The sequence below is a fragment of the Thunnus albacares genome, chromosome 7 (assembly GCF_914725855.1).
Source record: "Thunnus albacares chromosome 7, fThuAlb1.1, whole genome shotgun sequence".
In the NCBI taxonomy this organism is placed as follows: domain Eukaryota; kingdom Metazoa; phylum Chordata; class Actinopteri; order Scombriformes; family Scombridae; genus Thunnus; species Thunnus albacares.
In genome coordinates this window covers 23,742,702-23,886,880 of record NC_058112.1, presented here as the reverse complement: position 1 = coordinate 23,886,880, position 144,179 = coordinate 23,742,702, and the positions used below count along the sequence as shown (strand labels likewise).

At 40.1% G+C, this 144,179-nt stretch overlaps 6 protein-coding genes across 7 annotated transcripts in view; 4 read left to right on the top strand and 2 right to left on the bottom strand.

Moving 5' to 3' along the window:
* The window catches only part of nuak1b (NUAK family, SNF1-like kinase, 1b), a 19,966-nt gene extending 2,023 nt beyond the window's left edge, over positions 1 to 17,943 (bottom strand). Inside the window, exons 1-7 of the mRNA XM_044356224.1 lie at positions 16,623 to 17,943; positions 11,557 to 11,677; positions 6,634 to 6,785; positions 5,455 to 5,520; positions 5,206 to 5,325; positions 3,340 to 3,472; positions 1 to 2,425 (exon numbers count right to left, since the gene is read on the bottom strand). The exon at positions 1 to 2,425 is cut by the window's left edge and continues 2,023 nt beyond it. Coding sequence (XP_044212159.1) covers positions 1,332 to 2,425; positions 3,340 to 3,472; positions 5,206 to 5,325; positions 5,455 to 5,520; positions 6,634 to 6,785; positions 11,557 to 11,677; positions 16,623 to 16,922 — 1,986 coding nt within the window. The 5' untranslated portion in view covers positions 16,923 to 17,943 and the 3' untranslated portion in view covers positions 1 to 1,331. The remainder of the gene's footprint in view (positions 2,426 to 3,339; positions 3,473 to 5,205; positions 5,326 to 5,454; positions 5,521 to 6,633; positions 6,786 to 11,556; positions 11,678 to 16,622) is intronic.
* Positions 17,944 to 24,629: 6,686 nt separating this feature from the next.
* Positions 24,630 to 38,596, top strand: mov10l1 (Mov10 like RISC complex RNA helicase 1). Of its 2 annotated transcripts, none has more exons than XM_044357471.1 (27): positions 24,630 to 24,741; positions 25,110 to 25,241; positions 25,379 to 25,566; positions 25,875 to 26,034; positions 26,339 to 26,451; positions 26,688 to 26,875; positions 26,996 to 27,136; positions 27,430 to 27,747; positions 27,978 to 28,175; positions 28,512 to 28,626; positions 29,079 to 29,256; positions 29,361 to 29,431; positions 29,531 to 29,622; positions 29,749 to 29,804; positions 30,570 to 30,664; positions 30,750 to 30,822; positions 30,918 to 31,099; positions 31,404 to 31,550; positions 32,244 to 32,365; positions 32,488 to 32,587; positions 32,766 to 32,912; positions 33,161 to 33,334; positions 33,550 to 33,699; positions 34,458 to 34,565; positions 37,305 to 37,445; positions 37,558 to 37,649; positions 38,230 to 38,596. In XM_044357471.1, exons 2-27 carry the CDS (start codon positions 25,145 to 25,147, stop codon positions 38,255 to 38,257), a joined length of 3,474 nt encoding a protein of 1,157 aa, XP_044213406.1. In that variant the 5' UTR covers positions 24,630 to 24,741; positions 25,110 to 25,144; the 3' UTR covers positions 38,258 to 38,596. The 2 variants fall into 2 exon arrangements, with proteins under 2 accessions (XP_044213406.1, XP_044213405.1); XM_044357470.1 differs by having other exon boundaries at positions 24,634 to 24,840.
* Positions 38,597 to 40,432: 1,836 nt separating this feature from the next.
* Positions 40,433 to 44,472, top strand: szl (sizzled). The gene is made up of 4 exons (XM_044357010.1): positions 40,433 to 43,072; positions 43,251 to 43,417; positions 43,575 to 43,667; positions 43,784 to 44,472. Exons 1-4 carry the CDS (start codon positions 42,789 to 42,791, stop codon positions 44,092 to 44,094), a joined length of 855 nt encoding a protein of 284 aa, XP_044212945.1. The 5' UTR covers positions 40,433 to 42,788; the 3' UTR covers positions 44,095 to 44,472.
* A 1,163-nt stretch (positions 44,473 to 45,635) lies between these two features.
* LOC122986225 (prolactin-like) lies at positions 45,636 to 47,380 on the top strand. The gene is made up of 5 exons (XM_044357377.1): positions 45,636 to 45,824; positions 45,910 to 46,088; positions 46,234 to 46,335; positions 46,490 to 46,675; positions 47,026 to 47,380. The coding sequence occupies exons 1-5, from the start codon at positions 45,815 to 45,817 to the stop codon at positions 47,233 to 47,235; spliced, it is 687 nt and encodes a 228-aa protein (XP_044213312.1). The 5' UTR covers positions 45,636 to 45,814; the 3' UTR covers positions 47,236 to 47,380.
* Positions 47,381 to 47,683: 303 nt separating this feature from the next.
* dbx2 (developing brain homeobox 2) lies at positions 47,684 to 49,399 on the bottom strand. Its single transcript, XM_044357893.1, has 2 exons — positions 49,221 to 49,399; positions 47,684 to 48,256 (listed from the first exon to the last, which is right to left on the bottom strand). The coding sequence occupies exons 1-2, from the start codon at positions 49,386 to 49,388 to the stop codon at positions 48,065 to 48,067; spliced, it is 360 nt and encodes a 119-aa protein (XP_044213828.1). The 5' UTR covers positions 49,389 to 49,399; the 3' UTR covers positions 47,684 to 48,064.
* Positions 49,400 to 60,662: 11,263 nt separating this feature from the next.
* On the top strand, positions 60,663 to 140,842 carry nell2a (neural EGFL like 2a). The gene is made up of 20 exons (XM_044357784.1): positions 60,663 to 61,101; positions 61,362 to 61,490; positions 70,244 to 70,394; positions 71,689 to 71,862; positions 73,021 to 73,117; positions 75,500 to 75,572; positions 77,767 to 77,849; positions 78,260 to 78,388; positions 81,210 to 81,312; positions 84,778 to 84,869; positions 86,412 to 86,517; positions 87,400 to 87,528; positions 103,467 to 103,592; positions 115,015 to 115,137; positions 116,315 to 116,410; positions 129,408 to 129,548; positions 131,538 to 131,731; positions 135,077 to 135,253; positions 138,351 to 138,575; positions 140,020 to 140,842. Exons 1-20 carry the CDS (start codon positions 61,050 to 61,052, stop codon positions 140,059 to 140,061), a joined length of 2,442 nt encoding a protein of 813 aa, XP_044213719.1. The 5' UTR covers positions 60,663 to 61,049; the 3' UTR covers positions 140,062 to 140,842.
* The last annotated feature ends 3,337 nt before the right edge of the window (positions 140,843 to 144,179 follow it).

The window sequence follows — 144,179 nt, the reverse complement described above, 5'->3', positions numbered from 1 at the left end:
GTAAAACTGAATCTGTCACTACTTTATCAGGTAGCCTTGAAAATTGGAAACAACCAAGGTTAAGAGAGCCAGGCACATTCCAGGACTGTGAGGTGTTGTCTGCGCCATCTCCCTTTACTAAATGTCTCACTAGGTGAGCCCCTGCAGACTTCTGGTGCTGCCAGCAAATCTGTGTTCAACCAAGCCACCTAAACTGCTGACAAACTGAACTATGAGCTGAACAGTGACAAAGAACATAGGGGAGGTCTTTCCAAGGCTGCCTGTAGATCCCCGCATATCTGTGTGTGATTCAACTTGTGGAAGGAACAGGGGGAGGAGACAATAATGTTTGATCTCAACTGTCTGAGATTGACCTTTGAACCCCAACAAGTAAAGCTAGTCAGCTGTGCACTGAAGGCCCTGGGTCTTTCCACATTCACAAATAACATCATAAAAAAGCACAACTGGTGACAGATTGGCCTGGCTTTCCCTCCACTTTAAGGAAATGACATACATAATTTTTTATTATGAATCAAAAAAGGCACTTCCTATATATCCTCGAGTATCATACACATATATAGGACATACGCTTTTATGAAGATATAATTGCCTGCATGTTTTACATGCGCAGACATAGTTATATATGCTGAGTATATATATGTTTCTCATCACTGAGTAACATAATTATATATGTCAGTTCCACACAAAGAGTTGGAGACAAGGAGTTTTGGACTCTTCCAGTAACAGCCAGCACCCACCAGTTTTGCACTTAAAACTAAAAGCTACGAAAATATTAATAAATAATCAGCAATGTCAGTTATTTTTGGAACAAGACCCTGGTTTGTTTCTTTTTTTTTTTAAAGGAAGTAAAGATCATAAAAGCATGTGCTCTGTGTGAGTTTTAAGGTGCTTTTGTAAACTCAAACTCTAAATGGGTGGTGTACAAGCAGAGCCAACCAGTTTCTGGTTGCTGCGTTTGTGATTCTAACTTGCCTTCTTGCTGAATATGTAAACATGTTGAACACAGCAAAGTCTATGGGCGGGCCGAGAAAGCAGACTGGGTGGTATTCTCTTGTGCCAGCTCCATCTCTATCTTGTTCAAAAAAACCCTAACTGAATTTTCTCTGGCCAGAGAAGTGCACCTAAGTACGTGCATCTGTGTGTGTATGTGTGTGTGCATAGACATACATCATTTCCATTGATTTCAGCCCCATTTGGAAAACCACAACTTCCCAAAAGTTGTATCCCAGTAACACACTGGTCGTTAATGCCACCAATATACCTCTGTACACACACATGCACACACAGTCCTGTTCAATTTCCTCTGCTTCTTCTCTCTCTCTGCCCATCTGTTAGGTGAGGTTGCTGCTGATGTCCAGGGCTTGCTGGTACACCTGAGTCATGTCCTCCAGGTCCCCCAGCAAGGAGAAGCTGCCATTGTCCCCCGGGGAACCTTTCGTTTTGGGGCCGCGGCTGAACTTGGGTCCCTGGAGCGGCGGCGCTGCCTGGAAGCCCTTGAAGTTGGCAAGCTGCAGCAGGTTTTCAGCCGAGACACAGGCCCTGATGTTTGGGCGGCGGTGGGGGGTGGAGGGATGCCACTCAGCCCCGCTGAGGGAGGTGGGTGACAGGGACAGGACCGAACTGTCCTCCCCAACAATACTGGAGGGTCGACTCTGGCTGCGGGACAGACCGGAGTCAGTCGAGGAAGGAGGCTCACCAAGGACACCAGCTACTGCTGCCGCTGAGGGAGGCCCACTGTAGGTGGAGTACTTGCCGTTTCGCTTCAAGATGCCCTTTCTCCCCATCACTCTCTTAGGCGGAGATGTGGCTAGCAGAGACATACTGGCACCTCCTAAAAGCTCAGAGGACTCGCTACGCTCTGGGGAGGAGTAGTACCCTGATTCCCGCTGTTGGTTGTTCTTCAAGATGCCTTTCTTGGGCAGAGAGGGCACCATCTTAGCTGGTGAGCCTCCACTCAGGGTCTGCTCCTCTTCCTCTTGGTCTGGGCTTGAGGCCTCCTCTCCCCCTTCGGCTTGTTGAGGCAGCGCTGTCTGGCCCAACTCCACCTCTTCCAGACTGGCAGACTGCTGCTCTTCAGTAACTCTGGTCTTCAGGATGCCCTTGGGTCTCTTCAGACCTGGTTTGTCCTCTGCTCCAGAGTGGGTCTGTCCTGCCTCAACATTCTCCTTCTTGGACTTTTTGGGCCTCTGGCGCATCAGCTGGGGCAAGGCTGCAGGTTTGGCTCCAGAACCACGTGGCTCAGTGCGGTTCTGCCAGTCGATGAAGCGGGCCAGCATGGGTGAGCCTCCGTGGTCACGTTGGGTCTCACAGTCACACACACTGTTCTTCCAGCCCCAGTTTACCCACCAGTGATTGGCTATGTCCTCCACTGTGGCCCGGCGCTCAGGGTTCACCATCAGCATCCAGCGGATTAGTCCGCGGGCATCTAACAGGAAACAAGTACAATCTGTAAGCTCTCTCATACAGAATGCTTTTTGTTTTTTTTTTTTTACATCACATGCAATTACAATAGAGATACAATGGTAGAGAAGCAGAGTATGAGTTTTTACAGATTCCCTTAGGCTTTCTAATTCAAAGGTGCTGAAATGGCCATGGTTGATGTGGGTTTCTATTCAAAAATGGAGTAATATAACTGTTAAACTCTTTTTATGTTGAATTTATTCAACCGTAGTTTTTCTAAACTCTTACTGGAACGAATATTTTACACATCATTTTTACAGTTATTTTTCCATTGTTCAGTGTAAACCACAATAATACATCTTTGGTCAACAACAACATGACACTGACTAAATTCACTCCATCTGAGTGTATTTGGCAATTTAGAAACATCGAGAACTTTATAATAATAGACTTCCTACCATACAACACAATCCCTGAATCAGACACTAGATTAATTAAAAACAAACGTGTTAATATGTTACAAAAGAAGTCAATGAAGGTTTGTAGCTTAAATAATGTCACTGAATTTCTTTGTACTGTTTGAAGGAAAAAAGCAGCAAACATTGTATGTAATGGATTGTGCAGTCTAGTATGTGTGCACATTGAGAGCACTCTGATCCATATTCCATTCAACAGTTTATGGACCAACGTTTCAAGAACTTTCCAGAGTATTTTCTGGAATTTACATGAAGAGTCCAGTACAATTTATAGACAGAAAGTCAGGGGTCAAAGGTTTCAATTTCTGTCAAACGGTGGATCTCACTGACTCTGTATGTAGCCAGCTGAACTAGATTTACCAAGTATAGTTCATGATACTGTTTTCTAAAGTGCTGCTGTTCAAAAGGAGGTATCAGGTATGTGTTCCTTGTGTCATAAAACAGGCAGGATATCCTGCAGTACCTGAGGACTGAGTGGGCTCTTTGTATTCGCCGTTGCTAATCTGGCGAATGAGGTTCTTGTGGTCTCCCCCATCGAACGGCATGGTCCCGTAGACCAAGGTATACAGCAGCACCCCCAGAGCCCAGCTATCCACCTGGTGAAAACACAAAAACTAATTAATTCAGTTATCTGCAGAACACACACTGTCTATATCATAAAGTGTTTATTCTGTCTGCACAAAGCAAAAATATTCCAATAATTTGAGATGTGTTAGATTTGGTGTTATGCAATGGAAAAGCAGTCTTCCTCGTCCTGTTTTGATTAGTGATTCATGACATTGAAATAAATGTTGTGGAATGAGCTCAGTTCTGCTCAATATCAAAGCCGACCTTTGAGTTATGTTCTTCGGTTTACTTTGACATTAATAAGCACCCCAATCACTTTCTCACACTAACATCATACAAGAACATCTTTGTTAAGGAGCTTGTGATGCTGCCGTGCTCTCTCCAGCGCGTCTTTCATAGAAATAATGACAAATGCCAGTACTCTGGTGGGAAATGGCCTGTTTCCATACATATAAATCCTTTCCTCTCCCCCTCTCTCTCCTGCTCAGTCAGGCAGAAGCAAGAACTTTGTGACCACCAACCTAATGCAATGTGGCTTTCTAAGTAAGCAGTTACATAAGACTTTGTGTCTGGGGCATGAGGAGGTGCAGAGCCATAGGGGAAGTGGTGGGAGAGGAGGGGGTAATGAGTCCAGCAGAGATGGCAGAGTTGTGATATCCTGGTCCCTCATGACTCACTGGAGACATGCTGCCATTCAGTGATCAGTAGTGTGTCCGAGTGTGTGGGAGAGTGTGACAGAAAGGGAAATGTGACGTGTGTGTTGAGTGTCGTTAGGGGAGGATGAGATGTCTGGAGGAATGTGCTTCTGATGGCAGTAGCTGGAGCTTTGAGACATAGTCTAGGAAGAGGAAATCAGATAGGGCCAGTTAAGGAGCTAGTGCACTTCCTCTAAGGCTCTGGACCCACATCAAGAATGTATCACTCTGCCGTTGTTATTGGTCCATTCCTGAGGGCGAGACAGGGCAAGCACTATTGTTGTGTTCTATTTTCGCTGCTGTGTTTGCTGTAATTTGTGGCCTCACCCCAACTGGGGTTCTGTAATTTCGATTGCAATCGGACTGCTGTAGTTTTTAGCACTCTCGAGTAAATTATAGTGAATTACGCTAAATTGAATGGTTGAACTTGAATATCTAAAAATGCAATTCCCCCCCCCCCCCTTTTGCTTTGTTTTATGTAACTGATGCAATTTAGAGACAACGCCCTTCAGAATGACTCTAGAATTGCCAGATAAGTAGCTTTGAGGAGACATTTTCACTCTTTCTTTCACCAAAACTATTTTGTTAGATGCTGACTGTGACCATGAGCGCTCTTTGAGGCTGTGGAGCTCATTCTGATCCCATTAAACTGAAGGGAAAGTGAGCAAAAACTATCCTCCAGTTCTTCACTTCAAAAGGACCCCAACATTGTAGGAAGGGGAGGACAGGGGAGGGATGCGGACAGTATCTGGGCTGACTCACTGTGGAGTTGCAAGAGAGACCTCTATTAGACTGGAGATTAATAGTAATCCATCAAAGAGCTGAAAATAAAGCCTAGCCACTTTTTTGTGTATGGGCTGATGATGATAATCACTAGGGAGATAATGATTAAAGCTGTATAAGAGGTGAGATCTGGGAGGTTCACACCAAACTCACAAGCTAGCATTGTTATTGTCAACCATCATTGACAATAACAATGATGACAGTTATATAAAAGGAACTAAATGTCCTGGAAATTAAGTTCACAACCAGCTGGGGTTTGGCTCATTTGGTCCAATGGGTCTCACCTCTGGGCCTTGGTAAGGTCTCCCATTGACAATCTCTGGTGAAGCGTAGAGTGGGCTGCCACAGAAGGTTTGCAGCAGTTTGTCCTTGTGGTAGAGGTTGGACAGCCCAAAGTCAGCAATCTGTGAAAACAGTGTGAAGTGTGAATTTTAAAGTGGCCATGTGATCGTTAATCCCTCATACAAAGATCATCTGAGGTAAGGTATTACAGTCCTACTGGTAATGCATCACAGATCAAGGGGTGAAGTTACCTTAATATTACAGTTTTCATCCAGTAGCACATTTTCCAGTTTCAGATCCCTGTGCACCACTCCATTCTGAAAGACGACCAGAAAGAGCAAAATAATGATTGATGTATCTATTAATGCATTATTCATGAGAGATGAATTCAAGTAATAAACAGTCCATTGTGTTAAGAGATGATTTACTCTGACAAAGCTAGCTTGTGGCTCTCGGGGGAAATCAAGGCAGCCTGTTGGTCTAGTACTCTTTAATTGGTTCTGTCCCCTCTGGTGTCTTTATGCTGACATCTGCTGTGATTTTCTTTTTAAATCGACTCACATGTGTCACATAAACATAAGCCTGTAATTACCACCCTGTATGAAAGATGTTCTCACAACATCTTGGGATTAAAAAACAACTATGTTGTGAATGCCTGGGTTAAAAAAAACAACCCAGGAATTAACATGTGGTATGCAGACAGACAGAGCCCAGCTCAGATGTGGAGGAGTGACTTCACCAGTTACCCCCCCTCCTTGGGTTGCACTCTGCATGGCATCTCCCATTGGTTATTACTTGGTAGGGAGCTCATGTTCACATGACCCTGATTGGTGGATACAAGGAAGCTTGTTGCTTGTTGTGTCAGTGATTCATGCAAACCCACCCGGTGGGAGGTTGCGCTTGGTAGTGATGATTCATCATTTATGGCTGTCTGGGACTCTCCTATCTGAAGACCATGACATCATCCCTATCTCCAGCTGGGAAGAGCATGACAAGTGGGGAGTGCATCCAAACAAGCCCTCGGGCCTTGAGGTTTTGATGGGAGTAGGTGAGGTGTGGAACAGGGGTTGACATGGGTGTGGCTAGGACTAAATCTTTGGGGAAAAGCTTTGGGGTTATCTTGGGACATCCATCAGTGTGTCAACAGATGAGGACAGAATTAATGCAAGACCTGTTTGGTGCACAGTAATCGGAGCGTAAGCCTGAATTAAACAGGCCTGTGTTCTATCCTCACTCAGAAACAGATGACTCCCTAACACCAGTACGCCAAGAAAAGCGTACTGTATAGGGCCTGCAGATTAACTGGCTATATGGCTAACTATGGAGGTGCATGGTTAATGTTACAATAAGCATGCAGCAGCCTGGAAAACAAAGTCTGGATGTGTGTGAGAGAGACAAAGACAGATTTAAGGTGGTATGTGTTTTCTCACCTTATGGCAGTGGTGCACGGCGGAGACTATCTGTCTGAAGAAGTGTCGTGTCTCTCGCTCGCTCAGGCGCCGCCGCTCGCTGATGTAGTCATACAGTTCGCCCTTGCTGGCGTACTCCATCACGATCACAATCTTGTCCTTGTTCTCAAACACTGAGAAATGATAAGAAAACAATTGGCCACAGTCCATTAATATCTACTTTTAGGAAAATATTATGCATATTAACAACAACAGAAATGGGAGGACAACTTAGAATGAACCTGTAATGGCTTTATATATCATTTTAAAATGACAAATGGACATTGTTATGTAAAAAGCAGACTAAACCAGTTCACCTCCTCTTTCTGTTTTGGAGCAGGAATCCAAATTCCAGAGTAGCATATAACATCTCTACACTTCTCCCAGGGTTACATCACCCAAACCCCACCTCATGTATCTGGCTCCTTCACAACATTGCAGGGAGGGGTTGTTAACTCAATCAAGCCCACCCCTCAGAGACCAGAGCGAGTACAGAGCAGTGAAAACAGAGACAAAGCAGGAACCAAAGTGAGGAGAGAAGGAGTTAGCTTCTCAGACGCAGTGTCAAGCGATGCCCTTAGCACATCACACTTCAACTTCACATCATGTCACCACATTTCACAACACACTCCCACATTCTTCAGCTGCCATCTGATAGGAAAATATCACATAAATTATTGTACAATAGTTTAACGTAGCAACACGGTGCACTAATTCTTAATTCACAGCCCAAAACTGCCTCACATGTATTTCTTTGTAAGAATGATAAGGTAAACAAAGTCATATTTATGTCCAAAGTAGTGACAATTTACTGTATATTCCACTAAAACTTAGAGTTTTTTTTTTTTATCTAAGCTAGCTTTTAAACAGACATTGACTTAATATGACCAAAGCAAATCAAAAATAAGGATAGGAAAGTTAAATTTTTTTTTAGTATCACTTGAAATTCATGACTGGAGAAAGTTTTAATATTACTTAAGTATTATTATAATGTCTTACTATCCATGAACTGCACCTCACCAAACATATCATTCTGTGTCAGTATTTAGCCTTCTGGTGTATAATTTCAACTTGGCAACCTACTTCTCTCCCAGCGCCTTGGCATGAAGGGAATGAAAATGGCTGGGGCAGAGAGAAGAGGAGAGAGAAAAAAGACCACGGGAATACTGAGAAGATGACAACAACACAGTCAGCCATGTTGCTCCATATTGTGCGGGCTGATTTTCCCACACAGCAGGGTCACCGGGGGTGAGGGCCTCTGCTTTCTGCACCCTTGAGTGAGCACCTTCAAAGTTTGTCACAGTACTTTCCTCACCCCCCTCCCAGGGTCCTTTTAAAGATATAATCCTCTACAAAAACACACAGTTGCTGAGTGATGGTAATTCTCCCTGATTGTGACTGTCTGGCCGCTGGGGAAGTAAGAGACGGGATGTAAGACAAGCACCCGGGAGGGCTGAGCAGATCCTGCCGTCTGATTGGTGGACAGTGTGGTGACCTGGGGTGACATTCGCAATGATCCGTAGTGGGGTTTTACTTAGAGAGCCAATTCTCAGCTTGCACTCCCATTTACCTCTGACCCCTGGTGGTGAAGTAATTACCTGGCTTACATAACTTGTGTTTCTTACAGCCCGGTGGATACACCAGCCTCCGCTACAGCCTCACTTGTCACTCACTGGGCTTTGTTCACACATCACGCCCTCACATCTGACTAATTAGCATCTATTGTCCTATTGCTACACTGATGACAGACCGTCTCGGCAGGTTTGCACAGCGGGTGAACCGCAGAGTCTAATACAGAGGAGAGAAGGAATACTACTGACACAGACAATAAACAAGGGAGTATTAAAAACATTTTGAAATTAGGTATTTTAATGCTGAGGTAACTGTTGTTTCCTAAACTGGGTGTATTTACTGAACTTAGCTCTCTTTGCAAAATAACTTACTATCTCACTTTAAGAGAATGCAGTATAATGATGGCAATAAAAACATGTGGCTCATCACTCACAGCAGGGTGAACTTTGTATCTTCTCATTTTCCTTTTCCCCTTAACTTGTCAGACTTAAGCTCTACAGCATCTGTCCCTATAAACACAAACAAGCTACTAACATTTTAACTGCAATTTACGCAATTACAAGATTCTTCAGGATTGAGTATGTGTTTTAAAAGCGGGGCATTAAGGTACATAGTTATACCGTAGGAAAGAAGAGCAAAATCCTCTTTTAAATGCCCTGCACAGCATGCTGATGGATGCAGAATGTGAGCGCGGAGAGAGGGAGTGGTAAAAATCAATCTTCACACACACATCTGGTTCAGCTTTGCTTCACACAAGGCAGTTAGCAGGGGCTGTTGAAGAGGGTGTTGCCGGATACACAAATCTGGGGGCCTCCTATATATCTCTAAAGCGAGGCTGGGTGGAGGCCAGGCCACAACAGTAAACGCTGGGTTTGAGGAGACACACCAAAGAGGAGAGCAATGAGTCTGGTCAAGTTTGTTGGTGGAGTAGGCCACTTACAGAGGAAGGCAGCACACATAGGAACACCATACAGGCTTGTTGGAGTTTATAAAGCTTGGTGTTCTTTTAATCATTCTCCTAAACTAGAAATACCGCCTCGCGGTTGCGTGCCCCCGCCAACCAGTCAAGTTGCAGTTTACATCCATGTCTGTCCAGACTCATATAATAATTTTAGTGAAGACTTTGAAGGCATTTAATAAAAGGTATTAAGTGTATTTTGTGGTGAAATGGAAGTTATCACTATATTGACATGTATGATTCCAGTGTATAATTCAGCCCTGGCTCCTTACCCATTTATCACAAGATCATTTTCTCAGCTAGTAAGCAAACCTCCTAGTCAGGTGTATTGGAAAAACCTTTTGTTGTTGTCTAGCTTTGTTTTTCTTGTTTTGCTGCATGTCTATTAATGTGTAAGTTCATTGAGAGAAACAAAAAACAGAGTCAAATTCCTTGTATGTGTTCACATTCTTGGCCGATAAAGCCAAGCATTTTTAGAACATAAAGTAGACAGTAGACAATGCTTCAGATATGGATGTTGCTGCAAAGAAGCTACGAATTCTACAACGTGGATGCTTCATACACAGTCACCACAGTTTTAAGGTGGACACCCAAATGTGAAATTTGGTCACAATCTCCCCTCCTGAGTTATGGTGTTGAATAATGGCCAGAAAAGTGTTTTTGCTGAACATTATAAGGTCACAGTGAAAATGACCTTTGACCTTTTGGATATAAAATGTCATCGCTCATTTTATTCTATTAGAAATTTGTGTGAAACTTTGTCATAATTAGCGTATGAATTATTGAGTTATGGCCAAAAACGTATTTTGTGAGGTGCCATTGACCTTCAACATTTGAACACTAAATTATTATCCGTTCATCCTTCCAAGAGTCCAAATTGATGTTTGTGTCAGATGTAATAAAGGCGTTCCTGTGGTATCGCGATCACAAAAACAGGACGGACATGAGGTCACATAGACCTTGACCTTTGATTAACAAAATCTAATCAGTTCATCCTTCGAGTCCAAGTGGATGTTTGTGCCAAATATGAAGAAAATCCCTCAGGTGTTCCTGAGATATTGCGTTCACAAGAATAGTACAGATGGATGGATGTATGGATGGATGGGCAACCCGAAAACATACTGCCAATAAGGCATAAAAACACAAAACCTACGCTGCACTTCAGGCCCCCAGCTGACTACTGGCACGTTCCCATGACAAATAGTGTTGTTTGTTGCATATACACATAGCTGATAACAACCTGGGGACTTTGAAACTGAACAAAGGACAGTGGGTAAGCAAGTTTGGGCAGTGGCACGCAACCGGCTGCCATTGTGCCAGGGCAGCTGTCCTGAAAAGGGCATTGAAACTGTGGCTTTGTTGACACAGCCATAAAAATAGTCACGAATCACAAATCATATGAATACGACTCGCACTGCTGCGCCTTGTGACTTTAATTGCCTGCGCATAGGCCCACTCTACATTATATGAGATGATTAATTGCAAGCAATATGTTGAAGGAATTCAATGGGAATTGTTCAACCTTTACACTCGCCATTAATTCTAATCTATGTTTTCTCCCAATGAGGTTAAGGTCATTCAAAAGGACTCATATCAAAAAAGAGTAAATATGCGTGCAGTCTAAGCCTGACTTAAAGGCTTTGATATTTAGAGAGTTGCTTCCTGGGGTAGATATATGTTGACGTTGCTCAAGGGAAGGCTTAAGGCCTTTCCTCCCTCTGCATAGCACTGGACCGGAGTCAGACAGTATGCAGGCCTGGGTGAGAGAGGTAAATCCAGAGTCTCCCTTGCTACACAAATGCACACACAACCATGTACACATACACACAAATATACAAGGACTTCTGCAGACACACATATGTACAAACACACACACATTCACGAGTACAGTCTGGTTCCCAGCTGCAGTTGTCTCTAAGTATCAGCAGATGTCTGGCCCTGAGATCAAGACCAGAGAAGACAAGGGATGAGACCTCTTAGATGTGGGAGAGGCAATCCCTTAGAATACCACCCCTCTTATACACACAAACTTTCAACACACACGTGTGCGAACACACACACACACATTCAGAGAGATCCAGACGCTCACCATCAAAGCCATCTAGACTTTTACTGGCCCAGGCAGCCAGACAGAGCAGAGAAGATGAATAACATCCCAGAGCTGTAGTCCAGGTCTTATTATGACATCTGCATGTCATAACATGACAATCCTACAGCTTGGCCACAAGTGCTGAATGAACTGAGGGAGGGGGGGGGGGGGGGGATTTTGGACGTGTGTGTTTGTGTTTATGTGTGTTTAAGTCAAACACAGTGTATATGATTTGTCATATGTGTGTGTGTGCGTGTGTATTTCCAGACACGCGGCAGACCCTCACCTTCATATATAGAGATGATGTGTGGGTGGCGAAGTGATGACATGATCTCGATCTCTCGGCGGATGTGAACCATGTCCTGCTCATCCTTGATCTTCTCCTTCCGTATGGACTTGATAGCCACCTGGAAAACACAGATGACACTCTGATCAGATGACTGAGAGCGACATAAAATTTAGATTTGAGAGTTAGATTGGTTAATGAATAACGTGGGTGAATCATGTGTAGCAGTTTAAAACACATTTACCTTGTTTTCTCTTAAACTGATTATATAAATATGTTGATTTAATCAAAGGGAAATAACCATAGAAACTGAAAAAGAAAACATTGCCTTAAAAGACAACAAAAACATGTTCTTTTGGTTATCTTATCAGTGAACTTTAACATGTACATGGCTCTTACAGAGTACATACTGCACACCATGTGATGTATGTCTGTCTCAGTAAAACCATGTGAGCCACCTTAGGATGTATTGCTTAATCTCTAATAAACTCTGTGTACAACCTCATTTACCTCTCCCCTCTAAAGGGTCCTATAGCACCCTTTGACCATATCACCAGAACTTGCTGACATAACAGCAAGATGAGTCAAAAGCAGGAGAGACGACATCCCAGTCTCACACCGTGTAATTTACGCAGCCTCTTTTCTGTACGAAAAACAAAATGAAGGTGCTCTCTCGGAGAAAAACAACCTGACACGTGGTGCCATAATGGAGGCTTGTTTTGTACTTTTCAGGGCTCAGGACTACATTTAACCAGGTATTAGTCAGTGTTTGGGCTGTGCCTATGATCTGGGCCCCCCCCAACCCAACTCAAACAAAGAGATGAGAAGGTAGGTGCACTAGTGAAACATGGGGGTTTCCATAGCAACAGTCTACCTGGGAGCAGCTGTGGTTAGAAAAAAAATAACAGTCTTCTCTTCTAAGGACCATGAAAAAGAGGTGAGCAAGGTGTTAAGTGTCCATGATTTCTGGAGGAAGTCAGGGAGGTCTGGAGGTCAGAGTGCTCCTCAATAAATCAGATGTCACTGATTCGACTTATACAACAGATGCGTTTCCTCTCCTGTCACAGAGTCCTTCACAAGACACTAAATCACCACCCATTCATTTATTTTTAGTGATTCAAATTCAGAACAGCTAATGGCCTACATTTGATATAGCCTGAGAAGCTGCCACACCGGGGGAGGAGGAGGAGGAAGAGGGAGGGGGGTTATGTAGGAATCAGGCAAGGGTTGGGTAAGTGGTGTCTCCTCCTCATCTTGCCAATGGGCCTGTTACGGGAGGTTCAACAGTCAACAACTACACTTGATTTGATCATTCCTCACTGTCATGGCAATGCCACCGGGGTCAGAGTCAGCCGCAAGCAACTGGATGCATTCAAACCTCTAGCCTATGCCCTCCTTAAATGAGAGGTTAGCAGCCTACTCCAAATAAACCAATCGAAAGTACAGTCTAGCACATGTCGCTATAATTGTAGCCTAAACATTCTGGATTGAGTCCTGGCTTTCCTTTGATCAGGCCTGTATAGAGTCTGTTCATTCTGTTAGTTTAAACTTTTGTCCTCTCCTTGCTAAGCGGTGGTATTCTGAGGAGTCCAGCTTTATTCCATGCAGCAGAAACCACAGGCAGTAGCGAGTGCCAAGCTAATTACCGTGTACATCAATAAAAATAACCCCAAACCGGAATAGTTCCCTTCCAGAGCATGCCTTGATTACATAGAATTTAAAGAAATGATACTATAATAAACAAAATGATGTCCAGGGGGTCCACATGCTGTGTTCATAATTGGTAAAAAAAAAAGTTGTTTGTGTCTTAATGCTGGTGTTTTCCTTTACCTCATCAGGTTCATCAACACCTTATCTCTAATCCCAAAACGTGAATAACATTTTTAACTTCAGTGTTCAGTGGTGCAGCAGAAGGTGAGTCAGCCTCCTGCCTTTAACAAATTAATTCAGGAATTCACTAACTTAGGACATAACTGAGAAATGACCCATAAAAGTTGCATGCAAAGGCGAGTAAACTTTCTCTGTGTGACTACAGCCTGAAACCAAAATGATTTTTTTTTCTCCTAAAAGGGTAGTGATCAATCTTTAACTGCCATGATCCAAATTCCTCACTGTATGCTAACTCATTGAATGAACTTGCTCTCCCACATTGGGCTTGAGACAAAGCCAGGTATCTTTTGTGTACCTCCTCATGTTCTCCTGCCCTGACCCTGATGTGGATCATTAAACAGGACTGCATCAGCCACTTGCCAGCTGGCCGGGCTGGCTGACACAGCTACGCTTGTCCATAAGTGGATCCCTATTACTGTCACTCACAGTAAACAGGCGCTGCACTGCTGCCTACGCTGGCCTCTGCCAGGTATGGGGCCCGTCTTGTCTGCACCCCCCCCCCCTCCTTTCCCCTTTTTTTGCGACAGAGTTTGTTTGAAGTGAAAGTCCATGTTTCGCTTCATTGGAGCCTGACATCTTCCTGCGCTTTCTCAGGCCATTAAAATAGATGAAGTATTCATCACAAGCTCACCCTTCCCTGCGTTTGCTAAAGATCATGATCGTCTGTTGTGTTGAGTGTGTGTGTGTGTGTGTCTGAGTCAGAGCTAGGGGGAGAAGGAGAAAGAGAGAAAAACAGAGAGAAGGAGAGAGAGAGAGAGAGAGAGAGAGAGAGAGAGAGAGAGAGAGAGAGAGAGAGAGAGAGAGAGAGAGAGAGAGATAGAGAGTGGGAGGAAACGGCCTGTCAATTTTCCAGAAAACTATATTTTCAAACAGCGATGAATCATAATACCTCATCAACGGCACCACATATAGCAGAGGAATGTTAGTGTTTTCCCCTCTCGCGTACCTCTCCAGTGAATCCATTGTTGAGGAATGATGTAATCTGGTTCTTTAAGCTCATATTAATATGACTCTGTAACCCCTTTAACTGAAGGCTGTTCCTCTTGTTATGGTGGTGGGGTTCCCTGTGTCTCTGCGCTAACTGCCCACCACTGCCTGTCTGTGATGGATCCCCCCCCCTACAGGATATTAACCTTCCCCTCCAATCTCATTTCCTGCTGTGGATGGCCTTTCATGTGTCACTGCCCATTCCGGGTCAGGCTGTCACCACAACCTTTTCACTATATACATCTAGGTGGCAGATAATACATGAAGACACCCCCACACACACACGCTCTCTGCCTCTCTCACGAGTATACAAACACAAAACACATCTTCTAGAGGCACGCACAAACACACGAGCTTGTCCATGTGTTACTATGATCACTATGATCAATTGCACTTCGTATAATGTTGGATTTCTACTCAGCAGTACGACATATGGCTTTGGAGATTAAAGCAGACAGTCACTCACTTCCACTTTCACTGACACACTGAATGTGCCCACATCTAATCAATCTTCCTCAAGTGCCTTCAGTTCATGTGCAAACACACGTGCGTACACACACACACAAAACTTCCTGAGTCTCTCTCCTCATTCTGCTCCATCTGCTCTTCTCGTTTACTTTGTGGAATGAACAAGGAAAAGGTACAAGATGATTGCATAACAGTCTCACTACACTGCTGTATCTGCCATATGGACACAAGAGCCTACCACCGGGTCAGAGGTCAAGTAAAGTCTAGCAACGCAGTGCCAGATGCACGTGGCCTGCGAGGTGGCCGGCGGTCATGCTCTGTCTGATTTCTGCTGGTACTTCGTGTGCAGAGACGCTGATTCTCCAAGGACTTCAAGATATACAAACTCCCACGTGAAACACAGTGATGCGAGGAAGTACTACATGTTACTGGCATCTTGTTTTGAATCTGGATGTTATGCATAGGACATTGCTGCAGATTATAGGGGAAGGGAAAGCATTAGGACACTGAGTTCTGTCATACAAAGAACTGTCTGACTATCTTAATTTGGGTGTACTCATATATCCTCTTGAAGAGTTTGACTGGGAGATGTAAGTTTGAATCCTCAGCACCAGCAAGGTATGCATTATTGAACTGTATTAAAAACATTACAGATGTAAACATATGTAGACCTAATGTGAATGGCTGACTGTTTCTTCTTCAAAAAAAAGTCTTCAGTGAGTTACCTAAAGCCAACAATTTCAGCTATCTACAGGAAACAGTGTCTCAAACTCACGAACTATGAAAATATGATACTTTGACCTTTCCTGCAAGCATACATTGTGCAATTTAACGATGCTAGTAAAAAATAAAACACTTCACATTACAGCTGGTGCCATAGCAATACTGAATAGGAAAACATACTGAAGAAAGGACAAGGAGCCAAGTAGCACAGGCCTAGAGAGAGTAAGCATTACCGGAGGCTTTATGGTCCCCTAATATCAAGCTTCCATTTGCCAGGAGCTATGAAAACATTTGGGGACACTGTTGACCTATACTAAGTTTCCCCCCTGACATTCTCAGCACACGGAAAGTTCCTCATGTCCTGCCAGAATTGGCACAGGGGTCACATTTTGCCACACGTGGAAAGATTCAGAGATGTGCTGTTCAGAAAGGACATAGCTCTTAGGGATACGGACAAAACAAAACATGGGAGGGGGGGGGGGTTTCCTAGGTCAAGCAATGAGTTTTGTTCATAAAGAAACAGAAAGTAGTGGATTGACCCTTTCACTCACATTCACACCCACACAGTAAACTGAAAGGACACAGCCTGAAACATTTAAAACACTGAAGGAAAAAAAAATGCAACTTGGCTCTAGCACATGTAGTATCTCTGAGGGACTGTTAACTGGTTTCCATGATGCCTATAGGGTCACTGAAGTCGCATCAGTCAGTCAGTAGCCGGATTTGCACTGCAGCATCCGGTCGTGAGGCCCCGCATAGGACAAGGCGTGTGCAGCCACAGCTCTCTGGCCCCATGGGCCCTTTTACGCATAGGGGGAATTCCCATCGGGGGAAGGACGCGCACACGCCTCTGAGCACAACAAAGCACTTAATTTAGGACCAGTGTTGTTTGTAGTGGCTACTAAAGGGCGCTACACAAATATGCATGTGTTACAAGCTCACTAAAAGCATGGTGACAGATGTTTACAGCCGCTTAGAGCGCCTCCTAAGTGGCTCACCTCTCTGCCGGAGTGCCGCTCAATCGCCTTCTTGACTTTGCCGTAGGTGCCTCTTCCCAGCGTCTCCAGCAGCTCGTAGCGGTGTTTCAGGTTGTGCTTGTGGTGGTGTTTCTTCACGCCCGAGTTCCTCCTTCCATCACTGCTTGCCGGGGTCCCTTCGGGAGAGTTGCCGGCAGGTAGAGGTGGAGATGGAGGTGGAGGGGAGAGGTCACCCCCCGCCGGCTTGCCCGCAGAGGTTTGGCCTTTCTGGGCCTCGGGACGGGTTGCCCCCCGGTGGGGCGATAAATAAGCTGTTTCCATCTCACTAGGGAAGTGTTTAAACAACCTTCCCACTGTTAAATATTTCAAACTACCTACTAACAACAAATTGATAATATAATACTTATAGGCCTAATAATAGTAATAATAAATAAATAAATTACAAGGAATAACGCGTCGCCTAATAGTCATATTATTACATGTGGAAACTAACATTTCCAGATTGTCTTGATTGATCAATTGGCTTTGATCAAAAGAACAAAGATCTCTCTTTCTACCTATTCATGTTATTATCGCTATATAATCAGTCTACTAACGGATTAAGCACAAAAAAATCTAAAAAGGGACATTATCGGTCTATAATAACCTGATACATAGTCCTATCACTGGATATCAATTAAATCTAGTGCCAATAATGTAATATATAATATGCATTCAGATTTCGGCAGCCGGCTGCATGCCGGAAGCTGAATCCACTTTCAGTTTAAATATGATATAGGCTATAATGTGCAAGCTCTATCCCAATAAAATAAAAAAAATGCCTAAAAATTGGTCGGGCTAATCTCCTCACTCCTCAATTGACTGGCATGATCTAGCTGTGGTTAATTCTGGCTCGTTCACATTATCTGTCGTCCTAAACGCTGCCAACATCGACACCGACTCACATCTAAAAGGCGAGAAAGCTGCGACGAAACCGGCGTTTTGGATGAAGATGACCCTCATTTTGTCCACGGCCCAGGTAGCTCCTCATTCATCTGGACTCATCTGTCTTTTGTGCGACTGCATGCTCCGAGCCGTGGTCGACGGTGGTACTAGAGGTGCGCTGTGATCGGACACTATCTCAAGCTGAGGCGTTTTGGATATTGCCATGGTCGTTTTGCTGCTCCCCTTCTTCTTTTTCTTCTCCTTCTTCTTCTTCGTGTGCCCTTCTTGTTTCTCCCCTTTCTCTCTCTCCCTATCCTCAACGTGAGAGGCTGGAATGCGAGAGGATCCGAGTCCGGAGGCGGAGTTTACGCAGACCTCCTTCCCTGTCTTTTCTCTTCCCTTCGCTCTTTGTGCTCTCGTCGCCCTCTCCCATCTCTGATATGACTGCTGCTGATCAGGGGCGTAGCAAGAAATCATGTGCACCCCCCCCTCTCTCTTTAGGGCAGTAATGGAAGAAGTACTCAGATCCTTTTAATTGAGTAAAAGCACCAATACAGCAATGTAAAAATACTCTATTACAAGTAAAAGTCCTGCATGAAAAATCCTATTTAACTAAAAGTAGATAAGTATTAGCAGCAAAATGTAGTGAGAGTAGTAAAGTAAAAGTAGTGGTTTGGTCCCTCTGACTGATATATTATTATATATGACATTATTGGATTATTAATAGTGAAGCATCAGTGTTAGAGCAGCATGTTACTGTTGTAGCTGCTGGAGGTGGAGATAGTTTCAACTGTTTTATATACAGTAAACTAGTTTAGTCCAGTGGTTCCCAACCTAGGGGTCAGGCCCCTCCAAAAGGTCACCAGATAAATCTTGAGAGGTCATGAGATGATTAATGGGAGAGGAAAGAAGTTCTAATACACAAATCTGTTTTCAGTTTTTGGACTTTTTTCTCTAATCTTTGATTTCTGGTGAAATATTGGGTCATTTGAACATTTATTGAAATGAAACCATGTGAGAAGTTTAGAGGGAGAAATCAGTCTTTGGTGCAGCTGTTAACAACTCATCTGATTGACATCTGAAATGTGACCCCGACTACACACTGCTTTTTGTAAGATGTCGAAACCCAAAAAGGTTGGAAACCACTGGTTTCATCTTTAACAATGTGTTGTATATTAAAAGCTCGTTATGTAATCCATTGTGTCAAATCTTCATCTGAAAAGTAACATATTTGCCTTCTCAGGTAAAGGTAAGAGTGTGACACACCTTTATGTACAGACATTTTTTTGATGAAATGTCACGCTATCATTAATGATTAGATGATCGATTTATTCATTAACTTGCCCAGTTTCAATGTTTCACTGTGAGAAAAGGCCTCCAAAACAAGTCAGTATTGACACAAAGTAAAAAGCAGTGGGGCTTGAAAACTGAAAACATTTAATATGCAAACTATGTGCACAACTACAAGCACTTAATAGTATGAAGAACACACAAAAAGGCTTGAAGTGGCAGCTAATGATGATATATTTAACACATAAACAATCTTCACAGTTTGAAAGGAAAGTCTTCAGTGTTACACATAAATACACGTCGTCTGTATTTTCATTATGTGATAACCTTTGAACATTTACATATTTTTGTTTTTACTGTTCAATAGTTGTGCAGGATATGTAAAAAATGTGACAAATATTAATTCAATTTGGTAGAAATTCATGTAATAGAAAAAGGAACCAAGTAGGCCTATTTCTGGTCTTTGGTGCAGATCCAGGAGAGGATATTTAACAAACATTGCAAGATATGGCATTTTTAAAAGCATTTTTGCTTCCATGAGCTACTGCATGTCCTTAAATGAAAAAAAATCTGGTAAATATTCCCCTCTATTGTCCATGTTTTTGAGTCAGATCTGATCAAGATTCAAATTACATTTTAAACATGAGAATATATTGGAAATGGATTGTTATCGGCATAGTTATATCATACTGACTTAGTGGAAATTTTGTCAATTTCCACTAAACTAAAAGGGTAAAATGTCAAAATATGCACGTGATGACCTAAAAAAAAAAAAGTTTATTCTGATATGAGGAGTAACAGACATCAAAAAATATTGGCTGTGTTTCAATGTCCCTACACCTCCCCTATGCTTTATATACATTCATTATGCCAGATTAATTTATTTACATCTGGTTTCCATAGTAAAGGAGAATAAAGATACTCAGAATGGATTATCTAATTAATCCCATAATGACTCTGGGCTGCACTACAGGCTATTGTGAGCTAACATTTTGTTTGTTACCTGAACACCACTCTGATTTTAACTGTTTGGGTGGAATTTGTTGGCAAGTAGAGTAATTTCTAAAGTTTAAAATCCATCAAAAGTCATACCATCTAATCATTGCAGCACTATTTTCCTTAGTTTTGCATAATTTTGAATATGTAGTGAACATTTTTATGTTGATATGCTTATTCTTTCAGTGTGGGCAGAAGGCCAACTCTTCTTTAAATAACTACAGGCACACTGAGGAGATAACCTACTGTGGCCAAATTCCTGTCCAACAATCAGACTGTCTTGACTGTACTGATGCTTGTTGATGCATGAGTATTTCAGCCACTAATTACACTGGGGAAGTTTGGGCCCATGTCAAACACTATCTGATTGAGGAGGGAATCTGTTTTTCCCTGTGGTCCTCACAATAGCTGGCATAATTTCTGAGCTTTCGGGGCATTTGTTGTCATTAAATAGGGTAAGCAGAGTGTCCAGTTATAGCAACACAGACTGATTACTATCTGATCTGATTCCTGCCTTGGCCTCATTTGCACTCTGTAGCATAGATGTAGTTGTCTTGAGTAGAAAGAGTGCCAACACTGACCTCTTGTGGTACGTCGTGGGTCATATCAGTGGTTAAAGTGCTGACAGTGGCAAACAATATAAAAAAATTACAAGCTTTCTTAAATATATAACAAGAACAACAAGGTTTTTGATTGTTTTCGTTGTATAAACTGTTCTCATCCAGCACTCAAACAGCTAAATGTACAACTATCACCGCCACATCTTGAAACTATGATTCCAGGCAGCACCCGTGGAAACAGTTTAAATGGCTCATATATAAACCTGGGATGTTAATGTGCTATCACTTACCACAGTAAGTCCTGAAGGCACACAATTTTAAACCGACTACATAAAAATGCTTTTTGGGGATGGCTGTAAATCAAAATAACGGCTCTGCCATATAGGCATATCAGTGTTTTTGCATGTTTTACTGCTTTTTGCAAGACCATTGACTACAAATCATAACTGCTGAGCACTTTCCAAAGCATACCATTTTTTAAAAGACTTGGTTTTTCTATCTTTCAGGCAGCTGCATAGCAGTATGAAATGAGCTTGCAGAGATTTGATTTGCATGAAATAGGTTTATTTTAGTCTTTTTTTAAAATGGCAATTCGGTTGGTTATTATTGGAAAATTACAAAACCAGTCTAACTTTTAAATAATACAGATGTGTATTTAAATTACTTCATGTACCTGTCAGCACACTTTTGTCATAATGATCATCATACCCAATATCTCAATGCTGAAATTATATTATAAATAATTAAAATAAATTAAATAAAATTTACTGTTAATTCTTGGATGTCATTTTAAAATATTTAGCCATGTCAAGTTTGCCATGTAAATCTACAGAACAGCATATTTTGGGTATTTTTCTGTGCTCAGTTTGAAACACTGCAAGGTAGGTATTGATTTCCGGACACAGTTTGACTGGCACTTCATTGTGATCCTATCAATACTTCAAAAATACCCAGTACTGATATGCAACCCAGCAGTTGAAAGGAAGACAATGTGGTGCTGGAAGTTCAAACATATAAGAATTGTGAGTTTGATGCTGGACATTCACCTAATTAATGCAAGAAGGTACCTGATGCTATTATCCTTTTTAACAAATGTTTATCGTTTGTTCTGTGGGTTCAATTTCCGACACTCTTGGCTCATGAATCAATGCTGTTTGACAGGTTACTGCTGAGTCACAGAGTGAGTTTCTCACCAGAACGTTCACACAAAGAGTTTTGAAATCAGTCTGAACTTTTTAGATGTATCATCATCACAATAATGAAAGTTCCATGAAAGTAAACCGTTGTGATGTTCAGTGTGATGCATTATTTATCACACGTGTGTCTGCACATTTATTTTCAAGCCATAGTGATATAAACTGGAATCTATGGTGTCCTGGAAGACAGCAAAAGTTAAAATTTTATAAACATATGGTACGATTTGAGAAATGGTTGGCAGAAATATTAAGTATGTGATTTGTAGTAAATGTGACCCTTTAACATCCAGCAGATCTTAACTGACGCTGAACAATGTCACAGAGGATGTCACATCAAAGCCTGATAGAGAGTGACTGAGTCTAGGGTTATACTGTATAATTGCATATCATTGTATTCAGTTATAGCAAGTTATAAAACCACGCATGCCAAATATTTATCCAAACAAGACATAAGCAGTGGTTGAATGTAACTAAACACATTAACTCAAATGCTGTACTTACAATTTTGAGGTACTTGTACTTACCTTGAGTAATTCCATGTTATGCTACTTTATCCACAAGTCTGCAACATTTTTGAGGCAAAATTTGTGCTTTTTACTCCACTGCATATACTTTAAAGCTTTAGTTACTAGTTACTTTGCAGATTCAGATTATCAATACAAAAATATAATCAACAATTAAATGATGTTGTTTTATGTTTATTATTGATTAAGCTACCCAGCAGTATATAAAACAGCTAAAATTAGCGTCACATTTACTGGCTGCAACACTGAAGTGATAAGTACATTAATCCATCAACTATTATAATTAAATAAAATAATTTATACAATATATCATTCTGTGCTTCCGGTACTTTAAGTATATATCGCCGCTAATACTTTGGTACTTTTACAAAAGTAAAAATTTGAATTAATATTTCAAGGCTGTTGTATTACTACTACTTTTGCTTCAGTGAAAGATCCAAATGGATCTTCCACCACTGGAGGTAAGTTATAACAGCTCTTAACATCTACAAATGCCAGAAGAAAAAGATGAAAAGTTTAGTCCGTGATATGTGTCACACCTTTGGCAGCGTTGCCTGACTTAAATTTCCAAAGTCTTAAGTTGTGATCGCTGGAATAATATATCCCGGGTTATTCATGAATTGCTCGTCCCATCGGTATTAGTCTTTCATAACATCCACAAACTTGACAACTCTGTAGGGCGCAGTCAGAATCTAAAGTGAAATGTTCTTCTAATATTAGAACCATAAAATATACAAGAGTGAAAGCTCTGAGGATCAAAGTTGGCAGCAACACTATAATATTTATTTGACTAAGCTGAGACTTGATCTTACATTGACATAATATGAAGTGACATTAAGAGTTTTGTGTCGTTTGCTTTGACAATGTGTAAAAAAGAGAGGTGTATAATGACAGGGGAACATTTCACACTATATCATCTGATCACATTAGCAGACTGATAACTCATTATCTGTCCAGTTTGTCATTAATTCAGTAGAGCAGCGGAAGACACTGTTTTTTGTGATGGTACTGTGAGAATGTGCAGCAGGATGTTGCATGTTGACTTAATGTTTTCCTTCCAGATTTTAAATCTTCAAAAAAGAACAAGAAAAAAAAGTGTTCCACCTGCTTCTTCCTGACAGGAAAAATGGCCTATTTTTTGGCACTTAATGCATCTTTAAGTGCCAAAAAATAGGCCATTTGCATGAGGAGAGAGGTGAACAAGACAGTGAGTGACTAAATAGAAGGTGCTCTCATGCTAAAATGTGTCTAAAACACACAAGCATACACACACATATATATATATATATACATATATATGTATGTATGTATGCATGGGCCATATCCCCCAGCCCTTTGCAAATACCTACAATAATTGCTATAGAGTATTTAAAAGTTTAGACACAGAAACTTTTGACTAGTACTGTGTATGTTTAACCAAATTTGTAGTACTTTCGTGGGACAAATTCCCTGCAAATTTTGCAGCTGGTTAATCTTTCATTAACAGTTTGGAGATAAATATAAACCAATTATGCTATGTTGTGGGAGGTGACTGTTGTGGCAATAATGATATAATGCTATTGTATGATCACAATTTAGCAGTAAATGAAAGAATAATCTGTATTTTGTACCTGAGCTGCAATGTTTTTTGATTAATTGAATAGTTGATCAACAGAAAATTATTCTGCAAGTAATTTAGTAAAATATCATTTTCATTCATTTTCAAAGTAAAACTGCCACATACTTGGTGTTTTAAACTGCTCTAATGCAGAGAGAATTTGATGCCTTCCTTTGTTGTGTATGATAGTAAACTGAATCTTTGAGTTTTGGACTGTTGGGTTGGACAAAATAAAGAGAATTTTTCACCATTTTCTTATGTAGACAGAGCGATTAATTGACTAATCAAGAAAATAATCGTCGAACTAACTGATAATGAAAATAGTTGCAGCCCCATTATGTACTAAACTAAGAAAAAGTAGTTTTGTTTATATTTACCTAGTACTAACACTATGAGAATTGATCATTAATAAAATATCCACGTATCAATACTTTTGGTATTGATCATCCACGTATCACTACTTCATTATTGCATGCTTCAAGCCTTTGGGATCACTCAGAAATCCTTACAGGCAAACCTCCAGGAGTTAACTGCCAGCCTTCATCAGTAGTAATAAAATAAGCCTCCTGTTAACTTACTAATTGTCTTATGAACTAATACGACCAGTAAGAATTAGTAAGACCTGGGTTTTGTTCAGAGAAATGGATATAATGTGTAAACTAACTGCTCGTCAAGATGGTCAAGACACGAACTTTTGTGCCCAACCATTCTTTGAGCCACGTGCATCTAGTTTTCTTTAGAACAATTCTTTTTTTTTTTTTTTTTTTTTAACAGTTATAGACCTTTGAATACAGCCTTTATGAAGAGACAGACAATTCACAAACTGTACATTTAAATGTAAACTTACATTTTCGGGCAGGGGTCCCTAATGTCATCTGCTTGGGATACGTTTCTGGCAGGTTAACCAAATTAATCATGACACCGTCTCACGTCATAACCGTGCCACCGCGCCCGCGCACGTACGTACGTACATTCGAAGTTCGTGAGGCTTACTCAGGTTTCGATCCTTAACTTACACGCGAAATTTTATTTTCACATGTTGCGTTGAGAACGGTAACTTTAACTTTATATTGAAACATGTCCCCACCCATCCATTTTTTGTGAAATAATGTTTTCAGTTACTTGCATCTAGACAACGCTATTTGCGCTAAGGTGACTATTAGCTAACGTTATTTTGAAATATGCGAAATAGCATTTGCTAAGTAGTTAGCCTAGAGTTACCTAGCGTTAGTTGTGTAAATTTATTTATGTCATTTAAAATATGTATGTTCTATTTTTAGTAGTTCTTAGTTTCTGAACGTGTGAAGCTAGTTGCTAGAAAATAATGTGTAAATTTGACAATGACAGCATCTACATAACGTTAGTTGTCATGCTTGCGATGCTAAAAAAAAAATCCCCGCTCATCTGTCCTGTTTTCATAGTGTGGACTGCGAGCTACTTGGCCAACTCTGCAGATATGCTTACTGCTGTGCGGCGTATGCTGTCCACACTGGTTTCTCCATTGTGGAGGACAGTTGAGGTAGATGAAGAAGGCATTTTCTCCGGTGCACCAGGTAAAAACAACTAGTAACTATATCAATCAAGTAACGTTATCGCCAGACAAACTTATTGTAATTGTTATCGTTTTGCAAGTTGTATAAAACACTGTGATTCCTGTCGTGTTTGCTCCATATTTCCCTTTTCTGGTCAGGCATGGAGGATATTCGCCACTTTCGGGGCGGTGTGGTAACCCAACTGTGCCTGGACTATGGCATGATAGATGAAGCAGTTTACTTCACTAGTGCAGAAGTATTGGGCGGGATGCCAGTGAAAGAAGGGGACCTAGTGAACTGCATAGCAGTACGAGATGGTACCCAAGGGGGATGGAAAGCTTTAAGGGTAAGAAACCTGTGTATCCTTTTGCATAAACCTGCAAACTTTGTACAATTTACTTCCCTTCATTTTAGTTGTGTTTTTTTGGATATGGTAAATTAGACATACAGGCAATACAATTTTTCATGTGTGTCCCGTCTCTTTATCAAATGTTAGAACCCACTAAAAGTTTGTGTAGACTCTACTAAGCCCTTTATATAAATTAAACCAAAGGCTGCGTTTATTTTTGCTCCACTTACGTCAGTTCAGTTAGGAAAATAAGTTCATCACGATGAGCTTTGTCAGACAATACACCTTTTAATTCTGTCTTATAGGTGGAGAAGAGTGCTGATGCTTGGGAGGTTGGAGGATGCACCTCCCTAGAAGCTGACAGTATGCAGCTGCGGCCTCTCATTGGCACAGTCACATCATTTGATGGAGATGGTGGCTACATTAACCAGACCACTTACTTCCCACGCTACAGTCTTTGGGAAGGTACTGTTGCTGACTGTACATCACGCACTAAATTTGTTAGCCTCTCAGCCCCATGATGCTTTGCATAAACTTGCTCTGTTGTCTTCACTCACAGTGGCCTTTCATTCCCAGAAATGGCCAGAATCCTTTTGACTGATTTAACAGCCACCTATATTTTTATAGTTCATGATTGTTAAGCTCTCAAACTGAGAGTAGATTAGACAAACTTACAGCCACACCAAAATTTATTAGCAGTTGGCTGAAGGCTGATGTTAACTTCCCCGCCTGTTGGCACACTGTGTATTTTTTCTCTCTTTTCTGTTAGGTTATGAGCCAATGAAAGGAGACTGGGTCCAAGCAAAATATTTTATCAATCCTACCCAATGGACCACCCAGGCTCATTCTGTGGCCCCCTTACGCTATTGCCGTCTAGACCAGGTAACTGCATCCATGAAAGTTTTATCCTATACAGAATATACATAACCATTACAATTAAATTCCTTTTAGTACATCAATTACATTTGTAAAAGGTATTGTACTTAATTCTGTTACAGTTTTAGATGATTAAAATCTGATAAATGTGTTTCTGATCTAATATTAAAACCTTGTTTAGATATAAGTCTAAAGCCTTCTCTGATTCCTCTGCACTCCTTTTAATGATCCCCTGTCTCCAGGTGTGTGTGACCAGCATGTATGGTAACAATGGTGTGGTGGCGGACAGCGTGTTCTTTAGCCTGGACTCTCTGCTGCTGCCTGCCCACTACCAGCCTTTGCCAGGGCACCTGGTCAACCTGGTAATGGTGGAGAGCAGTCAGTCCTTCTACTGTTGGAGGGCCCTGTGCATGGCACCCTGCCTTAAGGGGTAACCATAAGTCTTTGAATTCATATCTTTGTCAGGAGTGCAGTAGTGTGCAAATTTAAATGAATTGATGCATATGAGTGATTTGATGTTTTTTTTTTTTTCTTGTTATTCTTGATGCAGTGCAAATTTTGCTGCTACACATCTACCAGAGGCTGAACTCCAGAGCATCTTCGAAAACAAAGGGGGGCTTGATGTAACAGACTATGGTCAGTTTGGGGATCTGATGATTGGGGATAGACAAGAGCTGGTGCTGTGGATACAGTGAGTGATCAAAGAAGCACAACAATGTTCACATTCCTAGTGTAAGAGTACATTAAAGCACTAGTATAATTAGCCTCAAATGTCTGTAAATTATATGTATAGTTGTTTTGATAAGAATTGGTATTTATCTATTATATTTTTATCTTTGCAACCTTCATTTAAGCCATAGGTTTTTTAATACATAAACTCTGAGAGAAAACATAAGGTCCAAATACCTTATTCCAGAAAAAATACTTCTTGCCATCAGTTTGAACATACTGTACCATATAATCTCCACTGTTCTCTCTGAACAGGAATAAAGGTTCAAAGACCCACAGGCTGAAGTACTGTGACTTTGCTGGCTGGGACTCAGAGGAACAGTTCACCCTGGTTACTGTCAAAGGGTCCACACCACTGAGACAGAAACAACAGCCTTTGCAAGAAAGCTGTTCAGTGTCTGGGTCTGCTCTTGAGCCTTCAGAGAAACAAGTCAGTGATACAAAAGAGGCGGACAAAGAAAATGGCAAGGAACTGAAGGAGACTCTCCATTCCTCTGGTCTGAGAAGCGAAGAGACTGAGGTGGATATTCAACCAGGAGAGAGGCTGTCTATTGTAGTAGGCTGTCAAGCAAAGTAAGTTATTTTTTCAAATCTCTATAGTGACAGTAGTATAAATAACAGGCAGTTGTTGAAGTGATTAATCAAAAAGATAAATGTCCAATGAAAAGTTTTTGGCTTCAGTTCAGTCTGGGCATGCTGCCGTGCAATATAAAATGAGCTCTACTTAAGTGTGAAGTGTATCTGTAATGTTCTTGTTGGTATGTTGTCTTTGGTGCTAATTCTGTTGGTGGGAAATTGCTCAGGAGCCTGGGAAGCTGTGCCGAGCTGCTACTGCTGCACTTCTCCTGTTTCGTCATCGGGAGGCGCCTGGAGGTCACAGTGGGTAGTGAAGAAGAGAACCTCCTGCAGCCCTCTGTGCCCTACAGTCCCAGTGATGCCCGGCCGGTCTCAACAATACCCAGCCATGTGATCACCGTCTCTGCTCCAAAAGATGCACCTAGGTATCAAAACAAGCGATCACATCACTCGCCGAGGAAGAGCAAGGAGCTTAAAATATATTGCTTACATGTCTACTCTTGCATGAAATGAAATGAATGAAATCATGATCTGTTTTTGTTTTCTATTTTCATAACGAATGGAGGATACATGAACTTAACTCAACATCAAGTTAGTTGCATTCTTGCTGCCTAACCTTCTATAAACAAGGCTTTGTTTATTGACCTTGTTTGATTTATGTGGGCGATATTGTTTTGCTGTTTCTAAAACAAAGGCTGGTATTTATACAGAATGAATCATTTGTGTCACTTCTTCTCTGAGATTAACTTTCCCTCCTCTAGGCTTACTAAGCGGCGTCTGCCAAGCTTCCTACATGCCTACCCGGTGCCTCAGGCCCTAAGAGACTGTGTGGAGGCAAATAATGATGTGCTGGTAGTGCAGCCCTGCCTAGGAGAGGTGAGAGTACCCATGATGAAGTTTGTGATTAAGCAGAGTTGTGTAACAAAAGTTGCAAAGCAAAGAAGAGTGTGGCTTTGGGCAGTTTGTACAATAAATGTGTTCATTAATGGCTCATTAGGGCTCTGTGGAATCTAAAGGAATCTACCAATATTTATTTATTTACTTTAAATATATGATTTCCTAACCTGCCAAAAAGATTTGTAGATTCCAACAAAGGCGTGAACCTTTGGTCTTTTCCATTTTCACCAGAAAAATGATGTATTATATGGAAAGACCTTTTAGTTGGAGCACACAGATTACCACGAAAATGGCTCCAGGGTTTGCTGCTCTTCGCCTTACCTCATCCTTTGTGTTTCTCTGGTGCGGGGGAAAGAAAAAAAATAGAAGTTGCCTCCAGGGATCAATTGAAATATCACATTTTCTGTCTCCTGCTGTGTCTGTTTGCCCAGGTGCTGTCACTATCCAACACTCATTTACGATTTTCAGCCCTACTCTGGCTGGAGGAACTGCATGCAGAGAGAGAACTGAAAGAATTCACCATCAACGGGGCCATTTTAAGGAAAGGAGCTGTCTACCTGCACCTAGAGGTCCTCGGCTTGGCTGAGGGTAGACCCAATCTCAGTATAGGTGAGGAGGCCTTTATTGTCTTTCTTCATCATTGCTGAATTAATGCAAAAGTTTTTTTTTTGTGCAACAAAACAATCATCTTGACCCACTCACCTGCTCTATAGGTGACAGAATAGTATTGAAGAAACCACGGAGTGACGGAGTGGTGATGGAGTATGTCAGTTATGTCACAGAGGTAGGGAGATATTTGATAAACATCTTATGTTCTGCATAACCAAACATAAATAGTCTTTAAATCTATACTTAATCTAATGCTCTGTTTTTGACATTACAGATCAATGATGAGAACGTGAGTTTGAGAGTGAACGCAGAGTTTCAGCGCAGCTATGTCGGAGAGCCGCTCGATGTGGAGTTCTCTTACAACAGGTGAGAGAGAGGAGAGCCAGTCTTAATATCTTAGATTGATTTACATTTATATTTCACCAGTGCATCATGTGTCATAGTTTTTCAGATTTTTAGTAATATGACTTTTTTGACTACTTCCATCACCAGGTTGACCATGAGGCGGTGTCACCACGGACTTGACCAAACAAAACAGTTTGGGGACGGTAAGTGAAGGTTTTAAAGTGATTGCTTTGAGTCTTCACAGCATATGTTTCCTGGCATTTTAGAGATAATAAATAGGACATGATCTTATTTTGGGATGACCTGTACTGTCACAGGTAATATACAGCACTTTTTGGAATCAAATACTATAAAAGATAATCCACTGATATAGGATTTGTCACATAGTTTGCGCTATAATATAATATTAAAATGAACTAATTAGAATTTTCTGAAGTGTTTTTGAATTTTACTAAATAAATCAACTCTATAATTTTTTGGATCATTTTAGGAACATACAGTATGGCGGGTTTTTATTTAAGCAGATAAGTGATTTACTTTATTGAAGGACCATCCTTGAGTGGGTGTTAAGAAATTGTCACTGCCACGAAATTGACTCCAGATGGTGCTGCTCTATATCTTTTCCTCAACCTTTTTGTTCCCCACACTGAAGGAAAGGAAAAAATAGAATTTGCCTGCAGAGTTGATTTCAATATGTCATTTTACCTGCCCAGCAATATCTGCTTTTGCATGTGTTTAGAATCATTTTTACTAAGAAAAATTACATTGTATTTGTTGGCACCTGCACAGCTGTTGAAAACACAAAATCACTAACAGAATACTTACATGTTTATTCAGTCTGTCCAGTCTTGGCTTACTTTTTAATAAGAGAATTACACTCCTCTTTTTATTTATATTGGAGAATCTCAGACAAGCTGTTATGGTGGTAATTTCAATTAAATTGCTGTCATTTTCACTTTGTTGTGTAGTTCTTTTCCCCTCTAGAGTGACTTCACAGACGCCTCAGTGGACAGGAAAGTGGATAGAGGAGGCAGAACAAAATAAAACAATGGTGGAAATGGAGGTAAAAAAAAAAAAAAGGAAAAACAAAAACATAAATGTCATTAAAACTTGCTTGATTTTTGAGTCTAATTGTATCTCATCACCAGGCTCCAGCCAGGGAAAATGGAAAGGTGTCGAGCATTTCAGTTGACATGAAGTCAAAGGCAACACAGACGAAAGGTATCTGCATTTATGATTCGGGGCTTGTTACAAACATCACTTGTGCATACTAGATAACATAAAGGGCATCACTGTTGTTTTATAATTGCTTCTAGATGGTAGGCTGCCATCCAAACCCATCCCCAGCCCTGGCCACTTCTTTAACCCCAACCTCAACCCCCCTCAGAGAGAGGCAGTGAAGAGGATCCTGGCTGGAGAGAGTCGACCCACCCCTTATGTGCTGTTTGGACCCCCAGGCACTGGAAAGACCATCACCCTTATAGAGGCCATACTGCAGGTGCTCACAAACACAATACAAAAAATCATTCATCTTAAGGCTAAGGGTTCCTCTAAGTAGACAATTTGGAAAGAAATCCATAAAAATGTGTACATAAGACTATGATCATATGAAAAAATTCTACCTTCTGTGTCCACCACTGAATTTTTTTTTTCACAAATGCAGTCCAAGTTGATCAATCTAAAAATGCAGGTCTTGCTATGTAGTGTGAAAAATGATCTGAAAACACTGTTGTCGATTGAATCCAACTAATCAACATTGTCAAAATGTGGATATGCCTGTGACTTCATCTTTCCACCTCCAGGTGTACCACTTTCTGCCCAGTAGTCGGGTACTTGTATGTACTCCTTCCAACAGTGCTGCTGACCTCATCTGCATCCGTCTACATCACAGTGGCTTCCTGCATACTGCAAGTTTGGCCCGTGTCAACGCATCTTGTAGGCAGGACGAGGTAATGTAGAGCATCAGGGGAAAAATAATTCACTGTCCAATTTCTATGGCTACAGACACGTCATTTAGGCCGTGTTCAGACCAAATCCGGCAATGTGTGAACAACAGCAGCCCTCCCATTCATTAGAATGGGGGCAGTGCGTTTACACTGCGGGGGGTGAGGACTGCATAAGGCTGAGCAAAAAAAACGCAGCGTTCATCCAGCAAAAAAGTTGAACCAGGCTCAACTTTTGTCAGAACACAACCTGATGTCGTCCGACAAGGCGCAACGTTGGCCAATCACATAAGCAGGCGATCAGACTGAAGACGCCCACGGGAAGAAGAACTCGTTTATCATGTAGCGTTGTAGCATCCTGTAGTTTGACGAGTTTAAATCACCACGCACTCGCTTGGCGTTGTATTGGGCTGCAAATCAGAATTTCTGGTTAGTATTTCTACTTGCAGTGACACACCCACACCCCTGCAGAACCCTGGCTAATTTGGTCTGAATGCGGCTTTATGTATGATCAGATGGATGATATGCATGCTCCCGTGTGGAGTCTGTACAGCGTCCATGGCCACCAGGTTGGACAGGAAGGTAAATAATACATGTGGTTGTTATAACGTGTTGCCTACATCCACTTTTAGCACATGCTTCATAATCTAAAACGTACATGCCATGATAATCTGACCTGTGATATGTTTTTTTCCATAGTTCATCCCAGAAGTGCTGAGACCATACTCGAGGGCAGGAGAGGACATTCGTCATGCCTCTTTTCACAGGATTGTGGTCAGCACCTGCTCCAGCGCTGGCATGTTCTATAACATAGGACTACAGTAAGTCCTGGGCTGTAGTCGGGATGGGGGTCAGCACTTTCAATGAGCAGCTTTTTTCCTCCCGCTTTCTCCCACTCTACATCCAGTTTGCTAACTGTGGACTTTTTTTTTTTTTGGCTCAGAGTGGGCCATTTTACCCATCTGTTCCTGGATGAAGCAGGCCAGGCCACAGAGCCAGAGTGCCTGATCCCCATAAGCCTTGTGTCAGAGAGAGATGGACAGGTCAGTTCATATATACACACTGTCATGTCCTGTTTGTGGTTGTAATTTGTATTAGCCATGTTTCCACTGTGGATGCAACATCAGTTTTCCAGACGTGTGGTTATCACAATTATTACTAAACAGAAAACAATGAGCCCTATTGATTAAAATTAATTTCTTTTTGTCCTTGCCTGCTTAGATAGTGTTGGCCGGAGACCCCTGTCAGTTGGGTCCAATAGTGAAGTCCAAGCTAGCCTCTGCCTTTGGCTTGGGGGTGTCTTTGTTGGAGAGGCTTATGGCCAACCCGCTGTACTCCAGACAAGAGTGGGGATACAACCCTAAGCTGGTTTGTCAAAATCTAATGTGTTTTCAGCCAATATAAGGTGTTAATATGAAGCAAGTATCAGATTGATTCACAAAGATAATGCAAATACATATCTTCATTTTAGATCTACTGTACCTTCATATAATCATTTATTTTTAGTGCTGTTTTTGATACTGGTTTGCTAGTGTAACAAGATCAGGCTCACATGACTCAACTTAGCAGAATGTACTGTGTCATACCTGCCTGTAATTTGTTTTTAACTACTACAGGTAACTAAGCTGATCTACAACTACCGTTCACATGAGGCCTTGATCACGCTGCCCTCTAAGCTCTTCTACCAGGGGGAACTGTGTTTTAAAGCTCCCAGGGCTGTAGTGGACTCCCTCTGCCAGTGGAAAAACCTGCCCAAAAAAGGCTTCCCTCTCCTCTTTCATGGTGTCAGGGTGAGTGAGACTTAAAAAAATATGGCTGTGGTCTTGCAAAGCTGATAAGAGACCTATTCCGTATCAGAGGTTATGAATCTATATTGTGTTACCAGCTTTTTTTAAATTGGTACATCTCTACAGTTTAATCCTAATAGATCCTTGTTTGGGTTATAATCACTTAAATTTAATGGGATATTTAGCTCTAGCTTTTCACTAATTTTGCTCTGCTTTAGGGCACAGAAATGAGGGAAGGTAACAACCCATCATGGTTCAACCCAGTGGAGGCTGTACAGGTCATGCTCTACTGCTGCCAGCTGGCAAAGAAGCTCTACAACCCTGTGGATGCCTTTGACATCGGCATCATTGCCCCCTACAAAAAACAAGTAAGACTGCACAGACTGCAATCTGTGGAAAATGCACTGTGTCATATTAGAGGTGCGTAAGAAATCAGTTGCACGAGTGAGGAAAAAAAGCTATTTCAGTGTCACTTGACATTCAACCCAAGACTTAAAGGGCAATTCCAGTATTTTTCAATCTGGACCCTTTTTCCCCCCATCATGTGGGGTCTATGTGACTAATGGGGACAAAAATCTTTGTAATTGGTCCAGTATTGAGCGACATTCGCTTTGGCCAGCAGCTGCGAAATGGGCTGCAATGTTAATCCTTGGGGACACTTGTGCCCATCAAAGTATGTCCACTAAAAGTGCTTGTTTTTGCCACAGACAGGCTCAGATTGTTATAAGTGTCTGACAATGTAAGTAAACATAGAAAGTAGCCGCCTGTAGCAGCATTATGTCTAACTGCATAGGGAATTACATCTGGGGCAGTTTGCTGGCTAACCAGACCACCCACATATTCATCAGCGCATGCCAATTTGTTTACATGTATGAGGCTGACTTTCAATGCGGTTGGACTGTAAGGCTCATTACTGGTCCAATTCCAAAAAATGTTGTCCCCATCAGTCACTTAGACCCCAAATGGTGGGAAAATTGGATTGGAAAATAAAGGAATTACCTTTTTTAAATGGCTAGTTATATGAATGTATATGTAAGAAATTAAATAGATTCATTATTTTAATGTATTAAGTGGTGCTATACATTCTGTAATCAAAAAGTGTCCTTGTTTTCTTATGTCTCTCCAGTGTGAGAAGATTCGTGTGCTGCTGGGTAAAGTAGGCTTATCTGACATTAAAGTGGGATCTGTGGAGGAGTTCCAAGGACAAGAGTTCCTGGTCATCATCATCTCTACGGTAGGCAAAATCTGAATTTGGGTAATAGAAGTAGCAAACATCAGAATGTGCTTTCTTCTAAATGTGAGGTCCGTTGTTCGGTTTTAAATGGCATCTATTCAAATGAAGTTTGGATTTCTGTGCAGCAACACAGCACATCTGTGGTGATGATGCATATCACAATTCATCTGATAACATTTTTCTGGCTCAGTCCAGAGTTGTCATGTGCCAAATGTGGTGCCAAATGTGGTGAGGATTAATTTCGAAAGCTCTGAAAACTATTTGGACAAAAAAAATGTGGTGAATGTGTTTTTGGCTGCATAGAAATATTTGTTGTGATCCAGGGAATTTAGGAAGAACATACTTTCTGGAACAGTTCAGAGGGCACTGACCATAATTTGAAATCTGTCCTTACAGCGCTTCCATGTGGTCCCTGTTATTTATTTGTTTATTTTTTGAGTGAGACATGAGACATTGAACCTATCTGCCGAGTTTAGTTGAATAATCTCAGCAGTACTAAGAACACAGAAGGTTCCAGAACCTTAAAAATATCTTGTTTATTTTGTACTAATATCACTCCAAACTATGTTTGTTATTGCACATTCTCAATATTATCTATGTCCATCCCTTTTCTCAATTACAGTTTGCATTCTGTTGTATTAATACAACATGCTTTTGCAGAGTTTGACTTCTAACTGGTCTAACCTCAGGTTCTCAACTTGTCTACCCTCAGGACCCACATTTTTCCTTAATCATTAAGTCATGACCCAAATTTTTGAGCCACTCATTTGTTTTTCACAAAGACATAGTGTAGTAATATACACTGCCTGCTGTTAAAAACATGAAATAAACAAAGTGTAACAAAAGTGCAACTAGGGCTAAAAACCCAATGAAATAAAAAAGCAGACTTATCTTGAATTACAGTCATATTTGCTTTTTAAACAAGTTTAAAGTGGTGATGCTCATCAAGTTTTTTGATGAACTGATTCTGAACTGAACTGTAGCAGAGATTACCCTATCAGGGGATACATACTGAGCAGCATTGTGTCATGAAGAATATTCAGTAGTACTTTACTTGAACCCTTCATCATAAGGCTAACAACAGATAAGTTTGGAGGAACTAATGGGATAACTGGGATGCTTTTTGCTCCTGACAAGAGTCTCAAAGTCTGGGGTGATGATTACTTTTTAAGGCAGCTGGATTCGCAAGATCACGCAAGAATCCATCTTGTCAGGCTTCAAGTTATGCGCTTGTGTCTGAACCACCAGTTGTTCGGATCAATCAGCGTCCTATGAGGATTCTGCTGTGGTCTGTTGTTTGATGTCATTGGACATTTTTTCAGTCTGCCTACATATGGTATCATTCGACAGTGGTAATGGCCTTCAGTTTATTCACTGCAGATTGATCCAGCACCTCTCTGACCATGTCAATGACTGCAGGTAAGATAAAGTCTACTGCAGTCGTGAGGGACTTCTTGGACTTTGCAATACAATGAGCTGCATAGTAAGATGGACAGAGTGCAATATTTAATGTAGTTGGTGTTGTATTTGTGTTTCGCCATGTTTAGAAATGCTCAAATGCGCATTATCTACTGATGTGACAATGCTAGTTTGGATGATATTGTCATGACGACTCTGGCATAACCGGTACTGCACGTGTGCTGCATCATAGAAAATGTATGTCCTTAACAATAAAAGCACAGCATCAGAAATTTTGTAGACTTCAAAATAAAAGTTAGATTTTTTTCTCTCTACTTTTTTTTTTTTTTTTTTTCCCCACACATCCGCGAACCACCAGTTGAGAACCACTGCTCTAGAGCACCAATGTGTTTTCCAAAATGATGGTAAATATAGCTTGTTGACCCAAGTGATAAAGACAGACAAAGCAGCAGTCCTTACTTTTTATATCTTGCACGTCCAAATGATATGTGAGCAAGATGTTCACATACAGTTCAGATACATCCAATCATTTTATGTAGATATAGAAACAGATTTGTATCTGTTCTAAATGATGTCCTCATAAGTAATAAATATCAACTTTAGTTGCTAACTAAACTGCTAACAGTTCCTTTTGGTAATTGTGAGAGAGTACGTATGTAATATACACAGCACAGTCTGAATATGTTGATCTGTAGTTATCAGTAGCTTGTGAATTGACTGAATTCTATCATGGTATATTGGCTTCTCCTGGTGGACTTTATAAACAGTATGAACCTGGTAGAGAGCAGCACAGTTAGCACCATATCAAAAGCAGACATAAAACATTTTAAGTTTATCATTTCCCACTTTTACATGATGGAGAGCAGGCTACAAAAATTTTACCAGCCGTTTTATCATGAACTGTTTACTAGATTTTTAGAAGTGCACCATGGTATGGATGTTGATGATTAGGATGTGCCAGTTACAGCTTTATTGCTTGTACAGTGTGTCGATCGATCGGATATATACTTTGATGTGAGGTATACCAATATCAATTTTGCAATGCTGTTGGATTTCTATATTATTGGCTATATCAATATGAATGTTTTTCTTTTAGATGAGCTAACCTATGTTTGAATAAAACTCACTGGCATAACACTTTAACTACGAGCAAACGTCACATTAGTGTTGGTTCTAACTGAAAAAAGCCAAAAACTGTCAGATAAAGCCATCCATTTCAAATGGAGAAAAAGAGTGTGGAGAAGACCCATCAGTCATAACCTTCTCACAGTTTATCCCCTAATGTGACAATTACTCTAATTTAATTTTCTTATCATACAGGTACGCTCTAATGAATCAGTACAGAGTGACGATTTGCAGAGTGTGCTTGGCTTTCTGGCCAACCCCAAACGCTTCAATGTGGCCATCACTCGCTCTAAAGCCATGCTAATAATTGTTGGAAACCCTCATATTCTCATTAGGGTGAGTGAAACTTGAAAGTGTTATCCTATGTATTATTAAAATATTCGATTGTGTTGATACTAGTGTATTATACATGTTTTATGTACCTTACATGCCTTTTATATCTCTCCAGGACCCATGCTTCAGGGCTCTACTGCAGTACTGCTACATCAATGGGGCATATCTGGGCTGCGACCCTCCTCCCTCCCTAAGAGACTCTCACATGTATGTAAACTAATGGCCCATCATGTTCTCTTAATTCAAAATAGATACTTATAATTATGATTGCAGTCATAGGAGGCAATACAAATCAAATATTTTTATGGGAAAACAGTAAAGTGTACCTCAGCAGTGTTGCTAAACCATTGTTCTGTAAGTAACAAAGGGTGCTGCCACTTAAGACTCATATTATTCAAGTAATTTGCATTGAAAAGGTGACGTATCAGTAGAGTAGATGGATAACAGTACGAATGCCAACGTTCAGCGTATTTTTGTTCTGGTAAAATTTTAGCTGCATGCTTTAGGTCAGTGTGGAAGAAATTTCCAAGATGTAATTATTTACAATATAAAACATTTATAAGTCTGTGCTTCGATTAGTTTGTTGGCAGCATCCAGTCTAATAATGTTATTTAGGATGCTTTCTATGTGACTGACATCTCATTGGAGTGGACTGTACAATACAGTGAGCTCCACCTATATGCCACACTCAGTGAGCTTAAACATTAACAAGAACATTAACAGCTTTAGTTTGAATCCGGTTTGGCCGATTATGAACCCAGCTCTTCTTCTCTTTTTATACCCACAGAGGTGCAGAGGAGCAAAGGAGTACATAAGAGGACGATGCAATCATGGATGTTGTACCTCAGCTCTGACAACCTGACTTATTGTGTTCAAAGTTTGTTTTTTTTCCCCCCTTTCACATTTCTTTGGCTCGTCTCTAAGTTGACTGTTCACAAAGTGAGCTGTAGCTGCCCTAATCATTGCTAACTGAATTGGTTTGAAAACAGAAATTTCATGTTTCTGTGAGAGCCAAATCCAGTCCCACTCGGGGGTAGAGAGAAAGATGACGCTAGCGTACGCTGCACAATTATTTCTTTGTCCTGTGTTTATTACGCTGATGTGCTTGACTGTGCATAAGATTTTCAATTAAACTGTTTCAGATTCTGGGTAAATTATTGTCAATTGCATCACAGCAGTTCCACATCTGCCAAGGCTGCACAATAATGGTGCTAAATGATTTGAATGGCATTGGCCTAAATTGAATCACAGAAGCTTCTAGTGCTTTAGTATCAGCTCTTTGTTGAGAAGGAGAAATTAGATGCGAGACAACATAGTAGTTTTTAGTATGTTGTAGAGTGTGTTAACTCGGTTTAGCATACAGAGTGGATCCACAGTTGTCTGCACACCTCGGCGTGGCAGCGTCTGCCTGCAAGGCTCGGAGACTGGATGTGACAATTGAGTGCTACTGACAGTCTGCGCAGGGACTGTCAGTCCTACTGGAGCCCAGCAGGATGGAGGGGGAGGGGGAGGAATAGAGGGGAGAGAAAAGAGGCAAATGGGGGTTCAATCTCTTAAGTTAATGAGTCTCTTACGTGCAGGGAGGAGACAGCTTTTATCTGAGTGCACTGTGCTACAAGGGAGCCCATCTCAGACACCCCTTCCCCCCCCTCCTTTTCTTCCCAAACACGCCTCTGTCTTTGATGTGTGTCTCAGGTGTTTGTTCCGCTGTCCCACTCTGCTAGTGAAACTGTACTGTAAAGGGAACATAAACTCATACAGAATTTACATTATGCTTTTCAAATGATGTACAAACTATTACAAACTGACATCTTCCCTGGCTGGATATTGGAGCATTGAGGCTGTACTTGATAATGTCCTCAGGTGACACATTTTAAAGTTGGTCGATTGACACTAACTTAATGACTGACCCTGCTCAGAATATTTGAAACATCCCATTCAGACTTGAATGTGGAATCAATCGGTAACTATGAGCCAAAAATCATCCTCATATCCCAGTTAAATTACCATTTTGTGCTGTCATAATTAGTTATTGAGTTATTCTGTTTTATGGAGCAGCTCCAAGATTTGTCTCCAAATGATAACTTTACATACAATCTACCATTTCTGCTGATAAGCTTAAGAGGATTTTTTCACAAATAAATGCTGACCTGTGCTATATTTCTTTTATAGTGCTAGATAAGTGATTAACATGAAGACACATATGACACAGAACAAGACCAGAACGAGAACCAGGAGAACCAGAACCAAACAAACAAACCAAAGCAAAAAAATAATTTTGAGGTACTTTTACTTTATTTCATCTTCACTAGATGTATTTGACAGCTTTAGTTACTATTCAGATTAAGAGCTGACAATGGATAATATAACAGGATTTTAAAATACAACATTGTTAAAAATTAAACCAGTGGTTTCCAACTTTTTTGGCTTGTGATGTCTTACAAAAAGCAGTTCACATTTCAGATATCTGTAAATTGTTAACAGCTGCACCAAATAGTGATTTTTCCCTCTTAACATCTCACATGGTTTCATTTCAATAAATGTTCAAATCATCCAATATTTCACCAAAAGTTAAAGATTGGGGAAAAAGTCCAAAAACTGAAAACAGATTTGTGTATCAAACTTTGTTTTTTCTTCTTTCATCTCCCATCAATCATCTCACGACCCCTCAGATTTATCTGGTGACCCTTTGTAGGGATCCAACCCCTAGTTTGGGAACCACTGGACTAAACTAGCTAATTGTATATAAAGTAGTTCAAACTAGGTCCACCTCCAGCAGCTACAACAGTAACATGCTGCTTACACACTGATGCTTCAGTATTCATAATCTAATGTCATATATAATAATATATCAGTCAGAGAGACGAAAGACGTACTTTTATTTTAATACTTCAAGTACATTTTGCTGCTAATACTTATGTACTTAGGATTTTTCATGCAGGACTTTTACTTGTAAGTATTTTTTTACTTGGAGTATTTTTACATTGCTGTATTGGTACTTTTACTTAAATAAAAAAAAATCTGAGTACCTCCTCCAGCACTGGCTATATTTTTAACATAACAAAGATTGTTATTTTATGGTGGATTTTCCATTTAAGCACAGGCACCAGTGCATGTTCTGTGAAACAATTTGGCAGTGCTGAGTCAGATGAGCTCAGTTGCAAGATGCAAAAAATGGAAATGGCTTGTTTTGTTGGTGCAAAAAACAGACTGACAATGGTGTGAAAAATATGTCCAGATATTTCACCTAAACTGCTGTGAATTTGAACAGGATTGTGTTCACTAACAAAGAAGCAAATTGCCAAGTTAAGTGAATATGCTGACTTTTCACGTGTAATGAGACACACATCAAGTCATGTTTTGGTCGAGTATACAACAAAACAGTTGACTTGGGTTGAACATTTATTGGTCTTTTTTTAAAGATTTTCATCTGCCTTTTTTAAAAGCCAAATCTATTTTGGTTGGGTTGTCTACTGGTCTGTTTGACAGACAGGTGCCTAACCATTCAGCTCATACTCTATCACCTCCACATTAACAGAGTCAGGGGTAGGCAACACATTACCAAGACAGACACGATGTCTACAGGGCAGCCATTAGGCCCAACAACAGGCCCCTGCTGGGCTACTGGCAGGGGGAGCTTGTTAAATATGTGGACCTATTGTTCTCCCAAATTGGTCTGTGACTCTAATTGTCCCCTCTTACGGTGTGTACTCGTCTACCCGCGCTGGAACCAGCCTCCACTCATCAGATCAGGCTGTAAAAGTTGGCTAAGCTGGGGCCGATGGAGGGCTCTGGCTGGCCACAGGAGTGTAGTCCTTGCTGGAAGCAGGGCTGGTACAAAGGCACAGAAATGGGAATAAAGCCAACCGGAATCGGCTTTACTTTGGTGTGTCTGTAGCCACAGTGACCATTGCAGGCTGGCTTAGATAGAGTCCTCTGATTCATGAGGGAAAGTCCTGAAAAGGCCCAGAGGCATCAGCCCCAGATACACATCTAAATCTGGAGACAGACGACATCCAAACAAATACGATGATACTGTAATGTGGTTCTATTGTTGGATTAAGAGGCCTAAGCACATGAGACAGGGAGAATGAGACAAATTAGCACTTTTGTCTGTGCCACCAGTCTGCATCTCAGGACGAGATCTCTGGTCTCTTGAATGGGATGTTGGCATGTCATGACTCTGTCTGACAACAGACTTTGCATGTTGTTCTGGTTATAGTAATAAATATTCAAATAAAATATTGGTTGTCACAAAATCTATATTTTTCAGTTCAAATGAAAGATCCTGATCAGAAAAAAAATGTATGTATATGTCCTTTGGATAGGGAAAATGTCTCCGGCTGCAGCATCACACTGAATATGCGTGAACTCATTCTACACTGTATAACATAGATGCTAGTGTTTTCATGAGTGCCATATCCAGTAGCTGGTGATGCTGAGTTTTCTTTGCTGTTTCTGCACCAAACAAAAAAAACAACAGAGGTGAGCTTATAGTATTTTGCATGTGGATCTGAGTTTGTGTTATTGGCAGATCAAAGCCAGGTGAGCCAGAAGAGACGAGGCTTTGCTAATGAGAACTGGAGGCTCTGCCGATGAAACCCTCCAATTAGGGAGCAGGGACACATGAAAGAGACTAACAATATGAAGGAGACTGCCTGTCTGTCTACAAAAACCTCAGATTTCTTTCTTTCATTCTGAAGGAACTTTCAGTGATGCAGGTTGTCAACCTCAGCTTCATTTGCCTTTCATCATTTTAACTTTTCACTTATTGTTTTTAAAGCACAAATTCAAAGCAGTTTTAATAAAGGAAGTGGACAAAACTGAAAATTAAAATATTCACTTTTTGAGGTGATTGAATCACTATTGCAAATTGCAAAGATCACAAGGTTGCGCGCCAAGTAGCCGTGTACACTTTCTACACCTAGAATTAGAGTTTTTCATCCTTCTTTCAAGAAATGTTCCAATTTTTTTGACCTCCTGGATTATGAAAGCAAATGAAGAACATTCAACCTTGTGTGACTGGGCTTCACTCAGTGAAAGGTGGGTTGTGATTGCCCATTGTCCCCCCTCCCTACTCACCCTCACACACACCCTCCATCTGCTTACTACCCCCCCCCGCCCCCCCCCCTTGTCTGCAGTCATCACAAAACAAGCCGTTGTCTCCAAACACATCGTCTCTGCGTCTTTGATAGGTAGTTGATAACAGACATACAGACTGATGGGGCTGGCTGACCTTGCTGTATATAAAGCGAGCAGCAGCAGTTGCAAAGCCAGTTGAAGACAGGAGAGACTTCTGCCAGCAACCTCAGTGAGAGCTCATCTATCTTCCTTGTGGACATTATAATGGCTCAAGTGATCATCACTGTGGCTCTCCTGGCTATGGCATGTCCTTTGATGGCGTTTGACATGGGTCAATCCACCCGTTGCGTCACAATCCCTAACAAGATGAAGGTGTGCAAAGATGTCGGATATTCTGAGATGCGGCTGCCCAACTTTTTGGGCCACAGTAACCTGGAAGGTGAGGTGGTGCCACGCTCGGAGGACTGGAGACCCTTGTTGCAGACAGGCTGCCACCCCCAGGCCCAGGCCTTCCTCTGCTCCCTCATTGCTCCTGTCTGTCTTGACACGTAAGGAGATTTTATATTTCTTGTTCTTTTTTCTGTCTTTGTAGTTTATTCTCTTTTGAATACTTATTTCTCTACAAATTTGTAAAACAAAACACCCTGTCTGTTTTAAACTTTGTTTTTTTTAATCACTTTTACAGTAACTTTGCATTCATTGTGTAACATTTTGACTTTCTTTCAGTTTTATCCAGCCCTGCCGTAGTCTGTGTGTGGCAGTCAGGGACAGCTGTGCCCCGGTGCTCGCCTGCCAGGGTCACCCATGGCCTGAGGCACTTGACTGTGACCGCTTCCCTGCCGAGGAAGACATGTGCCTTTCTCCCCTTGCAAAATTCAGCCACTTTGCCAAAGGTAAGGACCACAGACTAATTTTTAGAATGCTATTTTAGTTAGCTGTTTGTCATCCCATTGGCAGAATAGACTACCATGAGCTTGCTGTTTTTTGGTTTACTATAATTACTGCAAGTGCCCTGCAGTTAAATTAAATTATGTTTAATTTTCATCACAGACTTGCCCAAACCGGCCTGCCAAAACTGTCCTTCTGTGGAAGAGGCTCCTGCAATGAAAACAGTCCTGGATGCTTTTTGCCAGCATGACTTTGGTAAGATTCAGATTTTTTTTTTTGTAAAAGCTGTGGTACGTTGATTTGCATCAAGTCATGGTTGTGTTTAATTTTCCAAACCAGATGATTCAATTCTTTTTTTCTCTTCTCTACAGCTGTGACTGCCAAACTTCATCGTCGTCGCCTACCCATGGGAGAGCCAGAATTTGAGGTAGAGGGCCGGGTTGAATTTATCCGCCAGGGGCCTCTGCTGCCTTATGACACCCAGCACCTCCTCCAACAGTGGCTCCTCATCAACCTTCGCTGTGCTAATGCCCTTGTGCGCCCCGGACGAGCACAGCTTTATGTACTAACTGGCTCTGTGCAGCCTGACGGCACCCTTGCTCTCACCCGACTCTTCCCTTGGCACAAAAAGGATGCAAACATTGCTGTGGCCACTCGCAAGTGGAAACATCATAGATGTTGAATGGACTTACATTTAAATACTGGAGCTCTGAATCTGTGTTTGAAGTGTAGCATTGCATAAGAAGAACCTTCTTGTATGATTCTACACTTCAGACACACAAGATTTGAGACAAAATCAAACAGAAATTTTGAGATGGAGAGTTTCTCGGCTTTGGGTGTTAATGGAAATTTGAAAAGTAGGCTAAATAGAAATGAATATAAGAACGGAGCTGGACTCGGACATCAATACCCTTTGCTTCCTTCAGCTCACCATCTCATCTCTGCTCTTACAGCACACAGTAATAGAATGCACTCAAACATGTACATAGTATTAATAAATGTAAAGTGATTGTATATTCTATTTTCTATAAGGATATTGATGTATTTATGACATCTTTTTGTACGTTGTGGAAAAAGATGACAATAAAATATTTGTTCTGTAAAATTATACTTGATTGGTATTTGTGATGCTTGACTGCAACCATTTTGTTGATCATACAGCTTAGCATTTTATAGCCTGGAATAATTTAGTTTGCTGCGAGTAGTAATCACAATGAAATCTTTGGGTTGCCCTCATTACTCAATACTCATATCGCCACAAGGTGGCACACTTACAAAGATGCAGAGGACTTCTTTACCGTTGGGGTGCCATGCCTTTTCTCATTGCAAATTTTGAAAGACCATTTATAATGAAATATAAAAACAAAGCATGCATACATGTCCATGGGGATTTTTTTACTCATTCTGTTTAAAAACTTCACTTTATAAGGTTTTGCATTGTTTTAACAAATTGGTTGTTCCATAATGCTGAAAGTGGCTTTAGTATAAGAAGTCAAACTGTTCAGAGTGACTCACGACTCTATTCACAGTAGATGGCCTGTGGTATTGCCCATACTGTGTAGAGCTAATGAGAAGATGAATCACTCACTTTACATTTGAATAGACTTGTTTTCACTATCAGGCTGAACAGACCTTCACTAGCTAGGGTTGCTGAACAAGGAGCTGATTCAATACATTTTTGTGACGCTATTTAGTTTCGATGCTCTTAACAGGCAATGGGCTGTCTTGTAGTATGAAATAAATACATAATGATTTTAAGTGATGTGAATATTATTAGTTGCCCCACCAAGCACTAATTATCTTCCATGTATGAGTTTGTTTTATGGTTCATCTCTTCCCTTGAGGACAGCTGATTAGCGGTGAGTAGCATTGAAGTCATAGAAACATTTTTCCATATAGAGTAATAACACTATAATTTATCACATTTTTATCAACTAATAAAGCATGAGAAATATATTACTACTTTATAAAGATAGGGTATTTCAAACTAAAGTTGAATATGGACAGTTGGATAGTGCATTTACTTTTGTAGCTGATTTTTTTAAAATTTCTTATTACAATTAAAAGAAGCATATTTTGACAACAGCTTAGCACAGCAAAATATAAGTTTTTCTATATCCCATACACAAATATGCATTGTTACCTACGATAGACAAATTGCCTAAGCCAATCCACAGTGTGTAGTTCATTTTCTGCCTGGGCTAGTTTTGTCTGCACTTGGCTGAGCAGATTACTAAATGAAGCATGACAGGCAAAGAGAAAAATCATGTTTTTTTTCCCCTTTATAAATCAATTTGCTTAATCAGCAACGTCATCATTGTACGAGTTAGACCTCATAAGAGTAGCTCTGGTGGTAAAAGAACTCTACTAGTCATCTGCTGCTCCACCACAAGAAAGGAACCATGAAAATGGGTAAGATAAAAAAAATCTAATACAAAGTTTTTCTTTATTTGTGAAGTGAGAATGTGTTTAGTGACTTTAAGTTTTTTTTCCTCAGTTTGGTTTACTGTCCTTATACTGGTGCACCTGGAGCTTTACATGAGAGTTGGCACTGCACCAATCTGTGCCTATGGACCGGCTGGATGCCATGTTCCTTCCCTGGCAGATCTCTTTGACAGGGTCATACAACAGTCCTCCAGAATGCATGGGATCTCCAGTGATCTGCACTCTGAATTTGTGAGTCCTTTCTTTCGGGCCTGACATTGATCATCCATCACCATCCATCACCCTTCGTCCACAACTGTCATCAATCACCTTTGTTTGAGTTGGCTATTTTTGAGCTCTGATATCGCTGTGTGTGATATGTTTGTCTTCTACGCAGGAGCAATATTTCTTTCCCAGCAAGAACCTCATAGGAAAACGTAAGTGCCACACATACGGCATACTAACACCTGATGACAAAGAGAATGCACAGAGGCTAGGAGTGAGTATTCATGTTATTAATATTACATATGGTTGTGGCTATTCATACAAAATGTTTAACAGTTAAAGACAGACAGATTATTTTTGGGGGGAGGGGGGCTAGAATTTAAATCTTCTTTACAGCTTAGTTATTTAAGCTATTCTTTCATGTGCAGCGAGAAGAATTGACAGAGGTGATCCTAAGGCTGCTGGGGGCTTGGGGTGACCCCTGGTCACAACTCCACCAGAGCATGTCTCAGGATCAGAATCAAGACTTCAACCACTACAGCTCCAACAAGGCACTGGAGATTAGTGATATGGTGCACGAGCTGAGGGATGGAGTGGCAAAAATGGCAGAGAAGGTAAGGGTCCGCTTACGACTGCTGAGCTTGTAGATGTGGTGGGTGTGTGGTAATATCTAATACTAATTGTATTCATTGTCATTTAAAGAAAAAATATTTAAAAGGCTGGATTAATATATTGAATGTGTTTGCTTATTTGCAATGCAGTTAGAATTTCTCTCTTTGTATTCACTGCAAAATCTGAGGCAAATTAGCTACTGTATAACGTTTACTGGGAGTAAGTATAGAATTGACTTACAGCAAATTTCCACAATGTTTATGTATTAATTTTAGGTTTGTATTTCTGCCATTTACATCACCTGCATGCATTCCCTGAAAGAATTTGTTAAATTTTATCCTGTCCACCTCAGATGAAGCTACAAGGAGTGCTTGGTAACACTGTGGGTTACATCTCTTCTGAGAGTCTGGTCCCCTCCTCTGCCTTTTCCTTCTACAAACGAGGAGAACTCAACTCCGTTGACCATAACGACCTGCTTTACTGCTTCCGGAGAGACTCCAACAAAGTCAAAAATTATCTCCGTATCCTGAAATGCACCACTCTTCCTGAACTGGACTGTTAATTATGATATCATTTGCTTGTAACTACACTTCATGTGCTTGTATTCATTATAATGCATTTCATGTGTATATTTTCTGTAGAGGACTGCATGCACCTGTGTGAGTGAATATAATTGTCAGAGGTAATCAAAACAAATTTTCTTTTAAGCACTGATCATAAAAAGGTTAAAAATAAAAAAATAAGTAAACCATTATCTTTTCTGGTCATCTTAATGGATTGTCTGGTGCACATTCATTGTATTTAAAGAAATGGAAAATGGTGTTCTTTAACATTTAAATGGTTTTGTTCTAGCAGGCCTAACAGTAAAAATAAGCAATGTGGAAGTCAGCATTCACTGAAACACTTTATTTACAGTTGATCTAGGCATTCAAGATCAGGAAAAAAAAACTATTTACAAAATATACCAAGTAAAATTTGATTTAAAAAAGGATTTGGATTATGAGCAGAGTATTAGTGTAAAGCTTACCAAAACATGGAAAATAAAAAAAAAAGTCTGATAATGCAGTAAATGGAGCGACTCATTTGTCCTTTTAAGCGATTGAAATTACAAACGAAGAATCTTTCTTGGAAAGACTTGTCAGTGTAATAACCATGAAATTGCTTACTGAGGCCAGTGAAACGCAATAAGATGATTGACTAAGCAGTTGAACCTCATTACATTTATGACGCAACAAAGCAGTTACATGCATTGAAAGAAAAGTTAATATTGTCATTGTTAGTCTTCACAGTATTCCATCCACACAATGTTGAAACCCTCTCAGTCCTGTAGCTTTTTAAAGCTGTTTGTGGATGTTAGAGTCTCTGGTAAACTTTCCGCTCATTGCAGCACCTCATGTGTCTCTGGCATTCTTCTGTAGTGGTGATTTATCTGACTTTGCATCAGTGTGATTCTGTGATGGTTCTTCCTCCTCCTGAGCGAGACCCCGGGCCATGAGCTCATCCATTGGGGAGCGAGTGTTATGAACCTCCTTCTCCTTACAGTTCCTCCACTTCATTCTGCGGTTCTGGAACCAGATCTTGACCTATAGCATCAGGAGAGTGGATAGGCATTTTAGTTTAATCTGTGTAGTTCATTAGTTTTTAGCTAAACTAGTGGTGTGGCTCTGAGGATGGCAATGTTGGTTTGTCAGTCCACTGCTGTGGTCCAGACTGAAATATCTACTATTTGATGGAATGCCATAAAATATTGTACAGACATTAGTGTTCCCCAGAAGATGAAGCCTGCTGAGTTTGATGATCCTTGATTTTTCCTCCAGTGCCACCACTAGGTTCACATTTGTGGTTTTGTGTGACATGTCTTGACAACAATTGGGTTGATTGCCATGAAATGTGGTACAGATGTTTCAGGATGAATTGCTGTAGCGCCACCTTCAGGTCAATTTTTTAACTTGTACTTGTAATACTTTGGTTTATGACTGAATACCTGCAAAACTAATGACATTCCCATCAGCCTCTGCTATACTTTGTGGTTAGTGCTAATTTGCAAAAGTCTGTGACATTGGTGAACAGGGTAGATATTATACATGCTTTGTCATGTCACCATGTCAGCATTGTCATTGTGAGCATGTTAGCATGCTGACACTAGCATTTAGCTCAAAGCACCAAAGTATAGCCACACAGTACTGTACTGTGGCTGTAGTCTTGTTAAGCAAGTATTTAGTGTTTTTGTAGACTTTCAGTCATATACTCAGATGTATTGAAATACAATAATCTACTAATAAATAATCAGATATATTAGAGGCTGAACAGAGTAATCACAGCCAATTGTTCACTGAATGGGTTGGATTTTAAGCTGTTGGGATTTTGGTTCCTTTGACAAGGCTTGCAGTTTCTGAAGGAGAGGAGTTTGGCTGTTACTTAACCATGCAACCCTGGACACCTTTAAGCTATTAAAGGAAATATTTCTCACTGCCATGTGCCTCAAAAGTACACCTTTTAGGATCAGAAATTACTTCGTCAAAAATTAAGTAATTCATACTTGATTACCTGTGACTCCTTGAGACTGAGATCAGCTGCCAGTTTGTTCCTATCTGTCTTGCTGATGTACTTCTGTCTTCGAAAAGTTTTTTCCAGCTCCTTCCGTTGTTCCTCAGAAAACACAGCCCTCCTAAGGATCCCTCTGCGTGATTTAGGACTTATATCTGCAGACCACATTCGAATATTTGCTCCCTCTGAAACATAAATTGAAAAAATATATATTAATGTTGGTGTGATGACTTAAGCTACTATGCCAACATCTTGATTGATCGATTTTCTCTCTGGCCCATGTGCAAGTTGTTACAATCCTAAAATCAAGTGTAGCTTAATTGAAAACGAGTAAAGAGGGTACAAATGGAGGCACAAAAGCACAAAATCAGATTCTGTCCACAATCAATATGTAGTTTACCAACCATACCACATTTCCTACCTTTTCAACTCAAGATCATGCCTGTATTTGTCACACTCACTTTATCACTCACTTTCAATCTTTTTTTTCTTTCCATTTGTCCAATTTAACAAACTGGGGGTGACTAAAGAGAATAGAAAGCCATTTCATCTGAGAAAAAAAGGATTTGGTGAACTGTGAGGAACAATCCCACGCTGCTTCACTCACAGGTGCACGCACAACAAAAGTCAAGTGGAACAATTTATCCAATCCATTCAACGTTGCCTTTTTAATCTGTACGACAAATCTGCACATAGACCACCTCTAGGGAGCACATAACAGGTTTGGACATGCTTCTCACTTCTCTATTGGGACTCAATGGCTTTCACTTAAATAGCTGATTACCAGGTCATTCCTGGGCAACGTGTGTGTCTACCCTAGTGGGCCAACTATAGAGCCCTGCGGGACACCAACAATAGAGCTGTTCAATGGAAATGCCATTACTCGATGGCTCAGTGGCCCAACACTAAATCTTTTCACTTGCAGGTATGAAGGCAGTTTGTATGTGAAGATGAGCTCGAATAAGTCTATAAAAGTCACTTTTATTGAATGCTTTATGTCCTAGTCAAGAGGTCTCCAATGGGGAGGAATGAGAGTTGAAGGACAGGAGAAAGGAGGGGGGTCGGTGAACCAAGCTCTTTAGCCACACAATGGCTGGGGGATGTTCCTGGTCCAGCCCTCTTCTGCAGAGAAATGGGCAACTTTTTTGTGCTTAGCGGAGTTCATTGCTGCAGTGAAAAATTGCAGTGAGGTCGCGTGTGGATGGTGGAGTGAAAGTGCCAATTGGTCACGGCCAGACTTGGCATTGTTGTGTTGCTGGGCACTGTGGGAAAGTGTCAACCTACCAAGAGGACTCAAGGGACCGGTGGGATGAGGGCTTTCTGATTTGTGCTATTTTCAACAACTCTTGACAGGCATCATAGGATGCAGCAACTAATAACTTCCAATTGCTTTGGGACAATGCCAAAACAAGACAACTGCTAGTCTTGATTAATACTAAAAGAGTACTAGAAAGCACTACTACTCTATACAAGTCCAAAATTATATATTTAAAGCATAATTAATTCTAAAATTTAAGCATTTCAGGTGCAATATGACTCTGTTGGATGTTTTCAAATGCAGCCTGAAAATTAAACTGAAACTGTTGGAATTCACAACTAAACACATTAATATGCTGAGGGAGTACTAAGCTTTGAAACAATCTGCCTTACTCAGCGCTAAGAATCCACACCTGGTAATTATAATCTTAATATGACAGAGGACAAGATGTTTATTAGCTCTGCATATTTGCGCTAGAAAAAGTGTGAATTTGCAAGTACAAAATAGGGGGCCCCAGGGACTCTTAAAAGCCTTGCAACCCACCCCTCTTCCCCGTCCTAAACAGCCGTGAATGCTTATGAATAGAGCTGTGCAGAGTTGAGCGGAGAATTAGCTCTTTGGCATTGCATCAGTAATTAGCTGTGGAGAGCATGGGAGACCCTGCTGCTAATGCTTAGAGAGTAGCTGAGGCATTGCTGATGAGGCATAAAACACTCACTGGAGAAGACAGGAGGGGGGCTGGACCCTCCGCAGCATGCCAGCAGATACTGTGGGCTCCGTAGGAAAACACTACTCAGCACACCTGCACAGAGAGATAAGTACAGTCAGATATGGTCACGTGGTAGCCAGGTGTGATAGGTATAATCCACAATGGTGTATACCTGGATTACTGCCAACTTCTAGGGGAATTTGGAGTCTTACTAATTTTTACTGTGTTGTTTCCTTTTCTATCTGTATTTTTACAGCAGTACTAAGCTTCAAGTGATGCACACAGATGAACCCTCAACTGTTTTATTTGTTATTATATTTTAACAATAATAATAATTTTATTAGAAAAATGTGAAAACTACCTATCTAAGAGACAGAATCTATTTACTAATTATGTTTGAAAATGAATTACTTAAATAATATTAGGGCAATATTAATGAACATTTCATTATTGGAAATTTCACATAACTTTAAAATGTGCATATGTTCTAAATCATAAATCTAAATCATTACATTTAGCTTTGCTCTAAATTTGCAAAGTATTTCCTGTCATTGTTATTGTTTATCAAGACTGGGAGAATCTGATCTGTTATGAAATATAAAAGTTATAAAATGTTATTTGCTACTAATTTTCTTTCATATTTCAAATTAAATGTCATTAAATTCTTGTTAAATTTCAAAGCACCCAATCATTTCAAAAATCAAATTTTGCAAAATTCTTATTTAAGTGAGAGAGACTGTCCCATCAACCATTTAAACAGTTTACACAAACCTACAGTATATTAACATTTGAAAATATAGTTAATAATTTAAGTTATGGAACTGAATGATGAATTACTTTTCAACATTTTCCTGTGATTCCTTATACTGAATATTTACTGCATATGTTCTATAAATTGTTTTATGCAAGCTATAAAGTAATATGTTTTTTTTGCTAATGATTAATCTGAGGGGTATGAAAATGTACAGTATGTATTTTATCAGGTTCATTTACAAATGAGACCTCTTAATTGTGTCCATTTATATATTTATGCACTGATGCTGCATGAATTTTCTGGGTCCTTGTTGTCTATTGTATTTGGTATCATGGAGGGGAAGTAAATTTATTATTGGTGTTGACTTTTTCTGTATGCTATGTTAGCTTGATCCACAAATGTAAGCTGATAAATATGAGCATTTTTTGATTGCAATTATCTCTTGGGGCCTGTAGGATCTATTCATAGGGACCTACTTAATTTTATGTATGCAGTGTTGATAAGGTAGAGGTAAATTTGATTATTGATATACATTGATGTAGTGTTTGCCCATTGGAATTTTGTGAGGTCTTCTTATGTTTATTATGAAGGTTTCTATTCCTTTATTGATGCTGATTGTTCACATGCCATGTAAATATATCCCTACAGGTTCATCTTTTTTGATAATGCATTTTATCCTTTGGGGTCTTCAGCATTTATTTTGTAGTAATCAACCCATTTAATTTTTTTTTAGGTACATTTATGATTGTCACTATACAGAGCGTTTTACTTTTCCAGCTCCATGTATGATATTGGAGACTGTTATATAATTAATTGATGTTTGGTATTTATGCCTTCCTATTGCAAGTGGGGAATGTGATTGGTTGCAGGCTTACAGCCACTCCCTACTTAAGATGGCTTTTTATTGTCACAAACTATTTGCCTGATGACGGTCTAGTGCCAAAACATTGCAAATAAATGTATCATTGCTAGTTAGACAGTGTGCTACAGTGCGCATAATATAACATTATGTTTTTCCTTACTTTAGTAGTATACAGTAATATTTGCTCGGAACTTTTGCAATAGCAAAGCATGGACATTTCAATTATTAATAGTTTTTCTTGATTTTGATCAATTATTAATAGTTTTTTAAAAAAAAATCTGTTTTATGGCAGTGAATCAGTGACTCCTACCAATGAAATGTGACATCTCTTAAAGGCAAATATGCTTATAATCTACCAAGTTGAATTTAAGACCTATAAATTACTTCAAGCTTAAAAATGGAGAATGTTTATCATTTACATTTATCATTTACATATTTGTAATATAAAGTGTTGGAAAGAAGAAATAAAATATATTTTTAGGAGAAAATATCGCAATGCAAAACATCTGAACATGCTGTCATTGTGTAAATTTGTAGCTTCACACATTTAAGACCTTTGACATAATCTGAAAATTTGCTATTTCTTTAAAAAGTCAATCTTAATAAAATCATCTGTTTACCTGAGTGTGGCAGAAGTGGTCCTCCTAAGTCTTTCACCGACTGTGGACCGTGGGCCTGGCTTTGGTAGGCTCCATGCTCAGGACCCCAGGTTCTCCTGGGACGTTCACATGTTGCTCGTATCATGTGTCCACCTGCCACCCCTTCTGGATGGGCTGAAGATGTCTGTGACTGCAGCAGATTGTCAATAAGAAAACTCTTTCCTGAGCTCCCGAAGCCCGGTAAAGCAGGAGGAGAACCAGCCATATTCCTCCTCGAGCAGCTCTGAACTGAGACCATCCTGTTCACACAGTGACCCGAACACTTGAGTTCCCTCTTCAGCAGGCACAGCTTAGTGACACTAAAAACTCTTTTAATCCCTTCTTGAGTGACCAGGCCAACTTCATTAAACTCTGAGGAAAACAAAGGTTCTCTGCTCTTCCTCTTTCGGGCCTACACTTTGCTACAGGGCTGTGTCGTGATTGGCTGAGAGGCTCTAATGTGCTTCTCAATTCAGATAAGGCTGGGGTCCTTTCTGGAGGGGCAGAAGGTGGGTCTGGCTCATTCATTATGTCAACTAGCCTATTAAATGATAGACATCAGAGACAATGAACTGCTGGCCAAAGTTTAACATGCACCAAACAGTCTTCTCCAGTAGTAAATAGTTTTCTCTTTTCTCCAGCCTCCCTCAGAGCTTCATTGTGCTTCATACAAACCCCCGAGCAGTTCATTTGCAATGGGCTTTTTTCTGTTTCATTTTAGAAACTCTGCTCTGTGAGCGTTGTCTTGATTGCAAAATGATTTAAAATAAGTCAAGTAAATAATGTTGACAAAGTGATATAATCAAAGTGATACATGCAGAGCATTTCTCATTCAAATGGCCAAAAGCTCGGGGGAAAAAACAACTTTTTGTCTGTTTTTAAATGAAATATTCCTCCTTTTACATTTCCTTCCCCTATCATGCCCCTAAAGATTTAATTCAAATGTAATTTTGATGTCATTTGAAATAATTTGTTATTGTATTGTATTTATTGGGACGATGTACAGTTTTAAACATGAATGTTAACATTTGATGTACTGCACCAGAGTTAGCTTAAACTTATTTTCATCTGCAGTCCCTTACAATTAAAGCATAAAACAGCACAATAACACACATTACATTAAGAACATTACATTAAAATCATATACTAAAAATATATTTCAATATATAAAATCAAACACCACTTGATGCGACTGTGCTTCATTTGCTACTTAGGCTGGGAAAATGAACAATGTAAAATGAATATTGTGTCTCTAGAAAAGTGACAGGATTACTGTACTTAAAAAAACACCATATCATGGACAAGTGAAGTTCTATTAAAATAGAATAGAATATACAATATGCAAGGCATATAGAACTAAAGACCTCCTTCCTGCCTGTTACTTGTTCAGTTTTGGTCATTTTAGCATTCTAATTTGCGTGCCAATCAGTCAAAACACTTTACATATACAAAGGGGTTAATGTCCTGGTAAGATTCAGTTCTAGGTCAGCAGAGAGAGAGCCAGTGGCACAACCACTAAATTTTTTATAGTGCCAGTCTCCAGTAGGAGGGTATACATCATGCTGCATGTTTGAAGGTTGAAACTGTAATATAAAAATGGTCACACAAACACACACGCACATGCATGTAGTGATGTTTTGATGTAAACACATCCAATGAGAGGCTTGTGTAACCTTTCACACTGCAACTAATGATCCTCAACATCATAATAGAAAGACCAACAAGAGGGGCGACAGACCAAGAGTTTAGGCACAGTAAACAGGCATATCCACACTAGTCAGGGGATTTGGGGGGGGGCGGCGGCAAGGAGCTCCAGTCTGCGCGTGTAGATACCTCATGCTGAGCATGGAAATTGGCCCAGACAGCTCGGCCTATTGTGTGATGGCCAGGGAGCCAAAGGTTGCTTGTAATCAAATTTGAGGTTTTATTCCTCAGACTGGTGGAGAAGGCATAGCGCTCTGTCACACGATGAGTGTTAGCAAGTCTGTGTGCGATATCTACTTTTGTATAGTGAATGTGTGTTAACATGCTCCACATAGATAGTCCCCCAAGGCTTTTTGTTTGGTGGAGAGTCATTTATTTTTTGACACACAGAGAGAAAACAGGAGGGAATCCCACACTGCTCTCTAGTGTTATTAACTGTATTTGTTTATTCTTTGGAGGGATCCTGATTGCAGTCAAGGTATGTTTTGTGTGATAACATTTTATTTATACAGTTCTTTACCCCTAAATTAGCACTTGAGCAGAAAATATTAAACTGTGGCAATTTTAAAAGTTACGAGTGCCTCAGAACTCATGGTGACTCTCCTTAGAAATTCATGTATTCCTGTTAAAATCATATAGGCTATTTCTGTGTCCATTGAAATTTTGGCTGGAACCAATCTCACACGACTTTAAAAGGCATTGCTAAGAGCGTATCGTCATTAAGATTCACCACTTCGTAATTAGCCAGATTCCAATAGAGCTCTCCAGGAGAGGGAGGTATAATTAGGCTATTCTTAAACAGTAGGTCTTGGAAACACCCTGCAGCAAGTTCATGTGAATTTATTTGATGTCCATCTCTTTTAAGAAATGGAGGGAAAAAACAGGGTTCCCTTCATTCAGAATCCTCACAATGGCCCTGTTGAAAGCTAGCACTCTGCAGACCGGCTGAGATCCCTTTTCTCTCCTTTTTAACCCCACTAAAGCTCTTAAAAAGATACCGGCCCATTGCACACGCAATTGATATTCCACCACTCGAACTTAATATCGTGAATGGAGGGCCAGGCTCCATGAATCAGGAAGACAATGCGCTTAGCTTAGCAGCAAACTGGCACTTTGTGTGCGGTGTCTGTGTCCCAGAGGAGGAAGTTTCTAATGTGAGCCTCACAATTGTGTGTCTATAGAGTTCTAATGAGCTTCTGTGTGCTGAGTGAATGGCTGCAGGCTATTCACCGTGAGGGCCCAATGAGCCAGCTCACTGCACACATTCACAATAGGATCCAGGGGGAATGGGAGTGGCTGTGTGGACCAACTGGACTACATGGACAGTCTATAAAAGATCAACATACATATAATCATGTTTCGACTAAGAGTACGTCTACATTGAGCCAATTACATCTAAAAACACATCTTATCGTCTCATTTCAGCCCCCTGTCCATACTAAGCTGACAAACTCTACAGTGGATAAATGTTAAAACGCCAGCTTGGCGTTTTGGTGCGTACAGAGAAGATCAAGCTTTTGCAAAACAATGACGTAAGCCCATCTGTGGGGTTGTGTGAGGAAACACGTCAGAGTCAGGGTTAGTTTTAGAAGAATTTCATTCGCTATCCCTGACTGTCCGTGACACTGTAAAACTCCAGGTCAACATTGGTGTGACAAAGCGTGAATAAAGACTGCGTATCATGAGCTTCACAAAGCTACTTCTTGTTGCTCCACTGCCATTTGAAAACTGCACGTAACCAAAGCCAGTATAAAAAGACACATAACCTTATAAAAGGGACACAAAACTCAACCATATTAAATGAAAAATCTCTCACATTTTTCTCAACATTTTGATTGCCAAACAATAATTTTCTGTCTGTCACAATGTCAAACGTGGTGGTGGATATGTATGTAATGGGCAGTCATATCTTTCATTTGGTTTTGTAATGTGCAAAAATTTTTAAAGAAATAAATACTCTTTATGGTACAGTGTTCCATTAGATACTCCATGTGATGTATTTTAAGAAGACATTGCCACCGTACTACATACTTTTCAACAAATCCAAAAGAGGTGTCATTACCATCAGCATAAAAATAAACCCTTTCTTGGCCCAACTAATTATCCAGACTAAATATCATTTAGACTTTGAAGGATAACCTGGAGTACAAAGTCTATTTTCTCCTATTTTTTCCTTCTATTCTGTCAGTCTTTGTTGCAGCAACTTTTTGTTGCCTGCATCTCAGGTCATCAAATATTTAGGTCTGGGATGGTCCAAGGGTGACACTGCCTGCCTGACCTCAGTACTGCTCCACTCTGATGAGAGAATCACTGCAATTCACTGCCATGCACACAAGATGGCACTGAGAGAATGAAGGCCTCCTGTGTTTCAGGAAGGGTGGATGAAATGATAAAGCTTTATCTAGCTTCTGGAAATCTGGTCATTTTTGGTACTTTATTTTTTTTTAATCAGCTACTTATTTTATGTGCATACATATCTTCTTGCAGTTGTTTCTATGGATTGCTCGTCAGTTTGTAAGTCTAAGAATTGAAGTTTTTTGTGCTGTTGTACTTCTTATGAGTCATCTTATCAGAATAGGAGCATCAAATGCTTGGAAACTATATCTATAATAACTGTGGTGAAAGCTTTTTTTTATCATATTTTTCATATTTATCTTGCTTTTTAAATGAATCATAATAAGTCAGAGCGCTGTGAATGAATATTAAACACATTATTGAGCAGACAAATGCAATGAATCATTAGAGCGAACAGTTTTTGATATGACTCATGAATGTCAGATGTGAAAGACAGGCAAGGTCACTATAATAAGGAATTATGCAACAAATGAATCCCAGGAGAGCCCTGAGGGAACAAGAAGGCCAGTTTCTCTGCTGTTCGTTTAAATCCTGGCATGGCTCCTGCAAGCGATTCCATTAAGTCTACGGCATCGGTATATCTTTTTGGTGCAGTTATGGCCAAAGTGAATAAGCCCCTGAGAGATCTGTTATGCATCACCCATCTGGTTCTTTTACAGTTGAATGAAAGGACTTCTACTGTTCCACTGTCCTTGCCCTAAGAGACTCGGTGTGTGTGTGTGTGTATGTGTGTGTGCGCGTAGAGCAAGAGTAGAGGTGTGTGCTGGCACTATGTGCGTTTATTACTTTTCATTCTTGGCTCAGCGCATGCTTTAATGACTCTTATTTTCCTGATGGCACTTTAGGAAATGACAACTTGTGGGCAATACAAAGTAATTACATTTCCTGTGTCTGGACCCAGAAGAAATCTAGTGTTATTAATAATGAATAGAGGGTTGGAGGCCCTCTCACATAGCAGATGTGACACTCTACCACTGCATGGAGAGGCACTGCTTGCTTTTGTTTTATTGACAATAGCCACCCATTAGCCACACACTGTGGACCTACTGTATGAACGAGCTATCTGAATCGCAGACAGATAAGAGCCTATTTGTCAAAACAACATCCGTTTTGCATGAATCATGAGTCAAACAAAACATGTTATTGGGATGAATCAAAACTCTGCTGAACTGGATGCAGATTGATATGACAAATATGTTGGTGTTAATCTGGAGTCCTTAGGAAGGAACTGAGGCCCCGCACAGGATCTGGAACTGTCCCCAGAATCATATCTGCTGGCCTCCACTTGTCAGCCTACTTCAACAGACCAGCACAGCCAACAAAAGACTTTCCCAAACATCCAGGGATTGGCTAGAGTTTGTTGTGGAGTTTGGATCGCCTTTGAACAGGCCATTACGAAAAAGCTTCAATTCATGTCCATATGGCAGGAAATTTATTAGGATTCAGGAAAAATATAACCATTTATCGTTCCTTAAAAAAAAAAAAAAAACAATCTTCACTAGTGTGGCATGGCTGCAGATAAAACAGTTATGTTTCAAAATGTTAATTAGTCCCCTGGATAAAGTGGATGCAAGACGAATAAACAAATATTCAAAGCACAAAGCATCTGCGCTCTATAAAAAGGCATTGACAAGGCTGAGTCACACAGGCAGCCAAGCATTCCATTTTAATTCATTTTCATACCACCTGCCACAAAGCCAAACTTCAACTTTATTGGCTGACTTAACTAATTGAAGGAATGAAACTGCATGCTTACTGGACGTCATAACTCTGATCATACAACGGTTCAAACATGTATGGCACTCTGGTAAACTTGCTGGTATTTTTTTTTTATCAACCTCTATTCTTTATATGAGAACAGATGGTTTGAAAGAGGAGTAAAGGAAGCCATCTATGTCAAACTGGAACAACCATTCCTGAACAGAAGAGGGGGGTTGCGACACCACTTATCGGCTACTTATAATGCCGTCCTGACATCCCTTCTCAGGCATGTTCACACCAATTTGGACTTTAATTCATGAAGCTCTAGACTCTCACGACTGCCGTGTGACCTTGACGACCAACGTGACCTCAAGTAACATCAATATTAACCCACCAAAGAGGTTTAAATGCTGAGGGACTCTCCACCTGTCATTAGAACAGATGAAGCCTCTGGATGAATGCTGGAACATCTTCAAGACTAAGAAGTCTTAAATCCAGACACAGTACTCAAAGTAATGTCGTACCTCTAGATCATTTTATATCTGTAGGCTTTTATTGTAACCAATTAGTATCAAAAGGATGAAAAGTATGATGATAAAACATCCAAAAATATATATTAATGCTTATATTATGTATCTTTTTACTCTTTAAAACTCAATGAGCCACTGTTAGAGTCATTACAAACTCTTGCTGTGCAGCTAAACATTGTCAAAACCCACAGGACTTGTAACTTTGAAAATGATAACAGAGAGCCCAAAGTTTCCCAAAATACTGAATATATTGGGCTGAATAGTATAAAACATTTACAATTTCAAAATTAACAATTCACAGACTAGAATATTCTCATTTGATGGAATGATGCAGCCATAAATAACATCTTGGGATTGAAAGGTTTTCTCTGTATAAGCATTATATAGCTCCAATGAAGAACTAGAACAAACTGATACTAAATATACCATATTTATGATGCGGACAGACAGTGTTGGATAAGAAGATTTCCAACTTTTCCAGCTACTCCAGGATTGGGTTGCAACACTCAGTTATAATGTAAATCTCTATATAGTGCCATTCAATCAAAAGCAATCAACTAGGTAAACTATAAATCACTGAAACAGCACGTTCTGTGAATATCTAAGTTTTAGGGGGCAAAGCAAGAGCCTATATGTAGTCTATTAACTTCCGTGATAATACTGAATGTTATCTGGGTATGACAGCATTTATTTATGCATATGTGAGGAAATGTGTCTGTTTCAGATGTAATTCAGAGTGAGAGGTTGAGGTTAAAACCCAATGCCTAGTCATTATCATTTAATTACTAGCCTATTAGAAACTTTATTCTTCATAGGCGTGGTTGCTATCAATACCAGTGTTTTAGATTTTTTTTCCCCCTTCTGTGACCACAAGAGGGCTTCATTGTACCTCTTTCTGTCTTTCTCTCTCTCACTCTCGAACAGGTTTCTCTCCTCTCCCCTCCTCTCTCCTCACTCCTCCTTCAGCAGCCGCAGCTCTTATTCACGCCGCTGTAGGAGCGTCTGTTGAGCTGCTGAGGCAGAGGCAGCTCGCTTTGTGCATCCTCTGTTACCACCTGTGCCGCGGATGGTGCTGATGGAGCAGATCTTGCGTTACATGGAATAATTTCTACATCATTGCTATTTCTTTTTTTTCTCCTCCGGATTTGCTTTTTTTTTTCTCGCATCATTGGGCATCTAAAGTTGTGATGATGCCTCCGCTCAGCATTTGGGATTGGTAATATCTGTGCGAGGGTGATACATCATTCACATGTGATTGAACAATACTGTCTATCGGAAGTGGACAAAACATGGACTAATTTTTTTTTATATATTCACCATGGGATTATTACAGCTATTTCTGGTTCTCGGCATATTTTGCGCCTCTTCAGGTAGGACACAGGGCTGTCACTGATTGCACAGTAATCTTATCTTCCAACACGTCACCTATAAGATGAGATACATGTAATTAAATTATGTGTTGTTTTAGATAATTTGCCACCTAGGCTTGTCCTTGTCAAGCGGCTTGTACACAGTGCAGTAACCTCCCATCTCTTCCTCTGACAGCAGCAGGGATTTTTTTTTCATAGTATCACAGGTGTCATTGCCTGATAATAACAATAACAACAATGTTTTTGTGTCTGCAAATTAGTTGTAGGTTTTGGGGTTGACCCTGCTCTGCGCATCAGCGTGTTTGATGAACTAACGCTTGGAGAGGGCTTTGATGGAGTTACTCAGGTCCAGGGCTTCCACAGCGAGTCTAGGGCTTTCCACTTCCAAGGTACAGTAACACACACTCTTTGTATTTTTCGTTCTTGGATGGTTGATTCTCATGTGAAACAATGCTGACCAACACTGCTTTTATGAAAACTGACTGTCACAAACATTGCTGTCCTTTTAATATTTTTGTTTAAATAACTTGCAAGACTGACAGGGTGCTGCCCACTAATCCACAGATCAGCCCGTCTAGTGAGATGCCTGAGCTTTTTCTGAAAATGTCAGATCATTTGATAATACTGTAGCCCATTTATCTGTATTTAATTCGTACGGTCCATAAAGCAGCTGTGTAAGAGACTGTCTGCTCCTACGTGTGGAGGATTTGCAGTTTTCCTCTATAACGAGACTGTTCTTGGGGACCCTCAGACTGCCACCTGCCCAAACAAAAGGCAACATCAGTTCCTTGTGAAAAAGTGGGGTGAGCAGGGCAGAGCAGAGGGGGAGAGATGGGTGGATCACGCGAAGAATCATAGAAAGACTGAGCATAATCAGATTAGGCAAGGACAAAACCCTGTGTTCACAGAGATGTATGATGTGAGTCTGGAGCATGAATGGGCCCCCTGCTAGAATTTACCCATTTGTGATCTTCTGGAGTGTGTAAGCAGTCTTAACAGTTTCTATACCCAAAATATGAATGGGTAAAAGAGTAAGATGTCCATGTTGTCAATTGTATGTAATTGTGTGTAGGCTATCTGTGGCATTTAGTAAATGGCACTGTGCAAAATGAAGTTGTCAAAGCTGCAGTCGTGCTTGACTTTTACACACACACACAGTTTTTCCAGTGTTACAGTGATCTTTGTCATTTGATGTCAGACAGTCATTACAATCCAAATGAGACTGTTAACAGCCCCATCACAGGGATGGAGATGTCTATCATAACTCAGCCAAAAGTGGCAACAGAGGAAATTGTTTATGGCTCCCTGAGATCAGTGGCAAACCTAAAAGACATGGCAACATTCAAATCTTCACAAGGAGGATCTCAACACAGATCACATAATGTACCAAAGTGACAGTGTTGTTTTGGGACAGAGAAACACCACAATCATTTGTCGACTTTTCTCTTCTCCCTCCTCCTTGTTGATATCTTCTAATCTCCCTGTACAGCCGCTGAGACAGCAAGCAGCACTTCTGCATGGAGCAGCAACTCCAGCATCTCTGTGAAGGCAGGCCATTTGATGTCCTCTGTGTAGACAACACTTAGAAGTGTTCTACCCAGGCAGGTAGCGAGAGGGAGGGACGGAGAGAGACTACAAGGAGGAGTAAGAGAAAAAGAGAAAGAAGAGGGAATGAGAGAAACAAAGACAGTTATAGAAAGAAGCTCCCACTGCTTTTGTCACGAAATGAAAAACTCGACTGTTCAGCGACTGGCACCTCTCCGTCATTACACTCTCTTATTTCTCTGCATTACCTATGCTAAGTACATTCAGTTACTCAGGCGGAGAAGGCGGCATGTTATTTATGGCAGAGCTTGCCTCCATCCTTCATTTGGGATGTCTATGTTAAGTCAATGATGTTGGTGAGGGGAAGGCGGGGAGAGGCGTACCGGCAAAGCAGACCTGCTTGTTTGCGAGCAGAAATAGACAGGGAGAGGCACATACTGTAAAGATGCATAAAGAGTGAGGGAGATAGAGAGAAGGAAGCTGAGATCGAAAAAAGAATGAGAAAGAAAGAGAGAGAGAGAGAGAGAGAGAGAAAATAGGGAGCAGAGTGGTATGCCAGCTGTTTGATAGACTGTGCTGATTCCACATGTATGGATGCTTGGCTGGCTGGGACCAGCAGACAGGCCCACAGTGACATTCCGACGCTCATTAGATAGCAGGCAGAACATATCCATAGCTGTCCCCTCTGCTGCCTGCCTTCCTGCCCGAAGGGAAGGCTGTTATCTCTGGGTGCTGGGTGGAGGGGTAGCTGCAGAAAGAGAGGGAGCAGGGGGAGAGTGTTATTCACAGTATATAGTATACATATATATATATGTATACACATACACTATATATAGTACATGTATATATATACTATATATAGTATATGTGTATGTGTGTAGATAAGCAATTTTGGTATGCACATTGCTGTTCTCTATATCTTTGTATCTACATTTCTGTCTGCCAGAGTATGTTTTTTTTTTTGTCTGAGAAAGAAGAGAGCAGTAAGCAGTGGGGGGATTGCTGTTTAGCGCACCCCTGCTGATGCTTTTGAAGGTAGCTGTCAGCGATACATTGCATGGCATTAGGAGAGTTGGACCTCAGGGACGAGCATAATAGAGAGGGAGAAAAGCCCCCGGGCTATGCTTCTCTGATGTCCTGATGCTAGGTGCTACTCAGCCACGCTGCCAAATCAACACATCATTAGCACTTCCCCCACAATTTTTAATATCTAGACATCTAGATATCTGTCTGTCTCAATATAAACAAGCACAGGGGCCACACCCAGAAGCACTCCCTTCCCCCAACACACACACACACACACACACACACACACACACACACACACACACACACACTCTCTCTCTCTCTCTCTCTCTCTCTCTCTCTCTCTCTCTCTCTCTCTCTGCCTACAAGCTACAAGCGTATGGACCAAACTCATTCGAAGTGCAAACAACACAATTGCTAGAAGCATCCTTTCAGCTGCAGAGCAAGACTCGTCTGTAATTGTGTGTGTGTGTGTGTGTGTGTGTGTGTGTGTGTGTGTGTGTGTGTGTGTGAATACTGTCTGTCTCAGAAGCATGTTCTCTTTCAGACTGTTTGAACACTGCCAGTAAGGTGTTTCTGTGTATGTTGTGATGATTATGTCCCTGACTGCAGTGACACTGAGGTGCAACAGGATGGAAGAGACTCATTTATAATACAGCAGTGTGTGTGTGTGTGTGTGTATGTGTGTGTGTGTGTGTGTGTGTGTGTTGTGTGTGTTTTCTTGTGTATCTGTGTGAAGGAGAGAGGAAGACAGAGTGGTTATGTGTGAATGTTTGTTTTTCTGCATTAATGTGTGTGAAACAGATACAAGTGTTTGAGTAGGAATGGCAATAGTGTGTTTGCAGTGTAGGAGCAACACTTGCCAGCTGTTAGTGACTATGATACACTGGATTATATGCTATACAAGGATGTAATGCAATGGGTGAAAGCGCAGCTTAGTCCTTTAACTGAAAAGCTCAGATTCAAGCTTTTAAATGGGCAAGAAGCTTCTGTACTCCCTGCTGAATAGTATTGAGCAGGTACATGGGGCACCAGTCTGTAGCTAACCCCACACTTAAAGGAAGGACAGGGTAACAACAAAATAAGAGAGGTTAGTGTAACGCTTAAGCTAAACTTATATGTTCTCTTTATGCTTTTAGGTGCATTGGATAAGAGCCACTACCGAAACAAAGCACCCAGTGTACCTGTGTTTCTCATGTTCAGTATAATTTGCTATTTTTCTCATTGCAATTCCTGTTGCATGATGCACTGCAAAAACTCCCCTAATAGAAACATTCAAAATATTATCTAATGTGGAGAAATGTGCTAGTTTCATGCAAACAAATAAATAGATAGATACAGTAATAGATACAGTAAATAAAAATGTGTCTGCCAATCTGGTAAAATGGGCAAACATTTTTTAAAACTGGCACAATAATCTAGTTATAAACCAAAAACAAATTTTAAAAGCCTAGATGTGTACTTAAGTGGTTTGGTATTGTACTGCCATAAAACTGGGCCACTTGCAAGAAATACATTTAAAAAATAATGTTGAATATTTAAGCAGTAAATGCAAAGATATCCTGACTTTTAGCCCCTAATATAGGACAAGCTTCAAAACACTGGATCCTACACTTCACTACACTGTTCAAAACTTGTTGTCACCAAACCACAGCTGAGATAACCCTGGTGACATCACTTTTATTATATTCAACTTTCAAATCTCCAGACCAACAAGCTGTGAAGTACTCACTGTGACAAGGAAATTGACTTTGACAAGTAACAGTTGGAGAGTGCCTCTTAAAGATTTTAACATTTTAGTATGATAAATACAATGAAATTGTACAAATTGAAGTGCTTGGATCAATGTTTTCCTCATTTTAGCTGAATTTTGGAGTTACTGTATTAAAACATGACTGAAAGAAACATGAAAACCTTCAATCAAGGCAGGCTCATTGTTTCAAGGAACTAATGCCTCTTTTCAAAAGATTTTTTTTTTGAAACTAATCAATTTGAATTGGTAACACTTGAAAATAATCTCACAGCACAGCAGATCTCTTTACTCGTTTCAGGAAAATAATCCTTAGAATCCTTAGAAGTTTTTTTTGCCTGGTCTTCATATGGTAAAATACTTAAATAGACATCTCCTTTTAATCTAATCAAGATATTATATCACTATATACCGTAGATTTTGCATTGTGCTCTGTTGTGTCGCCCAAAAAGTTATCCAACCTTTCCAAACAGTTGAGCGACATTATCCCCAACTCCCTGAGGTCAAAGTCTGTTTTGCTTGCTGTCTTCTGAGGCGAGCCTGATCCCACATTCTACACAGGAGCGTCGGTGACCATGGAGGCTGAGATATTTCTATCCCCCCTGGGCAGTTATACAGTTGGGTGGCTGGAAGGCTGTCATTAGCTTTGTGTATGTGTGAATGTCAGACAGGCGGTCACTGAGGAGGCGATCTGAGAATTGGGGAGAAATTGCTGGCCAAAGCAGTCCTGGAGGTGCCCTTGGCTCGGTTTAGTATTTGTTCCAGGAGAGTGGAGACACAGTGGGGGAAGACGGTCCACCGAATGCAGATTGACTGAACACAGTGGAATATTCAGGAGCTGTAATGACCGGCTTTTGGGGGTCGGTGTGTACGTGTGTGTATGAATTTTTTGTTTCTGCATATCTCTGTGGTCTTTGTATTGACTCAATGTTTGGTTGGAGCTGTAGACATGCCAACATGTCTCTCTTATAGTGCATTTGTGTGGTTATGTGTGTCTTTCTACACCTGTTTGTGTAGTTGCATGTCTTCACAGATGCATATGACAGTAATGAAGGGTTTGGAGTTTGCTGCTGCTGGAGAGTTTATCATTACTCTAATCCCTCTGGAGAGATATTCTCCTGCCTAACCTTCCAACTCATATCCTTCCCTGTGCTCAGGCCGGCAGACAAAATGTGTTGCTGGAAATATGCTCTGTCATTTTTCAGATGGAAAACATTGTGCAATAAAAAGTACATTTTTACTTGGTTTATCCCAATATTGTGTTCCTCCCTCTGCTGATTGGATCACTGTGTTTACTCTGACCGCTCTAGGCTGTATGTGTTTAGTTCATCTCGTGGCTTGCTCACTCTTTACTGATTGAGAGATGGTTTATTTGCAAAAAGAGTTGTTGCAAAGAAGTGGGAGGTGTTATTTTGTTCTGGCAATCCACTAGAGACCAAAGAATGAAAGTCCTCCTTATTCACATACAAAAGTGTCTATGATCTCCTTATCTGATATCAGTAATACTGTTTTTGGTCACAGTTCCCTCTGGGAAATAATACAAACTAGAAGTCAGACATGCAGTGAATATGGACCTCATGGTGTCCGCCAGTCCTTGAGAGAAAGCTCTTTCTTTCTGGAGAAAAGGGGTAAGCTCTCTACCTCTTTCCAGTACAAAAGCTCTCATTCTGTAAATACAGGTAGAGGTGAAAGCAGTGTGTGAGAAAAGGATTGTGGCAAAGCTGGGTGTATCTGGACTCTCAAGCTGTGCTGCAGGGCACCTGCTCTAAATGCTAAATGTGTCAGCAAGCGATCGGTGCAGCGCTGCCAATATACTTCCATGAGAATGTAGTGGTGGGAGTGTGGGGGATTACAACTGTGTGGATACCAGGGGTCAGAAATAAAAAATAAGACCACATTAGACAGTTTAAGATTAGACGGGAAGTTGAGGGATGGAAATCGTGGCCTGAGTGCAACCATTAAAGCGCAATGTGCCCAGGAGATACTGTAAGATTAGGCTGTAGCTTCGCTTCCTAGGGATGCTATTGAGCCTGAGGCTTTTGGAGATCTCTAGTCAGCTGATAAAACTCTGTATGTCTCAAAATTACAGTTTTCACACAATGATCTGGTCTTCATAGCCTGTAAACATCTAGGATAGATGACAAAGCTGTGTTATTGCGCTGAAAAATGTGCTGATTGGAATTTTATGCGCAAGATCATCATTTTTAAGCTATTTTGCATCAGTATCTTACATCAGAGTGGTCGTTAGGAGCAGGTGGCTGCCCCATCCAGGCGCCTGCCAATAGATAATCGACCAAAGGCCCCCTCAGCAGGGCCACATTGATTTGGCAGAAGGGAAAGCTGGCCCTCTCATCACAGCACAGACTCATCTACTGCTCTTTCATGTATGTTTTTAGGAATGCTGATGTTACTGGTACAGCTGTCTTAATCATCATTTCAGTGTCTGTTAGGAGTGTTGCGATCATCACGCTTTTGATAGAGCAATCTCTACAGAGTTCAGTCTCATCACTCCATCCAAATGAGACGATGCCTCCACCCTCCAATCCCCCAAAGTCCCCTTTGAATCAGCCCTTTCCCCTCAAAGTATAAAGACTGGTGATGAGAGTCATCCACTCATAGATCAAAGGCTCATGGCTGCCAAGCTGTGGAGCCGCCCAGTGGTGGAGGTTCCTCGGTCCTCACCATCCCCCTGCCTCATCAACCTTCTCTCAGTATGGACCCGCCCTGACACCTGCTCCCACTGCGCTCATTTCACTCATGATTGAGATGTCAGTGTACCCTCTGTTAAACACGTGGCTCGGCAATAGGCTGAACAGCATATATTGTCATAGGCATAGTAAATCCTGTTCAGCTTGAGCTTATCTTTGCTTTCAAAATGGAAAATAAGTAATTGTGTTTCAGTCTCGCATGGAGCGTTTTTCAAACAAATCTAAATAACTCAAAATCAAACTTTTAGTTTTGCTTATGGTTCAGTAATTTGGATCAAATAATCTCAAAACATCTAGAAAATTGATGGAAATTAATTTTCATCAATTTCCTAGATGATTGTAGAGTGGTCACTTGGATTTGGTTATTAAGCAGGATCTGTTGATGGCAGCAGATTATTGCTAGGCAGAACTCCTGTTGCAGTCATTGCACCATCTGTCCCACCTCAGCCAATGACACTGGAATGATACTGCACTGGCAATGCAAAATGCATGAAACTATGCCCTGTGAGTCTCCTCTGGTGAGCGACAAATCTAGTGAGCATTTTTGTTTAGACAGAAATGACTCAGAATATGTCCCTGATGGTCTTAAAAGCCTAATGCTAGTGTGGTAAGTGCACACTGAGAGTAGAAGAAGAGAAGTCTGAAAACATGCTCCCCATTTCAGCTTGCTGTCATTGTATCCTATATATCTGATGATTACTCTGTGTACACCAGCCTTCATCATGGCGTTGCTTGCTTTTTCATTGTATTGTGTTAATTGGCTACTCCCACCAGCTGGAAGTAATGTTAATACACTGAGGAAAAGCCGGCATGCTAGCTTCCTGGAGCGCTTAAGTGTGCCAGGGCATCTTGCATGCATCCCATAGCTGGAAGTGAACTCTTTGATGTGATTGCTTCTGAGAAACGTCATCATTTATTGATGCTTCCATTAAAGTAGCATAGACGTCTGTGTAGAGTTGGAGAGGAGTAAGGGGGGCATACTGGTGCGAACAGGAGCTTACGAGCTAACTACACAGAAAATGCCCTCCCATCCACACCAGAACCATTACCCTTTCACTTCTTCTCCCCATATCCTCAGAGGCATATCTTTGGTCCGACACCTAGCCAAGGAGAAAGTGTATAATCCATTGATCTGATTTTTGTGATAGTTGAGACAAACTGATGTATGTTTGGTTCAATATTTGGTAGCATTAAACTGCTATCTAACCTAATGATATTAGGACGTGGATGACTTCGGGTTGTTTGAGGTGAATGTCCTGACCTCATATCGAAAACACATTAGCTTCACTGTGACTGGCTAGTTTCCTAATGCCTTCATTTGAGAAACATCTTCATTATTTTAATGAAGTCTTGAGGCTACTTCAGCCTTTATCAGAGCAGTTTAAGAGTAAATTTAGTAGCTGCATTGGAGTGTTTAACTTGCAGCTTCCTAAACATTTTTAAGGAAAACATGAAACATTATGAAATATTTTCTTGCGTTTTGTATGCCAGTAAGTGTTTTTAGTGGGTTTAGTGTTGATTTTTCATTTATGAATTCAAATTCTTCCAGAGTTTAGCGAAATACATCAAATATTTACACTATATGGCCTGTGAAATCCCAACAGAATGTTCTCTCTTTCTCTACAGCAGATGTTCCTGTCTAATAACTCTGTGAAATGTCAGTACCGCATTTTACTTCAACATATTTACTATCAAAAGCGTGATATCACTGCATTAAATTGTCATATGTCATCACCAATAACACAGTTCCTATGATCTCAGGATTTTTATTCCACAAATTTTTATGATTTTTGAAGACCACAGGTCATCAATTTTCTAATAATGTGATAAAATGTCTAGATTCTGACCCATTTTAAAGTGTGTAATGTGTAAAGTGAATGTGTTGCTTTCATAAATGGTCCCTGTACAATTCACTGCTACAGCTTCAGCTTTTCAGTGGTGTCTTTCTGTCATCAATACACCCTGCAAAAGATGTTTAAATATTAATAAAGCATATAAAAAACATTGTATTGCTAGTTTTTATTTTTATAATCTTAATGTTTTGATTGATGAAGACAGTTTTCACAAGTCCTCTTGGTGTAAGTAATATCTGATCTTTCTGTCTGCATTCTAGGTTCCTCCAGGGAAGTGAAAGCTCCCGTTGAGGTCTCAGAGCAAATGGTCCAGAAGCTGAGAGGCAAGAATGAATTTACTGTGCTGGTGACCCTCAAACAAGATCACCTCAACTCTGGGGTCATCCTATCCATCCATCATTCTGAGCACAGGTATGATCAGTTCACATTTCATATCATCAGGAAAGGGTCCACAAATATTAGCTCATGTATATATTTGCATGTGAGACAGAACTAAAGCCCCAAATGTCACATGTAGTACAGTAAAGCTGCCTATGAAGCTCCACTGATAAACCATAATTAAATCTAAATTTAGACCACTCTCTGTGTTTTGTCATATCAGCAGGGTCTGTATTACATTGATTGAAACTTGAATATCTGTATTTGATGAGCATTTAGATGTTTTACACGCCAGCTGAGTAAACAAAGCAAATCACCCTGTATGCCAATGTATAATACACAGTCCATCAACGACCAAAACACTGAGTCTGTAATCGTGGATCGAAAACTGATGAGACACTATCTGCAGTTAGCATGCTAATGTTTTCCATTAGTTTGTGGTAGCTGAGCGGTTGGATGATTAGAACAGCAATCTGAATTCCACATAATACATTGATTGAACAGTTTGTATATTAAAGTCAGTCCTGAGAACAGAGAGCTCAAAGGGATGTTAATGACTTTCCTTGCTGCTGATTAGCTTTCCCGGCCATTCATATGCAACAAAGCAGCGCTGCATGGTTTCATTTGGAAACATGGCAAGGACTAATTTAGCATCAGAAGTGTTAGCCTGTGCATTTACAGAGCCAGTATGAATGTGCATGCATGGCTGGGGAAGAGTAAATCTATTAGATGTGGTTTGCAGATAAATCCACTCCATTGCTACACTTGCATGAGTGTTTATTTCTCTTTTGAATAATGTCTTGAGCAAATTACTCTAGTTTAAATGAGTCTGTCTTTAAAGGCAGAAGTGATGAGTGTGTATCAGCAGCTCTTTCCATTAATGTCACTATGCTTGGTGAATCTCAGTGGTGTGGAGAAGAGGATTCTCCTAGAATACTAATACTGCAATGTAAAGAGTTGAACCTCTACATGATGGCCATTGTTGTGTGTTGCTGATGCTGCACTTAACATCCACACAGTGGCATTATGCTTGACTACTGATGTGATTAAATTCTAAATGGTGTTGCAAATCTGGGGAGATGTGAGTGCACTGCTTGGAAATGAGTGATGTGTTCATCTCTCAGCACTGTGCTGAGAGGAACCCTGAGTTTGGACACTTTGGTGATGCATGCAGGTTTTGTGCAAACAGAATTTGTGATTCAGTTCCGGTAATGAGACTTTAATGCAACATGACATACTGTACAAAGCACTCAACGTAAGTTCTCAGAGGAGCTGTCATTGTGTGGCTGTTACTAGAAGCATGTTGTTGGTACTTATTTTCCTGCAGGTTCCTGGAGCTGGAGAGCAGTGGCCAGCGCAGTGAGGTGCGTCTTCACTACCGTACCAAAGGCCAACAGGCCCATACTGAGGTGTTCCCTTACAGCTTGGCTGATGACCAGTGGCACAAGGTCTCTGTTGCCGTCAGTGCCTCTCATGTCATACTGCACATCGACTGCAACAGGTAAGGTGCTGAGAATTAATATATAGTAGATGTAACAAAAAATATCGAGTTAACACCCTATGTTTTTTATCATAGGAGGATACTGGTATGTGACAGGGAAGGGTCTCCAGTTTCATAACTCATTAACACAAAAAAATACAATTTGCACCTGTGTTTCCAAAAATAACTTAGGTATCCACTATTCCAATACACTGGATCGGTATCAGCCCAGATATTGTTCTTATTATTCAGCAGATTGGGTATCAGCCGTGACATGACCAGTCCACATTAAATATAGTGTCTTTGTTAATGTTATCATAAATTCAGTGTTTCTGCTATTAGTTACACTCATTTAGTCATGGCAGGCCACCAACTCTGTTTTTTTTGTGCCATAGCAATCCCTGGCCTCATGTCACCTTACATAAAAATGATTCCAATGTTTCCTAGCAGTGAGATGAACAGATTTTTAATTTGGCAAAAAGTGAGCTATGGTATCATATCAGTACTCTTTGTCGACAGGACTCGTTATCAGGAGAGAAAGGTTGGATCAGTGCATGTCGACTTTAAATGGTCATCTGTAGCTGTTGCATCACCTTCTTTTCAAAGGTTCATTTGATTTCATGTGTCCTTGATGAAAAAATTTACAAAGATGTTGATGGAAAAGTTTCATCAGGAAATGGATAATAGAGGGTAGATGAGCACTTTAATGTAACACAATGTGCACAGCACACACACGCAAAGGACAAAACTAGAAAAGTAGTTTTTGTTGCTAAAGGTACACACTTTCAATTTTAACTGCCATAAAGTAATAAAACATAAAGTATAAAAATGGTGGTCACAACACTGCAGGTTCAGTACCCATTAACTGGGCTTTCAGGTTGGCCAGGTGCCTGGTTGAAAACAAGTGGGTGGGAAGCTGTTGAAGGATCGCGTCCTTGTCTGTTACTGTTAGATGAGGGTGCCTCTGAGGAGGGGGGGTAGTATCTTTGTGTGTGTCACATACGGTGACACCTTTTGTATCAGAGAAAGCTGTCTACACCCTCTTCAGGGAAAGACTTAACAAAAAGATCTAACAGGGTAAGGCCTGGGGGATACGTTATACTGAATTAGGAGAAAATTGAACATTTTACACTATTCTGTGATTTTAGCTGTTGACCATTTCATGTATGTGTTTCATAGGATCTATGAGCGGGTCGTGGAAGCCCCCTATATGGACATACCTGAGGATGCTTCCTTCTGGCTTGGACAGAGAAACGCTGCTCATGGCTTCTTCAAGGTTAGCACTGGTGTACAAACTTTCCTCTGAGAGTATGAATTTTGATGTGTGTCCTGATCTGTGATATTACTAAGTGATAAATGATTCAAAATGGCAAGAACAAGTAATGCATCTCAGCTGTTGCACCATCTTTTTGCCAAATACTCAGTCTTGTTTTATACTGTATCTTCTCCCTCTTTGTTTGGCTTGTTTGGTTTTATTTATTATAGCTGTTGGATTTAATTGTGTGCATTTCTCAAGGCTTACCATTTTAATTTGAGGGTTGCTCTGCCTACCCTAGAAATTGACATTTTTTTTTGTCATTGTTTGTTCCCTTTCCCTTAGTCTGCAGCTAAGCCCAGTGCAATTATCTCAGCAACCGCCACAACGCTGATTTGGGAGAAATCATTAAATAGCCTGTGGACTATGCTTATTAAGCTTAGTCTATAGTATTGTTTATCAGACATGCAGACATATATCACCTCACCCAGACTGGACTGCACACAACATTTCCCACATGGGGAAAGATGTCGGGGCATAATGTCAGCTCACCAGCAACTATAACTATTTTAATCAGTCTGCTGCTGACTGCCTCTGTGTTTGATGGTGTGGTGATGGTTGTGTATGTGTGTACCTGTGACTGTGTGTGTGTTAATGCTTTACAATTTGTGTCCAGGCTGTTGAATTTCCTCTGTGTTAATTGGTAGATGAAAGAAAGCTTGGAGGTCACCCACTAATCTTGTCACGTAGTAGCATCTCTCCTTTCCGCTCTCTGAAGCCTTGATTAGTTGCTAGGAAAGCACGTCTCCTTTTAAAACACACTGCTTCATTAGTACACATGCACTCACACACACAGAAATAGTCGATGTCTGTATGTGGGTGTCAGCTGAAGACAAGAAAATCACATCTCTGGCAGTAATAGTAAAGACATACATCAGAATGAGTGTATGCGCAGCTCTGCTTCACAACTCAATAAATGTCTTCTTTACAGTCTACACACATAAGATAGCAAAATCAGTTGTATCTAACCTATCTAGTGACACAATTTTGAAATTTTATCAGTTGATTCATATGCTAATGTAGCAAATTGTTCTACATCCTAACTTAAAAGGGTGGAAACAATTTACGTTTAATTCAAGCAATCCCAAATGCAACAAGAAACTGTAACTGTCAAAGCTGTGGAAACATGCAAACCAAATTTTGTTCTCCAGTTATCTTTTCAGCCTGGCAGGATATATCTTGTCATGATTATTTGCATAGAAAAATAGAAAATGAATGGAACTGCATCAGAAGTGACCACTTGCTGTTTTCCACAATATCCCACAAACAGAGTGTCACTGACATAATCAGTTTGGTGAATTTGAATATCTCACTTTTCTTCTAGAAGCCAGAAAGTTCAAAGCGTAGTCTGGCAACTTGTTTTAATAGTGCTGCTTTTCAAAAGTAGATTGTTTTAACTATGTTAAAAAAGCACAGCCAGTGCAGTAATAATCACAGTGCAGATGAAGTTTAGTGTAGATAACATTATGGGAAATATGCACGATGGCTGCAAATAAATGTATAGGGTTTATAGTTTCATTACAAGTTGATAGACACAACTCCTATCTGCCTCCATTTCAGCACGTCGCTGTGAAAAATCAGCAAATCATTTCCGCAGGATTTTAAATTTATGGCTGGTAAATTGAAGTGGCAAGACAATTTAAAAAACAATTTCTCCTAAGTTGCGCCGCTCCACTTGTGTAAGGGAAATAAATGCACTCAAGGAGTGAAATGGGCCAGGTTACCATGGCAACAGAGTATGTGCGTACGTGTGTGTGTGTGTGTGTGTATGTGTGTGTATATATATGAGTTAGGGGTTCGGACATAGGACAGAATGCTATCAATTGGGATTTATGAATAAAATTGAATCTGTAGCTCCTGTTTATGCTTATCAAAGGAGATTTGAGGAAAAAATAAAAATTCTATCTGCCTACAAAACTCCCACATCGTTGGTTCACTTAACTTCCTGTTGGTGTCCGCTTCTGCAATGATTCATCCGAGCGACAACCTAGGAGACATATTATCCCACAACTAACTTCTCACTCCCCAGATTGAAAAATAAATTTCCACTCACTCTCAGATTTACTGCTGTTTCACTGTGTTCAGTTTTATGATTGCAGCAGTTAGCAAGGCTCTCATAAACATAGTTTTGTGTTTGCATGTCCTGTGTATGCTTTGGGCTCCATGTTCTCTCATGTGGAAAATGTACCATGAGCACAATTAGACCACATTACCACTTGAGATTCTAAACCACTTACTACACATTAACATGCTTCATCTAATTTTTATTACCTGTCTGCTATCTCTAAGGTTTTATTCTCCTTCATCAAAAAGTTTGGTGTGTTTGTGTGTCTGTGTGTTTAGGGGGTGATGCAGGACGTGGAGATTCTGGTGATGCCACAGGGATACATCTCACAGTGTCCAGATCTGAATAGAAGTGAGTGCAGTCTTTTACTTAACGCATTAATAAGCATTTCATTGAGTGTTTCATTCGATTTAAATGACCTCTGCCCCCTATTTTGCTAGGTACTTGATTTACAATTTGAATGAATGATTTGCTTTTTTTTTTTAAAGGTCCCATATTTTACACTTTCCGGTGCTTTATTTGATTATTTGATTTGATATCCAGAAGCAGATATTTTTGTGGTTTTAAGTACCAAAAACCATCTCAATATAGTTTTACATCTCCTCTCTTAAGCTTCTCTCTGGAGCTCTACCAAGAACAGGCTGTTTTGTGTCTGCTCAATGCCCCTCTCTTCTGATTAGCTGACTGTTTTCTGAGTGATGCACGCCCAGGCCAACCACAGGTAATGGATTGTAGGCTACTGTAGGTAAAAGGAGGGCTCTGGATAAAACTCACCGGTAAATTGTGATAGACACCACTGAGGATAATGTTCTCCAACCTTTGAAAGGCTGTGCAATGACAAATTTGCTTCCTGACATCCAACAACTGTGCAGCGTTTCCTCCGCTGTCTGTTGTTCCTCTGCTCTGCTCTGTGTGTGTGTGGAGGGACTAAGGCCATTCCCGGTGAAACACAGAGAGCGGAAGAGAGGAGAGAAACTAGCATGACCATAAATGACAAAAAAATGCAGTACAGACTTTTACACTGAGCTGAAATGAAACAAGTGCGCCTAAATTAGGTAAATAACATAAATAAGCATATTTAGCTTCTTTCAGGAGTTGTTCCTGCTGGAGAGGCAGGCCGCCTCTCTAAGGCAAACGCTGAGCGTATAGTTGTGACATCACAACCTTATGGAGGATCAAACAGCTTGTTTAAAGGCTGTGCGCATTTCTCCATGGACTGAGCATTTTGATACTTTCACAATAGTTTATAGACCTGCTTTATAATCAAAAAAGAAATGGAAATCTCCCTTTCTACAAAATGGGACCTTTAAATTCTTGAAAGACTCAATACTCACTGGAGTTAATCAACTGTAAAATGACTTAGCAGTTGTTACACTATATTTCCCTCAATTAAACTTTAAGCAGTAATTATTTGATTTACTGTAGATAGTTAAATGTAGATTAGTTTATAGAAACCAAGCAAACCAAACTAACATCTGTGTTCAAATCTTATTGTTAAAAGTTATTATAAATCAGTGGTTCCCAACCTTTTTTGCTAATGAAGCAACATTTACTTGTGATCCCTCATCACAGGTTGTATAACTATGAGTGATTTTCTCCAGAATGTTTCTTTTTTAGAGGCCCAGAGCTGTTAAAGGTGCAGTGTGTAGAATTTAGTGGCATCTAGCGGAAATGGAATATAATATTGATAAGTACGTTTTCATTAGTGTATAATCACCTGAATATAAGAATTGTTGTGTTCTCGTTACCTTACGATGAGCCCTTCATATCTACATAGGGAGTGGATCCTCTACCACGGACCATGTTGCACTGTTGCAGAACAGACAAACCAAACACTGGCTCTAGAGAGGGCCTTTCATGTTTTCTCCCCCAGTTCTTTCCCTGGTAATAATCCGACGATTGCCAGAAACCACTTGCCAGTGTAGAGATGTTTTTTCCTTTTCTACCATGGTGGCTGTTACAGCTCATGCTAACTATCCACTTGTGCAGTTTTTCACAGACAAAATGTTTTTCTTGCTGATAGGGAAAACACATTTACATCTCATGGTTTAAAATGATTTTCACATGGATTTCACGTCCCCACGCATCCAAATTTACAAGACTGTTCACTGCAGTAAATAAGGTACAGAGAGGACACCTTCGAATATGCCTACAATAGTAGAAAGTGAAGCAAAAAGTTAGTAGAAAAAGCAAGTTAGCAGTTGATCATGTGCCCATCAGAGTACCTTAAAGAAAAAAACACAAACAAAGTACTAAATGGTTAATTCTGGAAGTTTTTTTTTCTGTTCATGGTATTTTTATAATAAGACGTTTCCCAGGATTTTTGTTGTAATGAGTTTTTTTCATCTATTTTAAATATTCACAGATGGCACATTTTTAAGGGTAAATAAGATTTTCTCACATTGTGACTGGGAAGTATTAGGTCTCACTATCTGTTGCAACTATATGTTTTTGTGTCTTCTATTTGTAATATAATAAATGACCATCATCGCAGTTAATTGCCCCCTGTGCACTAAATTACAATATATTGTTTCTCATATCCTAGCATGCCCAACCTGCAATGATTTCCACGGACTTGTGCAGAAAATCATGGAACTGCAGGATATCCTTGCTAAAACATCCAGCAAGGTAATGTAAAGTGATGTAATGCATCCTAATTTGATATTTAGTTCACAAATTGAGCATTTTCTTGAAATAAAAAAACACAAATTACCATTTTCAGTTAACTGTGACAATTGCATATTGTGCTATAGCATAAAATTTCCACTTGTAAATGTGCTTTTGTCATTAATATTCATAGCAACAGGCGGTCAGGGACATATTAACATTAGACGTTGGCTATTGTTGAAGTCTTTTCTGTTCTGATGCAGAAGCTGTGTGTAAAAGGTGTTAATGGTGTCTAATGACTTACTTTTGTGATGCCACTGGTTTTCCTTTGAATCTATGCTTTCTACATGTGAATATAGACACACAATGAGGCTGACTCTCATCTTCTCTCCTTCTTGCCTTTGTCTTTTGGGGGGTGGTGGTGGGAGCAGCTGTCCAGGGCAGAGGAGAAGATGAATGGGCTGGATGGCTGCTATTGTGAGAGAACCTGCAGCGTCAAGGGGGTTGTCTACAGGGAGGACGAGGGCTGGACAGATGGCTGCAGGAACTGCACATGCACGGTGGGGTTTCACACACGGGTGCTCGACTGTGTGTATGTGTGTGTGCGCTGGGTACATGGGTGTGTATGTTAGAGTAATAAAGAGCAGGGGAGGGCATTCAATTTTAATTAAGTGTGTGTTTGTGTGTGTGTGTGTGTGAACACACTGAGTCTGGAATTATGTGTTCCTCATACTGCATGTGTTTGGGTGGCAATATGTTTACAGGCATGCATATGTGTCATAAAATAAACAGATATGTGTGTGTATCTGGGTAAATATGAGTTTGTACTTGTGTGTACATCCTTCTTTGTTCCTGTATGTCTGTTAGAGGAAGAGAGGAAGGGAGAACATGCATTTTTCATCATGTCTGTAACCCTTTTGTGTGTGTGTTTGTGTGTGTCTTTGTGTATGTCAGTGTCTGCCTTTACACACACACGTTCACTGCTTCCATTGTGGGTCTTGGCTTTTGTTTTGCACCTCTGTTCATCAAGTGTGTGAAGGTGGGGGTGTGTGTTTGGGTGGGGTGGAGGTTCAGAGTGCAGGGGCCCAACATCTTGTATTCTCATTATTTCCTTGCATTAGAGGAGGGTTGCCCCAGTTACCTAAGAAAAGATATTGTATTGAAAACCTCCACAGTACTCAGGATTAGACACATCAACAACAGCGCTTAGTAATGCTCAGGACTCTCAAGGGTCTACTTTGCGCTGCATAAAGTGAGAATTATTGCCAAAAAGAGAATTAAAAGTGATTGGAGATCTGGGGCTTGTATCACATCAGCCAACACATTTCACCCCCTGTCAGTCTATTCAGCTTTGGAACATCAAACTCATTCGCTGCTACTGAACTCCTCCAACCAACCAATGAGATATCTTCGCGCACCACTACCCAACATGCAAAAAATAGGAAATCACATATCTCTCAGTGCACCTCTCCTAATTGCTCTTGACAGATGATAATTATCATCAGGGATTTGTTCTGCCCACTCATCCAATGAAATCGCTTCATTCGTTGGGAACGGTGTGTTGCCATTCCTGGGCTGCAATTAAGAAATTAGATGGGATATGTTCCTTACCTTATGTGTGGCAATTAGCTTTGACCTTTAAAATTCAAAGGTCATGCATTAAGATGTTATCAATTATGTGGATCAGGTTCATAGATGTTGCTGTCACAGAGCTTTCATCCGTGGAAGCAATGTTAATTACAGGCACAGCTGGAGAAAAGGAGATAGCATTTAAATATTTTAGATATACAGGTTACTGTAGCAATCTGCTGCAGACTATGAGTAGATTTGCAACAGTAAATCCTGTTATTTTAAAGAGTAATTGTACAGTTGATTTCTGCCTGATGTCTAACAAGCAAATTCATGCTGTTGACCATTTCCAAATGGTCTGGACAGTGCTGACTTTTGAGAAAACAGAGACTTGGAGAGTCCAAAATTAAGGAAGCTATTGTATTAGCTGAATTTCATCATCCAGTATTATATAACCCAGCTCTGCTGTTGTATAAACTGTTACACAAAACAGATGAGACAGGATTAGAAAGCACAAATATATCTCTTGAATAAACTGTATTAGTTTATTGTCCGCAAAGCAACAGACAGAAGAAGTGGTCATTTCATCACCATGCTTCCAGCGCAACCTTTTGCATGAGGACACGCAAATGTATATTTCTGTACCAGGTTCTACTCTGACTGAGCACTAAGAGTGTCCTCATGGCTATGTGGTGATGACACAGGGAGTTGTTTGCTGGTACTTAGGGAGTGGGGGATGACGGCATAGGTAACCTTAGGTGACTAAGCAAATCTGATTCTGCTAAGTATAGAATTTCAAAATGAGAGCAGGTCACAATCTTGTAAAGTCATTGGTCATGCCTTCACCAATTTGCTTTTATACATTTTTCTCCTGTAACGACTTAACCTGGTGTTGTTCATGTACAGGCAAGTATCTCAATTGAATGCCTCTGCTGATTTCTGCTCATTTATTCATTTACTGGGGACACATTGAGCCATGTTTTTTAAGTGAATACTTCAATAGGCTCATATATATATATATATATATATATATATATATATATATGTGTGTGTGTGTGTGTGTGTGTGTGTGTGTATATATATATATATATATATATATATATATATGTACTCAACTGTTAACAACATTTTTTGACCAAAAAAAAAAAAACTCAACACATTGTCCGGTTACTAGCTTTTGCTGGGGCTTTCAATCACATCTTGTCATCTTCTGCAGTGGATAGAGTTTTGACTAAAATGAGATTGTTGATGAAATTACAATTTTTTTTTAAAGTAAGTTTTGTGAGGAGTAATACATAGAAGTTAACTACTCAAAAAACATTTTTTGTGTATATTTGTTTGGCGACTAGGCCAATAAATCAGCTGGAATTAGCTTATCACAAGTATATCAGTATCAGGGTATATGTTGGCCAGCAACCCAGTGTCACGGCAGTTTGGCACTCACGAAATATAATCTATCGATTCACAAGATTTTATCTATATTTTAATTTTACCAGTCCGGTGGGTGGAAAAAAATAATAACTAATATACTAGTTATTACTATATCATAACATCTTGATCTCGATATATCAGTATTGTTATGAGAATGACTGGCAATTGGCTCTTTATTTGCATCAAGGCTAATGTCACTCTCTAACGTAAAGTGAGGGCGTGTGTGTGAAAGGATGAATGTGAAAGGAAGAATATGAGCCTAATAATATGAGCGCACTACTCAACCTAATGGTAACAGCATCTGCCTAAAAAGGTACAGTACCTGTTGGACTATAGAAAGTTCTCTTGAAACAATGTGTTGTATTTCCCTCTGCTCACCAGAACGGCACAGTGCAATGTGAGGCCATCTCCTGCCCTCCCCCTCAGTGCCCGGCGGGTACAGCGCCTGCCTACGTAAAGGGTGCCTGCTGCAAGGAGTGCCAGCGTGAGTGGAGTACCCTTAACCCTGTTACTCTCCTACACTCATACAATCATGGACACAATTGCACACAAACACGTGCACACAACAGTATAACAACCTCTACTACCACCAGATTTAGAGCACACATCACGCCTCCACAAGGACTGCCTGACAATTGACCAGGGCTCTGCTGTGTTGCTAAGCTACCTCCTAACATGCCTCTTGAGAAGGGTCCATCCTTTTGCATATACATGGACCAATCAATTATTCACTAGCTGGCTTCAAAACACAGATGGCCACCAGTCACACAGACATGAGCCAGTAAATCTGGGATCGCTACATGTGATGTAAAGTAGTTCCTATTTATGGTGAATATGTTGGGGCTGTGAGAAACAAGAAAGAAGTGTTAAATGCCTGGAATGATGCGCACTCGTACTGGTGATAGTGTCTTCTTAAATGGATTTTTTTAAGCTTTTGAGCACTGATATGTTTTTGCTGGATAAATAATTCTGTTTCGTCACATATCTACATGGAGGGTCTGTTTTTTTTCACAAGGCTCTGACTCCAGCGATGAACTCTTATTAGCTTCCTCACCGCAACACTCTGCATCTCATAGTCTTTCAATTCCCCTCTCAATAAAAATGGATTTCAGAGGATATTAGCTTTTCTCACCCCATCATTCTCTGCTATTAACCCAAATGAAACTTAAAGAGATGTGATGTATTTGTTTTTAGAAAATAGTAAGAGCTGCCTGTCAACGTATAGAACAAAAACTAGCATGTGCATTAAGTAGAGGATTTCATTAGCGTAGTTCAGTCTTAATAAGATGTTTTTAAGCACTGGTGTTCTCAACTGAGACTTATAGATGGTTACACACCATATGAATTATAAATAATAGCAGATTTTATGTATGTATAGTATTTCTTTGCAGATCTCACTCAACATCTTGTGCAAACTGACTTCACTCGAGAACTTTCTCACCCCACACTCCCACACACTGCTGCCACTAGTCTCATGCCTCCCTTGCAAAGCAAATAATAGACGAGGTTTAACTCTTTATCAGCAAGAAACTATTAGTGTTGGATTCTAATCAGCTTGCGTCAGCATCATTTCCACTGACCCAAGGGTCATGACAGCAAAACAGGGGTTTAAAGTATGACTCCAAATCTGCTGCTGTGTTACACAAATATAAACACATAGCAGGTAATCCCCTTAAACTCACCCCCCTCCCTCCCCCCCCGTGCTCACTTATCTCTACGAGGTAGACAAACACACAGCTAATTACGCATGCTATGGCTTTGGAGAGAAGAGTGCCGCAAGTTTCCCCACTACAAAGACATGACTCGCTCTCCAAATTAAAGCCTTATCTGGCAGCACAAGGCCTTGCGGGGAGGAGTTCTGAGTCTGTTTTTTTTTTTTGATGGTCTGTCAAGTAGAACGTCAAATGCTTGTTTCAGAAGTCCTTCGCTTTCATGATACACTGCTTTGTGATAGAGCCTGACCTGCGGTGTCAATCATTTCTCTTCCTCATATCAGTTTGAATCTGTCTGACCCCAACTGCTCATTAAACACAGGTTTTCTGCCCATGTGATTTTTTTTGCAACCCCTCTACAATTATATGAAACAGGGTTTTCCGTAATGTTGCTGAGAATGAGCAAGAGAATGCTTTCTCTTGCTGCGTGCTAATTATTTTATCACTTCCTCAGTAGTGTTGCTTAATTGGGTTTAATATGCTTAATTTGGTTTGACTCAGTTTACCTGAGAACTATACATCTGTAAATAACAAGGAAAGATTGGATCTTAGACTCCTGATGTTCCACCTTTGTTTATACTCACAACCAAGCATAGGAGCATACATTTTTTTTAGCTAACATGAGGCATTTGTAATTCTTTTTTTTCACATTTTATGGACCAAACAAGTGATTGATTAGTTGAAAAAAATAATTGATAGATGACTAAAGTGAAACATCTTCTTTGCCATCCATCATGATAAAAGTTATCATACAAATTGTAATTGTTTGAATAAAAACTAGTAAATCATGCTAAATAAAACTAAGAAATGAACCAGCAACAGATGAAACCATATAAAAATCTTTAAAGGTTCAATGTGTAAGAATTGGCCAGAATTTTAGTTTAAAACATTTCAAAATTAACTACAATTATAAACAGAATGTGAAGAACAGTTTTGACGTTATGTCAAAGACCTATATGTATTGTGTTGCAGAGATATCTACTGAAGTTAGCATGCTAACAAGCTAGCCCAAGCGTGCAGCTCTGTGTCTGAAAAGTGAAGCCAATGCGGAAGTGCCTTAAACCTGCAATTTCTCTAATGGCCAGCAGGGGGCGACTCCACTGGCTCCAAAAAGAAGTTTGTTTCTAGTGAAGATTATGGGAAAATGACCCTACTTCTTGCTTGATTTATTACCTCAGTAAACACTTTCCTGATGAGTTTATGGTCTCAATCGCTAGTTTCAAGTCTTCCTCAATACATCATGATGTTCATTTTGTAAATTATGGCCTCATTTAGAGTAAAATAGATGATAAAGCAGGGTATGCTTGGGTGACATCACTGTGGCTACATCCATTATTTTTATACAATCTGTGAGCTAGCCCCGGCCCCGTCCAGCCTGTACTGTCTGGTAATACCACTTTGTACCTGAGGGGTGATAGTGAGTAGCGTCCAGTCTGCCCTCAGTCCAACAAGAGAGGAAGAAGAATTAGTGCTGCCCAGTGCCTACGAACTGTACTTGGTTGCACCAGCTATGTGAAAGCTGGCCATTTGGCATCATAGCACATTGTAATAAACTGGATCAATGTTGAAATATCATATCAATAAATTAGGTCTCTACTGGTTTACTGTGTTGCAAAAAGGCATGCAATTGCTGAAAAAATGATGCTGTGTGGCAGAAAAACTGCTGTTTTACCATTAGTGAGTTCTGTGGCATGTTATGATTTACACCTACCCTGGGGGCATGTGTGTAACTATTTAGTTGTTTCTTAGAGTTATGTTGTAAATTACCTCAGTGGTGCAACCGCTTTCTGATCTGTGCAGCTCGTTTGTAATTTACCGCCGGCTCTAATGTCTCCTTAGCATTTTGATATGTTGACAACACCATAGCACAGATTCACTGAAAACAGTAAGCTTTATGCTATATTCAGTGAGTGATAATGGTAGTGGGGTGTTGCGTTTGGGGGGAACGGTGGGGAATATGCTGCCCCCTGTTTGTTTGGATCAGGTGCCCAATCCTTACACACAGAACCTAATATCTTACGATAACACATTTTATTTTCTGTCACATTTTTGGAGGGGTTGTCACAATAAAAATAAGTCACAATCATTAAAAGAATCCAATAACACTGATTATTATCTTAAATAATGGTACAAAAGAAATGTGGTCTCAAGGGAGCAATGTGTTTGTATGTTTATTTTCTATGTGTTTGTGTATTTATTTGTGTGTATGCTGATAATGTGTATGTGTCCGCCACCAGCTGTCTGCCTGTTTGGTGGAAGAGAGCTGGTAGAGGGTGATCAGAAGGCTGTGCGTGATTCCTCTGGCAGGTGCCTGCTGTTTGACTGCAAGGTAAGTCATATCAACAAACACACACACACAAATACAGAGAAAATACTCACACACATACTTATTCAAAATGATTTTTATCAGACTCCTCTGCAGAAAGAGATACCACAATAACTCATGTAACCAAGCACTTCAGCTCCATTAATTTCCATCTTGCCGTGCATGACAGCTCACTAAACACTCATTCCATAGCTACCATAACCCACCCTAAGAGGATGAATCAAACCTCGGTGAGCCAGCATGCAAGATTGTCCACCTCAGCTGAATATCGTAGATCTATCTTATCATCGTCCTCTTTGTGTTACAAAGAAATTGGCCAAATCTCTCTGATTGAGTTTACATTTGGAGACCAAAGCAGTGCACCTGTCAATCACAGGAGGCCACAGCCATTCTTCAGTACCAATCATCAGATACCACAGTGATCCCAAATCATATTCATTTCACAGTTGTTCAGAGCATTTGCTTTTGTCTGCCTGGTGCACCAGATGGGTGGGTTGCTCACTTTTGGGAGTAATTCACTTGATGACATTATGCCCGGCAGCCCCAATCAATCACAGAAAAGTGATTTGAAGTTTTTAATCACCCAACTCTATCATATCAGCTACCTTCCCCTATGAATTCTGCAAAGCTCCATAGAATCTGCAGTTTCAGACAGCTGTCGGGCTTGCTTGCCCACACCTGGCCCATCTGTAGTCCCAGTTAACTGACTGGCAGTCCCAGGCAGATCAAAGAAATGGGGACGGGGAGTGCTGTCAGTCAGCCCACTGCTGCAGACTCCTGCAGGCTTCCCCTGACAGCTACTTGTCATGCCTCTGATCTTCTGTCTGCCTGCTGGCTGCAGGGGGGGGGGCGGCAAGTTTTGAGTGGTGGGTGGCAAGAAGTAGATGGTGCAGCTTGTTTGGAAAGTTGTTCGGAGACTTTTGGGGGAAGTTTGTTTTGACAAATTCATGAAAGCGTACTCCGCATTTGCACAAGCAGAGGTCATGACACCTCATGGGGACGTCTTGTGGACAGATCGGTTTAAGATTATCCTTATGTAAAATATTTGTGCACTATAATTGAATAGAGAAGGCCCATTGTCTTCATCCAACTGTGTCTGGTGTTAATGACTCTAAATTAGCATCAGTCAGAGGGACGCAGATGAAATCATTAGAGAGACCTGCCAAAGGCATGCTGGGAAATGGAGCCCCCTAATCAGGTTCTACACACTGACTAAACACACATGCAGGGATAATCCAGAAGATTGATTCACTGTTTGTATAATAAAGATGCATCATGAATCATGATGTAAACCATTGAGGACAACAAGAAGAAAGAAGAAGAAAACTCTTTTTTCCCTTCAGAAGTAGTTTAGGAAAACAATGCCATTGACCAATGAGTAATTGGTTTATAATGAACAGGTAGGAAGGAGAGTGGGAGAGTGAATGAAGAAACACAATACATGAATAATTACCTTCATAATTACGTGCAGGCCATAAGCAAATGATGGGGGGCAGAGTGGACCTAGAAAATAGCTCATGAGGATTGTGTCTCTGCACATCACAGGACAGGACGATGCATCGAGTGGTCCCCAGTGAGCCGTGTCCTGTTCTCAACTGTCCAGAGTCTGAGCAAATCACCTTGAGTGACAGATGCTGTAAAGTCTGCAGAGGTATGGAGAAAACATTGTCCTATCCTAGCAACATTACATTTTTATGAAGTTATTTTCTCAAGTATGTAAATGTGTATAGATAGAGAAGAAGAACAGTATTATTTGCAAGATGAAGTCAGTCAATAACACATAAAAAGTAAATAAAAGTTAAAACCACATGTTTTTAGATCGACTTCCTACCTATACTATATGCAAATCAACTCGTAGTTATGATGTGGTTATTGTTTAGAAAGCTTCCCTTTGCTGGAGTGTTTAAGAAAACACAACCATGACTTCTTCAGTGCAAGAAAGTACCAAATTTACACGACCCCTTTCACAGTATCTGCATGGGCTCGTTGTCTACGTTTGATTTCCTGACAACATAAATCCTTGAACTCATCAACCAGTAAGACTTTTCAAATCAGTCTCTTCTCAAAGCAGCATTGTGTTCACAAAGATGGATTACCTTTCGCAAACAAATTAAGCTGATTTTGGAGGTATTTCTCATTGAGTTCGCAAGGAATGAAATCAATGGCTGCCGGTAAAGTCCGAAATCAATCTAAAATTGACGGTAATACAAAGTATGTGTGATTTGTCGTTAATGAGCTCAAACCTGCCATATGAATGGTATTGTCTTCTAAATCCCACTTGTCGATGTGATTTAGCTCGGATCAAACCCATTTCCAATATTTGTTTTTTCTTTTAAGATTATGAAATCAGATGTGACAGAGAGAACTGCTAGCAAATTAATGTTGTTTTACTCTTAATGTGCCTGGGAAAGACGCCACAGTAAGTATACTCCTAGAAAAGGTTGTAGTACTAGACATAACCTTTGTCTCTGTATGCCTCCGTCGCTCCTCTCCTCTGGGTCTTAACCTTTTCCTCTCCGCGTGCCTCCTGCAGGTCATGACTTCTGCTCAGAGGGCCACGGCTGTGTGGAGCACTCCGACTGTGTGAACCTGGAAGCAGGAGACTGCTGTGTTTGTAAGGATGGCTTCCGCCCACTGCGAGACGATAATGCCTACTGTGAAGGTATGACATGGTTCTAAATAACAGACACTGATTTTTAGCTTAAGTTTTTTGCCCTCCATGAGTGGATAAGTGGTTGTTTTTTGTGGTAGGTGAATGTGCCTTGGATGAATCAGGAGTGCTTTTTGCTTTTGAGAGGATATTGTTAGTTTTAATTTTTTTTTTTTTTTAAGACTTAACAGTTGTCATGGTGCTCTGGCTGCCTGGTCTCAGCCTGATCTGGCTTGATTTTTAAAAATGAGCACAACATCTAAGAATATAAGTATAAAAATATCACATGTTTTCTTCACAACAGCAAGACACCACAATAAGGTTCCAGAAAACTAGAAAAACATGTTTGACATTGGAATAACATAGTGGAAAGTGGGAGTGTAGAGGTCAGGAAAGTGGAGGGTTTACACATCAATTTTGTTGTAGCCATGGTTACATGAGTATCATAAGTGATTTCTTTATGTTATTTATATATTTTCATATTTATAAAGACTCTCCTTTCACTAGATTTGCCCATATAACCACAAATGACACCTTGCCCTAAAAAATAATACAAGTGTTATTTTTCATTCAGTCATCCTGTTTTTGCTATCCCTGCTGGGGTCATCTCACAGTCAGCGTAGTTGGAGATGTCATGGCGTATTTTCCACCTTTCAGAGGAAAATGTTTGCTGCTTCTCATCCTAAAGCAATATAAAAGCAACTTCCAGGCCTCAGGTCTGAGGTAGATAATCCATAAAAAATAAATATGAGGTATTAATTAAGTTTGATCAAAGGTTTTCTGTTTTAGCTATATTTCAGCTATGTTTTTATTTTAATGAGCGAATCACATGACTCCCTGCTGACCTGACACCTGAAGGAATAACTCAAAAAATGTTGGCTTTTTACTTTAATGCTGTGTTTTTAAATTTGGGGTATCTTTGTTAGTTTGAATTGTAATGAAAAGATAATAAAGGTTAAAAAATGGAAATGCATTCACTATAGATTGAAAAAAAAATGTAGACATTTGCTAAAGACCCATTAAAACACTTTGTTGAATTCATGCTTTTATCGCATAATCCTTTCGAGATGGGAGACCGTAATCCTCTCATTATTTGTGTCCACAACACGCAACGACTGCTTTTCAGAATGCATTTTGAGAGACAAATGTTTGTCTTCTCAGTCAGTTGATTAGTTTGTGATATAAAAACATGCTGCAGCTTTATGTTGGCATGTATTCAGTGTCACTCTGCTGGGGCAGTGATTAAAGTCACGCCATCCATCATCAATGAGGTCATTCATTACTGATTGCACACCAAGGCTCAGATGTCTCCAGCCACCTTGCACTTTTAAGTGAAACAGAATGTGACTGATTATATCAGCACTTACTATTTGTAATAATCATATAAAAACTGACAATGTTTTACTTAATTGCCTTTTGAATGACCCACATTGTATGATTAAAAAGCATGCTCTATACCTCATTGAGCAGGTCATTTCATGTTGCTGATGAAGCTGTAAAAACCTGCTCCGAGTTTAAGCGTTCACACACTAAATTGACAGTGCTTCAGCTGAATTTCTCATTTCACATCTTGGCTGATATTTGCCAGATGCATCGTTAAAAAATGATGACCTCATCATCAGCAATGCTATCTCCTAAAATATGTAGTAAACATCATGTCATAACTGCTACCCCTGTGCATCTCTGGTATTAATGAGTAAACATGGCATTAAAGTTACTCAGATACTTCTGCGTATGACCTTGACAGCTGCCCTGTCAATGTTCAGCCTTCTTGATCTTCCTTTTTCATTGTGTGTATGTGTGTGTGTGTGTGTATGTGTGTGTGCGCGCGTGCAGTTTCAGAGCATCTGTTTGTGAGTCTGTCTTGGCCTATTTTTTTTTATCTGTAGTCCACACACTCCCTGTAATATATTTTCTGTCACCTTCATCAAGCTGAGGCTAAAGCTTCAGAGCTTTTTGTTACTGTAACCAGGGTGCAAAATGAAAGAATACTAGTTAGCAGCTTCTGCAGATCTCACATTAATTTACAGATATGAGCAGTTGTCCAGGTAATTAGAGGGTCTTCGGGAATCTGCATAATTAAAGATACTATCTGTCTTAAATTAATGAGAAGTGATGCTGTGGGTTGTAGGTTGTGATCAAATGGCAAACACTGGCCCCACTCACTGTGGTCTCTTTCAAAACATCATTCGTACACCCGTGGAAAAAAAAAAAAAATTCAAGCAATGTGCTTAAGTACAATTTGGAGGTATTTACTGGAGTACTTGTTTCTTTGCAGATTAAGGTTTACATACAAAATATTAGTTATTCAATAGTATGCATTATTTAAGTATCCAAATATATGTATATAATTTCCACCAACCATGTTCCTGTACAAAAAGACAAGAATTGAAATGCGGTTTTATGTTAATTCATCTGTAACAATAATACATATTATAATACAGTTTAATAATATAGCACTCTAACAGGGTCATTCTGTGAATACATTTTGCTGATAATACATCTGTTATTTTACTTAAGTAGAGTATTTTTACATTGTTGTGTTGCTACTTTTACAGAAAGCTGATTTTACCTTAACTCTCACTTTTACTTTAACAATGGGTCAAAGGACTACATGTAATGTGAGAGGTGAGAGTAATTGCTCATGAGGAACCCACTGTTTCCAGCCAAAAAACTGCTGACGTTGTTTGCCATGTTTGCCATAACTTAATAATATGATATGATGATATGTCATTGTTGTGTTTACATTGTTGTGCTGCCCCGAAGAGACCAAACAAAATCTATTAATGCAGCCATGAGTGCTGATAATACTTCTGTATTGTGCATAAATACAATTTTGACTGAAACGTTTTTACTAATAACTGAGTATTTTTTACATTGTGATATTAGTAAAGAATCTGAATACTTTGCCACCACTGCACTCTACTTGAGAGTGAGGAAATAACATCTATTTTAATTCAAATGTAAAAGAGGAAGATGAAACACGATGAAAAATATTTGACTCTTAATTAGTTTTATGTTGAGGCGAGAGCACTCGCCTGTGCCCTAAAACACTCAGAAAACAGTCTGTTTGCAGCTTGGTTGCTTTTTGTTTTATCATTAATCACATATTTAATATCCAAGCTCCCTAAACATTTTCAGCAGCTCACTGTTGTAGAAATAAGGATAGAGCAACCCATCCTATTACCAGTGTGAAACCAAGTACAAGCAGACAGACTTGTGCCTCCAACATCACCACTTCAGACCCACACTATTCATCTCAAGAGCCGCCCGACTCTTGCTATGAAATTGGCAGTGTTTGTGGTGAGTGTTTGCATTGGAGACTGCACAGAGAAACCTGAAATTGACTCAATTTGCTGATGGAGTTCTCTCAAAAGCAATTGATTTTTTGTGTGTCTCTGTAACTCACTTATATGATTGTGTGTGTGTGCCGTGTGGAAAATAGAAGAACTGTCTTGCCAGAACATTGAGGATCCTATGGATGGGAGAACGTTTGTGTTTGTGTAATATACACACCATTTTGTGGCTGCAAGGAGATGTACAGAAAGATGAATGAAATTGCCTGCTTTCAATTCTAGATGAGTTTCAATACAGTGGTGCCCAAGAGATGAGATGAGGAGTCCAACTTAGAGGCAATTTTGTGTATTGAACACAGCAGGGAGATCATAAAATAGGAAAACATAGAGATATACACTGGAACATAGGGTTTTTTGTACACACACCCACACAAAAAAAAACATTCTCGCGTCCCGTCAAATGTAAAGGCAAGCATCACAAAAAGCAGAGACAGATACTAGCTCTTTAAAACATTCCTAGGTCAGAGATGGGCTCAAAATAGCCGATGAGATCACTTCTGTGTAAATTTTTCATAGAGGCAGCAGTAGGGAAAACTCTAGGGGATACCAGCCCTGTCTTTGTGTATGTCTGTGTGTATGTGTGCAGGTGCATGTCTGTGTATGTGTGTGTGTGTGTGTGTGTGTGTTTTGAGTTCTCCAACGGAAAAGGAGCCCAGTTTTTTTCCTCCATCCAATTCTCACAGCGCAGTCAGGCTGAAGTCCTATTTTGCTACATGCATGCGTGTGTTTAGGCCAGAATTAGACAGAGGGGCGAGCAATGGAGAAGTGACAGACTGTGTGATTGTCTCTAAATTGAACAATCAGTATAGTTCAACGTGTTGAGATAATACCATTATTCATCTCAGCATTGTAGAGGACTGCAGGCAGAGAGACATCTCCCATTGTTGTCTCGTTTTGAAATGCCCTACTTTAGAAATTCACCGTCAGGATTGCTCAAAAAGAAGGGCTGCATGGGTGTTTTTTGTTGTAGGAGTCATGTGGGAAATGTGAAATTCAAAATGATATTCTGTTGAACAGAAGACGGAAAGGGACAAAGTATGCAACAGGATTTTATTTTGATGTTAAGTGTATCCTAGATAGTGTTACTTACTTTACTTTATTTATGTATTCATCAGGGATACTGGACTTTAATTAACATCATTATGATTTATGTGCCAGATTTAGTCAAATAGCTAGTCTGCATCCGCAGTTCATTGGCCTACATCAACATTAAACAGTCAGTTCACCCAAATTTCAACATATTTTCTCAATTACCTTTAATGGTATTTAGCCATGCAGATAGTCTTCAGTTTCAATGAAATCTGTTTACAGGGACTTATGTGGATTATCCAGAGAAACCGGGTCGCTGCTTCTGGATGTACAAACATCTATCCACTTCTGTTGTATTGGTGTGGAGGTAGAAATGTCAGCGATGGATATCTCAAAAGCTTGATAATTAAACCAAAACTATCTGCATGGCTAGAAACCACTAGGGGTATTTGAGCAAATATGTTTTAATATAATTTTGGTAAACTTAACCTTTAAAGCAGATAAAGCTTTATTCATCTCAATATAGACTCACAGAAAGAGGTTAATTCAGTGTAACTTGTAAGCGAGCAAACACATAAAAGCATAAATAATAACTAAAACTTAACAACAAGAGATAAGATGAAACATTCAAAGGACAACAAAACAGTGTTTCAAGACAAAACGAGGCACATTACACACTGAATCTTATAAAGTGGTTTATATAAAGCATATAAGGCAAACAAAAGAAAGGCAGGACACAAGATATCTGACATTACACATCACATATAGCAAGCAGATTTCAAACAGACCTGCCAGACAGTGATGGACAGAGCAAGATGAAAGTATTATTACAGGCCACACAGGTGTTCATTTAGACCATTAGTCAGGTTGGAGCTGGGTGGAACTATGCTGGAAATTACATGATGTCGCAAACTCTATGTATCAATAAGAATAGACCTTTTTCATGGCACATGTTTAACATGTCATACCAAGAAAAGCATAGGTATAATTAAAAACATGAATCCTGGCTATATTCCACTTACATGTGCAGGTTTCAGGACCCGTGTTTTTTGCATGCTGGTCTCACTGGCTTTGCTTACTAGGACACGCGCAAAAGAATGGAGCCATTGTTAATGTTAGTGGTTGCACCTGTGCTTTTCCTGCTATGACAACTCAAAATGTCTGCTGTGAAAAAGGTCTATAATAACAGGGGAGGTTGTCCTGCCCTAATGGGTGCAACAGGAGAGTGAGAGAGATGCAAATCAACCTCTTCTTAGGACTGCATACATGCACACACAAGGTCTAATTAGGCAACATAAGTGAAAATATGTGTGTTGGTGGACTATGTGTGTGTAGAGGCTTTAAATATCATGATGGCGTTATTGTTTATCCAAATAAAGAGCTTTATAACTTCCTACTGATAATGTGGATTTGATATTGTAGGCTTATTTTAAATATGAGCGATAATTGATATGAGAAACTTCTAGGCTGCTTGCACACAGACTGAAGTTTTATTGCCTGTAAGCCATAACTGTGTGTGTGTGTGTGTGTGTGTGTGTAAGGATATGGTGTGTAAACACTGGCCGATCCGATTGCCGCTGCTGTCTTTTGAATGTCACAAGGTGGCAGCAGGCTAATTGGCACTGACTGAAGAGCACGGCCAGCTCCAAAAACTCAATCACTGCTGGGATGAGCCTCGAGCCTCCGGGCCCGCACCCGCCCCCACCCCACACACACACACACACACACTCACAGATGAACCACACACAGAGGCAAACATATACACATGTGTGTTTTTTTACACACACCTCACCTCTGTGACCCTGCTGAAATGTCACCCAAAACAGACAATCCCACCATGATCCAGACAGCCCCCCCCCCCTCCAGTGTAAATAACAGTATCTTAGCACTGCTCAAACAATATCCTTCAAATGTCACATGAGAGAAGTCTCCTTTCTGCTTCTTTTCCAGATGGGATCACACTTAATTCATTGGCTGGTTCATTCTCAGATGTAGTTTTATTTATTTCACTGCTGCATGATACTGCTGTAGATACATTATGCCATGATGAAGATGTTGGGTATTGTGATGAACATCCCTACATGAAGTAAAGGAATTGTTTCTTGCTGCTATAGGTTACTCCGAAGCTTCCATGAGTACGACATCTCTTGAATTTTGGACTTTACAGCCTATTATAATTAAATTTTATGATATAAAATGCAGTTAAGTTGTTTGATGGGCTGGTGACCTATTCCATATGTTCCACCCAGTAATAATTGGGTTAGCAAAATGAATGAATGCATGAATTATTAACCTCATCTAAATTTAATCTCAGTGAATAGCCTATTCTAGATATAATCAAAAATACTCAATAAAATATTCTATTAAGGTCCTTATGTAGATCTGTGCCAACAGGAGGCAAAGCAGTTTATTTATGAAGCACGTTTTACTACAAGTAAATGTACACTGAAAATCGTACAGCAGCAAGTAACATGTTCAGATGAATATAATAAATAAAATGCAACAATTACACAAAAAAAGTATCAACATGTGAATTTCAGAACTAAGTTTGATCTCAGCTTCATCCTTTTCATAGAGCGCCATTTCTGCTCCTTGTTACTCATTGTTTAGACCTCTGGCCTACGGGCTACACTCGGTCACAGACTGACGAGTGATGGATGATGATGCTCCATCGATTTACATGTGGTGGAAAATCTTTCCCAGATTAATGAAAGCCGTGATGGAAAGCAAAACCCTACTCACGCTCGCCACACGTAAACAAAGCACTTTTGTCTAAGAGACGCACCCGGCTTTATTTAAGTCATGCCAAATCGAAGTGCGCATGTTTAATGTGACATATAGACACACATACACACACACTAGATGCAGTAGTTCAGGAGCTGGTAGACATTTGCACATAAGGTTCATGAGTGTTGTTAAATTGGATGGAACTTTCATACGATGTGGATATTGTCTGTGTAATGTGTTGAAAATATAGGAATTTTGGGGACATATTAACAAGGAGAAATAATAACACATGTTCACACACTCCAGCAAGCCCACACACTCCTCCCCCGCCTTTTCCTTATTTGATGTTCATTGTTCTAAGTCAGGTAGCAGGCTTCTAAGTGTTTACAGTGATTGATCACAGTATGAGTGTCTGGTATTTAGACAATGACTGCGCTCTCCGAATGCAGATTTTCACTCTTGTTTCTTCCTAATTGGATTCTCTCCACTCAGTCATCTTAATTGGCTTCTGCTCTTGCCAAAATTTGCGGTGACGTTTTGCAATTTTGTTTTGGTCTTTTTGAGGCTGTTTATTTAAGAGTGATTGTCCAATTTAGTATGTTGAAAAGATACAGAAAAAATAGTTTTCTCTTTTAAAAAAGTAAGTCTATCTTTAGTTTCATGTTTAGGCAATGGTTCCAAAAAAGAAATAAGTTGCTCTGTTCCATTTCAAAGAAACTCATTTAGTCTGAGTTTTTTTTTCCCCATTGTGATTTCCTTTAAAGCAGATATGAAATTATAATTGCCCCTAAAGACTGCAGCAATGAAGAAGCAAACTGATTAAAAAACACCACACTCCTTTGTCATTTACAGCAATTTTCCTCTGAATGAAAGAAAGTGGAATGTATTTAGACTAGTTTCGCTTGTTGAACCACCTTTTCCAGACACACTCTGCAATACAACTTGCAGTGTCACAATGTGTTACTGGCCATAAATACTCAAGACTTCAGCAAATAGAACAAAAGAAAAGTCTATACCTGAACTGTGAACAGAATAAGCAATTTGAAGACCTCACATTTAGATCTGCTAATTTACTATGATGGGCACAACCTGCATAAATACTGTATGTCAGGACTAAATGAATAATCAATTAAAGCTGGAGTGCAGGACTTTTGTATCCTCCTTCTGGCAGTGACAGTAACTACAACACACTGTCGACACGTGCTTATGTCATAGGCTCTACTGTAGCCTACTCCGTCACTAATGTTGCAGCTGTAAAACGGTGGATAAATTGTTTTTTGCATCACACAACCCCCACGAAATCACTTGTTTCACAATTGGAATTTGGTCTGATAACATTTGGAAAGCCTAGAAGATGTGCGCGATTCAATTATTTTATCCTCGTTCAAGTTGGCAGAGGGCTAACTGGAAGTTACCCGTTTCAGCTGGCAGAAGTCTCTAGTGCGCATGCTCTACCCATAGAGTGTTCATTCATCTGGCCGGTGTGGGAATGTCAAACCCAACACCAAATTTAAAACTCTGTATACTGTGAAATACAGAGAGATTTATTTGGAGGTGATAAGCTTAATCAGCATTGTGTGGCAAGGGCTTGTTAAAATTCTGCACTGCAGGTTTAAAAACTAATTGATGGATTAAATTATTTGTTGCAGCCTTAATCTTATTTTTTATTCTTGAAAAATTTCTTAAAGAGATCAATCACAATGTATGTATTTCCAGTTTCCAGTATTTATGCTAAGCTAAGCTAACCCTCTCATGGCTGTAACTTCATATATAATGGACATAACAGGAGGTGTTTCAGCTGCATTTTTCAGTTGTCTGTATTACATGCGTCTGACTGAGAAGACACACGTCCATTTTAATCGATTCAGCTGTCTGCACAGGTTGTGTAAGGGCTTGCATTTTCACTTGCCTCTCTCTTCTTCTGTTTTACACAAGTAACTATGGCAATTGTGAGTTGGGCTGCCAAAACAAGGGTGACCTATACTCAATACTGTGCCTGAATGCTGCTGATAACGTGCTGCTTTTGCTACACAGGCTGTGCCGACATTGTGTGACTCTCAACAAGAACACGAATGAGAAAATCTCCCAGAATGTTGAACTGTTCCTTTAACGTGCCATTCAAGCCACCATAGCATAACCACCATATGTATGATTTTTTTTTTTGTTTTGTTTTAAATCCAACTATGGCTCCCTGAGTCATACTAACAAAATACAGTCCTGGAGACAAGAAAAACAATGTCAAGTCAAGTCAAGTTAATTTTTATGTGTAACTCAATATTACAAATTTGCCACAGGTGGCAATCTGTGCAGCAATACAACATCTTCTATTCTTAGACCCTTCATTTGAATGAGGAAAAAAACTTAAAATGGGTTCAAAGTAACTTATGGACAATTTTAACCAGGATTATTTCGTTTTTCTACAAACAAAAACTTCCGAGGATGTGACAATCACATAAAACTTCAACAGTAAAGCATTCTGTTTCACACATCCTGAACACCTCAACTCTATATTTAATCCAGTGTCACTCCTAAACCAAAAGAGTCACCCTGTTACATCCTCTGACACCTTTCTCCACCCATGAGGAACCGAGGCCAACTGTGGAGATTATTTGCTGAGTGGGACTCTGTTTGCCCAGCAGGAGCGGCTCTTTGTGTCTCCGCTCTTCCCTCTGCCTGTTATATATCTGGCCATTAGGGAACTGGCTAGTGAGGAATATCAGACAATGTTTTGGCAAGTCTTGTCCTTCTGCCATTTATTGAAAACCATCTGTTTGAGTAAGTGAGCTGGTTAGGGAAGGGATGGGTGGATGAGAAAAGGACAGAAAGAAAGAGAGAGAGAGAGAGAGAGACTGCTGGTGGAATGGCACAGATTCGGGTGCCTTTGTGGGATATCCAAAGGCAATGGCAGCGTTATCTCCCTACTTCCAGACCTTGGTGTACTGCAGTATGAAACACAGATAGCGAGGACGCTCCCTGTTAGAACTACATGCAATGCAAGCGGAGAGGGATAAGCTTCTATTCCCTATTTACATAGTTGTGGAATGACTTGGATGAGCAATAGTAGGAATGCGAAATCATGACTGTGACTATGTTCATTATGACTATGAACAATTATGACCTCCAACTACATAAATACAGTTGATAATAGTGTGTATAGTATAACTGTATATTTGAATAAATAGATTTAGGTCATCATATAGTAGGTTGTCATATGCAGGCAATTTTAGCCTGTATCAAGGTCAACAGTACTAGTCTATAGAGAACCAAAGTCCTGACATTACCCCTCGACTTGCTGCTGTTCCACTAGCTTTTGTAACTCAAAGCAATTTGGCTTTAAGGGTTTCTTTCCGAAAAAATGAAATATGTTCTTGTGCTAAAGATAAATTAGCTGAGCACCCACCTTCTATTTGAATTTGAGCCCTTTGTGATTTTTTTCTTTTCAGATAATTTTTTGCTTTGGATTGATAGTGAAGATACAGACAGGAAAATAGGAAGAGAAAGAGGGGTATGACATGCAAAGAGGGTCCCTGGCCAGAGTCTAAGGAGGGACATCTCAGTTTCATGATATGTGTCCTAGGATAGCACTTCAGGGTGTGTCAGTACACTGTGATATCACTGTTGTGTGTGTTTATAGGGACAACAGCCCTGATCACACCCAACCACACCCATCAGTGAATCTGTGATCACAGCTGCACAGGGTGTGAAAAAAGCATATGGTCAGTGCTACTAGCAATGCAAGCATGATTTCAAAGGCCTCAGAAAACAGACATATAATTAAAACATCGATACGACATCATTTCTGAAAATAAACAATCCCTGTCAAGGTAAATGGAGTGAACTGCATGTCATTAATTAAAGTTATGTTGTAGTACTGGATTTTCAGTAGCTGGATTTTGAATAACTTGCATTATTACAAATGTCTTTGCAACTTTAGTTTTGCTTACCTCATCAGAACCCAAAAGTTCTGGTTTCATATAGCTTTCTATGAAATAACGAGAGTAGTTTGCTATGATTGTTGTCTGACAGCACAAACTTAATGACGTCCTTTTTCATGAATAACTTTAACTAATAACGCAAAGCTATCCACTCTCCTCAGGTAGAGGACAATGATTGATTTAGTAGTTATGCTGAAATGTACAAAGGTGAAAAGAAAAAAAAAACAGCCATTTTCTAGCCATCCATCGTGGCGTGGCAACAGATTGACCCCGAGCACTCCATTCAACGGTAAAAGCTGCCGTTGACTCTTGGCCAGCCTTCTTTGCCTGGCGCATCACGTGTGTCCGTGTGACAGGCCAATCAAGAAAATGGAGTGTGTTAATGGAGATGGAGATTTGTTCGTGCGGTGGCCCTCATCATCTCACCTCCTAACATATTGTTTTAGCAAACGTAACTGCTGTCACCAGGGGCAGGATGGATGGTGTCTTACAGTTAATAGGCTCTAAATCAAAGCCACCGCCACGGACAGCCAATCAGAATCTGGGAAAGCTGTCACCTAAGACCTCAGCTCAAGGTTACCATTGCAATAGAGGGCAACGGAGAGTGAATTTGTTCTCTTACTTTCTGTCTCTTCAGCGACAGTTAATACCTTTCACTGCTTTCTCTCCACTTTTATTTCTCTGCCATCTAAATCTCTGTCTCTTGCCATCTCAAATGTTCACTCTCTTACAAACTCTCCACACTTTTTCCACCACTTTTACTTCACACTGGCTTCTCCCTTATTCTGCATCTTTCTATGTTTAATCCGCTACTTTGCCTGTCCTTTTCTCTCCACCTCCCTCTGTCCTACCTTTATATCTCTCACTCGCTATCTCAGTCTTTCACCCTCTCCCCGGCTGTCTCATCTCCCCCCTATTTCTGTCTAGCTCTACAGTATAGCTTGTCGTGACTCTGTCTTTGTATCTAGTTCTTCTGGTTAGCAGCCCTCCTGTCTGCCAAGGCGAGTCAAGTCAAAATTTATTGAAGCCCATAACACAAAGTATGCCTCAAAGGGCTGTACATATAATATAAACAGTAATGATCAACATTAGCAAAATATATAAAAATGTGTAGAAGTTAGATAAAGCATCATAAACAGAATATTTGACACATACAATACATATAATAAAAACAGTAATGAGCAGAATTAGCAAAATATATAAAAACATATTGAAGTGAGGCAAACTGCACATACAGCATTATAAACAGAATATCTGAAATATTTATAAATATATAAAAGAAAAAAGTGAAGTAAAAAACAAAGAGACTCATGAATGTTCATATCTGGATACATATGAAAACACACACACACACACACACACACACACACACACACACACACACACATATATATATACATATATACATATATATATATATATATATAAATGTTAAAAATGTTTAACGTACAGTACATATACCTAACCATGCGCACATAGACTGAGTATAAGATGGATAACTGTAGTTAAGTATTTAGGGCAGACTAAGTGAGGTTGAAGGCTGATGCGTCTGCCATTCCCTCTACCTCCTTTTTTCTCCCAACCCTCTCTACATCTCTGTTTCTCTCTCTCTCTCTCAAACCCAGTCACAGAGTTTAATTAGCCTCCATTCATTTAGTGAAGGACACGTGTACTTTCATAGGTGGTCGGCAATTGTCTGCCTGCTTCATTTATCCGTGAAGCTTTTGAATAGCTGGAGGCAGCACATATTGATGAACTGTGAAAAGAAGAGGACCGAGGAAATGTGAATGCCACAGTTGTAGGCAGGTGCTGAGCTCTTAGTTTGCGGGGTGGTGGGCGGTGCACTACCCAAGGACATGTGAGCCGAGTGAATGCCAATGCAAATCTATTGAAATTCAATTTCAAGTGCTCTTTGCAAAAGCATCTGGCACAGAACATATTCAGAGGTGAATGTCCTCTTGTGCTCTTACAGACACTGAATACAGTGAATGAATAATAAATTGGTAATGTCAAGGACTATGGAGTTTGTCTCTCACAAAGTTCCTACATTTGACCTGTACTATCAATAGGAACAAGGATCTGGAGCATATTACACGTCTATGTTGTTTTTTTTTCGGTTCGACTTGTATTTGCATCGAATTGCATTTGGTTGCATCACATTATCAAGATTATTTTGTTTACCCTGGCAGTGTTGTGCATCTTCTGTCTGATGGTTTGGCATGCAGTTTAGAACCCAGGAATAGCTGTTGCTAAGGCAACAGCTAATATGGATCCAAATATGGAATCATGAGAGTGAGATGGAAATACAAAGGACAATCTAATAAATTATATTCTTAAAGCTGCACTAACCAAGTTTTAATTACAAGGGTGTAGAGAGCCTCCAAAACAAACTCAGAGAAACACAGCCCTGAAAGTCCTTTGGTTTGTCCAGTTGTTACGCCAACATGTTGGCAAACAAGTTCCCACCTAAAGAATCCAGTGGAGACAGAGCAAAGTGAGCATTATCCTGGTTCCAGACCTCTGAATTGGCACCCACAGATTTTCTGACCATTCAAATGTGCATGTTAATGGTAGAGAAAGGATTGACGATTAACAGTTGGGTAAGCAGGATTGAGAATGGTGCCGACATCGTTCTACATAGCTAGCCACCTATAGCAGGTACCAACATTCATGAAAAATAGCAACAGATAACCAGAGACTCGAGAATTCAGCTAACATGAACACAATGTTAGGCTGAATTAATCAAATGAAACAAAATGCTAATTCTCTGTTATTATCAGACTATATGAGCATCCCTTTGTAGTGAGTTTCTGGCCACCTGATGAATATTCAGTTGCTTTTTAGCTCTGATTTTCCCTTACTTCATCTTTCTGCTGTGTAATGCTGGGCAGGTTGGGGGTAAACTCTGGAAACCTGAGATACCACTTGAGATATTACATATAAAAGCAATGCAACTCAACCTTAAAATCTACAGAATGCACTGGCAAAATAACCATATCAGCAAGCTAAATGTGGTTAAATGCTGAGTAGTAGTAGGCTAGTGTCAATGGGAGAATGAATGGGACTGTTACTTCCAGATCCAGGGCAGCTGGTTTTGTCCAATTGCACCCATTTTCAGGAGTATTTGGAATTATATCAAGGAATTATATTTTATATAAGATTTATGTATTCATTCAGAGTGAACAATATTAACTATTTTAATCAATCAGACTGTGCTTGATTGACACTCCTGTTGCAACTGTTAAAATGAGAATACGTACACCTTTAACATTGTTACTGGTACGTTTGATGACCTCATATGATGCTCAGCATAGGCTGGCTTGACTGAGCAGAGGTGTCATTAACCAGAATAACTGAAAACACCAGTATGGGTGCGGAGAGCCTTTCAAATTATTTGTCCAGTGGCGTAATTGTTACCCTACAGTAACTACTCATACAGGATATAAAAGCACAGGGATGCACTGAATAATCAGTAGTAGTCTGGAGAAAAGCAGCCAAGCCACCATGTGAAGTGCTTCTCTTTGAATAGATTGAAAATCGAATGGTGCAACCCTAAGTGCTTCAGTGGCCACCTCTCATGAACCCTCTGCATTTCAACCTCTGTCTCTCACTGATGAAGACAAATAGCCCTTTCCTACTGGCTGCGCAGGATCTTTTAGGAACCTTCTGTTACAAACACCAACTAGGACATACTTTAGTGTAGAAGGTGGTTCCCAGGATAGGGTTCCTGCAATCCTGAATCTGTTTCAAAGAAACACCTAAAATAGACCACAATAAAAAGCCGTGGCTGTCAGTATAACACTGCTGTAAAGATATATCCTCCCTATTGAAACTCAAACAGACAAAGCTGGATTTTCCTGTAAAAACTGTATCACCAGTGTCTACGTGTTCTTGTAGTCTCAGCCCTAATTAGAAATTAATGAAAACCAAAGGCAATTATGGCATGCTCCAACATCTTTGATGAATTCAGGAAGCTCATAAACATCCACACGAACTTTGCAAAACAAAACAAGACAACAAGATAGCTTTGTCAGCTAATTTATTTGTATAATCAGAGGGCAAGGTGATGCAACACTGACAAATATGTATAACAAGAAATATGATAAATAAACTTAATATTTGTCATTAAACATCAGCATATTATAAACAAATTATGGCTCTTATCTGTGCATACAATTAACTCTCCTCTCCTTTTTCCCTCTATTTCAAGTATTTCTGTACATTCCTGTAAGTAAAAACCTATTGAAAACTAAGTCAACAATGGCTGTCTCCCAAATGTATTCAGGTCAACACCCAAAGTCAGTCCTAACTTTCCTGCCACAGCATTTCCAAACTCCCACTCCTCTCTCCATAGAACTGGGAAGTATTATATAAGATATCATGGCATGTACTATGGTCACCAAATTTTTTTTCAGCGCACACACAGAATGGACAGCTAGCGGACCATGAGGAGATATTCATTGAATTTGACAAAAAGTATATTTGATTAGAATCACTGATTCTACCTTTAAAGCATTAAATATATAACGAAAAAGGGAAGGAAAAATAAAGAGGAAGTCAAAATCGATCATGAGGCTTGAACTTGAGGTCTGAGGCTTGAGGTATCAATGCAGAATATTGATTAAAATGATAAGATATTGTTTGGTCTTCAACAAAAGAGGATGTCTGTAATCTACCATCCAATATTTGCATATTTTTATGTAAAGGTCAATTGATATCTACGACATAATTAACCACGCATTAACCTTTTAACGAGAAGAGCACAAAACATAATCAGAAAATGATTTTAAAGATAATTTGACATCACTTTTACAGAATATTGTGGATTTAGAGAAACAATCAAAATCTGACCTAGCTTCGTTCTTTGTGTTTCCCTCTCACCTTTTCTCTCCCTTCTCCTCAGATATTGATGAGTGCGCTGAAGGGAAGCACTACTGCAGGGAGAACACCATGTGCGTTAACACCCCTGGCTCCTTCATGTGCATCTGCCATACGGGTTACATCAGGATCGATGACTATTCCTGCACAGGTGAGTTCCTTTGCTGACCCCATGACAGGCTGGAGTAAAGTGGAGAAGGCTGTGTGTTTATTCTGGATTTGTGAACCTTCAGAGAAACCTTTTTTTGTGTAGAGGTTGCTTACAGTTAAAGAGAATGATTGTCTTGTTTTTGTACGGGTGTGGAGACAAGAAGAGATGTGCAGAATAGATAAATAGATTCAATAGAAGGATATATCTCTACTGTAGATTTCTACTACAAGAGCTTTTAAGGAGAGGAATTTTATGTACCAAAGTTATTTCCAGTAAGAAATTATTTAATTTGCATCCTTAGTCTTACACTGGAGGATATTTGATTTCATGATGATAAATTCTGCAGCCAAGAGACACACAGACTTCCAGAGACAGAGAGAAGAAGAGGCAGCCAGACATTCAGATATAAACATAGTGAGTTATCAGTGTCAGTGTGCAGCATGAGATGGGATGAGAGACATACTTATCATACAAATACTTTACGACACCTGTAAAACACACTTGGCCATGTGCTACACCTTCTCTCCCTATTTTCGTTCGTCATGTTCCAGATGGCGCCTGGTTAGACACACTTCTCTGTGAATCTGTCACCCTACAATTATAAACGGTCTGTTCATTTAATATGCATAGGGATGAATGTCGGAGTTTGATTTGCCTCTATTGGTTTTGCTTATGATTTTTTTTTTTTTTTTTGCTTATGAGTTTTGCTGATTACCAGCACCACATTAAAATAAAACAAACACACACTCACACAAATCAATACCAGCCTCACTACTTTATGATTCAGCACAAGCTAGCGATAGAGAAAAGATTGAACACTGAGAGAAAGTGTTGAATCAATTTTGGACTGCATTTGCTTTGTGTAGATTACAAAGCCCATCTCTCTGGCTCTTGCTCCTTGCTTTGTTAAAACTTTAGATTTGTCAAACTCTATAATTGCACATATTTATTCTATAAGAAAGTGTTAATGTGCACCACTAAACCCTATTTTATTGCGAGAAAGGAGAAAGGCCTTTGTGTTTAGGTATAGCATCACTCCAGCACATTCTAACAGGGTGTAAAACAAGCCTGTCTCAAGGGCAGTACACCTGAAGAAATAACCAAGTGCTGAAGCGTCTAGCAGCAGCCACTGAGAGTAAGCTCTTAGAAGTAAACTCACTGAATGCGAAAAGGAAATAAGATGGGATTTTTTTGGTGTGGTGTTTAAAAGGCTGTGCAGCCAAAGGTAGAACGGGACTTGAAAATGAGAGTAGATCTAGGAAAACAGCTCATATTTTTCTCAGGAGAGCTACCACTAATCTAAGACCAGATCTTGTGTTGTGGTCAGAAACACTGTGTGTTGTGTATTTTGTGGAGCTGACAATACCATGGGAGGATGCAGTTGAAGTGGCTTATGAGAGGAAACGGCTTAGATATACAGGGTTGGCAGAAGAGGCAGAGGAACGTTGTAGGAAACCAAACGTCTGTCTAGTGGAATTTGGCTGTAGGGATTTTGTTGGCAAATCAGCTTTGTCCCTTTAGTTAGAAGAGAGTTGAGCCTAAAATAGGCAATTAAAACATGGCCGACACAGCAGCAAATTCCAGTAAATGGTTGTGGGTAGAGACTAGGCCTAAGATAGGTAAGTGAAAAATCCTGAAAATTTTAGCTGGTGATGTTATAGACAGATTTGTACGTTGTATCTTGCTTGTGAGGATGAAGCAGCTGGAGAGGCTCAGTTGGTTTGTTTGCTGCCGGTGATGGCAACATGCTGCTTAGCTTAACCTGTTGTTATATATACAGACATGGGTGGTCCTGGGACACCTCATACCAGACGGTTTGCTAATAGTTGCTAGTTGTAGGGTTTGCAGAGGTAGGTAAACAGTAATGGTGGCTGGACAACTGAGTGAGCCATGGCATTGAAATGAAGCTGCCTATCAAGCCAGATGGACCAGTAATTGTAGCTCAGCCTAAGCAGACACACAATATTATGTTTTTTTTTTTAAAGTTTATTTATTTGCACAAATAACAACAAAAAAGCCTAATGCATTAAATGAATAAAGTGGATTGTCCTGGTGAGATTAAAAAACAAAAAAAACCCAAAAAGGATAAATATATGTCTATTATATATATACATCTGCACATAAATTAAAGAAAAAGTGACAAGAATAGAGAAAAAGAAGAATAACCAATAATTATATGTGCCAACAATAAAATAAACACATATACTAATCGCTATTAACAAGCATAGCATATTATGAAACTGATAAAAAAAAATGTACAAGGAGAAAGAAATAAATTCACCAAAAGAAGTAGTCTGACTCATCAAACAAAGGATCAAGGGCAGATTAAAGCAGCATTAAGTCAGAAAAGTTTCTGATATAACAAGCGACTATTTATAAGACAAGTGGAGCTAGATAAGCTGGGATGGTGGTAGGACTACTGAGGGGGCCATGGCATTCAGATGAAACTGCTTATCAAGTCAGAGGGGCCAGCCAATGTAGGTTAGCCCTAAATAGATAGAGTGTAGATGGAATGATGGGTCGCGGTGTATCTGCTCTTTGCTTATTTACGGTTAGGATTCAAAGGCAGTTTAAAGATACATTAGGTCAGGGTTAGAAAGTCGACTCACCTGTCAGAAGGCTCATAGCATAGATTTATGATGGCACAGCCTGATATCCGCTGCAGGGCATGATGATAGATCAAAACATCATTTAACATCCTGGGCTTCCACAGGAATGCTCACACAACTTCTGGCACATTTCATTATGTGTGTGAATAACGGAGGCATGCCAGTTGCTTGTTGATATATTTGCAACTCTGAGCTTTTCAAAAGCGATTCCAATAGTTGGTGTGAAAACTTTTATCCTTTGGAAACTTCACTTCAAAGATTAACTTCAGGCCTATTTGGAAGTGTCAGAGTGTCTGTGGACTCTCTGCCTTGTTTGTGTCTACAGTCTACAGTCATCTGGTGTGTGAAAGTACTGTACTGTGCTTGCGTGTGTGATAAGGAGAGAGAAAGTCACCAATAACCTGAGAATGAGAGAGAATGTGAGTGGAGGCGGCAGACCAATTTGTTCCTGATCAAAGTTGAAACCAAAGTCAATTTCAACAGCAAACCAAATCAATCTAAAAAGAATGCGTGGATGATTGTTGTTGGTGATCATGGTAGTCCCTAAGCGTGTTCATAACAGCTTCTTCCGCTACAGTTTGTCTTCAGGTTACAGTAGATGAGACAAACTTCATTACATGTGAGAGAAAGAGACCTATGTCATCTCGATTTATCAGATTGTGTGGAAATCATACAAAAAAATCAGGTGTAGTTTAAGTGAAATCCTGTACACTTATTTGTTTTCTTGTCAAGGGATCAATCCACTCTTATATCTCTCTGTTAATTACAGTATGAAGCTAGAGCCATGAGGCGAGTAGCTTAGCTTAGCATAAAGCCCTAGAGCAGGAGGAAACAGCCTTGCTCTATCCAAATATCCACTCACTAATTAACACGTTATATCTTGTTTGTTTAATCCATACAAAAACAATAATGCAAAAACGTCACTTTGTGGTTTTAGGTGAAGATACATGCTATAACTGTTTCTTGGCAAAGAGCAGCCAGGCGTTTGTTTTCTAAATCTTGTTGTCACTGTGAGGCAGGCAACCAGCGGAGACAGTGCACAGGAGTGTCAGGCAGATACATTTTGTTAAGAAACAGTTACACCATGTTAATTCAATCTAACCCCACAATTTGTCGGTTTTACATTAATCTTTATGTATGAATTAAATTGATATGTGCTGGTAGGCAGATTTTTGAACTTTTGAACTTGCTGTTTCCCCCTGCTTCCAGTCTGTATGCTAAGCTAAGCTAATCACCACTCCTTGCTCGAGTTTCACAGACATCACAGTGGTATCGTTCTTAAATCTGGAGTGTAAAAACTATTTTTATTTTATCTGAATATTGGATATCTTTTAAAAAAAATATTGAATGTTGATGCATGAATCTGATAAGGAAAAATACAGGATGTATGTGGAAAAAATGAACTGTTAAGATTTACTGAGTGTAGAAACACAGAAAGACTTTGTAAGGTCTATTGTAAGGTCACCTACGGTACAAAGTCCATTTAAAATGTTTTTTTTATACTGCCAAATGCAGGACCATACTCAGTGTAAAACACGTAAGAAAATCTGAGTCAGTAATCCCTCTCTAATGTGATGTCTCTGTCCTTCTTCGAAAATAACACAGTGTCATTCCACAGTGATTAGCGGCAGATCTGCCTCGTTCCTCACCAGTTGTTTGCAGTTTGTGAAACACGATGCTAAGTAGCTCCCTGTGTGAATCATTTCCGAAGAGGAGGCAACGGACTGCTTTTCCTCCGTGTCTGTAATTAAAAAAAGCAATTTGAATCAATGCAAACTAACTCAGCGGCAGCAGAGTGAAGGGGCTGGCTGCTGCCACGCTGTACGCTGGAGGATTTACTGTAGGCCCGCAGCCTTCCTGCCGTGCCGTTGGAGTTTGAATTAAAGCCGTAAGACTCAGCAACACAACGAACACCCGGTGAAAACTCCCATTTCCTGCTCCATCTGGGCCCCCTGTAGAGTTTCTCTCTCTCCGTGTCAATGGAATTCAGGAAATAATAGAGCAAAGATAAGGATTTGTGACTTTGTGTTTTTTTTTGTGAGCAGGCTTCTGAAAGGCATAAACAAGTTAGAATTGAGATTGAGGAATAGTTTTTTTGAGGGAGTAACAAATGTGCATTCATCTCTTTGCTTGTGCTCTTATGATTTATTTAGTGAAAGAATACTCCTCGCTTACTCAGTCCTTTTCAACATTATCTTTAGACAACCACTGTACCTTATATGATTTCACTCACTGTGTTTTCTTTAATCTTCTGAGCTGCGGGCAAGTTTTATTGTTTTACTCATTTGTCTTTCTTCCACTGTGTGCTCATTCCCCAGATTCACAATGAAGATTAATACCCTCAAACCCAGTGGATTAAATTGTGTCACTATATTTTATGTAGTTTCCTATTAAAATGCCTTCAAGTCACTGTAGTGGAATACACAGCTATGCGTCTCCTTATAAAAGTCAATTTATGTGATTAAACCAAGGCTTATGCAGAGGCTTGATGTAATGACTTTTTCCTTGCTTCAGGCAAATTACCATCGTAATCTCCCCACTGAGTTATTGGACTATCAGCTCCCACACATCCACCATCAGAGCCCAGAGTGCTTGATTCTGAACACAATCACTACTACAGCCTCATCTCACCTCTTAGCCAATATTAGAAAGATGAGTTATAGCCAAATTAGGTGTCAACAATAACAGTCAGGGGTCTGGAGTACACCACAGGGTGCTTCTCCTTATACATGTTGATATGCTGAGTGTCACCTCTCTAGTCCTAGTGGCGGTAATTGACAATGAAAATAGGAAGATGCTAAGCTACTAGCTGCAGGAATCTGCTGCTTATTAATAGCAACTGAACATCTGCTTCTGTTTGAAAAGAGTCCAAAGGGAGCTCTGATTCCTCTAAGTTGCCCACAGAAGAAATATTACAGCTGTGGAAGGAAACATTAAACCTCCTTCAGCGGCCATTGACATTGTACATTCCTATGATATATGAGCGTCTTTATCATCTTCAATGGCTTTCACCAATTAACAAATTGCAAACTCAGCAGGAACAATGTCCCGGTATTGATAGCCATATTTCCACATTCATTACAGTGTCATATGTAAACCAGTCTGCCTGGTAAAGAGGATTAAGTTGACTGTAGTTCATTTCATGGCTCAGTGTTTATGTGCAGAATAGTGGATTAAAGGACTGATCCGCAGATTTAAGCCCGGGCGAAACAGCATGGAGCCCTGGTTATATTTCTCGTCAGCTTGTCAGGGGGTCAGCGAGCTCAGACAGAACTCCGTATTTTATCAAAACCACCTGCAGTGAGGGAGGTCGCAGGTTCAGATCGCAGCTGGTGGTAGACTGGAACACGTGGACTTCATGTACTTGTTTAAATGAAATATGTACAACCAAATGTCCTGACATGGCCCAGGCTCGTATCTAGTGGAGTCTTTAGCAGGAGACCCATCCCCAACTTTCTTGTGCCCCTTTCTTTGACTAGCACTTTATCCTTGATCTTGAAGGTCAAGATTCCTCCTCTTTCTTCCCCTCTACTCTTCGTCTTTTCCCCAAAGTGCCGAGGTGCTCCTTGCTCTGTGAGATTAGCAGCTAATCCATGAAAGGTAGCGGATTGGTTGTGCTCTCCCTTTGAATGTTATTAAAGAAGGCTGTCCTGAGGTGTGCGCGTGTGCCATGTGTACGTGTGGAAGCGCTTGTGCCCAAGGTGTGTATGCAGGGTGTGTGTCCTTGTTCTAATCCTGTGATAACCAGACCTGGGCCCCTGAGGCAGAGGAACTGAAGGAGGGATGGGTGGAGAGGGGGAGGGAGGGATGGACAGGGGCCAGAGGTGGAGCAGGGGGTTCGTCAACAACAGAGATCAGAAAAGAAGACTTTTAGTCTGGTGACTCAAAGGGTCTGGCAGCTGAGGGGGATTTGGACTGAGTTTTTTCCCCCTTTTTCCATGATATCCAAGTATCCTGCCTGAATAAGAGAAGTGCCTGAGCAAATTGAACTGAAAAGTCTTAAATTGTTGCTAATAGGGATGTCTTTGGCATGTGCTATAAAAATTATGTTTACATTATGTGTTTCTTACTAAAATGCATTGTGTTTATCCTTGAATCTTATGTGTTTAAGGCATTTCCATAAAAGATTTGCAAAGCCAATTTTAAAAAAGTATTTCAAATCTCATATTGTTCACATCCATGTTTGCCAGTTTGCAGTCTAATTTCTAGCAGTCATCTTTCTTTTCTCTTTGTTCTATTAAATTTCTTGGTGCGTCACTGCCACTAACTGTCAATCAGCAAAATAACGTGAAACCAGAAGCAGGAATGTGTATCACACTGCTTGTGTGTTTGCCATGTGCACAATACAAACAAAACCGTGACCCACTCATAAAAACAATGCTCCACAGCGCTACTAGTGGTCAGAAACTCTGCAGGGTACCTTTAACTTTAATACTGATGTCATAGTAACTGATACCTTTGAATAATTACTCTTTTTTTTTCCAAAAGTATTATTTCCATCGTGTTTAGACGCAAAGAGGATTTGGAGAAAGCATTTCTATTGCTTTGCACAATCTAATGTAACAATGCTGAAATAATTGATTCCACTGGTCTCACTCTTCTATTGTTGCCCCTGTGTTTGTGCTGGAAGAACAATGTGATTCCTCCTATTTTTCCAATAAAACAGCAGCAAGTTTCCTGTGACATCCAATTTCTGGCACACAAAATACAACCCAGAGTAGATGCTTTGGGGGTGCAATTCTTTCCAAAAAAATGTCTTGTTTGTTATTACCCAAATTAACATGCTAATAATTTGTTTATGTTAACAATTCACCTTTGTTGCCTTAAGAAAATGTTAAGCAAATTTCTAAGTGTAATGAAATCATTCATAACTTTCACTAATGGGATGACAACCTTTGTCCAGACAATCAGAGTTTCAGGCAGTGTATCACTCTTGGCTTCTTCGTGGTTCTGTCTCACCCATGCTGTTTATCACTAGAGCAGAGAGACCCAGTGTCACTGAGGAAGCAAAGGAAGTTTTTCCCTGACATCCATATCATAAGATCACTGTGCTTTCAAAGGCCTGTAATCTTGAAGTTAAAGTCGAGGCTGCAGTGTTTTTCAGGAAAGCAGCCCGAGGTCAGACCTGGCTGAGGCTGGTGTTGTTTTGGCAGAAGGTGGAGGGAGTCAAGCAGGAAGAGAAACGGCCGAGAGAGAGAGAGAGAGATCCCTGGTGACAGGCTGTACATAATTGATTGTTTATCTGTCTGCAGCCTGAGCAGCAGCAGTCAGCGAGGAAATACCTCTCTCATGTTGACACAGACAGACACATTTTGGGGATTTTGTTGGTGATTAAATTTAGAATCGCTTACACCGAGTGCTGTAATATGGCCTAAATTTCTAAATAACCAAAATTACAAGTAACCAATACTAAACCCATGAGTCATGGGATTTGCACACACAGAGCACCTGGTTGCTCTGATGCCCTGTCTGTTCAGACTGACGGCCGGCTGTTTCCTGCTCTGGCAGATGTGACCTTGGGGGAAAAAAACACCTTATTCTCTATCCTCTATCCTGTGCTCTTATTACTGTTTTTATATGCCCATGAGCAGACTTTAATTCTGCCCAACAGCAGGTGAGTGTATGTGTGTGCGTGTGTGCGTGTGTGTGTGTGTGTGTGTGTGTGAAGCAGCAACAAGAGCAGAGCAGCGGGCCTTCCTAAGTGCCCTTCAATCTATTTCACACATACACACACACACACATACATCATACCCTCGATGGAGGAGCTCATCACAATGTCACTTTCAATTTGGATGAGCCCACGGTCTGTTCAGGAGATATAATGGATTGGATGATGGCAGGGAAATGGATGATGTGACTCAGGTCTTCTGCAACAAGCATTCAGATTTCTGATCCTCTCACTCTTCAGGTGCCATCTTTGAGTCCTCCAATCTCACTGTTTTTCACAATTGCATGCATTTAAAAAGTTCTGGAAAAATTACCTGTAAGAAGGTATCGCAGGCAAGAATATTGTATCACTGTTGCTGATGAAGGAACTGCCTAATGTCTAAACAAAACGTGCAAGAGAAAACAGCTGAGAGAAATGAATTTATTTCCGACCCCTACCAGGCGCAGTTTGGCCCAGAAATTCACTAAAATAATTGGAAACAATCCAAACTGTTGCCCCTAGTTTGACACTAAAGTCTCTGTGTTTGTGTTTTTCAAGAGTCTTAACCTTTTCTAAGATATTCAGTCGAATACTTTTCCTTTTAGCAGCCTCTGAAAGTTCTCTCTGCACTATAAACACATGGGAATAGGAAATAAAATAAAATGTCTGGCCAAATTACTGAATTTTTACAAATACTGTCAGCGAGAAAGAACTCGTTCTGGAAGATGAAACTTTCATGATTCTGTTTTGCATCCTTTGGGTCATGAATGAATACAAAGTTGTTAAATAAGGAAAAGAAGATCTTACAAAGGTTAAAATAAGTCCAGAAAGTTTTCTGCAATTCAGCTGATGTAGTGTGCAGTAAGCAAGTGCTTATCAGAAATCAATATTTATGTGAATCTCCAAAATACAATAGAGGAGTGTTCTTTTGTGTGTGTGTTTAGGTGGGATAAAGATCTGCTTTTGTGTTCAGGGGTAGATGAAGGGCGTACATTAAAATTCCTGTTTATATAGCAAGTAAAGGGTTTAAATGCTCTACAATTCTTTCTTAAGTCAGCATCAGAAGAGATTTTCAAATAAGGTGCTTTTACAGTTGTAGTATCTGGTTTGCAGAAGGGATTAAAAATAAAAACATAAAAAAAATGTGTCACCATGTAAATAAACATGATGGAGGCTCAGGAGGATAAGGCCAGGGGGGTTCAATGAGTCAGCACACTGATACTCTCTAATTTGACGAGGGTAAACGTCAATAGTACAATCAGTAGTGCAAAAGTTTGGTTTACAAGTTTGTCTCACAGCTGTGGAATTGGTCCAGCTGGTGCTAAAAGACTGAAAATTGGGTATTATTCAAAGAGTTAGCTGTGGTTTCTGTGTAATATAAACTATAAATTGAAGATATCATGCCCCTTTATGACAGCTAAACATTATGTTATGTCAGATGAGTGAAGTGTTAAGATCCAGCAGCCTCCAGAACAAATCAAATCACATTTATCTCAGCACACAGCTTCTTGACAATAAAATCTGAAATGGAAACCATCATAAAGATAAGGAAACGCCACTCCTGCAGCTTCAAATTGGCTCATTTACAGCACTTTGGAGGCCTATTTATAAATTATGTTTCCTCCCACATAAGAAATGGTAATAATCAAATGTGAAACTCTCTAGTAGTTATTATATTTCTGTCTTATGAAGGTTGCACCAGATGCAGGCTATGATATAACAAGCCTGCATTAACAATATTGTTTACTCACCATTAATAACATGTAGCCTTCATAGTCTACTCTCCATAATTTGGGTTCCATTATCCAGCCAGCAAACAAAGAATAAAGACATTGTTAGTTCAGTTTATGTGGTAGGGACACACATTACACTGAGAGGAAATATTAACATGTATTGTAAGAATATTAAAAAAGATTATAGAGCACTACTTTTGATTAGTGTCATAATTTTGTGCGCTGTATAATAATCATTTTATGGACCTATAAGGACTTACAGTAGATATAATCTGGTAAAGTGACTTAATGGTCCTGTTAACATATCTTAAATTACATGTATAACACCACAATAATGATATTTAATTGTATTTCTTCAATGGCTCACATTTTTCTGTTGCTCAATATTAATTTTACTGTAATAGTAAATATTCTATCAAACCATACGACAGCTATTATAACTTGCTCAAAGCTTTATTCAACACAGAGTATTTTTTACATGTGGTATCATTATAATATTTGTACTCGGACTGTTTGATTTGTGTATCCTTCAGGCTTTTATTGCACTTTATTTTGCAGCTTTGGTCTCTCTGTCCTATTCAGAGATTCTCCACATTGAGGGGAAGATATTTGTTTGCCAGTTGGATATAGTGCTTCGTCATGGGCTGTAGCCATTAGTCAAGCTTCTTAATGGGATTTTCATAACACACCATATCACTAACTCCACAGCGACAGTGATGGGAGCTCTGGAGTCCTGGCTCTAAGGGGACATTTCATTAATGCTTGTGTGAAACTTACAGAAAACATTTCCCTTGGAACTTAACGGCCAATTGTGCGAATTTACAACACTAAAACTAGAAGACAGTGGCTCATAAATGCAAAATACAACATATTAATAAGCATAAACTGCTACCGCATTGATGTATATGTGCACATTAAGGAGTTTATTTCGAGTCGTTATAGAAGCCAGATTCATCATTGAGGCAGTTCCATCCCTCACATAGTGCCAAACAAGAGCAACAAATTACAGTAAAACATCTGAAAAATTTTTGTTATGACAGATCATGATAGGAGAAAGAGAAATAGCCCGTCCTCCAGTCGGCTGTTTGTCACTAATGTCTTATTACTAGACTCACAGCTGTCGAACTATCAAGTAATTTAATCCAAGACTGAGTCTCGAATTTTGCTTTTTCTTAATTGAAAGTAAAACAAATTACCAGTTAGAGGCGATCATTTGTCATGTTTACAAGGAAAATAAACATTTTGCTTTCTTTAATACCATCTCATTTTCTTGATGGTCATTGTGGTTTGCAGATGTGAGTGACATTTTCTGAACTGTTGCAGCTGCATTTTTCCACTTTTTACCACTATTGTTTTAAGAAAGATGTGTATATCTATATACAGTATATAGGAGCTTGTTGGGATCATTGTATATTATGTTTTCTTGTCTTCAGAGCATGATGAGTGCCTCAGTGGACTCCACAACTGCGATGAGAACGCCTTGTGCTTCAACATGGTTGGAGGCCACAGCTGCTCGTGTAAGCCGGGCTACACTGGCAATGGGACAGTCTGCAAAGGTAAACGCCACCATATAAACGGCACTGACCAGCACCTACTGTAAATCCTTATGTGGCCCAGGTTTAATGGGTCCTTTTATCTGTCCGGTGTTGTATTCATTATCTATGCTCTTACTAGAAAATTGACTTAAGCTGTTAAATCAATCCCTTGATTAGAAATCCATTTAAAGGGGAACTGTTCTGATTCTACACATCAAGATCAGAAGCAATACTACACATCCTGAGAAAATAATGTCTTCTTAATCACACTGTGAGGGGAATCAGGGGATGACTGATTGGTGGCTCAGGGATCAGTCTGTTTTTAGGCTCCTCTCTGCTCATGATTGAGGTTGATTAGAACATTTGGGTACAGAGAAAATAGGATAGGAGCTATCTTATTCAGATATCATTAAAAAAATAGATTAAAATAAAACATTTAAGACATTATATAGATAAACTTCTTATGGCCTTACTGACTAAGTTTCAGGGTGTCTATATATATTCTAAAAGTGGCTTTGAATACTCTGAGGTTTGGTTTTTGGTTTGAGAATTTGCTGGTGTGAATATAATACCTCCCAATATCAAGAATAAGTTTATATATACAACATCACAGTCTTTAAAATATTCCTTTCCTACTCCAAACAGCACAAGTGTTTACTTAAATTCAACAGCTATGTTTCCTCTTTGAAGAAAGGTCATCATGTCAGTCCAAAAGATTTTAGGTGCAGCCGCAAAACAGATGAATCAAAATTTCATCTCATCTTCCACAGAAAACACTTTCTAGAATTTGACAAAATAACCCTGATGATGACTCTGACTATTCAAAACACTGTGTGGTGCTTCTTCTACTGAACAGAGCTTCTTTTGTTTTGAATTATTCTTTCCTCTGAGCGAGCAGGGTATGATTTATGTATATATTACATTTATTTCCATTGCATTCTGTCAACTTCAATGACTTCTCTGTGGTTTGGGGACACATTAACTAACAGTCTACCCACGAATAATGAACATTTTTGAATTAACCTTGGTGAGATGCATTAATCACACGAAATAATATCATGAGAGCCTGTAATGAATCACATCGCCAAATTAGCTCGTATTCTGTATGCAAATACATATGCTGCTGCTGGTCTAATTACATAGTTAATGCTCGTTAATCTTAGTGAGTAATGGCTCTTCTCCTCTGGTCTACCTCTAGCTATGTGTGACGGATTGTGCCAGAATGGGGGAACCTGCATCTCACCAAACAACTGCATTTGCCAGCAAGGATTTACTGGAAAGAGATGCGAGACAGGTAAGAGTACATTTCAGTCTCATTCCTACGTTTTTCTCCACAAAAATAGCTCAGGTTGGACTTTTGGATGTGCGGGGCTGGGACAAGAAGCAGGAAGGAGAGGTTGCGTAAAGTGAGGGGGTGTTGCATGTTCTTCATATCCAACAGGAGAAGGAAAAAAGGAAAGAGGAGATTACCATAGAAAGGAACTTAAGATCAAAGTTGTTGCTTTAGTTATCTTGGCATATGTGGGCTGTTGTTTAAAAAAAACAGTGATTACTCTTACTTTGTGGAGCTGTTTTTGCTCTGACCTCGACAAAACAGCTGATCTGTAAATGCTGAGATGTTTTCAGTGCTCATCCTGTGCTATATTCACTGTATGTGTGTGTGTTTGTGGCTGTGTGTGTGTCCGTTGTGTCTGTGTGGGTCTGTGCTCTATGGTGAGTAATGAGCTTGTACCTCTTCCAATGGCACAATGGAGGATTTGAACTGCAGTTGCAGCAGTATGGGAATTACCCCATATCACAGACATTATTAATCAGCATGGCATTCCTCCTCATAGGCTCCATGCCACATCCAAATTACAATGGCATAAACTCCTGATGCGCAATATCCGATAGAGCAACGATAGCTTAACTGGGTATTAAGTCAGTCTGTTTTTATAGCAAAGGCCATATCACTACTTGCTCTCATGCATGGAAATATGTCAAACACAACACTGTGATAAGACTCAGGGCTTTGGATCTCTTTCAGTGTGTTTTCCCCTCTGCAGTGCTGGTGATTTAAGGTAACCAAGAAAGACTATAATCCTAGTGGTTGAGCTGGATGCACCGTATGTCTAATCTATAGCAGCAGCACCTTTCTCATAACCCGTTTCAACCTTTCTTGGAGTGTCCTTCAGGAGACAAGCAGCCGAGCTAATAGAAAGTCAAGTCATGACAGTTCTCTCGGTGTGTGTGCTCGTGTTTGAGTGAAGCAAACTGAGCCTTTCTGCTCGCTCATTGGTTCAGGTATTGATTGCACATAAAGGACCTTTTTTTACGAGGCGTCCTTTTTACTGCCCGTCTTAAAGTAAATGAATTTCCTCATGGTGCTGCTCTGAGATGTTGAGGGAGGAGAGAAAGAGTGTGTGTGTGTGTGAGTGTGTGTGTGTTTGTGTGAGATCTACAGTGTGTTAACACACCTAACCATAATGACTTACCCTCCTCCCCATTTTTGCAGCAGAGAAGGTTCTGAGGACCTCGTCCCCTAGTAATGGCACGGTCCAGGCAATCACACATTTCATTACCTTATATAGTGTTTTGGATCCCTGCCTTTCTCTTTTCGTCTCCCGCTCTTACTTCACTGTCTTTTGTGAGTGTTCTGCGGCTCAATAACAGTTGATGGATAGTCCATCAAGAGAGGAATCTTACAATATTTACAGACGTTTTGTCTAAGGTGATTCTATTCATCAGTCGATATCTCAAAAGAAGAAATGTACAAATAAATTAGTTTTGTAGGAAACATTTCTTTGTTGTAGAGTTAGTTTTTTTCCACACACACTTCTATTTTAATCAGATCATACCGAGGTTAGGTCTGTGGAAGGTCTTTGTTCTTAAATAATGGATGTCTACGTCCACAAAAAAGGAAATTAATATTCAAAAAAGCAAGATACACTGCTTTGTTAAGGTACAAAAGTGGAAACACTGTTATTTGCTTTCTTGACTAAAGTTTATGTTGGTCTGTTAAATATGAAGCCATGGCCAGTAGGTGGTTAGCTTGGCTTAGCATAAAGACCAGGAATGGGGAAACAGCTAGCCTGGCTCTGTCCAGAGGCTAAAAAAAATCTGCCTACTAGCACCATTAAAGCTCAATGATTATTATCTAATCTCATTTTTCAATTCTGTAAGCACCAGACACAAAATTCTGTTCACCTCAATTGTATTGGGTTGGAAGCAGACGTCTCAGAGATGCATATCTCAAACCCTGGGTAAATAAAATAAAACAAAACTATCCACCTGAGTAGACACCACTAGGGGTAGGTGAGAAAATATATTTTATTGTAATTTGGATCACCTGACTCTTAAACATGTTCTTTTACCACATTTAAGATGGAGTGTGTAGAATTTAGTGGCATGTAGTGGTGAATACCCCTCCTCCTCCCCTTCCAAGCGTGTAAGAGAACCTACAGTGGCAGTGAAACTTGCGACACAATGGAAGAATGTATGATTATTTTGGTCATGGGTTTCATACACCTTCTGTAATAAAACATCTAAAAGCAAAAATCTTATCGGATGAGGGACCCTGGGACAAAATCTTATCAAATTGGGGTCCATGGTCTAATTTGTGTCAGTTTAGGGGTCCTCGACGTGAAAATGTTTGACTGCTGTAGAAACATAGCGGTGCATGTCTATGGTGGGCTCCGTGGAAGAGGACCTGCTCCTTATGTAGATATAAAGGGCTCATTCTAAGATAACGAAAACGCAACAATTCTTATTTTCAGGTGATTATACACTATTAAAACATATATATATTCCATTTCTGCCAAGTCCGTTCTGCTAGATGCAATTAAATTCTACACACTGCACCTTTAAATGTGACCTTAAACACAAATGGTTGCAAACAGTTTTTCTTCCTAATTACAGTTGTCTATTTCTTAATCGCACTGTGAGGGGGATCAGGGGATGAATGATTGCTGGCTCAGGGATCAGTCTGTTTTTAGGCTCTTCTCTGCTCATCATAGAGGCTGATTAGAATTCGGGGTTTGGGAAAGCGAACGCAAACAAGCTCTCACGTGCATGCTCCCGATGCCTCAGGCAACAAGATGTTTGTCACCACAGCTGCTGCTGCTGCTGTGTGTATGTCTATCTTTCATTTCCCTCCCACAATCTGCCTCCCTTCTCGATCTCATCCGAGTCAGCTCTGTGACAGCTACCATCCTCGTGCTTTTTTTTTTTCTTGTGGTTTTAAAGTCCAGGACCACCATCAGGGCCCTTGCTACAGGGCTAAAGCCTCTGGCACTGTTTAGAGACTTCACCAGTCAGTCAGTGTGAAAGGGGGGTCCTTCTTACTGTCTCCTCACAGTGTGACAGCAGCTCCCAGCGAGGGAAGTGTCTACAGGAGAAGCTCACAGAGATGTATGGAGGCTAATGTACTGTAGGATATGCTGCTCCACTGGATAGAGGGAGGCGAGGGAGGATGGGAAAGAGGTGGGGGGTGAGAAGAATAGTTTGAAGGAGATGTACGGAAAGACTGACAGATGCAAAATTTGAGGAGGGAGAGGAAAGAGAGGTAACGACTAAGAGGGGGGTGAGAGGAGGTGAAGTGGAAAGGAAGATACAGAGATGTTGGGAAAAACTGACAGATGCAGCGATGGAATGGGAAATGCAAGGAGAGATGGGTGGTTAGAGAGTAGGGGTTAGTGAGTTTTCTCCGCATTTGGATGCAGAATGAGGCTGGTGGAGTCGGTGCAGCAGGAGGAGGAGAAGCAGAGCTGGGTGGATGAACATGGAAAAGCTTTCACTAAGTCTGGGCTCCCCACCCCCAGAACCCTGTGAGCTTTTAGAGGCCTCCCCAGGGACTCAACCACTTCTGCTGCAGCAGCGGCAGACTGACGGCCTGTCATAAGACACCGAACAGGAGGTCTTCAAAGCAGTGCGGATACAGACACGCACACCTATGAGTGTGCACACACACATTTACTTAGGAGGAAATGCAAACAGTTTTTGGATTTTCAATGCCATTTTGGATTATTGTACATCGTTGTGTTGTCGTGTGCATATGTGTAATATTTTGTGTACATTTGTGTTTGATTTGGTGTAATTGTACAAATGTGGATGTGTGTTGTCTTCTGCTATGTGTCTGTGGCTCTATTTGTGTTACAGTCTTTTTGTGACTGTGTGTGCGCGTTTGCTGGCTTGTCATTACCATTCAGGGGGAATGGATGGGGAGGGACAGGGGACACGCAGTGCTGACAGACAGACACCAGCTAGTGGAGAACTCTGACACATCATGAATTATGCAGGATAAAGCTGCGGCAGGCCACATACACTTCAGTCATGGATATAAATGTACGCAGGGCCAGCCATGTAATGTGTGCCCCGAACAAGCCGCATAGTCAATATGTTAGCCTCAGGCTAACACTGTGCCTTATGACTAGGGTGAAAAATGGTCAAATGTTGAAATGTTAGGTTTATTTTTCAGTAAAATGGGTGTCCATTTTCTCTCATGGCTCGGAGAAATTCAGAGTAAAAATGTACCGCCATAGCTATTAGGATGTTTCAGAATGAAACCTAAATATGTCTCTTGAAGCATGTGATGTTTTGTTTTAACCTAGAGTACTTGTATGCTAGATAGAATGTAAATGAAGTTGTGAATACATTTCTCTGAAATCCACATGTCTTTGTTAACTTCTGCACTATTTGACGGTTACTCCATTATGTTTTCCTTTTCATTTGGGTTTATGCTGTAAGTAATTTAATTTCTTGTTTCTCGATTAAGTGCAGAGGAATAAGGTTGCCCATATAGTAAACCAAATGTATTCCCCTGGGCTTTGCTTCCCGATATAAATTAACCTTTAAATTTAAAAAGCATTTCTGTGGACACCTCTGAACATTTTACAAGCATTTCTTAAAACAGCTGTTAAGGGCAAATACAAATGCACATGAACTGTTAAGAGCTTCTGAACCTTGACTGTCCATAGTGTATGGTACATTTTAATGTGAATTTATCATTAAAAATGCTAAAATTACATACAATTTAAAGCAACATTTTTAAAAAATTACATAATAGAGGCTTTATACGCTTTAATATGAAAAAAAAAGTCATCTAACTTTCAGTCAGTAGTCAGAACTTCCAGCATGCAGCTGATTTTATATAATACATGTGACTAGGTTAAGGTATACCTGCTGTACTTTGAACAAATTAGCTGCTTTAAGTTCCCCTTAAGCCCAATTAAGGTTCAAAATGTGTGATTAATTTAAAAACACACACACTTGCAAGTACTTGACTGCACTAAGATAAAAGAATAGATATTGAAACAGAAAACAAGAGCTCAGGAAAAGGCTGGATGAAAGTAATCTAATACTTTTTCATTATACAGTCACTGATAATAAGGATTAAAAACAAGTACATGACGTTGATGTAGTTTACACCTGTCCATTTAGTGCTGTGAAATGATTGTACCTTTTCATGACCAAAAAGGAAGAGAATGGCAGCACAGTGTAGCAGATATAATCATGCACAATGCAAGACCATTCGACAGAAATAACTGATTTCATAAATATTTCCTTGAAAGGAAGATGAAACATTTTTGAAGCCTCAGTAATTTCCCTTTATATTAGCCAGGGCTAATACTTTATTTATGTTTTGCATTTAAAGATATTCTCTCATGTCGTATAAATACCATTTTAATACACAGAGAGCATAAATTAAATAAACATATATTAAAATTAAATAAATCCTCTGAAGGTGTTCAGTCTTCTTAGATAAGTGGACAGGAGGAACTCGTAATCTACAAGTCTAAGAATGTCTTCAGTTACAATGCTAGCTTTAAGATGCTTTTAGGAAACAGAGCCTGGGAGTATAAAGGTTTTCTTTTTTTTTACCAGCCTGTAGTCCCTACATGAAATAATTGGGCACAACATCTGTGAACATCCTCCTCTGTTTAGGTCTCAGATGTCTTTATTGACTGAATTGCTGAACTGTTCCTATGAGATGAATGGGGGGGGTATTCCTTGTATTTCCTTTATTTTGAGCTCATTATCTTCTGCTTTCAAGCCTCTCTAAGCCTATTAGGAAGCTTGGCCACCAGTTAAAATTTTCTGTCACTATGCTGTCAGTCCTATAACTAATGGCCATCTCTGTGGTCCCTGGCTGGCCTCTTGCTAGCTTCTCAAAGAACGCTGTAGGCTGCTCATGGGAGAAGAGCATTTGATCAGATGCTGTGGATGGACACCTCTCCCTTTCATCTTTCAATTCATCGGCAGTCTCAGGTCCTCACAAGCACTTTTAATCAGCAGTTTTGAATCATACAGAGGCCAGTGTGGCATCGACAATGTTCTTTAAGGACAAGGAGAAAGAGATAAAAGATTTTTATGTTGGTGTTAAAGATACAATTTAGATTTGTAACTCCTACACACTCCTGGAGGGTTATGTTCAAGAGCATCATCAGGGAACCCTGGTGCATTACACCTACACTGTAAATTGATGTTTTATTGGTAGGAAAAACTCATTTTCTCAAGTCGTGAACATTTACCAGCACACTTCTTCTTCAGAAGTGATACTCTCATAAAGAGATATGATGTGATGAAAGAAAGGAACATTCTGTTTATGTAAATGAAACAGCACCTTTTCATCAGAGCTTCCATATTCTTTGTTTTCCCAAAAAAAAATACTCGTTTTGCAACCGTCTCTCCACCTTTAGATTTCTCTTGAGTTCTGTGAGGAATAAAAGAAGGAACTGAAGTTTCAGGAGGACATATGCAGAGAAAGAGTTGAGAAGTGAAGAAAAGAGAAGATATTTAATTTTTGGGTGATATCGGGTGGCTGATGAGAGGAGATTAGAGAAGAAAAGGAGGGGTAGCTGAAAGGAGGTGATTTATAATGAGATGTAAAAATGGAAGAGGAAAAATAGCAACAGCGAAAAGAAGGAAGATGGGAGGACAAGTGGTTGGCCAGTGAGTTTCTAAGGAAACTTTGAAGGCTGCGAGAAAAGGAGTGTGAAGCCCTGAGGTCACGCTGGCATATTGACCAGGACGGAGAGCAGAATGGGGCCAGACAAACAATTTGTTCCCTTAGACCTCATTTACATTGATGTCAAGCCCCGGGAAGCTTGTCAGAGTTTTAGACAGAAAGACAAACTGTCTGCTAGTCAGACAAAACTTTATTAGACAGACAGTTCGACACAAGCAACGATAAGACAAAACATAAAGTCATACAAATAGATGGTCAGCCAAATATGAAAAGGTGTATTAACAGATACAGGTAGTAACAGATACATGTACATGAAAACAGGTCTGTCTAGGTTAAATTGTTTTGCTGTTGCTTAATTTTAAACAGCCGGGGCCACAGTGTGTATTATACAATAGGGGGCAAGAAAAAAACATCACAAACTCATCATAGCTGAAATCTCCCCTGGGCACCTCCCACCCGACACTCAGGCACAGGTAGTGAATATTTAAAAACATATTAATTTTTTCGCCCCTTGACAGCTCCCATGATGCATCGCTTCAGCTCTCCCTCTCTCCCTCTTTTGTTCCAGGATTTACCCACAAGGCCCGGGGGCCTGTGACTGTTTAAGCTCAAGCGGCTTGTTTAAGTACAATGATTATGTATTCATTATTTATTTAGAGACGGCCTTACAAAGCACTCACTCCATCACTCGTAATTAGTGTGTCTTAATTAGGCCCTGCTAATGGCCGGAGCTGTCGTTTAGCTGAGCGCAACCTGCTGCTTCTACCTAAATGACACATCTCCCAGGGATAGCTTGCCGCTGTAGCTGCTGCAGTGCAGCGAACTGCAGTGAGCACTGGACAGTCACATCGCTTTACAGTCCGACTGAAATTCATTTTCATGTTTTTCTCTGCTGCAGATTACAAATATGCTATGTATATTATATGTCCTGTGTCCTCTTTTTAGGGAAAAAATGTTTTATTTATTTGGTTTAATAATGGTGCCTCTGTTCTGCCCATATACCAGGCAGAATGCCATTGTTTTTGGCCTCATAGACAGCGAAATTCTTTAGCCAATTACATAATTTCAGTTGAAACTGTATTTGCATGAACCAGTAACAGTCACTATGCTATTATTGACTGATGACACAACAAGCAGTCAGATAGTAGCTTGCTACAATTCAAATACAAAAAAGAGCCGCAGACTCTGAACCGCAACCCATTTTAGCTTTCTAGCTAATAAATGTCTCCTTATTATCCACAATCATGGAAACACATCTTGTGTTGTGCTGTGGCTTGCTGAATGAGCTACCAAACACTGACAGTCTGAAAAGTGCACCGCTACTGTAATTTTGCAAGCTAGCTAACTAATTAGATAGTCAGCTTTAGAGTATCGATGACCTTAAAAAATATAACTGCTAATGTTAAGCTTGATCAGTTTAGATGCTTCTAGTCTTTATACTTGTGCCATGTTCGTGTCATCTCAGACTTACGGTAACTATGAGTTTCCGACTTGTAAATAGCATTCCCGTCAACCTGCAAGTCATAATTTCGACTGGGAAACTGGGACCTTCCAGAAAGATTTTTATCAAAGATATTTTTCTCAGATATATTCGACTTAGCACTTAATAAGTGCCTGAAAACCATGCAAGGAAAATATCTGCCTCTTTAGCAGCTAAATGCTCCACTATGTTCACCAGTTAGTTGCTAACTTTGTCTTGTTTGGTGCTGGGCAGGTAGCTATTGAGCTTATCAGAGCTTTTTTTTGGTGAAAATAGCATCTCAGTGTTGATGAGAGCAGTGAAAGTGAAGCAAAAGTTGTAGCCATAAAACCAAAACAATGAGCTAAAATATTCTAAAATGCTCTGTATAGCTGAGAGGAACGGCAGAGTTGGGTGATAATGATCTGTATGTTCGTCCTCATGAACAACACATTTCACATTACAATATTTTTTTTCTATAGTTAATATTGATTAGTGCAGCTTTAAATTGCCCCGCTAATAAGACGGCCCTTTTTTTAAAGCTGTGGCTCCAGTTACCAATTGCCAGCACAAATTTGTTTATATTGTGTGTTGGTACCCCTGTCAGCACGGGGGTTAATAAAACACTTGCATTAGCCCTCTCACGCAGAGACTCGGGGGGTAAAGGAGAATTTGTGAGAATTTGTTGTGCCTCCAAAGATGTTTTTCTTTCTTTAAGTAATAAATAAGAAATTTACTACTTATATTATTTGATTATTTGTGACTGTAACAAAGAATGACTAACTGTGATTTTACGTTGACTTTAAAGAGTGCAGGAATTTTTACAACTATAGGTAACTGAAACAGTGATTGCATTCTGTATGCGCTTGCAGCTATTGTGCTTGTGTCCAATTTACCATGATTACTTATCCACTTTCCCACTCAAGTGCTTGAGGATATGGATTTGCGTTTCAGTGTCTGTTTCATCTTCAAGAACCCAGTGTGTAACTCAATTTGCCTCAGGCTTCATGATGATTGATTGATTATTTGAGTTCGCTCTTTCTCTTAATGAAGACTGAGGACCAGTGACAATCACTCAATTACACTTTACTGTACATAAAAGAGCAGCAATGCACAATCCATTTCTTACCTTATCGCTGTGTCATGTACATGCCAATAACAGCTTTGTACACATTATTGTTGACTTGAAGGTTTTGCAGCCAAATGTGATCTGACATGACAAATTCAGTTTATTTTAAAATCCACTTATTGTCAAATGGTATCTGACTTAGGAGCAAGAGGAGAGGTTGAGTTGAGATCCAGAGATGTTTCTGAATAATTCCTCCTGGAGCCTATCAGGATTATCAGGTAGTCCTCAATGGAAATGGAAATCAGTTTGAATTAGGCTACTGTACAGGAGATGTACATATGGCAGCAGTAACGGGTTCTTTCCTGAATGTTGCAATGCAGCAGAACCACATCCCAACCCGCAGGGCTATCTGTCAGTCAGAGAAGGGAAAAGACATGAGAGGAAAAAACGACAGCGGTGGATAGGAAAGAGGGAAGGAAGGGGTAAAAGGAAAATTCTGTAACTGTCAAGGATCAGAATAGGAAGTGAATACAAAGTGAAGAGGTTGGCGGGAGCAGGGACAATGAAAGGGCAGGTTGAAGAGAGAGGCCAGGCTAGACTAAACTCTGCCTTTTTCTGCTCAAAGAAAGCGCAAACTGGAATGAGCAAAGGTGATGACGAAGGCACCTCTGTTTTTGCTTCAGCTCTGAGACAGACAGACAGACAGACAGACAGGTGAAGTGAAAAAGTAACACACAGAAAGGTGAAGGCAGGGGATGAAGACAGAGTAGATAGAGGGGGTTGTTCAAGGCAGAGTGGCATAACAAGCCCAGGAGGGTGCAGAGGAAAGACCGCCCGCTTGTTCCTTGCTTCGTCCTCTGAGAGCTGCCTTAATAGAGCCCTTGTTTCCAGACTGCCACTCAGGATAACGAGTAGGATAACTGCAGTCTGTCTCATTGTCTCTCTTCGCCTATTACTCCTCCATCTCCTCCTTCTCTTCCTGCTTCTTCTTCCCTCGTTGCCTCCACCACCTCCTCCTCCTCCTTCCTTTTATCCCTGTCCTTCTCATCTGCTCCATCCTTGTCCTCCTCCTCCTCTCTTTCTGTAGTTATTTCTCTGTCAGTTCCATGTCTTCCAGTCAGCAAGGTAACTCCAAAACAACTGTTGTTCTGTGGCCTTGACCTCTTCAGGACTTAGAGACAGAAAGAAAGTTTTTATTTTGTTTGTGGAGTCCGTTTTTTTCAGAGCAGAGAGAGGAAAAACATGACATGATTTAACAAGTGAAAGCACTGCACCATCCACATCCATGACTCAACGAAAGACAAAGCTTCAACATTCGATAGTTACAGAGCTTCTAGGCAGCGCCCCCGTCTGATTGTCATTGTTGATGATTTAATTACAATGATCTTCCATTATCATTTACGCAAGATGATAAAGGAAGAGGCAGGACTTTTGCGAGCATGTTATACCTCGCATGTTAAATTCAGTCAAGTCCTAGGTGGGACAACAGTGAGTTTCACTATCCTAAAACACTGCAGCACTTTAAAAGCTGATTTGATGGCAGGCTTAGATGCATCATGTCATAATTGTAGCTGACAGGTTCGGCACAGATTAAAGAGAAAGTGATGGATCTTTTGTTCCGAGTGCAACCCTCTGTTGTGATAGCCAGACAACTTTTTAAAATGCTTGAATGAAACTGGCTGAAAATAAACCATTTGCATATTTTTAGACTCACCATCAGTCTGTTATAAATAGTATCTGACTGCTTGGTTGTACTTTGAACGATTTCAGACTGTCTTATTGGGCAGAAGAGGATGATTTGAACAAATTCAGCTTGATTTTTTTGATATACTGGCAATACACCTCTTGTAGCTTTTCCCTTTAAAATCTCCCTGTGCTTTTATCACATTGAAATTCACAAGCAACAAAGAGCATTGGATATTTCTCTTCAGGAGTGGGGAGAATTTATATTAATTTTCAAAGATAGGCTAGTTATACTATTTGCTGGACACTCATGATTTTTAAGCAGTGTCCTTTTAACCCAGCATTGCTGTCCTAAGGGGAGAAAATGAGGTGCTCTGCTCTCACCAAACTGATGTAATTAGTGAAATGTGAGCTTTCCTTTTAAAGTCTGCCGCATGGAAAGAGAGAGCTTTCTGAACCTGGTCACTATGGAAAACTGAATAAAGGAAGATCCTGTAGGTTTTTCCTGCAAACCTGCACATGACTCAGACAAATGCGGGTAATTTTTAAATAGATAAGGCCCTAATCTGCGGGACATTTGATCAACGGTTAATCTGCTGCAGAAATTCTATTAAAAGGCTGAGGGCTCATTAGCCAATAGATCTTAATCCCATTACTGCCTGGGCGGTGGGGGACCATGAGCCCGTCTGCCTGTCGCTCTATGGGGGATACTGTTGCAGGAGGTCGTAGAGAAGGTCAGACACGGCACACTGCCATTTTCATAATGAGAGCAGAGCATCATGCATCATGCACAATCATAAAAAAGCCATCACTGGCTATGCAGACACATTTAATCACGGCGCATGTCTGGGCCTAACGTATTTAGCCCTACTGTGTAATATCAGGCTTTATTTCCTCTCTCGTGTGGGCCTGGCCCTTAGTTTAATTAAATGTTAGCTGAAATATCTGATCTGATCTGTCTCTTCATGTGTTTTCTGCATTATTGCAAATTATATTGGATTTGTTCTTGGTGGATGTTTGTTGGATGGTTGCTTGTTGAAATAAAAGGTTTGAACGTTGGTCTCTTGTTAACAGAAGAATAAGACTCAAAAGGAAAAACACAGATAAAAAGAGAGGATAGAAATAGAGAATGACAAGGGAAAAAAACAGAAACACATAAGAGAGGACAAAGTCAGAGCTTGTATTTTAAGTCTCGTATTAAAGACAGGAGCTGAAGGAGGAGGCAGAGTCAAGGATATTTCTAAGTGGAACTCTGTGAAAACACATCAGCTCCATCTATTGACAACCACCTACAGGCTGCATTAGAAGGTGTGTCAAAGCCCTTTGCTGAGCTTTTTTGCACATCATAGAAACTCCTTATGTCCAAGTGAAGTTCAATAAAAGTGTGCACACACTTAAGGATTTATTTGTTTACCTGCATGTGTTGGTGGATTAGACTGTATAGGATTTTACTGGCATTTCACAATCTAACCCTGTTATGTCTCTTGCTTCTAAGTATAGGCTTATTGTATTAGATTCATTCATTCCTTGCTATCTTTTATTGATACAAATGTCCTTCTGTGGCTATGCAAGTATGCTTGATCAATAAGGCCTACGGACTACATTCACTCAAATGCTAGACACGTTGTTTTATCAATTATGAATCAGTCAATGCTGAATATGCCTACTAGGCAAAAATGGAGCTCAATAACCCTCTCACTGTAAAGAGCATATTTTGCAACCAACAAGATTTTATATGGATGTCTTAAAGGTGCAGTGTGTAGAATTTAATGGCATCTAGAGGAATGGACTTGGCAGAAATGGAATATATTCATAAGTCTGTTTTCATTAGTGTATAATCAACTGAAAACAAGAATTGTTGTGTTTTCGTTACCTTAGAATGAGCCCTTTATATCTACATAGGGAGCGGGTTCTCTTCCACAGAATCCACTGTGTTGCAACACCAAACCAAAACTGGCTCTAGAGAGGGTCTCTCACATTTTTCACAGTTTCCGTGGCCACCATAGGTTCCCCTACATGCTTGGAAGGGGTATTCAGTTGGCTACAATCTGCAACCTCACCGCTAGATACCACTAAAACCAACACACTGGTCCTTTAATGTCCTTCTCTTCTCTTTTCTCTTCTCTCCTCTTCAGACATTGATGAGTGTGCAGATGGCTTTGTCGAGTGTGATAGTAAATCCACTTGTGTCAACTTGCCCGGCTGGTACCACTGTGAGTGCCGCGATGGCTACCATGACAACGGCTTGTTTTCCGCAAGTGGGGAGTCATGTGTAGGTGAGTGGCCCGTCTTTTCTTTTCTTACACAAATATGAAAAATATGAAGAGGAAAAGTTTGAATTTTGATTATATGATTTGCAATTTGATAACTCAGGGGAGTCACATTTTTAATTTAACATATGCAGCAAAAAAAAAAAAAAAAAATCACATATATGCATTCATGGCTTTTGGATATATAATTAAATTAAAACTGACATTTCATTAAGGTTTCATGTCATGAATTTAAACTAAAACACATCATATAATCACTTAAATCACATGTGATAATAAATTCTATTTTCCAGGATAATTTGTCCCCTCACACGTTTATCAATTTTGAACTTAAACTTGAAGTTTTGATGCCACAAAGTCTGCTCCACAATATATCACACTTACTCAGTTTTTCTTTCTTTCTTTCTTTTTTAAAAATATTTCCCATCTCCTTGGAAATAGGGGAAGTTGTGCCAGATTTTTAAAAAATTTTTCTTATTATTCTGCTTCCATTTTTTAAACCTCTAATTTTCTGAGTTCTTTCACCCAAATGAGATTTAAATTCTGGTTCCTTTTCATTGCATCTGATGGCTTCACAATGCCTTATTAATAGACAACACTGCATTCATTTTCTATTGAATGGCATCTGATTCAACATCTCAGTTCCATCACAAAGGGTCTTCTTCTTCTTCCTTAAATTGTCTTTTAATTAAGCAGAACTTTGTTGAAATATTTGAATGATCTGCCATCACAATCTCTGCAACTTTTGTTTAATAAGATGTTTTTTTTACGCTTCTGTAAGTTCTGGTATGATTAGATAGGTATGTCATTATCAGTGTGCTTTCCTACCAAAATGTCAGTTTTCTTTTTGCAGCCTGTTCATTTTCTGGAGCATTCTCTCTGATATAGTCTGTCAGGAGAAGTGTCAGCTGTCAAAATGTAACCCTCAATCTACCGTAACATTGAAGCATTGCCTGTAACAATAGTGCTAGCGTTGCTCCACTCGTTGACCCCATCTTTGCTGTCAGTCTGAGTAGGGAGAGGCAGGAAAAAAAGCACATTAAAGACATTCTCAAAAAAAAAACCCAAACCTGTCTGGGTTTCACAAAGCAGCCATGCCAACATGCACCCTGTTTCTGCTGAATAAATTAAGCTAAGCAGGCGTCGTAGGGCTTGGTTAATACTTGGATGGGAGACCTCCTGGGAAAAACAAAGTTGCTGTTGGAAGTGGTATTGGTGGGACAGTAGGGGGCAATCTTCCCTCTGGTCCCAATAAATTGCAAACGCCCCAGTGCAGTGACGGGGACACTGTGCTGCAGGAGATGCCGTCCTGAGACAAGATGAAACGTTAAGCCAAGGTCCTGACTCACTTTGGTCATTAAAGATCCCATGGCACCCGGGTTCCCCAGTGTCCTGGCAAAATTCCCAACCTGGCTCACTCCATCTGTCCACCTAATCATCTCCCAGTGTTGGCTGAATGCTTCCCTCCCTCTCCACCTCAAGCTGATGTGTGGTGAGTGTTCTGGCGCAAAATGGCTGCTGCGCATCACCCAGGTGGGTGCCACACATTGGTGGTGGTTGAGATGAGTTTTCCCCCTTCCCGGTGAAGTGCTTATCAAGATAAAGCGCTATATAAATGTAATCCATTATTATATGAAAGCAAAGTTATAATTTGACAAATGGATTTCTTGTTTACACTACAATTGTATTCTTTATGCTTCCCCCAACATCTGAAAATTGTTGTATTGCTGCATTTTACAGTTGCATTTGAAGCTGTTGTGTTCAGCAACTTACAGTTACAGAGAGCAGGTCAGTTTCTTGCTAGAATGTAGCTGCTCACTGATACATATGGATCCCCTCCAGGGATAAAACTTCCAATCCTTTTGTGACAAAACAGGCTCTTTTGTCACCATAACAAAAGGGACATTAACGGGACCCATTTCCACAAGCCATGCATAAACTGTGTTACCTGCACTGAGCATATGTATGATGTCACCTTTTTTGTACTCTCTGCAGATATTAATGAATGCAAGACGGGGAGGAACACCTGTGCCAACGACACAGTGTGCTTCAACCTGGAGGGAGGTTATGACTGTCGCTGCCCCCATGGGCACAACTGCACCGGCGACTGTATCCATGACAACAAGGTCAAGCACAGTGGGCAGATCTGGGTGCTGGACAGTGATAGGTGCTCTGTGTGCTCCTGCCAGGTAAGAAACAGAGGGAGATGTACACTGAGTGCCAGAGACAAAGAGAGCTGGGAGAGAAATACACAGACAGAGAGAGAGTAGCCAAAGCAGAGGTAGATGGATCGGATGAAACAGACAGAGTCAGACAAGTGGAAAGATGGATATGATAATAAAAAAAAGATAAAGAGGCAGATAGAGACAGAGAAAATGTGCCCAGTGCCACAGATAGTTGAGCAATGATGTTCCCTCTCTTACTGCATGTGTGCCCAACTGGTCTAGGATTGGGTTTTCTCTCTTTTGTTTATTTCTCTCTCTACTGTGTAAGTGTCTAAACAAAGAACAACATAGCAACTGTAAAACTGTTCATTCGTATGAATGATGCAGTCCCCTACTGCGCCAATCAGTAACAAATGTCAACTTGTTTTGTCAGTGACATTTGAAAAAAGTATTGAAGCACAGTGGAGTGATGGACAATGCATTAGAAGTTTTTTTTTTTTTTTTTTTTTTTTTTAAATTAGATCAGTGTGTCTGACATAAGACAGTGAATGGATTAACAATTACATGCCCTCTTTTGAGCTAATAGTGTCAGATTTCACCTGGGGAAGTTGCAGTTCATGATCACCACTTGTGACAGACATAAAATATATAATAATAATTCAAATGAAATCACCAGGTTCAGTGGATTCGCTTCGCTTGCCGCACAGCAGCTTAATAAACTGTTGCAGAGCATTCACTTGTTTAAATGGGAAACTTTGATATGAGAATTTGTGCCAAGTTGCCAAAGTGATATAGAGTCCCATATCACTTTAGTTAATGCCATTTCATTCACTGCTTTAAAATTGCAGTACCCTGCAGATAAACACATGATTGAATACAAAATGTAGGTGCGTGAAAGCTCCACTAATCAATACTTGTGTATTTACGATGGATTAAATGAGTATGTGTAATATGAAAAGGGTTGCTCATACTGACAAACCCACAAAGAATTATCACCTGACTTTGCGGTCCCCCCGTAAACCCACTGTACACTACCTGCCAAATGGCTGACAGACACAGTTAGCGACTAGCAGCAAGTGAACAGAGTGGAGCATTTAGCAGCTAAACAACAGGAAATTCCCTGTTGTTTAGAGTTATGCTAATGTTGCTCTGTGTCTCCTGGATGCGTAAATAGGCAACTGTGTACTAACACATTTGCCATAACAGCTTTACAAGGTGCTAATAGGTCAGTGTTGTGTTTACAGCTTGTTCCTATGCCCCAAAGCAGCCAAAACAGAAGTTAAAAATGCTATAAACATATGCTGACTCCTGCATTGCAGACAATGCAAAAGAATCAAAAGTGAATATAAGGCTTGCCACATACCAAACACTCAGCTCTTCACCAACGTCTTGGTATTTATATAAACATTTTCTGCAAGTGGAAGAGCGAGCAGCATGTTACATGTATGTTTCATCAGGCTCACTTGTCGTGTTTTTGTAGTGAGTGACATGTTCGCTTGCTACTGCACCAGCTAGTTGTGTAGCGAGTGAGCTAGCTTCTGGTACCGTCTGTAATTGCACCAAGACATCAAGGAGTTTCTTTTTTCCACTTTCTGGTTCTTAAAATCCACTGATATATATAACATACAGTATGACACATGAGTGAATGGGCCCAGTTTTGGCTATATTAATGCACTGGCAAAATGCCTCATTCCCACAATTTTTAAACAAATTCTTATAAAAATTAAAAGACTGACTCCATCTTCACCCCTCCTTCTTCTTAAATAGCTCAAGAAATGTGTAGGAAAAGACTGGCATGGCGAGACAAAGGGAGAGATAGAAAACACTAGTACAATAAACTCTGATCTGACAGTGTTGTTAACAGTGCCACGATGAAGAGCAATTTAATTAAAGTGCAGTAGCTATATGTAGTGAGTTTTAAAGGTCTGCCAGAATGACTCAGACTTTTGGATGTAGTCGTTTTGATTGATTTCTGACACCAAAGTGACAAGTCATCTGGGAACAGTTAGTCCAGAAAACTCATTCCATCACCACAAACACATTTTTCCTCAGTGATTATCAGGTCACGGACCAGTCATACTTTACAATTCAGCATTTCACTCAACCTAATGCCAAGTGTCTGACAGTAGTGGAAGGTGATTATAGTGGATTAGTGTCGGTAGTGAATGATCAAGCAGCAAATTATTCATTTGATTACAAAGGACCAGGGCAGAAATGGCTCCCTAATTAAATGAGTCATATTAATTGATTTTAGAGATTGAAGAGCTGCCTGTCAAAATTAGTTGTATTGAGCAGTTGAGGGAGCAGGGGAGTAAACATGTTATTGTTTTGGAGGGGGGCGGACACAGCTGGATATTAGATGGTGAGCTGGGACTAAGTGATGGGGGAAACCAAGGTCAAACATCAAAGAAAAGACAAAGAGTGGGTTGTGTCCAGACTGAGGTTTTGCAATATGCAAATAGTTTGTTTTAATCTGCTTGGAGCACCAGATGGGTTGCCTGTATGTGAGGTCACTTTCTAAAAGATTAAAAAAATGAAGATAATTTTATTTAATTAGCGCAGTTTTGATGTGTGTTGAGAAAGATTGTGGTGGCGCTTACTGACTATTGGTAGAAATGGAAATTTGAGTCTTAATGGTCTTTAGACTGACTTTTGCGGTTATTTAGTACAAGAAAAATGCGAGAAGAAAATTTGTGATTGCTCACCCACCTACCTATTTGTTAATTCTCCAGATCTTAGATCTACTCCAGATAAGTAGAGCTGTTTTTTTTACTGACTGTATATATATTCTTGGTCCATGGTATTGTGTCTGCATGTAACATATATGGGGAATAAATGCTTTTATTTTTATTGAATTTCTGCCTCAGACAGTTGAACATTGAAATGGTAACACCAGATATGAGTAGGAGAGAAGACTGTGACAAAGGTAATGAGTTAAATTCAGACCCACAGCACTTCCTGTATGTGGAAGGCACCTTAAATCACTGAGACAACAAGACAGTTCTCCAAATATCTCACTGATGAACAGGAACTCCTGAAGAACTGCAGTGCATCAGTATTCATAACTCATAGTACTCTGTATTCATAATTCATATATTTCAGTTTGGTGTGTGTTGCCTACAGTACTATCTGAGACTGAATTATCATAAACGACAGCTTCAAAACAGTTGCCAGGGACAGGCTACTTATCCTTTATTACAATATTTATTATTACCATATGTTTATTGTGTTTTAATGTGTTTCATGTTTGATGATCCCATCAAACTAATGGCCTTACATGTTCATGCACGCACTGTATATGTATGCACATGCCTGCGTTCAATGTTTAATTGTGCTCATGTGACAAATGCGTTTGTGCCTCTTGCTCAGGCTGGCCAAGTGATGTGCCGCAGGATGGTTTGCGACTGTGACAACCCCAACGCTGACCTGTTTTGCTGTCCCGAGTGCGACCCTCGACTGAGCAGCCAATGTCTGCACCAGAACGGCCTGCTCACCTATGGCAGTGGGGACACGTGGGTGGAGAACTGCCAGCAGTGCCAGTGCCTGGTGAGTAAGGATGAATATATATCCCCCGCACGTTTGTGAAATTTACACTGCAGGAATGGAACCAATGATTTTATCCAGACTCATTTATGGTGAGAGCGATAAAAAAACAACATAAGCACTCATTCCTGTGCCACAGCGCCCACACGAGAAAATGTAACAAATACTCCAGTCTCCATGGAAATGCTTGTGAATGAGAGATGTGCTCTGTAAAGAAAGTCAAGGAGAAAAGTTTTGTGGCAAAGAGAGGGGGAGTGATTAAGAGGTCAATAGAAACATTTCAGACGGGAAGAAAATGAAGATGAAAGAAATGGAGTCGGTTTTTAGTGAGATTTTAAAGAATTCAAAGCAGCCTCTGCGCTGTTGTCTGATGGAATTATACATTTTATCGAAGGATACTTCCAAGGTTAAGAGAACAGTAGAAAATGTGTGTGTGCCTTGAGAGTGGGAGGGTGTAACAGTGTGTATCATGCTTTGAGAGGATTGTGCACAGTGTTGATTGATGAGTATGTGTGTTTCTGTGTGTTCTGTGTGTCCTCTATGTGCAATCCTATTTCTCATCCGAAACAAAATCGCATTGTATTCGCCACATGAATCTTTCACAGCGGAAAGCATATGCACTATTTTCTTTGTGTTCACGTCTTCTGCCGTGTCGGCCTTTTTCAAGGTTTACACATTGCCGCTGCTCAAACAACAGGGAAGCATTTCATAAGTGATTCCCAATAAATCTGACAAAAACAATAAACCTTTCTACCTCTCGCCACATAGCCATATGCATATTAAATGCAAATGTCACGCTTTATATTCTACCCCACCGTCTTGTCTCACCCACGCTCAGCTGTAACACATACCAGTGTCACTCCTTCTGTTCAATGACTCACAAATCATCTTCGCTGTGGATCCCAGACAAGCACTTTACAACTCCTTTTCCTTCTTTTTTTCCCCCACTTTTGTCTTTGTCTTTTAAAGATCAACCATACTTGTAGATAATATAAGTTGGCTCCGGTCTGATGGATTTATGGTCTGAGTAGCAACAGCAATGCCATTTCCACCCCTCCCTCCATTGTAGTGCTGCCCTGATGCCCAGACCTGAGGGCTGCTTTTTGGATTTCTTACAGCAAGCCATTATAGAAGAGCTTGAAAATCACTGCTCAGCTGAGAGGCAGCGAAGAAGCACAGTCGGCTGAAAGTGGGTTCACTCGGCTTCACTCTCACATAGGCTGTGCTCACTGTAGGCACTTATATATATGTTGACACAAGCAGACAAAAACACATCTGAGGACACGGGCACGCCTGTCGTAGCAGCAGAGGACACACACACACACATATAGAGCATACAAACGTGAGTATTTACATGGTATACGCATGTACACACATATGTAGTCATGTTTAAGAATGTAGGCACACCTGTCACCACGGCAACACATACTCATGCCTGCATAAATCCACTCAAACACAAAGGCAGACATAAAACACACTCAATTAAAGATGCACAGAGACATACACACAAAGAAAAAGGACCACCAGCCACACAGTATAAAGAGCAGCACTTGAAAGGGCGAGGGAGAAGGCTGCTGTGCGATACCGTACTGGGGCTCCAGTAGCGTGACAGGGACGTGAAATGAACCTTGAATGCTTCTACACTTAGCAGAGCCATGGCTGTCCAGGCTCAGCAGGGGCTTTAAAATACACAGTGACAGCAGGCAGATGGGCAAAACATTCTCCCAAGACCAAGATGTGACTCCCTCTCCGCTACCCATGCAATCATTTGAAATCAAGAATCTGGCCTTTGCAGAACGTGCACACACAGGCCACTGGTGGTTTGCTATCTTGTTAAATCGACAGAAGATCAAAGAAACATTGATTTCCTTTGTCGTAGGTTGTACTTAAGGTTGTTGTGGTGCATAAAAGAAAGCGTGATTGTTGCTGCTAATTCCCAAAGATAAATGTCACTAGTTTTAATCTCCTGGAGGCAGTTTGTAACATGCAGTCTTATAAAGTAAAGGCAAAGAGATTAAAATACAGTCGGATACCATGAAGATTGAACGCAAAGCCAGATTAAAATAATACCTTATGGAATATCGCGAAGAGATGAAAGAGCGGCTTCAGTTTTAGGTTGATCAAGTTTACACGTCACACCGTTCTGTTTGGAAGGCAAATAAAAGCTGATTGTATAAGCAAAGCGCTCTCCTTTGTGATCATAGGCCACATCTGCATAAACAGACAAAGATGACAATGTCCCTTATCGCAGTGTGGGACAAATACCTGAGGCTACATTCAATCCTTTCCTCCGGCTACGGGCAAAGAGTACCACTCGGGGGGATTTCCCACTTCAAATGTTTACACACTGCATGAAGGCAGGGAGTGGGCATTAGCACCACGTGAGCCCTGTGCTTTATAGCCAGCCTAATTTACTACAGCATTTCTGAAATGCTGAGCCAGCCGATTTTCAGTGATATTAAATATCCCCGGTGGGACACTTGCATCAAGCCTCTTGTAACTTTATGTGTGCATGCCTTTTGTATCTGCGTGTGTGTTTAAACATACACAGTCTGAGCTCATATTTCATCTCGAAAGAAGACGTGAGGCAAAAACGCTCACACATGACAGTATAAGTAGGAGTGGGTCAGGACAGAATGATATAGAATGCTGTAGGAAGGATGTGTAAAGTTGGCCAATATATATGACCTGTTTTATCAGGCCAATAGAAAAATGGCAGTAGGAGAAATCCAATAAGGCTTCCTCTGCTGAAAGTTTGCTGTGATTAATATGAGAACAACAATGAAAGAGGGGGACCAGAACAAGTCAATTAAGAAGCTGGAACATTTACCTCTGAAAAAAAATTGCTGACTGTGTTGGAAGATTGCTCTGCTCATCTATATTTTCTTGGTACCTTAACAACTTCTTTTTTTCATCAAATGAAGACAGTCCCTCCGGCATGCAAATGCACAGTGTCAGGAGAAATGTGTGTATTTGCATGAATAACTTGTTTAGGCATTGAAAATCCAATAGTCTAAGCGTAGATATTATTCTGAACTCTCTCCTTTTTCTTCGCTGGCTGTCTATCCATCTCAAATTCTCTCTCTCTCTGCCTCCGCAGCAGGGGCAGGTGGACTGCTGGCCTCTGCCGTGCCCGCCTGTGGACTGTGAGTTTACCGTGGTGCCCGAGGGCGAGTGCTGTCCCCGCTGTGTCACCGACCCCTGCCAGGCTGACACCATCCGCAACGACATCACCAAGACGTGCACGGACGAGCACAACATCTCACGCTTCAGTGGCTCCTCCTGGATTAAACATGGCACCGAATGCACCCTGTGCCAGTGCAAGGTAAGCCTGCAGGCAGCCTCGAAACAGCAAATTACAGTTCGTCTAGTTCAGTGCCAGACAAAACACCAAAGAAAAATGGTTTGAAAAATTGAGAAGCCTTTGTGCTTTGTCAGAAAAAGAGCACACGGTGGTGAAGAGTTTGCATTGTGAAGGCAGTTTTTGCATCTGTAACATCTCATCGCTGAGTTTACTTTACATTGTCGTACGTATGTCTGGAGGTGTAGCTGTCTGTGTGTTGATTCGGATCTGCTAACCTGTGTACACAAAGCTTTTGATATGGAAAAGACACATTTCACCAAATTTAATAGAGTGGTAACTGAAGCAGAAAAAAATGGAGAAGGAGATTAATGAGTAACTCCCAGTCTATTTAGTTTACCAAAATACACACAGTTGCACATGACTGTGATTGCCTAGAGGAGGAAAATCCAAACTTCTCACAATAAGGATGTGACAAATGCTGCTTTCTCTGTTCAAAAGCACAACAAAGAGCAAAGAGGATGCTGAATAAGATGTGATGTTTCATTTGAGAATCATTCCTCAAATACTTAAAGTTGAGATTTTTAGAGATCATAGATTCCCATGCTCTGTTTATTTATCAGCTGCAGCAAAGGAATCACAGTCTGCTCTGCACTGTATTAAACAAGCTCACATCCCTGCACACACAGTACTTACAATATATAGGGCCTAAGATAGTCTATCTAGAAAACTGAGCCAAACTTGCATAATTGGTCCTTGTAAATCAGGTAGGAGACAGCTGCACTCCACAAGCTTTTGTTCCAAGAGTTGTGGCCCAGAACAATCACTGAGAGAGTAAAATGTGCAGGTGAATATCCTCTTCATTACCAATTGTGAGTCTAAATTATTTGCCTCAGCTTTGGGACTAATCCACCAAGACTGACTCCCTTGCCTGAGTTTCTAGGATGGAATATTTTCTCCCTGCTTGCCCGACAATAAAGTTCACTTCTTACAGAAACGAGAGAAGCCATTCTCAGTAGAAAAACTGTAACATATTCAAAGTCCCGATGCCAACTTTTAAGAAAATCTTCTTACACATCAAAGATCTACTTTAAATTCAAATACATCAACACAGATTTACTGTTATCAGGGTCTGTATTAAGTCGGTACGGGCAGTTTTGGTTTAGCAGATACAGTACTGTCCCTGCAAACCTTCAGTGATCCAGAGAGTTTATCATTCCCCCAAGTTTAAAGCAGAACGCCTCTGTGACCATTCACATTTGTATTCTCGGTAGAATATTGCTGCCTTGGATCAGTTGGTGCCAAAATGACACCCAGAGGAATTCTAAATGCCAAACAGAGTCTGTACGCTGCAGCAACGCCACCTGAAAATATTATCTGCCGAGCTTCAAAAAGTGTTTGCCCGAGGTTAAAGTGTGATGATAATCCACTCATGTGTTTCTTTGCCTTCTCTTCCTCTTATTTCCAGAATGGACACATCTGTTGCTCAGTGGACCCCATGTGCCTTTAGTCCTGGCAAATCTGAAGGCACCTGTACAGTGTTCTCCATGTAAAAAAAAAAAAAAATAACACCACTCCTCTGTCTCTTCACTGTCCTCCTCGCAGGCGTGGGTCAACAGTATTTGCATTGTCAGGATTTGTTTCAGCCTGCTAAACCAGATGGATGGCGGTTACTAATCAGGATAATTCATACAATATCACATTGTCAAAAAAAAATTAACCTTCAGGTACTTTCCGCTGATTATCTACAGTTTCTAGCTCAACCTATTGTATGTTCTGTATGGTAGACCCCACCCATCTGGCTCCACATGCACGTTACGCATTAAGAGTGTTTTGCAAATACTCTATGAGCCGCGCCTGCCTCCTTAACTCCTCTTTATACCAAATGCAAACCTATATCATACCAAACAGATGATGGACTACAGTTCCCTCAAACCCACTCTTTGTTCTGTCTCACCACTTAGAGTGAACCTTTAAGGATCACCGCCCCCCCCCCCCCCCCACTCCGAATCATCGCTACATGAATCTGTAAGATATTACTATTACTGGCATGACTGTGCTTGATGTCCAAACATTTTTGCTGATTTCTAAATTCTCAATGATGATGATGATGATGATGATACCCTAGATAGAGTAAAGACAGTTAGCATAAGGTTCCGTTGCCACATTTATGAGTCGTCTATATTATGTGGTGCTTTGTAGCATTTTGTTCCATTTCTCTTTTTTGTAATTTTTCTTTCCAAGCTTGTTATTGTGTAATAGTGAAATAAAGTATTTCCATTTACATTAAATTCTTGTCTTTGGCTTTGGTATGCATGTGATTTATTCATTATCTATTATGTTTGAAAACTAAGCACTTAATTGGCCATATGCAGTATTCATTTTTGGTAATGTGATGATTTTTAACAGGAGCACAGTAGCACTTTCCAGGCAGACTTTATTAGGGATTTATAAGTTTTAACTAATTACTTTATTAAAAGTTAATAATTAATTTACTAATACTTTACAGTAGTTGTAAATCACTAAGAACAAATTTTGGGCTACTACTGTACTGAAGGTTGTGAAAAATCTCTTTGTCTAGTGTTTATCCTTTCTTTTAAGTAATAATAATAATGTACTTATAAATGTTGGTAATCCATTGATAAATGCATAATATATATTATGTTAATATATGTATGATTACCTTTTCTTTTCCCAGAAGGTAAGTGGTAATTCACTCCAAATAGTGATTTTTTACAACCCACCAACTCAAATGTTCTTATTAATGGCTTATAACTGACCTATAACGCTTTAGTAAATCATTTATTAACAAAGCCATTAGCTACAACTTACAAAACCTTTATACAGGGTTTTCTCATTATAAAGTGGTACCAGGTTTACTTTTAGCGTATGCATGTTTTATCCTGAATAATATACATCACCACTTGTAGATCACTAATGAGACACATTTTTTAAGCGCCCTTGTCCTTCTCTCTCCATCTAGGTTAGAGTTATTTTCTAAGCATGTATAAATCATCCTACATCTCTTAAATGATGAGGATTTACTTAATTCAAAACCAAGTATTTTTTAAATAACATTAGTTTATAATCTCACCTCAATGACTGAATTGATAAATACATACTAGTGGGGACACAAGGTGACACATATCCTGCATTTGTACTACCTGCTTGATATGATATGATATGATATGATATGATATGATATGATATGATATGATATGATATGATATGATATGATATGATATGATATGATATGATATGATATGATATGATAATGATGATTGGACTTTGAATCTGCTGAATATTCAAGCTTACCTCAACAAACTATGACACCTCTGTAATTGAATGAGCTCATTGCCATCAGTACATACTGTACAGTGTAGATTGCTGTAAAGCAGAAGATTGAAAATAGTTCAGTTTCATGACAACTGAGCAAACTGCATCTGCTGATGAAGATCATGTGGTATGATTGAAAGGTCCAGAGCAGCATAATGGACCTTGAGATGAGACTGTACCTCTGTATCCAAGCTCATGAATCAGTTGAAATTCCACTTTTAGGCCAACATGGGCAAAAGGTTTGTTTTTTTTAAAAATTGACATTTAATGGTCTACCATTTCCTGACAACTAATGAAATTCTATCTGCTGATGAAGATCATATGATATGATTGAGAGCTTTAGAATAGCTTGAGGTGAGGGCCTAGAGATGATTGTTTTGTCAACAGCATCTTAATTCTGTACTTCACACAGCAATTTATAGATGTGGTGGTGATGAGCTCATTCAATGATAGAGGTTTAATAGTTTGCTGAGATAAGCTTTAATAGTCAAATCATCACCATCTCATATTAATCAGAATGTATAATGTGTAGCCTTTGTGGAACCACTCTTATGTGTTTGAAACTAGTCATTGATTACACATCATAATTCTGCACATCATAAGTCTAATATCTCTGTATGGATCAATAAATTGACTAACTGTACATGTTAGTAGGTTACAGTGCATCTAATGCTTTACATGTAATACTGGTAATCTCATAGCCTACTAGATTAAAAGCGTGATTTTAATTTTCTGTTAGCCTCTGCTCAGACGAGACTTTTTGCCCCCCAATCCAATACAGTCTGTGGTTGACACTGTAAATTGAATAAGCAAAATTAAATGTATGTGTTTCTCCCGATACTAATAGTGTTCTATAATGATTTGGATCTTAAATCAAGCCCCTTGTGTTTAATACACTTTCACAGCCATATATTTGGATGCAGAGCAATGACTATCCCAGCTGTAGCGCACAGACTCCTCTCCTCCCTACTTTGTCCTGTGCCCCTGGAGATGGTAGTAATACTTGTATCGCAGAAGAGCACTTAAAGCTCCTAATATAATTATCTATCAGTTCACAGCCACAGACAAATGAGTTCAGCCTGGAGATGGCTTTATTTCCCTGTGGAGCAGTCTCTCTCCTACCGACTGATTCCCGGACTCTACCTTACAGCTGCTTACATTAACAAACACACAGTGTAATAGGGCCCATTTATATTCCTACACACTCCCCCACCCCCAACCTCCCAACAAAAACTTCTTACCTCAGGTAATCCTGACTCCAAACTCATCCCTGAGTTGAATGATAGGGCAGGGGACAGTGGGCAGTTCGCAGTGGCTGCTCGTAGGTTGGCAAGGGCACCATCTGGCCTGCTTTGGTCCAGTGGCTTCTAGCTGGTGGTGGCATGAAGCCAGTGGGCACCTGAGTCGTGGTGGCACAGCAGGGCAGACTGGTCCTCCAGCTGGCTCCTAAATGTCCAATTTTCCATGGTAGTGCTGAACCCTCTGCAACAGATGCCTGGACCCACAGGGAGTCCACTTCACTGCCTGTCCTATATTCACTGTTAATGACCACACATATCATTGTGAATGTGGCTGGTGGAGCAAGGCAACAGAGAAAAGTCAGCTTTACTTTAGTGGAGAGTTTAAATTGATAAGATGCATTAGCATGCAAGATTTTTGCTGTGTGACAGTTTTTTTTTTATCACATTTTCAGCAATATTCAATTCTTCAAATGGCTCTAATTGGTCTGCAAAATTCACTTTGCTGTTGAAGGGATCTGTGTAGACAGAATTTTCTGTCCAAGAGAGCACAGGAGCATGTAATTACCCGAAAGTATTCATATGTGTATGTTTTGACTGGGCAATTACCATCTGTGCAGTAAGTAAAATTACATGTGTAGTTTAAAGCATTCACTTGTAGAATATTTACTTCATATCACCGCAGTGTAAACTCTGATTTCTGCTTGTTTGTCACAGGATTGCAGGATTGTCTGAATGCTCAAACAAACATATTGAGTCTCAGCCAAAACAAGATGAGAAGTCACTTTGAATTGCCATATTTGTCAGTATAAAAATAAACACCCAGAGAAGTACAAATGCTCTACAGTCCCACATTGCTATAGCTTTGTGTTTCAGATTGAACTGTAGCTGCAGCTGAAGCTGAGATGTTCAGTCACTATTTATCAAGAACAGAATCATTTATAAGGTTTTGCTTTCTAAGTTGCAGAAATATTTAATATCCTTAGTTGAGCTCAGACCTAATAACCATAACACCAGATCACAGGAGAGGTTAGCTTTAAAAGTTTATCATACA

Coding starts and splice junctions, on each gene's coding strand:
- mov10l1 (XM_044357471.1), top strand. CDS start 25,145: ATGCTTACTGCTGTGCGGCGTATGCTGTCCACACTGGTTTCTCCATTG. Junction 25,567..25,874: donor GGGGATGGAAAGCTTTAAGG/GTAAGAAACCTG, acceptor TCTGTCTTATAG/GTGGAGAAGAGTGCTGATGC. Junction 34,566..37,304: donor TGGTCATCATCATCTCTACG/GTAGGCAAAATC, acceptor CTTATCATACAG/GTACGCTCTAATGAATCAGT.
- szl (XM_044357010.1), top strand. CDS start 42,789: ATGGCTCAAGTGATCATCACTGTGGCTCTCCTGGCTATGGCATGTCCT. Junction 43,073..43,250: donor GCTCCTGTCTGTCTTGACAC/GTAAGGAGATTT, acceptor ACTTTCTTTCAG/TTTTATCCAGCCCTGCCGTA. Junction 43,668..43,783: donor TTTTTGCCAGCATGACTTTG/GTAAGATTCAGA, acceptor TCTTCTCTACAG/CTGTGACTGCCAAACTTCAT.
- LOC122986225 (XM_044357377.1), top strand. Junction 46,089..46,233: donor GTGATCTGCACTCTGAATTT/GTGAGTCCTTTC, acceptor TCTTCTACGCAG/GAGCAATATTTCTTTCCCAG. Junction 46,336..46,489: donor AGAATGCACAGAGGCTAGGA/GTGAGTATTCAT, acceptor TTTCATGTGCAG/CGAGAAGAATTGACAGAGGT.
- dbx2 (XM_044357893.1), bottom strand. CDS start 49,388: ATGTGGTCTGCAGATATAAGTCCTAAATCACGCAGAGGGATCCTTAGG. Junction 48,257..49,220: donor TCAGTCTCAAGGAGTCACAG/GTAATCAAGTAT, acceptor CTGATGCTATAG/GTCAAGATCTGGTTCCAGAA.
- nell2a (XM_044357784.1), top strand. CDS start 61,050: ATGGGATTATTACAGCTATTTCTGGTTCTCGGCATATTTTGCGCCTCT. Junction 61,491..70,243: donor TAGGGCTTTCCACTTCCAAG/GTACAGTAACAC, acceptor TCTGCATTCTAG/GTTCCTCCAGGGAAGTGAAA. Junction 70,395..71,688: donor ATCCATCATTCTGAGCACAG/GTATGATCAGTT, acceptor ATTTTCCTGCAG/GTTCCTGGAGCTGGAGAGCA.